Source organism: Mustelus asterias, chromosome 1 (genome assembly GCF_964213995.1).
Source record: "Mustelus asterias chromosome 1, sMusAst1.hap1.1, whole genome shotgun sequence".
NCBI classification, from domain to species: Eukaryota; Metazoa; Chordata; class Chondrichthyes; order Carcharhiniformes; family Triakidae; genus Mustelus; species Mustelus asterias.
This window is the reverse complement of record NC_135801.1, coordinates 183,777,980-183,922,158: the sequence shown is the minus strand read 5'-3', so window position 1 is coordinate 183,922,158 and position 144,179 is coordinate 183,777,980. Positions and strand designations below refer to the sequence as shown.

At 46.0% G+C, this 144,179-nt stretch overlaps 2 protein-coding genes and 1 non-coding gene across 3 annotated transcripts; all 3 read right to left on the bottom strand.

The window, feature by feature from the left end:
- Positions 1 to 48,366: 48,366 nt before the first annotated feature.
- On the bottom strand, positions 48,367 to 51,902 carry ap5s1 (adaptor related protein complex 5 subunit sigma 1). Its single transcript, XM_078224123.1, has 2 exons — positions 51,675 to 51,902; positions 48,367 to 49,927 (listed from the first exon to the last, which is right to left on the bottom strand). Exons 1-2 carry the CDS (start codon positions 51,854 to 51,856, stop codon positions 49,501 to 49,503), a joined length of 609 nt encoding a protein of 202 aa, XP_078080249.1. The 5' UTR covers positions 51,857 to 51,902; the 3' UTR covers positions 48,367 to 49,500.
- Positions 51,903 to 70,000: 18,098 nt separating this feature from the next.
- Positions 70,001 to 119,981, bottom strand: cdc25b (cell division cycle 25B). Its single transcript, XM_078224109.1, has 16 exons — positions 119,564 to 119,981; positions 117,069 to 117,145; positions 109,688 to 109,739; positions 98,546 to 98,587; positions 95,507 to 95,540; positions 94,118 to 94,234; positions 92,562 to 92,672; positions 89,244 to 89,366; positions 87,404 to 87,493; positions 87,139 to 87,312; positions 81,794 to 81,895; positions 77,858 to 77,920; positions 75,194 to 75,292; positions 74,404 to 74,537; positions 72,891 to 73,008; positions 70,001 to 72,400 (listed from the first exon to the last, which is right to left on the bottom strand). Exons 1-16 carry the CDS (start codon positions 119,758 to 119,760, stop codon positions 72,260 to 72,262), a joined length of 1,674 nt encoding a protein of 557 aa, XP_078080235.1. The 5' UTR covers positions 119,761 to 119,981; the 3' UTR covers positions 70,001 to 72,259.
- Positions 82,782 to 82,979, bottom strand: LOC144501469 (U2 spliceosomal RNA). Its single transcript, XR_013499114.1, has one exon. It is a non-coding gene; the product is annotated as a U2 spliceosomal RNA (small nuclear RNA).
- Positions 119,982 to 144,179: the final 24,198 nt, after the last annotated feature.

Genomic DNA, 144,179 nt, shown 5'->3' with positions numbered 1-144,179 from the left:
CTATCGAGCTAATCTATGCCCCTCATTATTTTATAGAACTCTATAAGATCACCCCTCAGCCTTCTACGCTCCAGAGAAAAAAGTCCCAGTCTATCCAGCCTCTCCTTATAACCATCAAGTCCCGGTAGCATCCTGGTAAATCTTTTCTGCACTCTTTCCAGTTTAATAATATACTTTCTATAATAGGGTGACCAGAACTGTATACAGTGGTGACCAGAACTGTACACAATTTGTGAAGCAGTCAGGGCATTGCCGTCCAATTTTTGCCAATTTTCTGCCCTTTCCCAAAAGGAACTGACGTTGAAAAAGCAAAGCAGTGCAGGAAATCTGGAGCAAAAATACAGAAAATGCTGGTAAATGCTCAGCGGGTCTAGGGAGAGGGAGGCAGAGTTAACATTTCAGACCAATGACCATTCATCAGAAATGTGTGGTCATTAGGCTGACAATTTGTTTTCTATAAGGCAGTCCCAAGATGTAGAACACAGACAAGCAGGCAGGCTGGGGACACACGTTCCTGGAGAGACAATGGCAGGAGGTCAGGTAGGTAAGGAAAACCAACACTGCTGGCCATAAAACAGCCTTTATCATCCTGCCCTTGCCTCCATCTTCATCATCCACCACAGTCTCTAGTTCCCATTTGTCCATCATCTCCATACATAGATTCAGGCCTTTCACTGCTCCTCGCCCAGTTCAATCTCTCTGGCACTGGTTATGCATGAGCTTTGCATTTTTTTAGGGAGAATACTAATGTTAAAGGAACACGCAAACTGCAGGCACTTTTTTCATGACAATCGGCAATGGTTTCAGAGACCAGCTTTCGAATCCAGATTTTGCTTTTAATTGAATTGGGATTTGAACCCAGGTCCCCACAGCATGAGCCCCAGGCCTCTAGGTTATGAGCTCAGTGACATTACAACTGCCCCATCATCTCCCGCTAAACCCGCTGGACATTTACTCATGATTGGATGTCTATTAACATTGGGCAAACCAAAAAGTGTTTTTAAAGTTAATGTCACAAGTAGGCTTACATTAACACTGCAATGAAGTTGCTGAGAAAATCCCCTAGTCGCCACACTCCGGCGCCTGCTCAGGTAGACTGAGGGGGAATTTAGCATGGCCAATTCACCTAACCAGCTCGTCTTTCGGACTGTGGGAGGAAACTGGAGCACCCAGAGGAAACCCACACAGACACGGGGAGAACGTTCAGACTGCACAGACAGTGACTCAAGCTGGGAATTGAACCTGGGGTCCCTTATATTATGAGGCAGCAGTGCTAATCACTGTGCCACCATGCCCCCATGCACCCCTCCCAAACCCCACCGTGCTATTGGGGCAAATCTGCGTCTGAGTCCTCATCTTCCACTATATCTATTGGCTCAAATCAAAGCTTCCTGTCTAACAACACCTGTCCTCTGCCCTCCATTTGTCTGTAACCTTATCCAGGCCTGAAACCTTCTGGGATCTCTGCACCAGTCTGTTTTTCTGCTCTCCTGATTGTAATCACTCAACTACTAATGGCCATGCCTTCAGATGCCAAGATCCTAAGAAATAGAATTCCCTCCCTAAACCCTCCCACCTCTGTACCTGCCTCTCTGCCTTTGAGCGGTGGTGTAGTCGTATCGTCACTGGACTAGCAATCCACAGACCCAGGGTAATGCTCTAGGGATCCAGGTTCGAATCCCACCAAACCAGATGGGGAAATTTGAATGCAATAAAAATTTACAATTAAAAGTCTAATGATGACCATGAAATTGTTGTCCTAAAAGTCCACCTGGTTCAACTAATGTCCTTTAGGGAAGGAAATCTGATGGCCTAGCGGTATTATCGCTAGACTGTTAATCCAAAAACTCACCAGTGTTCTGGGGACCCGGGTTTGAATCCCACCATAGCAGATGGTGGAATTTGAATTCAATAAAAAAAAATCTGGAATTAAAAATTTACTGATGACCATAAAACCATTGTCGATTGTTGTAGAAACCCATCTGGTTCACTAATATCCTTTAGGGAAGGAAATCTGCCATCCTTACCTGGTCTGGCCTACATGTGACTCCAGACCCACAACAATGTGATTGACTCTGAACTGCCCTCCAAAGGCAACTCGGGATGGGCAATCAATGCTAGCCAGCCAGAGATGCCTGTGCCCCACAAATGAATTTTTAAAACTCCAGATCCACATGTGGTCAACTATGTGCCCTCTGCCCTTTGAAATGATCCAACAAGGGCGATAAATGCTGGCCCAATCAGCATTGCCCACATCCCATGAATGAATTTTAAAAAGCCATCAAGAGAATGGGAGCATGCCACTGGATAAATATCACAGAGGCCTGGACTAATATTCAACCCCCACCATGCCAGTTGGCAGAATTTAAATTCAATTAATCAATAAATCTGGAATGAAGGAGCTAGTAATGGTGACAAAGAATACGACTGGTTTGATAGAAAAGCCACATGGCTCACTGATGTGCTTTAGGGAAGGAAATCTGCCGTCCTTACCTGGTCTGGCCTACATGTGACTCCAGAGCAACAGCAATGTGGTTGACTCTCAACTACACCTGAAATGGCCCAGTTGTATCAAACGGCTACTTAAAAGTTTGAATGAGAATAACACTGAATAGACCACCCAGTTTCAACAAGGGCTGCTCTTTACCTTGCCCAGTGAACAAGGTAAAAACCAACTTGACCTCGTACTTACGTTGATGCTAAGAGATTGTTTCTTCTTGTGGGAGAGTCTAGGAGCAGAAACTGAACTAGATATAAATAATGTGGCTACAAGAGCAGGTCAGAGACTAGGAATTCTGAGGCAAGTAACTCACCTCCTGACTCCCCAAAGCCTGTCCACCATCTACAAGTCAGGGCTGTGATGGGATAGTCTCCGCTTGCCTGAATGAGGAAGATGCCCTCATTGGGCCTAATTCCGGATGCTAGGACAAAGCACCCCATTTGATCAGCACCCCATCCACATTCACTCCCTCCATCACTGATGCACAGTAACAGCCATGTCTACCATCAACAAGATGCACTGCAGCAACTCACCAAGGCTTCTTCGGCAGCACCTTCCAAACCTGCGACTTCTACCACCTAGAAGGAAAAGTGGAGCAGATATCTGGGAACACCTCCTCCTGGAGATTCCCCTCCAAGCCACCCAACATTTGACTTGGAAAAATATCACCGTTCCTTCACTGTTGCTGGGTCAAAATCCTTTCCGAACAGCAGTGTGGTGGTATCTACACCACATGGACTGCAGCGATTCAAGAAGGCAGCTCACCACCACCCTCTTAAGGGTCCTAGCCAGTCCTAGCCAAGGGTCCTGACCTAGCCAGTGACGTCCGCATCCCATGAATGAATAAAGAAAAAGACCATTTGGCCGAGTTTGTTCATTCAAATATTCATGTTCTCCCAGCCTTTGTCATCTCATCAATATTTCCTTCAATTCCTTTCTCCCTCATGTAGCTTCCCTTAAATGCATCCATGCAAATTGCCTCAACAACTCCATGTGCTAGCGCGCTCCATATTCTCACTACTCTCTGGGTAAAGACGTTTCTCCAGAATTCATTATTAGATTTAATAGCGACTATCTTATATTTCTGGTTTCTCCCACAAATGTGTTTCTCTGAGTTTATGCAATCAAAGCCCTTCATTAGCGATTTCTATCAAGTCACCCCTCAGTCTTTACTTATCTAGAGAAACGAGCCCCAGTCTGTTCAAGCCATCCTGATAGGTATCATCACTCAGTTCTGTTACAGTGGCACAGTGGTTAGCATTGCTGCCTCACAGCACCAGGGAGCTGGGTTCAATTCCCAGTTTGGGTCACTATCTGTGCGGAATCTGCATGTTGTCTGCATGCGTTTCCTTCCGGGTGCTCCGGTTTCCACCCAGAGTCCGAAAGATGTGCTGATTAGGTGCATTGGCCATGCTAAATTCTCCCTCAGTGTACCCGAACAGACACCGGAGTGTGGCGACGAGGGGATTTTCACAGTAACTTCATTGCAGTGTCAATGTAAGCCTACTTGTGACACTAATTTAAAAAATCATCCTTGCAAATCTTTTTAGCATCTTCTCTCCGGTGTTTCTGTTTCGTTTTTGTAATATGGAGACCAAAACTGTGAAGAATTGTCGAAGTGTCGTCTAACACCAACGGTGCACCGTGGCACAGTGGTTAGCACTGCTGCCTCACAGAGCCAGGGACCCGGGTTCGATTCCGGGCTTGGGCCACTGTCTGTGCGGAGTCTGCATGTTCTCCCCGTGTCTGCATGGGTTTCCTCCGGGTGCTCCAGTTTCCTCCCACAGTCCAAAAGAAGTGCTGGTTAGGTGCATTGGCCATGCTAAATTCTCCCTCACTGTACTCGAACAGGCGCCGGAGTGTGGTGACTAGGGGATTTTCACAGTAACTTCATTGCAGTGTTAATGCAAGCCTCCTTGTGACACTAATAAATAAACTTAAAATTTAACTTAACACTAGTGACACTAATAAATAAAGTTTAATAAATTAACACTCTCTTTTTGAGTTGGCTTCCTCAGAATAAAATAGCTCGTGGTTGAATTCTCTGCAAGGCTATGAGAATCCTGTTCCACTTTACACTAAACTACAGCAGCCTTGAGAGGGTTAAACCCAGAGTGCTGATCCCCTGCCTTGTGCATCACCTGACAGGGTCGCAGAATGTGTCGAAATGCATCATTAAACATGCTTCCACTCAGCTGCTGTGGATTCTTTTTATTTTATGTGACTTGGCTGCTGTGAGATATTCCTGGCCTTAATGTCCTCCTCTGTTTGCTGTGCATCTGTTCTACCTTCCCCCTCCCCAGCCTCTTTCCCAATCCAGCACACAGCCTGCGTCTTTAATACATAGCCGCCGCGTTGTGTCTGTGACTCCTTGCCTGCTCTCTCTTTCTCTCTGCATAGACGACGGGCAGAATTTTACACTCTCCATGCGGCTGGTTCAGAGGTGGGGGGGAGATTGGGGGGGTCTGAGGGCATTACATTGCAAGGATGGGATTCCCTCCAGGATCGCACCCACCTTGGCCCAAAGGCAATTTCATGGTTGGGTGGGTGGGGTCTCGGGTGAAACCCACCCTTTCACTTATTAAGGCCCTTAATTGGCGACTTGATGGCTTTTTCCAGCCCGGCGTCAAGTTTTAGGCTGGCCGGAGCGAGTAAGGCGGGAAACAGAAATAAACTTTTCTCCATCTTGGGTGGAAAGTGGGGAGGGAGTGGGTGGGGAGGGGGTGGGAGCAGGGTGCCTCACTCTGAAGATCCCTTGAGATTTGGGGTGCCCTCCCCTCCGGGACCTTGGAGCTATGCACCACCCCCCTCCCCTCCCTCACTAGGCCTAATTCCTGATGCTGCAATCGCACCCCCACTACCCTCCAGGGCATCCCCTATGATGGTGCCGGGGTGTGGCAACTTCTTGCAAGCTGTCCCCAGCTTCCCCTCTAATTCCATCCTTTATTCTCGATCTATGCTTTTAAAACTGAACTCTAACTCTTGTAAACTCTAACAATTGCTATGACTGTAACACTACATTCTGCACCCAGGGGATTTTCACAGTAACTTCATTGCAGTGTGAATGTAAGCCTTCTCCTTTCCTTCACTCCTATGTACTCCATGTTTTGATTGTATAACCCGCAAGAAACGATACTTTTCACTGTATACCAATGCATGTAACAATAATAAATCAAATCAAATCAAATCAAAAGATCCTCTCTGGGACTGACCATAAGAACTTGGTTCCAGGCAGAGCACTGCAGTACTTCTTCTGGCCACTGCAGCGCTGTGTCTGGATGGGTTGGCGAGCTCTCCGCCAATCTGATTGGTCGACAGCTCTCACATACGGGACCTCTTTCCAAAGGCGGACAGGAGTCTCACCGACTGCCAATCAGAGCTCAAATGTTAAATTGGTTAAATTCCTGGCACCTGAGGGGATCATAAATTGTGGAAGTGATAGATGGTGTTTTAGAATCCATAAAGTCCTACACTGCAGAAGGAGGCCATTCAGCCCATCGGGTCTGCACAGATCTCATCCCTATCCCCATGCATTTACCCTAGCTAGTCCTCCTGACACTAAGGGGCAATTCAGCATAGCCAACCTAACCTAACCCGCACATCTTTGGACTGCGGGAGGAAACCGGAGCACCCGGAGGAAACCCACAAAGATACGGGGAGAACATGCAAACTCCACACTGACCATGTTCCAAGCCGGGAATTGAACCCGGGTCCCTGGCGCTGTGGAGCAGCAGTGCTAACCACTGTACCACTGTGCCTCCCATGGGAAAGCGTGGGAAAGAAAGGAAAGAATTGGTTGACTGGAAAAGGTGGAGCAGACTTTATATTGAAGCATATCTGACCCTGGTCTTCCTGTGATGCTCTGTATATGCATAGGTTGGGAAGACAATCTGAAGTACCACAAAAGAATCATAGGCTCGTACAGCAGAAAAGGAGACTGTTCAGCCCATCGTGCCTGTGCCAGCTCTCTGAGGCAGCAATCCAATTAGTGTCATTCTCCTGGTAGCTGGGAAGTGTTGGTGGTGAAAGGTCTGGATTCACAACTGAACCGAATGGACAGAAAAATCAGGTGGCCCACAAAGGTCTCCTGCCATATTGTTTCCCTTGCCCAGAAACGCTACCTTGCTCGGGTGTCATGTGTAGCTAAAATGTGTCGCACTTTTACTTCCAATGTCATGGGTTTAATCCTCACTCCAGAGAACTGACACTCCAGAGCAGCGCTGAGGGAATGCTGCAAGGTCAGAGGTGCTGTCTTTCAGAGGAGATGTCGAGGCCCTTCTGAGGTGAAGGGAAATCCTTGCTGGTGTCCTGGCCAATATCACCCTGTAACCAATATCACAAAGAGACTGGCCATGATCAGGTTTGCGTGAGATAGCCATGCACAGATGAACAGCTACATTACAGCAGTGACTGCACTTCAAAAGCAACAACTTCATTGACTGTCAGGGGCCCTGTGATGTCCTGAGGTTGTATAAAGTGAACGTACCAATGCACACACAGTCTGTTGTCACTGCTGCTGTGAATTGCTCCACACTGTAAATCCACGGTCTTCCCGAGTGCTGGCAGCTCCAAGATATTAAAGAAATGAGAACCCACTTCCGAAGCCAGCTCTGTAACAGTGGAAGAGTTTCACATATTTCACTACACTCAAACAGTGACTACACTTCAAAAACGATTTGATTTGATTTATTATTGTCACATGTATTTGGATACAGTGAAAAGTATTGTTTCTTGCGCACTATAAGTTTATTTATTTCACAAATAGGCTTACATTAAACACTACAATGAAGTTACTGTGAAAATCCCCTCGTCACCACACTCTGGCACCTGGGTACACTGAGGGAGAATTTAGCATGGCCAATGCATCTAACCAGCTCATCTTTCAGACTGTGGGAGGAAACCAGAGCACCCGGAGGAAACCCACGCAGACACGGGGAGGACGTGCACACTCCACACAGACAGTGACCCAAGCCGGGAATCGAACCTGTGTCCCTGGCGCTATGAGATAGCAGTGCTAACCATTATGCCACTGCACAGACAAAGCATACCATTCATAGAGTACAAAGGGGAGAAGGAAAGGAGAGGGTGCAGAATATAGTGTTACAGTCGTAGCTAGGGTGTAGAGAAAGATCAGTTTAGTATATGGTAGGTCCATTCAAAAGTCTGGTGGCACAGGGAAGAAGCTGTTCTTGAGTCGGTTGGTACGTGACCTCAGACTTTTGTATCTTTATCCCAAGAAGGTGGAAGAGAGTATGTGCAGGGTGCACGGGGTCCTTGAGTATGCTGACTGCTTTTCCAAGGCAGCGGGAAGTATGCACGGTGTCAAAGGATGGGAGGCTGTTTGCGTGATGGACTGGGCTTCATTCACAAGCCTTTGTAGTTTCTTGTGGTCTTGGTCAGAGCAGGAACCATACCAAGCTGTGATACATCGGGAAAGGATGCTTTCTGAGGTGTTTCACTGGTTGTAAAGAATTTTGGGACTTCCCGAGGTTGTGCAAGGTGCTGTCTGAACGCTCGCTAGGTAAGGGCACGCTAGGATGATGTCCAATTACGAAGTGGCTGCAAATATAAAAAGCATCTATAAAGTAATTACGTTCTAACAAGTCAGGCGAACAGTGCATTGAAGCAGCCTCTCCCAAGGGGCCTGTATCATTGCGCATTAAAGCCTTGAGCTGTCTAGTCTCCGGTTTCTCTCGAAATAACTAGCCAGGTCCTCAGGGACAGTTCTTAATGTTGCTCCTACTCCTAATTTCTACGGATCAAAATACTTCAGCAAGACTCAGACATTGCTGTTTATTGACAGCATTGGCATTCAGAGGGACCCGTACGCAAAGCAGAGCCAGTTAATGTGGAGTAAAGGAGACAGTCAGGAAAGGCAAATGGTGAGTGGGTTTGGTGCAGAAAGCCTCCCCAAGTTGGACTATGGATAAACTCAACAATTAGCAACAATTGACTAAAAGTACTGAGCTATACAGACTGGAAGCTTCAACTTTAACCTCTGAACCGTGCTGGTAGGGACAGAGATGGATGTGCTACAATTCCCCATCCTGGCTTATGGGCTAATTGCAGTGAATGGTAATGTTCCCTGGCACCCCCCTATCTTAGCAGAGATCCATTTCCTTTGCCGGAGAGACTAGAACTGGGGGACACGGTTTAAAAATAAAGGGTCTCCCATTTAAGACAGAGATGAGGAGAGCTTTTCCTGTGCTCTGTGCTACCAAATAAACCTGTTGGACTTTAACCTGGTGTTGTTAAACTTCTTACTGTGTTTACCCCAGTCCAACGCCGGCATCTCCACATCAGAACTCTCTTCCCCAGGGAGTGGTAGGGGGTAGAGTCATTGAATCTTTTTAAGGCGGGATTAGATAGATTTTTGACCCACAAGGGAATCAAAGGGTATAAGAATGTGGAGTTGAAGTCAGCCATGATCTTATTGAATGGGGGAACAGGTTTCGAGGGATAGAATGCCCCTTTAGGTCTGAAGCGGAAGGGAACGTAAGATAGGAGGGACGGGATTCATTCTGGGATACCTCCACTGGAAGGCCACTTCAGATTGGTGGGGGCATCCTCCCCTCATGAGCCGGCGACCTCCGGCCCTCCTCCCAACAGCCCACCTCCAAACTGCGCCCACCCCTCACAACTCTCCAAGCACACCCACTACCCTCCATTCCCCAGGACCCCTGCTGCTCACCAGCAATGCAATTCCTGGGACTTGTGAGCAGCATGGTGGCACAGTGGTTAGCACTGCTGCGTCACAGCATCAGGGATCCAGGTTCGATTCCGGCCTTAATGATTGTCTGTGCAGAGTCTGGACATTCTCCCCGTGTCTGCGTGGGTTTCCTCTGGGTGCTCCGGTTTCCTCCCACACTCGAAACATGTGTGGGTTAGGTTGATTGGCCATGCTAAATTGCCCCTTACTGTTAGGGGGAATAGTGGGGTAAGTATGTGGGGTTACAGGGACAGGGCCTGGATGGGACTGTTGTCAGTGCAGGCTCGATGGGCCAAACGGCCTCCTTCTGTACCGTAGGGATTCTATGATTCTATGATTTCCAACCAACGAAGTGCTTTTATGAAGCATGGTCAGCGTGGCAACGTGGGAAAGTCGGAAGTAGCTGTGCACAGCAAGCTCCCATAAACAATGATGAATAAATAACCAGATCATCTGTGGTTTTAGTGATGTTGATCAAGGGATAAAAGTTGGCCAGGACACCAGGAAGACGTCGCCAACTCTTTAAAATAATACGATGGGATCTTTTATTCAAAGCTGACAGGAATTTGATGCCTCATCCACACGTGACTTTCCCTTGACCAGAACTGGACACATTATTCAAGGTGTGGCCTCAATCTGTAAGCTATGATCTAAGTGGAAACAAAAGTGCAGTATGGTTTTGATAATGTGTTTATACCTGTCACCTGGTAGGTTGAGATGTGATCTATATTCTCTGAAACAATCTGCCAAGCGTTTTGTTGTCTGTCCAGCCAAAACCTTCAGGGTATGGAAACCAGCCAACATTGCCTCCAATTCTTCCCCGATCAGCTGAGTTAAATGAAACACTTTTTGGAATCGTGCAAATGTGCCAAATAATAATTCATGAAAAAAATGAGCAGCTTAAACCAGAACAGAATGAACAGTCCTGATTTTAATTGCCTCGGCCTAGTGGAAAAGAGGTGGTGAAAGGTTAAGGTGAGTCACTTACGGCCTCCAATACCCCTACGTCCTGCTCCTTTGAGCAAATGAACAGGGGCAGCATGGTGGCACAGTGGTTAGCACTGCTGCCTCACAGTGGTAGGGACCCGGGTTCGATTCCCAACTTGGGTCTCTGTCTGTGTGGAGTTTGCACATTCTCCCCGTGTCTGCATGGGTTTCCTCCGGGTACTCCGGTTTCCTCCCACAGTCCGAAAGACGTGCTGGTTAGGTGCATTGTCCATGCTAAATTCTCCCTCAGTGTACCCATACAGGCGCCAGAGTGTGGCCACTGGGGAATTTTCACAGTAACTTCATTGCAGTGTTAATGTAAGCCTACTAGTGACAATAATAAATAAACTTAAACTGAATATCTACAAGAAAACAGCAGGGTTCTACTTTATAAATGCAGATGGAGTTCAGTTTTGGCTATCGAAAGCAAAGCCAACATTTCAACGTTGGCACTGTTTGGATGGAGGAGATTTCAATTTAATAACAGTGATTCCACTGGGGATAAATATAAGGTAGAATTTGACCCATGTTTCTCTCCTCACAGGATTCCTTGCAAATTGGGCTTAAAGGTTTGACATTGACTGATTAATGGAAAGTCTGGGATTGTTATAATGAATGGAGATCGTTTGCTTTGATTAATGGGCAGCTTCATTGTTGCTGCAACAACCAGGATGGTAAATGGTCAATTAGTGCCAAAGACATTAGGAGGGGATGACCAAAAACTTGGCCGGAGAGGTCTGCTTCAAACAGGCCTTGTAGGAGAAGAAGGAGGTAGAGGGGTGGACAGCTTTAGGCAGGAATATAGAGTCAAAGAAGTTCACAGCATGGAAACAGGCCCTTCGGCCCAACTTGTCCATGCCGCCCCTTTTGTTTAAACCACCAAGCTAGTCCCAATTGCCCGCATTTGGCCCATATCCCTCTATATCCATCTTACCCATGTAACTGTCTAAACGCTTGTACCAGCCTCTACTCCTACCTATCAGAACTTTAGAGCCTTGGTGTTTAACAGCAGAGTGATTGAAAATGGGGCTACTCAAGAGGCCGGAAGTGGAGGAGTGCAGGAATCTTGAAGGACTGGAGGAAATTATATGACTGGGGGAGCGAGGCCATGGAGGGATTTGAAAACAAGGATGTGAATTTTAAAGGCAAATGCATTCGTGGAGAGGGATTGTCACTTTTGGGCCAGTGAAACTGTGCCCCAGCGAGAGTTAGGAGAGGAAGTGAGGGAAGGTCAGCAGAAAAGATTTACTAGGATGCTACTGGGACTTGATGGTTTGAGTTATAAGGAGAGGCTGGATAAACTGGGACTTTTTTCCTGGAGCGTAGGAGGCTGAGGGGTGAGCTTATAGAGGTCTATAAAATAATGAGGGGCATAGATAAGGTAGTTAGTCAATATCTTTTCCCAAAGGTAGGGGAGTCTAAAATTAGAGGGCATAGGTTTAAGGTGAGAGGGAAGAGATATAAAAGGGTCCAGAGGGGCAATTTTTTCACACAGAGGGTGGTGAGTGTCTGGAATGAGCTGCCAAAGGTAGTAGTAGAGGCGGGTACAATTTTGTCTTTTAAAAAGCGTTTAGACAGTTACATGGGTAAGATGGGTATAGAGGGGTATGGGCCAAATGCGGGCAACTTGGACTAGCTTAGTGGTTAAAAAAAGGGGCGGCATGGACAAGTTGGGCCGAAGTGTCTGTTTCCATGCTGTAAACATCTATGACTCTATGATAGGTTGGCGCGGGGGGGGGGAGATGTTGGAATATGACAAAAGACCGAAACACATTGTGAAAGATATTAAAAACTCCCCCTCAGCTGCATTTCTGACTTTATTCCGCACATGATATTTGCTTTAAGAATGACTTTTAGCACCAGTAGATAAAGAGACAGCAATGAATCAGAATTCGGAACGAGAGCATCTGGCTCCAGGCCACAGTAACTGGACCAACTGATGTTTTTGTCTGTGGGTTAAAGATTTTACAGCCCAAATTAAATTTACCATTAAATTTTGCAAATTAGCCTCAATATTAAGCAAACAAAATCACCTGTCTCACACGCAGTGTTGAGGCATTGCAAAGATTAAACAAGGGATATAAAGATATGGTGAGACTACACACAACCCAGCATACTCATCACATATCGGAACACGGGGGGGGGGCAATATAAGGCCTTGTGAAATATATCCTTATGTATCTGCCCCTACCCCATTGTTCCTGCCTGTTTATAAATAAAGAGACAATGCGCTTGCTTGGCAGAAATGGATTAAGTCTGCCAGCCCTTCGAGGATTTGAAGTAATTAATAAACCAGATGGTGCATAAAGAATCAAAGTGGAAGCAAATCCACCTGCCTCAGTCTGTACCCAAACAAAAAATTATAATATAATTTTTCTAATTACTGTAATTATCCTGCGGTCGGCTTAGGCACAGGTTAAAGCCCTTGTAGCTGAAATTATTATGCGTTTAGCAGCACGCTTCTGCTTGGTTGACACTCAATGTAAGTCATCCGAATTTTAGGCTTTTACTTTCTGGTCAACCACCCCTCTGGCAGGTGTCGGCTCGTGTTCCATGAGATGTGCTCCATCGCGCCCTCCCCCCTACGCTCATGGCCTTTTCTCTCTATTTGCGAGCCAAGGTGGTTATGAGGTCCTGGGACAATGCAGCCTTGTGGTCGATGATCATAAGAAATAGGAGCAATGGACAGCACAGCGGCACAGGCTTCAGCACTGCTGCCTCACAGCGCCAGGGACCCGGGTTCAATTCCAGCCTCTGTTTGTGCAGAGTCTGCACATTCTCCCCATGCCGGTTAAGGGCGGCAGATTTCCTTCCCTAAAGGATTAGTGAACCAGATGGGTTTTTCTGACAATCGACAATGGTTTCATGGTCATCAGTAGATTCTTAATTCCGTTTTTTTTATTGAATTCAAATTCCGCCACCTGCCTTGTCGGGATTCGAACCCAGGTCCCCAGAACATTGTCTGTGCAGAGCCTGCATGTTCTCCCCGTGTCTGCGTGGATTTCTTCCGGGTGCTCTTGTTTCCTCCCACAGTCCAAAGATGTGCAGGTTAGGTTGATTGGCCATGCTAAATTGTCCCTTAATGTCAGGGTGACTAGCTAGGTGAAATGCATGGGGTTATGGGGATAGGGCCTGGGTGGGATTGTGGTCAGTACAAACTTGATGGGCCAAATGGCCTCCTTCTGCACTGTAGGGATTCTATGAATATGTTTGTGGTGGACCTCAGTTGTGCCTTTGTCCTATATGGACCACCGTTGTGTGTGTTTGTCATACCTGGACACACCCCCTTCCAGTTTGGTTCCTCCCCTCGGCACCTAGTATAAAGGTGGCTGTCTCCTCCCCCTTGTTCAGTCCAGGTCGGTTATTTGTTGGGATCTGCTCCTGATTCTGTTGTGGATAAAAGCCTACACTTGTATTGGCACACCGGTAGTCTTTCATCTTATTGATAGCGCATCAATGTTGCAAACATATAAGTTAAAAGCAGGAGTAAGCCACTCAGCCCTCCAAGCCTGCTACACTATTCGATAAGATCATGGCTGATCTAATTTTCACATTCCTGCCGACACCCAATAACCTTTCACCTCCTTGCTGATAAAGAAACTATCTAGTTCCGCCTTCAAGATATTCAAAAGTCCTCAACCACCTTTTGAGGAAGAGAACTCCAAAGTCTCACAAAGCCTCTGAAAGAAAAAAAATTCCTCATCTTTGTTTCAAATGGATGAACCCTTATTTTTAAACAGTGACTGTGGTGAACCATAGATGGTTACCACTATGGGTACTTGTACATATGTTACTCTTGTTACTGTTGGGGTTAGGGTTTGGGTGTTCCACCTGTTATTATTGTTTATGTGGTACACTCCGTTCGGCTCCACCTTCTTACAGGAGTATAAAGGTCGCTGCTACTTCCTAGTAGCCCTTAGTCTGGGATAATCTTGTTAAGTAGTGTGCTCCAATCTTGTTGTGAATAAAAGCCTTTATTCTCGGGTACGTCCTAGCCTCTCGTGTGAATCAATCGCGCCTCAGTGACCCCGAGACCCGGACTCTCATACAAGAGGAAACATCCTCTCCACATCCACCCTGTCAAGTCTCCTCAGGATCTTGGGCAGGTTTCTCCAATCTTGTCCCTTCCTGCCCCATTGCCAGCGAGAATGGAGAATTTGGCACTCTGCCAAAACTCCATTAGCTGCAGCGGCACTGGAGAATCCCAGCCGCAGGTGAAGTCTGAGGTTATTATTGCTGACGTATAAACCCATCTGGCAATGTTCTGGAATGTTCACTTAGACTTGGGACTACGCTTTAAAATTAGGACGGATTTAGCTAGAGTAAGTAAAGAGAAACTGTTTCCATTGACTGAAGTGTTGATAACCAGAGGGTTCAGTTTTCAGGAGATTGGCAAATAAAACAAGAGGCGGCATGTTTACAATGAGTGGTTAGGGTTTGGAATGCATTGCTGCTGACAACCTGTGAAAATAGATTCAATGGGTGTCTTCTAAATTCAACAAATACTTGCTGGAGAAAGAATTTGTAAGGATAGGGAAAGAGTGTGGGATTGGAACTCAGTGGATTGCCCTTTGCAAGAGCCAGCACAGAGATGATGGGTCGAATGGCCTCCTTCTTTTTCATGGGACATGGGCATCGCTGGCTGGGCCAGCATTTATTCCCCATTCCTAATTGCCCTTGAGGGAGCTTTTAAGAGTTAAACACATTGCTGAATCTGAAGTCACATGCAAGCCAGACCAGGTAAGGGCAGCAGATTTCCTTCCCTAAAGAACATCAGTGAACCAGACGGGTTTTTTCGACAATGGTCTCATCATTAGACTTTTAATTCCAGATTTATATTCAATTCAATTTTCACCATCTGTCATGGTGGGATTCGAATCTGGGTCCCCACAGCATTAACGTGAGGGTACCAGTCCAGTGCCTGTCCTTACCTTTCTCCCCTCCCCGTACTGTTCTGCCAATCTGTCTACACTGTCTACTCTGTCTACACTTCCCGCTGCCTCAGCAAAACAGCCAGCATAATTAAGGACCCCATACACCCCGGACATTCTCTCTTCCACCTTCTTCCTCCGGGAAAAAGATACACAAGTCTGAGGTCACGTACCAACCGATTCAAGAACAGCTTCTTCCCTGTTGCTGTCAGACTTTTGAATGGACCTAACTTGCATTAAGTTGGTCTTTCTCTACACCCTAGCTATGACTGTAACACTACATTCTGCACTCTCTCGTTTCCTTCTCTATGAACGGTATGTTTTGTCTGTATAGCGCGCAAGAAACAATACTTTTCGCTGTCTGTTAATACATGTGACAATAATAAATCAAATCAAATCAATCATGCTGCAATGATGGCAAGGACTTAAATCTAGAATCTTCCGACTCAGTGGAACTAATGGAGCCATGCTATACATGTCTATACTCCCATTGGAGACAGTTCAAAGAAGGTTCATTAGGTTGATTCCTGAGATGAAGGGGTTGTCTTATTAGGAACAGTTGAGCAGGTTGGGCCTATGTTCATTGAAGTTCAGAAGAGCAAGAGGTGATCTTATTGAAACATAGAAGATTCTGAGGGGCCTGACAGGAGTAGATGCTGTGAGGATTTCCCACTCATGGGGGAACGAGAGGTCACAGGTCCAAAAGAAAGGGGTCTCCCATTTAAGGCAGAGCTGATGAGGAATATGTCTTCTCTCAGAGGGTCATTTGTCTTTGGAATTCTCTTCCACTAAGAACAGCAGAGGCTGAGTCATTGAATACAATGAAGGCTGAGATAGACAGAGTTTTGAACTATAGAAGCATTGTGGGTTGTGGGGCCAGGTAAGAAAGTGGAATTGAGGCCAAAATCAGATCAGTCATAAGCTCATTGACTGGCAGAGCAGGCTTGAGGAGTCTTATGACTGAATCTTGCTCCTACTTCTGCTGTTCTTTGAAGGAAAAGATTCACATGGAAACTGGTCCCAACACTGTCTTTATTGATGGTATGCTAACCTTTAGTGGCTCATGAACAAAAACATTCAGGTCCCGTTGGATATCATAGAATCCCAATAGTGCAGAAGGAGGCCATTCAAACCATCAAGCCTTCACCATAACAATCCCAGCCAGATCCTATCCCTGTTACTACACGTATTTAACCTGTTGGTCCCCCTGACACTAAGGGGCAATTTAGCATGGCCAACCAACCTAACCTGCACATCTTTGGACAGTGGGAGGAAACCGGAGCACCCGGAGGAAACCCACGCAGACACAGGGAGAATGTGCAGACTCCACACACTCACCCGAGGCCGGAATTGAACCCGGGTCCCTGGCTCTGTGAGACAGCAGTGCCGTTCCGGCAATGCCCATCAAGCACTCTTTAACTTCACTCACAACCATTTAAAGACGACAGGACAAGATGAGAAGTTGGTTAAAATAAATTATTAATGGAGGCATAGAGTATAAAAGCAAGGTTGTTATGCTGAAACTTTGTAAAATACTTATCAGGATCAAACTGGAATATTGTGTTCAATTCTATGAATGGCATTCTGGGGAGGATGTCAAGATCTTGGAGTTAATGCATAAGAGATTTATTGGACTGGAACCAGGATAAGGGGTTTTCGTTATCAATTGTGGAGAAGCTGGGTCTGTCCATCTTAGAACAGAGACAATTAAAGCGAGACTGATTGAGGTATCCCATATTATTTTGGCAGAGTAGATGGGAAGAAACTATTTCCACTAGCCGGAGAGTCATAGAAACATAGAAGATGGGAGCAGGAGGAGGCAATTTTGCCCTTTGAGCCTGCTCTGCCATTTATTACGATCATCGCTGAGCATCCAACTCTATAGCCTAATCCTGCTTTTTCCCCATAACCTTTGATCCTGTTCACCCCAAGTGCTATATCCAGCCGCCTCTTGAATACATTCAATGTTTTGGCATCAACTACTTCCTGTGGTAATGAATTCCACAGGCTCACCACTCTTTGGGTGAAGAAATGTCTCCTCATTTCCGTCCTAAATGGTCTACCTCGAATCCTCAGACTGTGACCCCTGGTTCTGGACTCCCCCACCATCAGGAACATCCTCCCTCTATCTAGACCTGTTAGAATTTTATAAGTCTCGATGAAATCCCCCCTCATTCGTCTGAACTCCAGCGGAAACAATCCTAATCTAGCCAATCTAACCTCATAGATCAGTCCTGCCATCCCCAGAATCAGCCTGATAAACCTTCACTGCACTCCCTCGAGAGCAAGAACATCCTTCCTCAGAAAAGGAGACCAAAACTGCGCACAATACTCTAGGTGTGGCCTCACCAAGGCCCTGTATAGTCTCAACAACACATCCCTGCTCCTGTACTCGAAACCTCTCACAATGAAGGCCAACATGCCATTTGCCTTCTTTGCTGCCTGCTGTACCTGCATGCTTACCTTCAGTGACTCGTGCACAAGGACATCCGGGTCCCGCTGCACACTCCACTCTCCCAATTTACAGCCATTTACGATTAAGGGGAAATCGAATGAGGTATTCCAATCATTGGAGTTTTTGGCAGATTAGATGGGAAGAAACTATTTCCACTAGGCAGAGAGTCAATAACCAAAGGGCTTTGATTCAAGTTAACTGGCATAAATTCCAGTGGGAAGATGAGGAGAATTTGTTTATGCCCCAATGGGCTACAAAGGTCTGGAAACAATGTGGTGAACGCACATTCAATGGTAGATTCCTAAAGGGAAAAGAAACCTTAAAAAAATAAAAACAATGTACAGAGCGATGGGGAAAGAGCCAAACAATCATAGAATCCTTACAGTGCAGAAGGAGGCCATTTGGCCCATTGAGCCTGCACCGACAACAATCCCACCCAGGCCCTATCCCCATAAACTCTGCACAGTGACCCAAGCGGGGAATTGAACCCAGGTCCCTGGTGCTGTGAGGCAGCAGTGCTAACCACTGTGCCAGCCGTCGTGCCACCCTTGATCTTCCAAAGATTTTCCACAGATTAAAGTGTGATTTTTACCAACTTCTGGGAATCAAGAGGTAATAAGAACACACTGCAGCTATATATTTCAATCTGTGTCCTCTCGTTCTCCATCCTTTCATAAGTGGGAAGAGTTTCTCTCTATCTACTCTGTCCAGCCCTCTCAGGATTTTGAATCGATCTATCAAATCTCCTCTCAGTCTTTTTTTCTGCAAGGATAAAACAATCCTAACTTCTCCAATCTATCTCCACAACTGAAGTTCTTCATCGCTGGAAATATTCTCATGAACCTTTTCCACACTCTCTCCAATCCTTTCACCTCCGTTTTATGAAGAATTTCACCGACCTTTTTTCCTGAAAATGTCTGAAAGATTGACTTGCCTTGTTTGTATTATGTCGGCATGGTAGCTCAGTGATTAGCATTCAGATCTTCATTGTTGCTGGGTAAAAAATCTGGAATTCATCCCCTAAGAACACTGTGGGTGCACATACACACCATGGCCTGCAGCGGTTCAAAGAAGTGACTCACCACACAGTGGCACAGTGGTTAGCACTGCTGCCTCTCAGCGCCAGGGACGTGGGTTCGATTCTCGACTTGGGTCATTATCTGTGTGGAGTTTACACATCCTCCCCGTGTCTGCATGAGTTTCCTCCGGGTGCACCAGTTTCCTCCCACGCTCCAAAGATGTGTAGGTTAGGTGGATTGGCCATGCTAAATTGCTTCTTGGTGTCCAAAGATGTGTAGGTTAAGTGGATTGGCCGTGCTAAATTGCCCCTTCGTGTTCAAAGACGTGTCGGTTAAGTGGATTCGCCGTGCTAAATTGCCCCTCAGTGTCAGGAGAACTAGCAGGGTAAACATGTGGGGTTACGGGGATAGGGCCTGGGTGGGATTGTTGTCGGTGCAGACTCGATGGGTCGAATGGCCTCTTTCTGCACTGTATGTCTGGATGTATGGATTTGTTGCTAAGGGGACTGATGGCGTTCCCATCATTGTCCGGTCATAGCTTAGTTTGGATCGTATTTTGTTCGTGTGAAAGATCTCAGCAGAAGACTGCTGGAGCTTTGGCCACTAGCGGGGAACCCATTGTAATAACAGTAATGCTGCATTTACACATTGTGGGATTCAATGAATTCTCAAGCTGAGCGAAGGGTTTGCTCTGCGAAATGTAACGGGGACTGTAACAAGAGGTGGCGGAGTATCAAACTGAATACTGCAATTATTTGGAAGCGGATGTTGTTAAGCATACTTGACTGAAAAGACAGGTGCACAGTTATCTTTTGCTGGGTTACTTATGCAGCATTTGTCTGACTCACTCCTCCACAGCTGTCTTCTCGACCCCTTGTTTGACCTAACAAATGGGATTTCTCGCGGATGTATCAGATAGCTTTTTTTCCTGAGCTGTGGCAGTTCTTTTTTTCTCTCCCCTCCTCCCTGCTGTGTGTGTTTATGTTGTTTTCCCTCTTCCTCTCTTGCTTCTCAGAGTTAAGCAAAGCAAGCTATGCCTCTTACAAGAACTGATATATTCCCTTGCATCTGTCAAAAAAAAATGATACCCTAATCTAGGCTTTGGCAAGATGCGTGACAAGGACACAGCGCCGGAGGGTGTTTGCTAGTCAGTTGTGGGACACGGGTGTCACTGGCTAGGCCAGCATTTATTGCCCATCCCTAGTTGCCCCTTGAACTGAGCGCCTTGCTGGGCCATTTCAGAGGGCAGTTGAGAGTCAACCACATTGCTGTGGCTCTGGAGTCACATGTAGGCTAGACCAGGTAAGGAGGGCAGATTTCCTTCCCTAAAGGACATTAGTGGATTTTTCCTCAACAATCAACAATGGTTTCATGGTCACCAGTAGATTCCTAATTCCAGATTTTTTTTTATTGAATTCAAATTCTGCCGCGGTGGGATTCGAACCCGTGTCCCCAGAACATTAGCTGAGTTTCTGGATTAATAGTCTAGCGATAATACCACCAGGCCATCGCCTCCCAGTTGTGCTGTGGAAAACTTTGGCCGGTGACCAGAATGGCTTCTTCCTGAAAACTGTTTTTTTTCCTCTCTCCTCCACTCCTGAAGGTGAAAGGTTCTCCAGAGAGGAATGGGAGAGTGAGAGAGAAAGAGAAATCAGTTAGTGTCCCTTCCAGATTACAATCCTTTCTGGAAAATTGGTCCATTCAGATATACAAAAAGAACGGGCAAAAAGAAACCCCCAGCTAAGCTACCAAGCCTGCCTGATATACGATGTATTAGGAAAGATTCTTTCATGGAAAATTGTTCCCTGACTTGGAAATAAAAGGAATGTTGCAGGGAGAGCATTGCAAGAACGGTGAGAGGCCTGGGATCTCAGAGAGGATAAAAAAGAATGGGAGAGTGAGAAACATACATAGCAACTAGAAGCAGGAGTAGGCCATTTGGCCCTTCAAGCCTGCTCCTCCATTAATTTTGATCATGCAGATCATCAAATTCAATATCCTGATTCCAGCTTCCCCCCATAATCTCTTGATCCCTTTAGTCCCAAGTGCTATATCTAACTTCAACATTTTGGCCTCAACTACTTTCGGTGGTAGTGAATTCCACACATTCACCACCCTCTGGGTGAAGAAATTTCTCCTCACCTCAATCTTAAAAGGTTTACCCCTTATCCTCAAACTATAACCCCCAGTTCTGGACTCCCCCAACATCGAGAACATACTTTCTGAATCTACCCTGTCTAATCCTGTTAGAATTTTATAAGTTTCTATGAGATTCCCTCTCACTCTTCTAAACTCCAGTGAATACAATCTTCAGATATACACAATAACACAATACCCCAGGTGTGGCCTCACCAACACCCTATACAATTGCAGCAAAACATCCCTATCCCTGTACTTAAATCCTCTCGTTATGAAGGCCAACATACTATTTACCTTCTTTACTGCCTGCTGTACCTGCGCGCTTACTTTCAGCGACTGATGCACAGGAACACCAAGGTCTCGATGAGTATCCACCTCTCTCAATTTACACCCGTTCAAATAATAGTCTGCCTTCCTGTTTTTGCTACTGAAGTGGATAATCTCACGTTTATCTACATTATGGTGCATCTGCCATGAGAAAGAAGTGTAGGAACAAATACACAAAATAAATCAAGGGTTGAGAGGTGCAAACAGGCCAGAGGTGGCGTAGCACAGAGATCTCAGAGGATTGTAGAGCAAGAGAAGGTGACATACGAGTGAAGCTATGAAGGGATTTGTACATGAGGATGAGAATGACACAGAATTAGAATCACAGAATTGTTATTGTGCAGAAGGAGGCCATTTGGCCCATCATGTCTGCGCCAGGTCTCCAAGTGAGCAATTAATTTCATGCCGTTCCTCCACCCGCTCCCCGTAACCCTGCACATTCCTCTTTATTGAACGCAAGTCCAATTCCCTTTTTGAATGAGTGAATCTGAAGTCAGAGATATTGAGGAAATGCAGAAAGCCACTAAATGGTGAATGGGGCTTGATGGGGCCTCAGTGTAATAATGTGTGTCTGTCAAGAAACTCCTAGGTTGGTAAAAAAAAAAGCCTTGTCAAGGAAACCCTGTTTTTTTGTCAAGAAACCTTGTTTTCAATATGCAACAGGATTGCTGAAGATTTGATAAAGATATTCAAAATGGTGAGGGCTCCGAAGAGAGTGGATTGGAGGAAACTATTCCCACTGGTGGAACGACAGAAAACGAGGGGAGACAGATTTAAGTTAACTGGCAAATGAAGCTATGGAGACCTGAGGAGAATTTTCTTTCATACAGCAAGTGTTAGAATCTGGAATGTACTATTTCAGAGTGTGGTGGATATTAGTTCAATCCAAATATTCAAGAGGGAATTATGTTTATGTTAATTTATTAGTGTCACAAGTAGGCTGACATTAACACTGCAATGAAGTTACTGTGAAAATCCCTTAGTCGCCACATTCCGACGCCTGTTTGGGAGAATTTAGCGTGGCCAATGCACGTAACCAGCGCGTCTTTTGGACCGTGGGAGGAAACCAGAGCACCCGGAGGAAACCCACGCAGACACGGGGAGAACATGCAGACTCCACACAGACAGTGATCCAAGCTGGGGAATTGAACCCAGGTCCCTGGCGCTGTGAGGCAGCAGTGCTAACCACTGTGCCGCCCCATTTGGATGCTTATTTGCAAAAGAAGAATGTGTAGGGTTAGCGGAGAAAACAGGGTGGGGGTGTGGGGGTGGGGGGGGGGGGGTGGAGACAACACTAGGTGCATTGCTCATTCGGTGAAGCAGCACAGAAATGACGGGCCAAATGGCCTCCTCCTGTGCCGTAACAATTCTGTGATTCTGGGTCACAGAACAATCCAATAACAAAATGGGGCAGTGTAGAATGTTTCCCAGCCTTAGCCGAAGATTTGAAGGTACGCTAAACAAAATGAACATTCTTTAATCAAGACTTTTAGACCAGAGCAGTGAATAGACAGGATGAGTTTCCAATTAAACCACTTAATGCAGCACTGATTAACATATGTTATGAAAACAAGAGAACTGGATGAACATCTGTGGAAATCCTTGCCCCTCATTATGTACAGGAGCACTGCAAATTAATTCCAGAAGTATCTCTGAATGCTTTCAAGATTTTGACAGAAGTGACAGAGGGAGCCTTCCCGAAGACCGTTCTGGGGATGAAGCCTGGATGATCTTTAGGATTGAAGTTGTTTTAAAAATTCTTTCATGGGATGTGAGAGTCGCTGCCAAGGCCAGCAATTGTTGTCCATCCCTCGTTTCCCTTGAGAAGCTGCTGATGATGACCCACCTCCTTGAATCGTTGCAGTCCATGTGTTGCAGGTACACCTACAGTGCTGTTAGGGAGTGAATTCCAGGATTTAGATCCAATGACACTGAAGGGTGGCACGGTGGCACAGTGGTTAGCACTGCTGCCTTACAACGCCAGGGATCCAGGTTCAATTCTGGCCTCGGGTCACTGTCTGTGTGGGGTTTGCATGTTCTCCCCGTGTCTGCGTGTGTTTCTTCCGGGTGCTCCGGTTTCCTCCCACAGTCCAAAGATGTGTGGGTTAGATGGATTGACCATGCTAAATTGACCCATAGTGTCAGGGGGATTCGCAGGGTAAATGTGCGGGGTTATGGGAATAGGGACTGGGTGGGATTGTGGCCGGTACAGATTCAATGGGTGGAATGATCTCCTTCTGTACTGTAGGGATTCTTTGATTCTATGAAGGAATGGTGATATATTTCCAAGCCAGTATGGTGTGTGACTCTGAGGGGAAACTCCAGGTGGTGGGGTCTCCTGCCCTTGTCCTTCTAAGTGGTACAGGTTGTGGGCTTGGAAAGTGGGAGTTGCATCTCCAGCCTCGGGTCACTGTCTGTGTGGGGTTTGCACTTTCTCCCCATGTCTGCGTGGGTTTCCTCTGGGCGCTCCAGTTTCCTCCCACAGTTAAAACAGAGGGAGCTCTGGAGGAGTACAATGAAAGTAGGAAAATACTCAAACGGGGAATTAGAAGAGCAAAAAGGGGTCACGAAATGTTCTTGGCAGACAGGATTAAGGAGAATCCCAAGGCATTTTATTCATACGTTAGGAACAAAAGGGTTGTTAGGGAAAAAATCGGACCTCTCAGGGACAAAAGTGGGGACTTATGCTTGGAGCCCAAAGAAGTAGGGGAGATCCTAAATGAATACTTTGCGTCGGTATTCACAAAGGAGAGGGATGTGTTGACTGGGAGTGTCTCGGAGGGGAGTGTTGAACCGTTGGAGAAAATCTCCATTACAAAGGAGGAAGTGTTAGGTTTGTTAGAGAATATAAAGACTGACAAATCCCCAGGGCCTGATGGAATCTATCCAAGGCTGCTCAGGGAGACGAGAGGTGAAATCGTTGGGCCTCTGACGCAAATCTTTGTCTCGTCACTGGACACAGGTGAGGTCGCAGAGGATTGGAGGATAGCCAATGTGGTCCCGTTATTTAAGAAGGGTAGGAAGGATAACCCGGGTAATTATAGGCCGGTGAGCTTGACGTCCGTGGTGGGGAAGTTGTTGGAGAAGATTCTTAGAGATAGGATGTATGCGCATTTAGAAAGGAATAAACTCATTAACGATAGTCAACATGGTTTTGTGAGAGGGAGGTCATGCCTCACTAACCTGGTGGTGTTTTTTGAAGAAGTGACCAAAATGGTTGACGAAGGAAGGGCCGTGGATGTTGTCTATATGGACTTTAGTAAAGCGTTTGACAAAGTCCCTCATGGTAGGCTAGTGAAAAAGGTTGGATCCCATGGGATAAAGGGGGAGGTGGCTAGATGGGTGGAGAACTGGCTTGGTCATAGAAGACAGAGGGTGGTAGTGGAAGGGTCTTTTTCCGGCTGGAGGCCTGTGACTAGTGGTGTACCGCAGGGCTCTGTATTGGGACCTCTGCTGTTTGTGATTTATATAAATGATCTGGAAGAAGGAGTAACTGGGGTGATCAGTAAGTTTGCGGACGACACAAAACTGGCAGGACTTGCAGATAGTGAGGAACATTGTCAGAGGCTACAGAAGGATATAGATAGGCTGGAAATTTGGGCAAAGAAATGGCAGATGGAGTTCAATCCTGATAAATGCGAAGTGATGCATTTTGGTGGGAATAATGTAGGGAGGAGCTACACGATAAATGGAAGAACCATAAAGGGTGTAGAGACGCAGAGGGACCTGGGTGTGCAAGTCCACAGATCTTTGAAGGTGACGTCACAGGTGGAGAAGGTGGTGAAGAAGGCATATGGCATGCTTGCCTTTATAGGACGGGGCATAGAGTATAAGAGTTGGGGTCTGATGTTGCAGATGTATAGAACGTTGGTTCGGCCGCATTTGGAGTACTGCGTCCAGTTCTGGTCGCCACACTACCAGAAGGACGTGGAGGCTTTGGAGAGAGTACAGAGGAGGTTTACCAGGATGTTGCCTGGTATGGAGGGGCTTGGTTATGAGGAGAGATTGGGGAAACTGGGGTTGTTCTCCTTGGAAAGACGGAGGATGAGGGGAGACTTAATAGAGGTGTATAAAATTATGAAAGGCATAGATAGGGTGAACGGTGGGAAGCTTTTCCCCGGGTCGGTGGTGACGTTCACGAGGGGTCATAGGTTCAAGGTGAAGGGGGGGAGGTTTAACACAGATATCAGAAGGACATATTTCACACAGAGGGTGGTGGGGGCCTGGAATGTGTTGCCGGGAAAGGTGGTGGAGGCGGACACACTGGGAACGTTTAAGACTTATCTAGACAGCTACATGAACGGAGTGGGAATGGAGGGATACAAAAGAGTGGTCTAGTTTGGACCAGGGAGCGGCGCGGGCTAATTGTTCCTTGTTTCTCGTTTCAAGGCTTCATTCTATGATCATCTTGCTGGTGCCAGTACAGAGCGAGACTGCGGATAGTTGGGAACCTGTCTCGGGGGCAGGGAATTCATATGGTGTTCGTGGAAGTGGAAATGACTAGGGTTGGGAAGCATTTTCCGATCGGGGCCATTGTGATCTCCTGGACTCGTTTCGATCGCCTCAGGGGGTCGGAGAGGAATTTCCCAGATTTTTTTCCCCCATATTGGCCTGGGGTTTTTCACTCTGGGTTTTCGCCTCTCCCTGGAGATCATATGGTCTGGAATGGGGGGGTGGGGGTGAGTTAATAGGTTGTAATGAACAAAGCATCGTAGCTGTGAGGGACAGCTCGGTGGATAGGATATTGGTATGTAGATAGGCTGGAAAATTGGGCGGGGATCCTGGATTCAGGATTCAATCCTGGACCGGGGAGCGGCGCGGGCTTGGAGGGCCGAAGGGCCTGTTCCTGTGCTGTATTGTTCTTTGTTCTTTGTTTGTTCTTGTTAAAAGATGTGCGGGTTAGATGGATTGACCATGCTAAATTGATCCAAGAAACTACAAAAGGTCGTGAATGAAGCTCAGTCCATCGTGCAAACCAGCCTCCCATCCATTGACTCTGTCTACACTTCCCACTGCCTCGGCAAAGCAGCCAGCATAATTAAGCCCCCCACGCACCCCGCACATTCTCTCTTCCACCTTCTTCCTTCAGGAAAAAGATACAAAAGTCTGAGGTCACATAATAACCGACTCAAGAACAGCTTCTTCTCTGCTACTGTCAGAATTTTGAATGGACCTACCTTGTATTAAGTTGATCTTTCTCTATACCCTAGCTATGACTGTAACACTACATTCTGCACTCCTTCTCTTCCTTCTCTATGAACGGTATGTTTTGTCTGTATAGCGCACGAGAAACAATACTTTTCACTGTATGTTAATACATGTGGCAATAATAAATCAAATCAAATCAAGTCAAAATTCCTCGGGGTGCTCCGGTTTGCTCCCACACTCCAAAGATGTGCAGGTTGGGTGGATTGGCCTTGGTAAATTGTCCCTTAGTGTCCCAAGATGTGTAGGTTAGGGGGAGTCAGTGGGATCAATATGTGGGGTTGCAGGGTTGGGGAAGATGTAAGATGCTCTGACGGAGAGTCGGTGCTGACTCGATGGGCCAAATGGCCTCCTTCTGCACTGCAGGGATTCCATTCCAACCACAAGATGAGTATCCTCCATCCCAGGTGGGAGCTGAATGTGTAAAGGCCAGTGTTGGCAGCTGAATCTTTGTGCTTTATTCCTGGATATTTTTATTTTAAATATTTCAGGATCTTAATTAGCCCAGCTGTTTTCAGCCGACTCTCGCTGCCAGAGTTTACAATCAAAACATTCACCTCCCAAGAAAACAGATTTTGTTCTTTTAGTTCCGCTAGACTTTTTTTTTAAATTGCTTGCTGCTGACTTGCAGATGGTGTTCAAAATTCCGGAGCTGAGGACTGAGGTGAAATTTTTAAAAATGCCTCAATTTGTATTTTAACCGATTCCGACTGATCAGTAGGCACACACTGACCTCTGGTGCCAGCTCCAGTTACTGCACCCACGCCGTGCCTCCACTTCATAGAAGCTAAATACTGCGGACGCTGGAGATCCGAAACAAAAACAGGAAATGCTGGAAAATCTCAGCAGGCCTGACAGCATCTGTGGAGAGAGAATAGAGCCAACGTTTCGAGCCCGGGTGAATCTTCTGGATGGGTTTGTACAGCTCATTCTGCTAACCCATTGGAAGCGAGGTATAAAGCTGAATGTGGCGAATACCATTTGTCTCAACAAATTTCCGAAATTCGCCCGCTGTATATGGTGTGCCATTGTCCGACTTCTGGGATGCCATGGATGGCAAAGATCTGCCTCAACTTATCAACAGTGGCTGTAGCCATTGTGGTCTTCATTAATTAGGCTTCCAATCATCCAATTAGAAAGAGTGCAGAAAAGTTTTACTAGGATGCTACCGGGACTTGATGGTTTGAGTTATAAGGAGAGGCTGGATAGACTGGGACTTTTTCCCTGGGGCGCAGGAGGCTGAGGGGTGATCTTATAGAGGTCTATAAAATAATGAGGGGCACAGATCAGCTAAATAGTCAATATCTTTTCCTAAAGGTAGGGGAGTCTAAAACTAGAGGGCATAGGTTTAAGGTGAGAGGGGAGAGATACAAAAGTGTTCAGAGGACCAATTTTTTCACACAGAGGGTGGTGAGTGTCTGGAACAAGCTGCCAGAGGTAGTAGTAGAGGTGGGTACAATTTTGTCTTTTAAAAAATTTTTAGACAGTTACATAGATAAGATGGGTATCGAGGGATATGGGCCAAATGCAGGCAATTGAGACTAGCTCAATGATAAAAGCTGGGCAGCATGGAGAGGTTGGGCCGAAGGGCCTGTTTCCACGCTGTATACCTCTATGACTCTATGAAAGTGCATCGATCAAAATGAGAAACATATGTCCCATAAACGGACCTGAAAAATCTATATGTAGTTTTGCCCATGGCCTTTCCCATGGGTGCATATTCACAGTGGTGGCAATGCCTGTTGGGGCTTCACAATTTGGGCACTGGCCGACTAATCTTTCGATTTCCTCATCGATGCCTGGCCACGAGACATCACTTTGGGCAAGTGCTTTCATCCCACTTTCTCCTGGGTGCGCATCAGACAATTCCCGTAATAAATGCCATCGCCCTTGGGGTGGCGCTATAACATGAGCTCCCACCCCACACAATAACACGCCATCCTCACACATTGACTGGAATTTTCCCACCCCGCCCACTGGGGGGTGGGGGGGGGGGGGGGGGGGGGAACCATGCCAAGGTCCATCGACCTCGGATGGAATTTCCCAGTTTTGGGGCAAGCACGGCTGGAAAATCCCGTCCACTGGTATGGTTTAAGTTGCTCTAACTCACCATATGGCCATCCTTGCATTAACACCCTCTTAACCTTAGACAGTACTGGGTCATTTTTGGTCCAAGTCTTTATGTGATTTGCTGAAACTGGCAACGTGTCCATCAAGAGTAAAGCCAACACGGTTTCTTGTGGTACCAGTGGCGTGGGGATTGTTTGAGGGAGAGGTCACCGGCTCAGCGCATCAGCCGTTGATATTTGCATCCCTGGATGATGCTGGAAAGAGTAACTGTATGCAGCTAGCAATAGAGCCCACCTCTGCACCCTCACAGAGACAGGGGTGTCAGGGGTTTATCCTCTCGGAATAAACCCAGTGATGGTTTGTGGTCTGACCCTAAGGTAAAATGTCCACCATGCACATACTGATGAAACCTCTTCACTGCATAAGCTACCACCAGACTTTCTTTGTCTATCTGAGAATACTTTTCTTCTGCGTCTGATAATGTCTTCGAGGCAAATACAATCGGCCTTTCCAGTCCAACCTGCAGTGCAGAAGGAGGCCATTCGGCCCATAGATCCTGCACTGGCAACAATCCCAAGCAGGCCCTATCCCCATTACCCCCCCCCCCCCGCCCCCCTTTCCCGCACGCTACTGCGGGGCCCCGCGACTGTTCACGACCCATACCCCCCCAACCTGGAATGATCGCACCACCACCCCCACCTCCCCCCCCCCACCCCCCCACCCCCCCCCCCCAACGCCCCCCTTCTTCAAAAGCTGGCGCAGTGGGGCAAAGATTGTTGATACATTTTTCAGGAATCTACCATAATAGTTTGCCATTCCCAGGAATGATTTTAATTCAGATATATTTTTAGACTGCCTTTATGGCTTTAACTTTATCCTCCAAAAGATGTAAACCTTTAGCATGTATCCTGCAGCCCAAGTATGTGACTTCATCCGCCTGGAAGCAGGCTGTCTTCTGTGGCCTAAACTCGGCACCCCACCCCCCCATGAGCAACTGTGGGGCCCCGTGGCCATTTGTAACCTGCACTCTGGCCCGGAGCAAATTCCCCCCACACCTCCCCCCCTCCCCCCCCCCCCCCACCCCCGGCCTGTAATGATGCCCCCCTGCACTACTGCGGGGTCACGCGGCCTTTTGCAACCCGCAACCCCCAGACCGCCACCCTCACCCCCGCCCGGAACAATTGCCCTCCCATCCACCCCTCCCACCCACTGATTGCTATGGCAGAATGTGCTGCGGTCCACCTCCATTCCCTAGTAGTTCCCTCAGGCCCCGCCCACTTGGCACTGCCCCGTGCCTGGTGGGCAGTGCCAAGGTACCAGGCTCTCCCTGGTCCCCATTCCAACTGAGGTTCCTCCCCGGCACCAGAAGTGCACCCTTGCTCCCGATTGGCTTGGCTTCCTGCGCTGGCTCTCCATTGGGTCCAACCCGATCACATGGGCCTCAGGGATCGTCCCCTTAAAGGGGCCACGCTACCACCGAATTGAACATCAGTGCGGAAGGGGGCACAGGGGTTGCAAGTGCAGTGCATGGTTTGGATGCACGTCGGCCTGGTTATCCTGAATGCAGTAGGCGCCAGTTCATTCCATCCATCCACAATTAGCCACAATCCACAAAGGCCTGTAGGCATCTCTCTCTGGTCACTGCAACTCTGCCCAGCTGTCATTCCTCCCTCTGTCCAGTTTCTGATGTTGTCCGCCCACACAGTCCTTCTCCAGTCTGACCTGCCCTTTCCTGACCTTTCACCCTGCATTGTCACCAACACTCGACTCTACCCCGCCTTTTCCAGTGGTCATCATTTCTCAATTTCTGCGTTTTCACCTCAGCTGAAAGCCCACAAGATGCTGGGATGTTCCTGCGGACAAATTTGTCACTCTGTCCAGCTGATTCTAAGGGACATTTGCTTCACGCTGCTGCCTCACAGCGCCAGGGACCCGGGTTCAATTCCGGCCTCGTGTCACTGGCTGTGTGAAGTCTGCACATTCTCCTCGTGTCTGCGTGGGTTTCCTCCGGGTGCCCCGGTTTCCTCCCACACTCCAAAGATTAGGTAGAGTGGCCATTATAAATGTGTGGGACTACGGATATAGGGCCTGGGAAAGATACTTTGTCAGAGAGTCATTACAGACTCGATGGGCCAAATGGCCTCCTTCTGCACTGTAGGGATTCTATGATTCTTTGCCAGAGCCACAATGCAAAAGCTGTGCTCATTTTCTCACCGATCTTTGTAGGAGCAGTTCACAGACACACACAGACACACACACACACACACACACACACACACAGAAACCCAAGCTCACCAGAGTGACCACCCACCCTGCTCTCCAATTTGTTCCCGAGGGCATGTGACCCTTCCCTGCAGATTGAGCCTTAAGAACATAAGAACATAAGAAATAAGAGCAGGAGTAGGCCATCTAGCCCCTCGAGCCTGCCCCGCCATTCAATAAGATCATGGCTGATCTGAAGTGGATCAGTTCCACTTACCCGCCTGATCCCCATAACCCCTAATTCCCTTACCGATCAGGAATCCATCTATCCGTGATTTAAACAGATTCAACGAAGTAGCCTCCACCACTTCAGTGGGCAGAGAATTCCAGAGATTCACCACCCTCTAAGAGAAGAAGTTGCTCCTCAACTCTGTCCTAAACCGACCCCCCTTTATTTTGAGGCTGTGCCCTCTAGTTCTAGCTTCCTTTCTAAGTGGAAAGAATTCTCCACCTCTACCCTATCCAGCCCCTTCATTATCTTATAGGTCTCTATAAGATCCCCCCTCAGCCTTCTAAATTCCAATGAGTACAAACCCAATCTGCTCAGTCTCTCCTCATAATCAACACCCCTCATCTCTGGTATCAACCTGGTGAACCTTCTCTGCACTCCCTCCAAGGCCAATATATCCTTCTGCAAATAAGGGGACTAATACTGCACACAGTATTCCAGCTGCGGCCTCACCAATGCCCTGTACAGATACAGCAAGACATCTCTGCTTTTATATTCTATCCCCCTTGCGATATAGGCCAACATCCCATTTGCCTTCTTGATCACCTGTTGCACCTGCAGACTGGGTTTTTGTGTCTCATGCACAAGGACCCCCAGGTCCTTTGCATAGTAGCATAGAACACTCACCACATAGAGCTGTCCTCTTCAGCTAGATTCAGAGCAGACCAATTTGGGGAAGGTCCTTCAACAGGTGTTAGACCTCTCATTAATACATTCACAATGTTTTCGGCCTTTTTTGGGCAGCTATCTACAATGCATATTAAACAAAAGAAAAGGCCCGTGGATTCCAATGGGACCAACGTCTATCAACTCTAGTTTTATCCCATAGAATCACTACAGCCCAGGTTCTCCCTTGTTTAATCAAGGACCCCACGCACCCCGGACATACTGTCTTCCACCTTCTTCCATCGGGAAAAGGATACAAAAGTCTGAGGACATGTACCAACCGACCCGAGAACAGTTTCTTCCCTGCTGCCATCAGACTTTTGAATGGACCTACCTCGCATTAAGCTGATCTTTCTCTACACCCTAGCTGTGACTGTAACACTACATTCTGCACCCTCTATTTGGCCCATCGAGTCGGCACCAATTTTCCGACAGAGCACCTTACCCAGGCCCAACCTGCCCTATCCTATAACCCCACCTATTTACCCCTAACCTACACACCTTGGGACACTAAGCAGCAATTTAGCGTGGTCAATCCACTTAACCTGCACAGCTTTGGACTGTGGGAGGAAATCCACGCAGACACGGGGAGAACGCGCAAACTCCACACAGACAGTCACCCAAGGCCGGAATCGAACTCAGGTCCCTGGCGCTGTTTACAGCAATGCTAACAACTGTGACACCGTGCCACTCACCTGGCCTCCTCCCTCCAGCCACCCTGCCGGCGGTGGCCTTGTATGTCCATCTTCCTGCAATGATTGGACGATGTCCAACTCTGTCACCTGATTGGATGAATCCTGACTGTAGGCCAAATGGACTATTTCACCACATCGCGCCCCCCCCTCCCGTTGCCCCCCCCCCCCCCCCCCCCCCCCCCCGCCCTCCCCCTCCCCACAATCTCCAATATCTTTAGAACAATAAAAATAAGTGTTTTAAGGAAATTTATAAAGAAGCACAATTGTATTTTTTTCTAAATCAGGGCCAGGACATTTAGGAAAATAGGAAATATCTCCCCAAACAAAAGGGAGGCAGAAGGATGGAACTTCCTCCCACAAAAATCAGTGGATGCACCATAGAAAGCACTCTTTCGGGTGTATCACAAATTGGTGATATATCCTGATGTCTCCTGCTCTGCCCAAGACTGCAAGAAACTACAAAAGGTTGTGAATGAAGCCCAATCCATCACGCGAACTAACCTCCCATCCATTGACTCTGTCTACACTTCCCACTGCCTCGGAAAAGCAGCCAGCATAATCAAGGACCCCACGCACCCCGGACATACTGTCTTCCACCTTCTTCCATCGGGAAAAGGATACAAAAGTCTGAGGACATGTACCAACCGACCCGAGAACAGTTTCTTCCCTGCTGCCATCAGACTTTTGAATGGACCTACCTCGCATTAAGCTGATCTTTCTCTACACCCTAGCTGTGACTGTAACACTACACCCTCTCCTTTCCTCCCCCCCTACATACTCAATGAACGGTATGCTTTGTCTGTACAAGAAACAATACTTTTCACTGTATACCAATACATGTGACAATAATAAATCAAATCAAATCAAATTAAATCAAAAAGAAGTCAATTCATAATTTTAACCCCGAGATAGATAGATTTCTGCTGGACAAGGACTTTAGGGGATACCAAGTCATTCATGGCGAGTAAGTGAGGGACAGATCAGCTATGATCTCACTGGAGGGCTCAAGGGGCTAAATCAACTTTTCCTCTTCCTAAGTTACATGCAGCTGTATCCTGGAAATTCTGTTTTTTTTAACTCCTGAAGATGACAGGACAATCCTGAAGGATTGGCTAACGCCAGACCCTGCTGATTGGGCCCAGGCTGTTCTGCTGCTCAACTGGTAAATGTCTTGGCCTGTTACGTACCTGCAAACTGAGCAGTGACGCTGACCAGTTTCTGCCCCATTATCCTCTAGCTGTTTTGAAATTAATGGAGGTTTCAGGGCCAGTTACCAATTATTTAAATAAATTCGATCCCTAGACATTGACACAAGCTGCGAGACAGCTGGTGTAGTAATTGAGTATATAAAGGCAGCCTGGAACCAAAAGCAACAACCTCGAAATGGGCTGCAGGGCAACAGGGCTGCCAGGAATTCACTGCAGAGAGGTGGCCCCTCTTCCAGCAATCCTGTGCCTGGAGCTACAGAACAGCTGAGAATTTACTGGATCAATAAATGTGTTCTCAATCTGTGGAAGTGGGATAGTCGGAAGATATTTAAGTACCTAAAATAGATTGAGCTACTGGGACAGAATACAAGAGCAGGGATGTACCTCTGAGGCTGTATAAAGCTCTGGTCAGACTCCATTTGGAGTATTGTGAGCAGTTTTGGGCCCTATATCTAAGGAAGGATCTTGGAAAGGGTCCAGAGGAGGTTCACAAGAATGATCCCTGGAATGAAGAGCTTGTCGTGTGAGGAACGGGTTGAGGACTCTGGGTCTGTACTCGTTGGAGTTTAGAAGGATGAGGGGGGTCTTATTGAAACTTACAGGATCCTGCGAGGCCTGGATAGAGCGGACGTGGAGTGGATGTTTCCACTAGTAGGAAAAACTAGAACCAGAGGGCACAACCTCAGGCTAAAGGGACGATCCTTTAAAACAGAGATGAGGAGGAATTTCTTCAGCCAGAGAGTGGTGAATCTGTGAAACGCTTTGCCATACAAGGCTCCGGAGGCCAGGTCATTGAGTGTCTTTAAGACAGAGATCGATAGGTCCTTGCTTAATAAGGGGATCAGGGGTTATGGGGAAAAGATAGGAGAATGGGGATGAGAAAAATATCAGCCATGATTGAATGGCGGAGCAGACTCGATGGGCTGAGTGGCCTAATTCTGCTCCTATGTCTTATGATCTTATGGACGGAATGGCGTTTCGGTAAGCACCTCTCAAAACCCAAGACATCTCCCACATGGAAGCGTTCAGATATCATTGGCCAGCAACAAAACCATTTGCATTCATATAGCACCTTTAAAGTAGTTATATGTCCCATGGTGCTTCACCCAACCATTATCAAGGAGCAACGAGTCATAGTCATACAGGACAGCAAAGGCCCATCGAGTCTGTACCGATAATAATTACCACTTAAGGCGCGCTAATCCCATTTTCCTGCACTTCTCCCCATATCCTTGAGTGTGGTGGGCAATAAATGCGATAAATAAGTGCCCAAATCATCAGAAGCATCTCAAAGTTAAAAACAGGAAGTGCTGGAAAAACTCAGCATGTGTTCAGAGAGAAGCAGTTAACAGGGGCGATTCTCCCAAAAGCGCTGAATGGGTGGGAAAACTGTCCTCGATCATGACTGTTTTCTCAGTTCAGCTTCTCACTCGATTCTCCGCACTCTGTGCACTGCAGAGGTCCCAATCGTGAATCTCATTAAAAATTCAGGGGGGCGGGGCCTATGCGCGCCGGAGTTTGACAGTTCCGGAACTCTGCGCATGTGCAGTGGCCCCAATCTGTCAGTCACCCCATTTGTGGCCAGCTCACTCGCTGGCCAGCCCGGGACCCCCACAGTGCTGCCCCTCCGGCCCCCCGCACGGCCCAATCGCAGCCCCCACAACAATTTCCGGGCCAGCCCTGACCTCCCCCTTGCCCCCGAGTGCCCCGATGTCCAGCCCAACACCGCCCCCCCCCCCCCCCCCCCCCGCAGCAGTGGTGATCCCCCTACCTCCCCCCCTCACCTCGGCAGATCTTCCCCCCCGCTGACCAACCCCCCCCCCCCCCCCCCCACCCGGGGTCAGACCCCCCCCCGGGGAGGCAGGCCCCTCCCTGGCAGACCATGTCCCCCCCCTACTCCTCCCCACCGAGCCTGCCCCAAGCACTGGCCTCCCTCCATCCCAGACCGATCGCCATGCAGAGTGGCAGTGGGACACCCCCACCCCCACCAATCACCCCTAGGCCTGCCCACAATAGGTCCCACCCCTTGGCACTGCCCAATGCCTGATGGGCAGTGCCAAGGTGCCCCCTGGGCATGCGCACATTGCCCTTTGGGCAGTGCTGGGGCACAGGCTGACACTGCCAGGGTGCCCATGCCCAGGGGACACCACTCCCCTGTCACCCGACTCGGGGATTTTCACAGTAACTTCATTGCGGTGTTAATGTAAGCCTACTTGTGACACCAATGAATAAACTTTTAAAACTTTTAAAATCATGTCTGGATTTTTGTGTTAATCTGCACTTGCACTGAATCCTCAAGGTGCAGACAGATCCCGAGGTGGGGAGTGAACACTGAGCGTTCACTGCCAAAACCCCCACACGTACCAGACAATTAGGCCAGGTGACCAAAAAACTTGGTAAAAGAGAGGCGTGTTAAGGAGCGCCTTAACTGAGAGGTCGAGAGCTGAAGAGGGAGGGAATTCCAGAGCACAGTGTCCAGGCAGCAGTAAGCATTGACACCAATACCAAAGCAATTAAAATGGGAGATGTTCAAGAGGCCGGAATTGGAGTAGCGCCAATATCCCAGTGAGGTGAGGAAGGGTGAGAGGTGACCAGCACGGACAAATTGGGCCGCATTGTCTGTTCCTGTGCAGTAGGTTGTGTGTAACTTAAGGAGATTTTGTGGAAACACCTTCACACAAGCTAAGTACAGCAGTTCAAGCAGTCTTTCTCAAAGATAGGTAAGGCAGAAAAACTGGCAGCAAAACCTTTGTTAATCATTCGTGGGACATGGGTATCACTGGCTGGCCAGCATTTATTGCCCATCCCTAGTTGCCCGAGGACAGTTTAGAGTCAACCACACTGCTGTGGTTCTGGAGTCACATGTAGGCCAGACCAGGTAAGGAGGGCAGAGTTCCTTCCCTGAAGGACATCAGTGAACAAGATGGGTTTTTCCAACAATTGACAATGGTTTCACAGTCATCAATAGATTCTTAATTCCAGATATATTTTATTGAATTCAAATTCCATCATCTGCCGTGGTGGGATTCGAACCCAGGTCCCCAGAATATTAGCTGAGTTTCTGAATTAATAGTTTAGCGCTAACACCACTAGGCCATCGCCTTCCCTTGTCCGTACAATGATGTTTCTTAGGTTGAGGGCAATTCTGGCAAGACCTTATTTAGAATCCCTACAATGCGGAAGGAGGCCATTTGGTTCATCGAGTCTGTACCGACCACAATCCCACCCAGGCTCTATTCCCTTAGCCCCACACATTTTCCCTGCTAATCCCCTTGACACTAGGGTCAATTTAGCATGGCCAATCAACATAACACGCACATCTTTGGACTTTGGACTGTGGGAGGAAACCGGAGAACCCGGAGGAAACCCATGCAGACACGGGAGTAAGTGCAGTCCCCGCACAGACAGTGACCCAAGGCCGGAATTGAACCTGGGACCCTGGCGCTGTGAGGCCTACCTGCAACCAGCCTGACAGAGGGTTGGTGAACTCCCTTCCTGAAGATCCACAGCCCAGTATTGATGGTCTCACGATGGTTTTAAGGAAGGAATCCCAAGATATTGACACAGTAATGATGAAGGAATGTGTGTCTTAGTCAGCACCAGCCTGGAGGCCATGGTTTCTGCATAGGATTGTTGCGGCGTCAAAGCAAATTTGGTAAACTGCACTGAATTCCTGAGTGAGTGCATACTGTAGACACAGTTTACCAGACAGGTGTCTGAGGCCTTGCATTTCAACACTCGCAGGCCTGACAAATCTGGAATTGCAGCCCAGTCAACACAGCCGTTTTGATCAAAGTCAGGCCTCAAAGTGCTGCCACTTTTGGCCTCAAGTATTGTCCCCACTTTGACTCATTTGGATCTCAAAGAAGAATTGCAGAAAATAACAGAATATCACACCAATGAACAGTTGTTATGAGAATTCAGAGAGCGGTATGGGGGAAGCAGAGGAGAGCATGAAACCACAAGGTTGGCACAGTGGTTAGCACTGCTGCCTCACAGCGCCAGAGACCCGGGTTCGATTCCCAGCTTGGGTCACTGTCTATGTGGAGTTTGCACGTTCTCCCTGTGCCTGCATGGGTTTCCTCCGGGTGCTCCGGTTTCCTCCCACAGTCCAAAAGACGTGCTGGTTAGGTGGATTGGCCATGCTAAATTCTCCCTCAGAGTACCCGAACAAGCGCCGGAGTGTGGCGACTAGGGGATTTTCACAGTAACTTCATTGCAGTATGAATGTAAGCCTACTTGTGACTAATAAATAAACTTTACTTTAAAAGACATAGGAGCAGAAGTAGGCCATTTGGCCCATCGAGTCTGCTCTGCCATTCAATGAGATCATGACTGACCTGATGTGATAAACCTCAACTCCACTTTCCCGTCTTATCCCTATAACCTTTGATTCCCCTACTGATTAAAAATCTAACTATCTCAGTCTTGAATATACTTATTGATGCAGCCTCTACAGCCCTCTGCGGTAAAGACGGGGTGGGGGGTGGGGGGTGGGGGGGGGGATAGGAGCAATAGAATCACAAAACTGGAATTTTTATAGCACACATGGAGGCCATTTGGCCCATCATGTCTCTTCTGCACTGTAGTATTCTGTGATCCTACATCCTCTCGTTCTCCATCCTTCCACTAGCAGTTTCTCCCACTCAGGTTTCTTACGCAGCAAAGTCAGTTCACTCCAAATCAATAGTTAAACCAGACAAGTCATAACAAACGTTAAAATATTCAAGAACAACACTATTACAGTAGGTCTGGATTTTCTACCTGCGAGGCGAATTCAATTATTTTGTGAGATTTCACAAAGGATTGTAAAGGGGTGCAGAGACAATGGAGTTTAAAAGTGATGATAAAGTTCTGTGTGGCCAGAAGTTTTATATTGTCCGTGTGGGTGCTCACCTGGCTCAGAAGCGTGTGAAATAGTGCGAGACAATGTCGCCCGCGTATCTCGACATTGTTGCACACTCAAACAATATTTTGGTTGGCGAGCGAGCATGTAGAACATAGAATATAGAACGGTACAGCACAGAACAGGCCCTTCGGCCCACGATGTTGTGCCGAGCTTTATCTGAAACCAAGATCAAGCTATCCCACTCCCTATCATCCTGGTGTGCTCCATGTGCCTATCCAATAACCGCTTAAATGTTCCTAAAGTGTCTGACTCCACTATCACTGCAGGCAGTCCATTCCACACCCCAACCACTCTCTGCGTAAAGAACCTACCTCTGATATCCTTCCTATATCTCCCACCACGAACCCTATAGTTATGCCTCCTTGTAATAGCTCCATCCACCCGAGGAAATAGTCTTTGAACGTTCACTCTATCTATCCCCTTCATCATTTTATAAACCTCTATTAAGTCTCCCCTCAGCCTCCTCCGCTCCAGAGAGAACATCCCTAGCTCCCTCAACCTTTCCTCATAAGACCTACCCTCCAAACCAGGCAGCATCCTGATAAATGTATGAGTTGGAAATGCACTTGCTGGTCATTTAACCCATTAAGGGGCCAATGGAACGCAACTTCACATGGCCCATCTGCTTTCACGTTTGATGGTTGGGGGTGGGATTGGTCAGAAAGCCTTTGCATTTTAGCTTCACCCTTGATCCAGGTGTCGGAGAATCAGAGATTCCCTACATTGCAGAAGGAGGCCATTCAGCCCATCGAACCTGCACTGACAACGATCCCACCCAGGCCCTATCCCCGAAACCCCACGTATTTACCCGAGCTAGTCCCCCTGACACTAAGGGGCAATTTAGCATGGTCAATCATGACATTCCTCGCACACATCTTTGGACTGTGGGAGGAAACCGGAGCATTCGGAAGAAACCTACACAGACACGGGGAGAATGTGCAGACTCCACACAGACAGTGACCCAAGGCTGGAATTGAACCCGGGTCCCTGGCGCTGTGAGGCAGCAGTGCTAACCACTGTGCCGCCTCAGGGTCTTCCAGGGCTAAATAAAATTTGTATCTGGAGATTGAGGTTTGTGTTTGAATGTGCTCTCTAGACACCCTCTGCATAGTTTTCCATCGCTATTTATTTTTCATAGGTCTGCAGTGCTTTGAGACAGCTCCGCAGTGTCTGTTCCCCTGAGGGAGCACAATAGAAATGCCAGCTCACGCGCTGCCTTTTCTTGGTGCCCACCATCTTCCTGCCTTTCCCGGCAGCGGTCAGCCTTCCTCAGGGTGTTAATTGGCCAGCCAGTGTGCAATTGCACTCCAGGGCCGATGGCGGCCAGGAATGTGGTTCAAGCCCACCTCCAGGCCCATCAAGTGCACATGTCCAACGGGCAAAAAATTCAGGCCTGCGAGAAATTTATCCTGAAGATTGAGTCTCATGGTAAGGAAGGTAAAGTGGCAGAAGGGACACAGAGATGGTTGACAGATGCATTTTTAAGCAATTCTAGTGAGAGGACGCCATTAAGCAGGTCAGCACGAGTTACCCTTCCCTCATTACCTTTGAAACATAGAACAATTGCAGAACAGGAGGCCACCCGGTGCTTTTCTACTCATCCTGGCTCTCTGCAAGAGCAACCCATCTATTCCCTGTAACCCTGCATTTTATTTCTGCAGGTAATTTTCCAATTTCCTTTTGAAAACCATGATTGAATCCACACTTGAAGGCAGTACATTCCTGATCCTGACCCTTTCCCTGTTCATTATTCACCTGAAATTGGTTGTCCTCTGACCCATTCCCCAATGGGAACAGTTTCTCCTGATGTACTCTGATCAGAGACCGAAGGATTTTGAACACCTCTATTATATCTCCTTCTCTTCTCCAAGGAGAATCTGTTGATGAGTCCCTCATCCTGGAACCTTCAGATCTTTCCTGAAGTGTTTTATAAAGGTTCACCATAACTTCCTTGTTTTTTTGTACTCAGTGGGCAGGATGTTGCCAGCTCACCCCACCTACCTTGGCCCTGCCAGCCTGGCACCTTGGCACTGCCCACCAGGCAGTGCCAGAGGGAAAGGCCTACGAAGGGATGGGACCTATGGGGGCAGGACCTGAAGGGGCAGGGTCTGAAAGGGATGGCCCGATCGCGGGAGGGGGTCCACTGCGCACTCTGCATCGCCATCCAATTGGGAGGGGAGGGGGCCCACTCCTGCTCTGCATCACAATCATATGAGGGAAAGGGGCACGATCGGTCTGGGCTGTGGGGGTGGCAGGTCCCGATCTTCGTGCCGTGTGTGGCTCACAATCAGCCTCTGACCCCCACGATTGCAGGGGAGGGGGGTGGGGGGGGGGGGGGTTTGTGAGGCTACCTGCAACAGCAGGGGCCTGACAGCTCTCTGTCAGACCCCTGCTGTTGGAATTGCGCATGTGCAGAATCAGAGGTCTGCGCATGCGCAATAGTTCCCTTTACAGTTGCTACTGCCCATGTGTAGACACAGAGGAGTGTGCATGTGCAATAGCTCCCTCTGCAGGCTGGCTAGTGAATTAAGCCCAGCCTACTGCCTGCAGCAACTAGAAATGGTCTAGCTCATATTTTCGATGTCTAAGTCCGTAAGATTGGGCATGAAAACCCGCCCAGAAAAAAGATCAGGAACTGTCCCATTTTCACACTAGCTGGACACTGAGAATCATTCTCGTGAAATGCATCTATTTGTAAAGAATCCAGCATGCTTTATTATCCACTTTGCTCTGCCACTTTCAATGACTTGTGCACACACATTATCCTCTCTGTTCCATTATCCTATTTAGAATATAGGCCAGAATGTTACAGCTCTTCATGCCAGTGGGATTTTCCCATTCCGCTGCACTGAATGGAGATTTGACTGGCTGCCAAATTCTTCGACCCCACTGCAACAGGAGCGTGACATGAACAGCAGGCAAGATCACGCTCAAAGTCCTTTATTTCATATTTCCTTATTCCTACTAATATGTGGGTGGCACAGTGGTTAGCACTGCTGCCTCACGGCACCAAGGGCCCGGGTTCGATTCCAGCCTTGGGTGACTATCTGTGTGGAGTTTGCAAGTTCTCTCCCGTGTCTGCGTGGGTTTCCTCCGGGTCCTCCGGTTTCCTCCCACACTCCAAAGGTGTGCAAGTTAGATGGATTGGCCATGCTAAATTGTGCCCCAGTGTCGCAAGATGTTAAGGTTAGGGGGATGAACAGGGCAAATGCTTGGGGTTACAGAGACATGGTGGGGAGGTGGGCCTGGGTAAGATGCTCTGCCAGAGAGTCGGTGCAGACCTGATGGGCCGAATGGCCTCCTTCTGCACTGTCAGGGTTCTATGATTCTATGTATTACTTCACACTTCCGTATTAAATTGTGTTACAATGCATCATTTCACACTCATCAGTGTCAAATTTCATCTACCTTGCGTCCACCCGTAACACCTGAGGTATATCATTCTGAACTTCATAGCTCATAAGATTTCCAAGTCTTGTATCATCTGCAAATTTTGAAATTGTACCCCTGCGCACTCAAGTCTAGGTCATTAAAATATATCAAAAAAAGCAATCCTCGCTGTCCCCTGGAGCTCCCCACTGAATTGTTCAGTGTGACAAAACAACCTTGATCGCAGTGATAAAGGTGAGCCTTGGCCAATGCTTCGGCAAGAATGTGTTTAACTTAAATTGAGCTGACATTAAAGGGTTAAATGCCGGTACTGCAAAGGCCGTTTGTAAATTGGCATTGGTCAGGTTTCATGTTCCAGGAACCAACGGGACTCTGAACTGAGTGAAGTTATTCAGAGACAGCGGCCAGGATTTTACATCACCCGGGCGGGCAGGAAGGTGGGTCTGCACCTGACCCGGAAGCACATGAAGACATTGACCTGATGTCATCAAACACTCCAGCAACATTTCAATTGGAGGGCGTGCAAGTGTTCCAGGATTTTGGCCCAGTGAAGGAATGGCGATATATTTCCAAGTTCAGGATGGTGAACAGCCTGGAGGGGAACTTGCAGGAGAACAGCAGGTCACCTGTTTTGCCTGAATGGGTTAATAATCTCACAAGTTAAAAAATAATATACCAGCAGTCTTTATTATAGTCGACCCAGATAAGCATTAAGGCCTAGTTACAATGGAGGAAACCAAAGAATATAGGTTTGTTTATCCAACAAAGGCCCTTATTCTGAATAATTTATTAAGTCAGACATCTGGACATGGGAGAGGCAATTGGTACCTACAAATCCAGACACAAGCTGGAATGTCAAGGATAACTTGTAAAAATGGTCAGCTAACATAGAATCATAGAAACCCTACAGTGCAGAAGGAGGCCATTCGGCCCATCGAGTCTGCACCGACCACAATCCCACCCAGGCCCTACCCCCACATATTTTACCCGCTAATGTACGCATCTCAGGACTCTAAGGGGCAATTTTTAACCTGGCCAATCAACCTAACCCGCACATCTTTGGACTGTGGGAGGAAACCAGAGCACCCGGAGGAAACCCATGCAGACACGAGGAGAATGTGCAAACTCCACACAGACAGTGACCCGAGCCGGGAATCGAACCCGGGACCCTGGAGCTGTGAAGCAGCAGTTATACCACATGTTATACATGATTAAGTCTTCACGCTAATTGGATATTATAATTAAGCAAGCGCATGATGGTGGTGATTGGTGTATAATATTTGTAGCTTATGCATGAGGTAACCTTAATCAATAGTTGTGAGTGGATAGAGATACCTTGCTTGGTATATGTTAACTATCTGTAATTGAATTTGAAACTATATTCGCTTGTGTATTTCTGTATTCTGGCTGGCTGTAGCTGGCCTTCCAGAGGTTGAGCTATATAGCTCGATTAAACAGCTGTTGTGGAAACTCTGTGACTTAGTCTGGATAATCCAAGGGGAAAAAAGTTGGAATAAATTCAAAGGCTGAATATCAAAGAGCCCCGCAACACTGCTGGCGTCCGATGAGGGATAAGTATTGGTCAGAATAGCAGGGAGAACTCCCTTGCTTGCTGCACAATAGCACCCAAGAGGGCCGAGAGGACCTTGGTTTAATATCTCATCCAAAAGATGGAATCTCCAATAGTGCAGAAACCAGTACAGCACTGAACCTCCAGCCAGGATTAGGTGATGTCTCTTGAAGTGGGACTATTCAAGTTGCCAATATGGAGGTAGAGTGCTTACTGTCTTCACTTCACTCCCTGGAGAGCTCTTCACCCCTATCGGTGTACTTCTGTAAATTTACCTTCCTATTCACCTACAAATTTTGATTTCTAGCTCACTACACCGTCTGAAATGCTCAGTGAAATGTTATACCCAGACATACTCTCCCGGACATACATGGCACGGTGGCACAGTGGTTAGCACTGCTGCCTCACAGTGCCAGGGACCCAGGTTCAATTCCCGGCTTGGGTCACTGTCTGTGCAGAGTCTGCACATTCTCCCCGTGTCTGTGTGGGTTTCTTCCCACAGTCCAAATGATGTGCTGGTTCGGTCCATTGGCCATGCTAAATTCTCCCTCAGTGTACCCGAACAGGCGCCGGAGTGTGGCGACTAGGAGATTTTCACAGTAACTTCATTGCAGTGTTAACGTAAGCCTACTTATGACAATGATAAATATACTTTTACTCTCCCGGACATACTCTCTTCCACCTTCTTCCGTCGGGAATAAGATGCAAAAGTCTGAGGTCATGTACCAACCAAGCCAAGAATAGCTTCTTCCCTGCTGCTATCAGACTTTTGAATGGACCTACCTTATATTAAGCTGATCTTTCTCTACACCCTAGCTATGACTGTAACACTACATTTTGCACCCTCTCCTTTCCTTCTCTATGAATGGTATGCTTTGTCGGTATAGCGCGCAAGAAACAATACTTTTCACTGCATCCCAAAATATGTGACAATAATAGATCCAATCAAATCAAAGAGTGCTCACCCCCTCTATTATCCCAATTCTTTTGGAGGTTTAGTTGCTGTACTGCATGTCAGCCAGCAGATGGCCATATTGCACCGCACAGAAACAATACTCAGTCCCTCAACAAGCAGCACAACTTGCAACTCTGCTGAGTAGAAATGCAATCTATTTTACCTGCATTGTATGGCTTCAAACCTTCACTCAAAAACAGGTAGAAAGCTATAACTAACTACCTGGGTAAGGCTAGTTAACACTATTTTCACTGCCGATTCCAGTCAAGAACACCGTGACAACATTATTTTCAACAAATGGATTAGTAACCTTCTTCACTGTCCACTATGCCACCAATCTTGGTGTCAACTGCCTCCTAAATTCTCATTCAAATCATTAATATAAATGACAAATAAAAGTAGCAAGCTTTTATTGCAGCTGTACAGGATTCTGGTGAGACCACATCTTGAGTAATGTGTTTAGTTTTTATCTCCATATTTCAAAGTGTATAACTGTGTTAGAAGGTTCACTCTACCCAATCTTGAGGCTTACCTTACGAAGAAAGGTTGAACAGGTTGGGTGGATACCTATTGTAGAAGATTGAGAGACGATCTTATTCTAACCTATAAAATTCTAAGGGAACTTGACAGGGTGGATACCCAGAGGATGCGTCCTCTTGTGGGGGGAGACTAGAAGCAGTGAGGGACCAGAGGTCTACCGTCTAAGACGGAGAATTATTTTCTCTCAAGTGTTGGTAGTCTGTGGAATTCTGTTCCCCACTCAGCCGTGGAGGCTGGGTCATTGAATTTATGATGTGGAGATGCCGGCGTTGGACTGGGGTAAACACAGTAAGAAGTTTAACAACACCAGGTTAAAGTCCAACAGGTTTATTTGGTAGCAAAAGCCACACAAGCTTTCGAGGCTCTGAGCCCCTTCTTCAGGTGAGTGGGAATTCTGTTCACAAACAGAACTTATAAAGACACAGACTCAATTTACATGAATAATGGTTGGAATGCGAATACTTATAACTAATCCAGTCTTTAAGAAACAAAACAATGGGAGTGGAGAGAGCATCAAGACAGGCTAAAAAGATGTGTATTGTCTCCAGACAAGACAGCCAGTGAAACTCTGCAGGTTCACGCAACTGTGGGAGTTACAAATAGTGTGACATAAACCCAATATCCCGGTTGAGGCCGTCCTTGTGTGTGCGGAACTTGGCTATCAGTTTCTGCTCAGCGACTCTGCGCTGTCGTGTGTCGCGAAGGCCGCCTTGGAGAACGCTTACCCGAATATCAGAGGCCGAATGCCCGTGACCGCTGAAGTGCTCCCCAACAGGAAGAGAACAGTCTTGCCTGGTGATTGTCGAGCGGTGTTCATTCATCCGTTGTCGCAGCGTCTGCATAGTTTCCCCAATGTACCATGCCTCGGGACATCCTTTCTTGCAGCGTATCAGGTAGACAACGTTGGCCGAGTTGCAAGGGTATGTACCGTGTACCTGGTGGATGGTGTTCTCACGTGAGATGATGGCATCTGAGCCTTCAACATGTCATTGATGAAGACGAACATCTCGCCAAGGCCATCCCCACACCCCCACTTCTTGCCTTCAAACAACCGCACAACCTCAAACAGACCATTGTCCGCAGCAAACTACCCAGCCTTCAGGAGAACAGTGACCAAGACACCACACAACCCTGCCACAGCAACCTCTGCAAGACGTGCCGGATCATCGACACAGATGCCATCATCTCACGTGAGAACACCATCCACCAGGTACACGGTACATACTCTTGCAACTCGGCCAACGTTGTCTACCTGATACGCTGCAAGAAAGGATGTCCCGAGGCATGGTACATTGGGGAAACTATGCAGACGCTGCGACAACGGATGAATGAACACCGCTCGACAATCACCAGGCAAGACTGTTCTCTTCCTGTTGGGGAGCACTTCAGCGGTCACGGGCATTCGGCCTCTGATATTCGGGTAAGCGTTCTCCAAGGCGGCCTTCGCGACACACGACAGCGCAGAGCAGAAACTGATAGCCAAGTTCCGCACACACAAGGACGGCCTCAACCGGGATATTGGGTTTATGTCACACTATTTGTAACTCCCACAGTTGCGTGGACCTGCAGAGTTTCACTGGCTGTCTTGTCTGGAGACAATACACATCTTTTTAGCCTGTCTTGATGCTCTCTCCACTCCCATTGTTTTGTTTCTTAAAGACTGGATTAGTTGTAAGTATTCGCATTCCAACCATTATTCATGTAAATTGAGTCTGTGTCTTTATAAGTTCTGTTTGTGAACAGAATTCCCACTCACCTGTAGAAGGGGCTCAGAGCCTCGAAAGCTTGTGTGGCTTTTGCTACCAAATAAACCTGTTGGACTTTAACCTGGTGTTGTTAAACTTCTTACTCATTGAATTTAGTCAAGGCAGAGTTAGACAGGTTTTTGATAGATAAAGGGGTCAAAGGTTCATAGAATCCCTACAGTGCAGAAGGAGGCCATTTGGCCCATCGTGTTTACACTGACAACAATCCCACCCAGGCCCTATCCCCATAACCCCACATATTTACCCCAGTAATCCCTCTAACCGACGCATTCTGGGACACTAAGAGATAATTTAGCATGGCCAATCCATCTAACCTGTGCATCTTTGGACTGTGGAAGGAAAACCAGAGCACCCGGAGCAAACCCACGCAGGCACCGGAGGAACGTGCCAACTCCACAGTGACCCGAGACCAGGAATCGAACCCAGGTCCCTGGAGCTGTGAGACAGCAGTGCTCACCATTGTGCCAACTAAATTGCCCCTTAGTGTCCCAAGATGTGTAGGTTAGGGGGATTAACAGGGTAACATGTGGGGTTACGGGGATAGGGCCTGGGTAAGACGTTGCTTTGGAGAGTCGGTGCAGACTGGGTGGGCCGAATGGCCTCCTGCACTGTAGGGGTTCTGTGGTTCTACAGGATGTGGGAGGGTTAGTTATGGGAGGGGCAGACAAGAAAGTGGAGTTAAGATCACAACCAGATCAGCATCACCTTATCAAATGGCGGAACAGGCTTGAAGGGCTGAATGGCCTTATCTTGCCCTTCATTCCAATGTGAGCACAGGGGTGATATATGAATGGAATTTGGTACAGGTGAGGACACGGGAAATAGAGTTTTGGGTGACCTCATGTTTACAGAAGGTGAATATGTCGTAAGAATATAAATAAGAGCAAGCGTAGGCCACTCAGCCACTCAAGCCCGCTTTGCCATTCAGTAAGACCATGGCTGATCTGTTTGTGCCTCAACTCCACTTTCCTCTCTGCCTCTCAAAACCTTTGACCCTCTTCTCAATCAAATAGATTCAGTGGCTGAGTCATTGCCTGCAAGCTCCCCTCCAAGTCACTCACCATGTTGACTTGGAAATATATCACCGTTCTTCACTATCACTGGGCCAAAACCCTGGAGCTCCCTCCCTAACAGCACTGTGGGTGTACCTACGTCACACAGACTGCAGCAGTTCAAGATTGCGGCGGACCACCACTTTCTCAAGGGCAATTAGGGATAGGCAATAAATGTTGGCCTAGCCAGAGATGACTATATTCCGTAGAAGCATAGAATCCCTACAGTGCAGGAGGCCATTCGGCCCATCCAGTCTGCACCAGCTCTCTGAGACAGCATCTTATCCAAGCCCTATCCCCACATATTTACTCTGCTGATCCCCCGAACCTACACATCTTGGGACACTAAGAGGCAATTACGTTTTTTAGTTTAGTTTATTTATCAGTGTCACAAGAAGGCTTACATTAACACTGCAATGAAGTTACTGTGAAAATCCCCTAGACACCACATTCTGGCACCTGTTTGGGTACACCGAGGGAGAATTTAGCATAACCAATCAACCTAACCCTCACACATCTTTCGGACTGAGAGAGAAAACTGGAACACCCAGGGGAAACCCACACAGACACAGGGAGAACGTGCAGACTCTACACAGACAATGACCCAAGCTGGGAATCGAACCCAGGTCCCTGGCATTGTGAGGTAGCAATGCTAACCACTGTGCCACCATGCCGCCCGTGAAAGCATTAAAAAAATCCTACTCTCTAATAATCGGTATTGCTTTTACCATCTGAAGCTTCAATCTTAATTGGTTAAAGAAAACCTCCATGGATAGCACAAATTAAATAATCCCATGTCTTTATTAGATTGATTGGCACAACTTACACAGCTGAAGCCACATGTTTCTAACGCCTTTTCCATTAACACTCTGGGCAGTGCAAACTCGCTGGCCAATTCCTTTTCAGAACTCTGAGGTTGTTTTGTGCTGGTTATTAAGTGAACCCAAGACATCATTCTGCTCCCAGTAACACCTTTCCACCCTCGCCACCATCAGAGGCGCACCAGACCCCTCCTCTCCCACCCCAAGGTCAGGAAGCCGCAGCTTGTGAACAACATCAGACCTTTCCTCTCCACTGCACTGCATAACCCTAATAAACACCTTTGTAATGTTTGCAATGCAGACTACACATCGCTCAGGACAACGGGAGCTGGGTAAAGGATATTAATGCCTGGGATGTCCTGACTAAAATTCTTTAGCCTAATGCCACCCAATTTGCAAGTCCAGGCCATTTGCAAATAAATCCCAAGGTAATGCAACCCTTTCAGTTCTTGTTTAAGTATTGAATTTTGGAGATCTGGCTTATGAAAATCTCTGGAAGTCTAGCTTTGGATAAACCTGAAAGCTGACATCTTTTAGCACATACTATCTGAAACATTAATTCTGCTTCTCTCTTCACAGGTGCTGCCAGACCTGCTGAACTTTTACACGGGTTGATTTAATTTCAGAGTTCCAGTATTTGCAGTATTTAGATTTTTGTGTTGGTACACACTGCTTGACATGAGAAAAATGAATAGAAACACCAATTTAAACTTTGTACCTGGCTATTAGGGTTTCACAGTTACAGACTGAACAAAGATAAAATGCATATCCCCTCCCCTGGCCTGCATCCAACAGTCCCTCCCACACTGAGTTAACTGTTTGCAGACACAGCGTAGGTTGGAGCACGGAAATGTGAATTGTATTCAGCTTTCATATATGGGATTCCTGGTCACGACACAGTGACAGTGATTGGAAAGTACAGCGATGTCGATATTGGACACTCACAGGATCTGATGGACCTTCCTTCCACATCACCCCAGACTAAAAGAATTACAAACTGAATCAACTGCACAGAGGCCAGAAACCTTCAGCGGAGAGAGGAAAAATAGCAAGCAGGGAAAAGGGGAGTTGTGGGAGAGACAGCAGCAACTGGCATCATTTAAACATTGAAGCATTCAGCTCTTTCTCCAGAGTCTGGATGAAACAACAGTTAATAAACATCAACTGTCCGTGAGGCAAAAAGGTGTTCAGGATGGCTTCAATCCTGTCCGTCTTAAGGACAAGGTCGTTGCCTTGAATCAGCAGTTTCAAATGCTCCGTGAAGTACTTCACCATCAACCTCAGGGTGTTCTCCGCCAGCATCAGGTTCTCGTACGGGTCACAGATCAAGGCAAAGCCCAGAGAAAGGACTGCCATCCACACCACCGTCGTCTCTTCCGCAAAGATGTCGCCGGCTGGGAGGCAGAACACGCCCAGGTCCGAGTCCTGAAGACTGACAAATTCTTCGGTTACGACAGACCCAAAGTCAGGGAGCGGTTTGTCTGCGGCCTGTCGAGCCAGGATACAAGACGACTTCACTTGCCTAGAAATGTAAACACAGTGGGAGCACACTCACTGATTCTCTGGTTACATTGTCCCATTACACTCCATGTGCAGTCATGTATAAAAGAAAATTTACATTCATCATAGAATCACAGAATACTACAGTGCAGAAGAGGCCATTCGGCCCATCGAGTCTGCACCGATGCATGAAAGGCCCTGACCTGCCCACCTAACCCCACTTGCCAGCACTTGGCCCATAGCCTTGAATGTTATGTTGTGCCAAGTACTCATCCAGGTACTTTTTAAAGGATGTGAGGCATCCCGCCTCCACCGTCCTCCCAGGATGTCCCAGACCGTCACCACCCTCTAGGTAAAAAAGGTTTTCCTCAAATCCCCCACAAACCTCCCACCCCTCACTTTTAACTTGTGTCCCCTCGTAACTGACCCTTCGACTAAGGGGAACAGCTGCTCCCTATCCACCCTGTCAGTGCCCCTCAATCAGGTCACCCCTCAGTCTTCTTTGCTCCAGAGAAAACAACCCATTTATAGAACACCTAACACAATCTCAGGACATGCCAAAGTACTTTGCTTTGGTTCTACCGTAGGAAAGCCAGCAGCTAATTTGTTTGCAAGTTCCCACAAGTAGCAATGTGACAATGACCAGATAACTTGTTTTTGAGTTATTGACACAAGGATAAATATTGGCCAGGACACAAGGGATAACTGCCCTGCTTTCTGCTAGTGCCCTGGGATCATTTACATCCCACTGGGAGGCAGATAAGGGTCTCAGTTTAACGTCTCATCTGAAAGACAGCACCAATCACAGAATTGTTACTGCACAGGAGGCCATTCAGCCCATCATGTCTGCACTACCTCACTGAATGAGCAATTCACTTAGTGCCATTCTCCTGCCTTTCCCCTGTGACCCCTGCACATTCTTCCTTTTCAGATAACAGTCTAATTCCTTTCCGAGTACCTCGATTGAGCCTCAGTGCTGCACTGGGGGCGTCAGTCTAGATTTTTGCCCTCAGGTCTATGGAGTGGGCCATGACACCTGGAACTTTCTAACTTAGATTCCCAGAAAAGTCAATGCCCCATATTCGAACAGAGTGGCTCAGCCGCCCTATCACCTTCTTCTCTCTCCAAGCCAACACTCCACTCCTTCCTCACCCCTCAGCTCCTGGGGACCCTCCTTGCCCAACACCCTCAACTCCCACTTACTATGTCCCCCTGGAGGGACATGCCCAATTTGCCCCTCCCACCCTCATCTTCCTCACCCCTCCCCCTCATTCCCCCCACTCCCCCCCATCCCCTCATCCTCAATCCCCTTAAATTCCCCCACTCCCCCTCAATTCCCTCACTCCCCTTATCCTCAATCCCCCACAATTCCCCCTCAATTCCCCTACTCCCCCTCAATTCCCCCACTCCCCCTCATTCCCCTATTCCCCTCAATCCGCCCACTCCCCCTCAATTCCCCCACTCCCCCTCATTCCCCTATTCCCCTCAATCCGCCCACTCCCCCTCAATTCCCCCACTCCCCTTCATCCACAGTCCCCCCACTACTCCTCATCCTCAATCCCTCACTCCCCTCATCCTCAATCCCCAACTTCCCCCAATCCCCTCATCTTCAATCCCCCCACTCCCCCTCATCCCCAATCCCCCCACTCCTCCTCATCCCCAATCCCCCTCAATCCCCCCACTCCCCCTCATCCTCAATCCCCTCCATTCCCCCCCCCCCCCCCAATCCCCCCACTCTCCTTATCCTCACTGCCCCTCCCCCCCACTACCTGGCCACGGCCGCCAGTTGCTCCTTGCCGCGGAGTCTCTGCCGCTGATGGCGGTGCCCGGCCTCGGTGGGACTCTCCTCTGCCCCGGGCCCCTGCAGCCGCTCGGCGGCGAAGATGCGGGAGTATATCGGGCGGCACAGCTCCCCGGGGCCGAGTGAGAGCACCAGCATGCCCCGCACCATGATGGCGGCGGGTGGGTCAGGGGCCGAGCACCAGCATGCCCCGCACCATGATGGCGGCGGGAGGGGCAAGGGGGAGAGCCCGGGGCAGCCTGGGAGCTGGAGTCCTCCCCCAGAGTGCCGGGCCCCACGGCATCCTGGGAGATGTCGTTCCTGGGGGACTTCATTAAACTACATAACCCAGGGTACTATGGCATCCTGGGACATTTAGTTCCGGAGGGAGCGCCATTAAACTACGTTAGCCAGGCCTCTCCAGGACAGCAGCAGCTCCCCCTGTGGCGGCGCCGGGGAGAGGCAGGCTGGTGGGAGAGTCAGCAGCAGACATTCCAACTGATAGGACAATAAGCCTTGACAAAATGGGCAAAGGAACTCTGGTCTATAAAAGGTTGTAGATAAAGGAAAGAGGGAAGCACAAAAGTTGGAATCTTGGAAATATTGAGAACTCCAAGAAGGTCCAGGGGGACCAATATCCTGGCAGGAAGGTTGGCTAAGGCTACTGGGGAGAGTTTGAACTAGATAGGTTGGGGGAAGGGGATCAAAATGAGGTGACTGAGAGTGAGGAAGGTAGCTCGCAAACAGAGAAGGGTTATAGGCAGTGCAAGAGGGCGGATGGACAGGGAATAGAGAAGGGGAGAGCTCAGACCAAAGGATTGAGATGTGTTTACTTTAATGCCAGGAGTATAGTGAATAAAGGGGATGAGCTCAGAGCGTGGATCGATGCCTGGAAGTGTGATGTGGTGGCCATTACGGAGACTTGGATGTCTCAGGGACAGGGCTGGATACTCCAGGTGCCGGGATTCAGATGTTTCAGGAAGGACAGGAGGGAGGCAAGAGAGGGGGTGGAGTGGCACTGCTGATCAGGGATAGTGTCACAGCTGTAGAGAAGGTGTATGCTGTGGAGGGATTGTCCACCGAGTCTCTGTGGGTGGAAGTTCAGAGTGGGAAGGGACCGGTCACTTTGCTGTGAGTTTTCTATAGGCCGCCAAATAGTAACAGGGAGGTAGAGGAGCAGATAGGGAAACAGATCCTGGAGAGTTGCAGTAATAGCAGAGTTGTTGTGATGGGAGACTTTAATTTCCCAAACATAGATTGGAATATCCCTCGGGTAAGGGGATTGGATGGGGAAGAGTTTGTTAGGTGTGTTCAGGAGGGTTTCCTGACACAGCATGTGGACAAGCCTACAAGAGGAGAGGCTGTACTTGATCTGATACTGACCAATGAACCTGGACAGGTGTCAGATCTCTCAGTGAGAGAGCATCTTGGGGATAGCGATCATAACTCTATCTCCTTTAGGCTTGCATTGGAAAAAGAGAGGACCAGGCAAGCTAGGAAAGTGTTTGTAAGGGGAAATATGAAGACATTAGACAGCAAATTAGAGGAGTAAATTGGAAGGAGGTATTCTCGGGGAAATGTACTGAAGAGAGTTGGCAGTTTTTCAAGGAATGTCTGTCTAGAGTTCTACAGGACAATGTTCCGAGCAGACAGGGAGGTGTTGGTCGGTTAAAGGAACCATGGTGCCCGAAAGCTGTGCGGGACCTAGTCGAGAAGAAAAGGAAAGCGCACAAAAGGCTCAGAGAGCTTGGCGAAGACAGGGATTTAGAAGAGTATACGGCTTGTAGGAAGGGACTAAAGAAGGAAATTAGGAGAGCCAGAAGGGGTCACGAGAAGGCCCTGGCAGGTAGGATTAAGGAGAACAGTAAGGCGTTCTATAAATATGTGAAGAGTAAAAGGATGAGACATGACGGAATACGGCCTATAAAAGGTGAAAGCGGGAAAGTCTGTACGGAACCAGTAGAAATGGCAGAGGTGCTCAATGAGTATTTTGCCTCGGTTTTCACAGAGGAGAAGGACCTGGGTGGATGTATTGCAGGCGTGCGGTGGACTGAAAGGATTGAGTATGTGGACTTTAAGAAAGAGGTTGTGCTGGAATCTTTGAATGGCATCAAGATAGATAAGTCGCCGGGTCCAGATGGGATGTACCCCAGGTTACTGTGGGAGGCGAGGGAGGAGATTGCAGAGCCTCTGGCGATGATCTTTGCGTCGTCGATGGAGACAGGAGAGGTGCCGGACGATTGGAGGATTGCGGATGTGGTTCCTATTTTCAAGAAGGGGAATAGGGATAGCCCAGGTAATTACCGACCGGTGAGTCTAACCTCAGTGGTTGGTAAACTGATGGAGAAGATCCTGAGAGACAGGATATATGAGCATTTAGAGAGGTTTAGTATGCTCAAGAATACTCAGCATGGCTTTGTCAAGGGCAGATCGTGCCTTACGAGCCTGGTGGAGTTTTCGAAAATGTGACTAAACACATTGACAAAGGGAAGGCGGTAAATGTGGTTTACACGGATTTTAGCAAGGCGTTCGATAAGGTCCCCCATGCAAGGCTTCTAGAAAAGGTGAGAGGGCATGGGATCCAAGGGGCTGCTGCCCGGTGGATCCAGAACTGGCTTGCCCAAAGGAGGCAGAGAGTGGGTATAGATGGGTCTTTTTCTAAATGGAGGTCGGTCACCAGTGGTGTGCCCCAGGGAACTGTTCTGGGACCCTTGCTGTTTATCATTTTCATAAATGACCTGGATGAGGAAGCGGAGGGATGGGTTGGTAAGTTTGCCGACGACACGAAGGTTAGTGGGGATGTGGATAGTCTGGAGGGATGTCGGAAGTTACAGAGGGACATAGATAGGATGCAAGACTGGGCGGACAAGTGGCAGATGGACTTCAACCCAGATAAATGCGTCGTGGTCCATTTTGGTAGGTCAAATGGGATGAAGGAGTACAATATAAAGGGAAAGACTCTTAGTACTGTAGAGGATCAGAAGGACCTTGGGGTCCGGGTCCATAGGACTCTAAAATCGGCCCCGCAGGTGGAGGAGGTGGTTAAGAAGGCGTATGGTGTGCTGGCCTTTATCAATCGAGGGATTGAGTTTAGGAGTCCGGGGATAATGATGCAGTTATATAAGAGCCTCATCAGACCCCACTTGGAGTACTGTGCTCAGTTCTGGTCGCCTCACTATAGGAAGGATGTGGAAAAGATTGAAAGGGTGCAGAGGAGATTTACAAGGATGTTGCCTGGATTGAGTGGCATGCCTTATGAGGATAGGCTGAGGGAGCTCGGTCTTTTCTCCTTGGAGAGACGAAGGATGAGAGGAGACCTCATAGAGGTGTATAAGATGTTGAGAGGCATAGATCGGGTGGACTCTCAGAGGCTTTTTCCCAAGGTGGAAATGTCTGCTACGAGAGGACACAGGTTTAAGGTGCTGGGGGGTAGGTACAGGGGAGATGTTAGGGGTAAGTTTTTCACACAGAGGGTGGTGGGCGAGTGGAATCGACTGCCGTCAGTGGTGGTGGAGGCGAACTCAATAGGGTATTTTAAGAGACTCCTGGATGAGTACATGGAGCTTAATAGGATGGAGGGCTATAGGTAGGTCTCGAAGGTAGGGATATGTTCGGCACAACTTGTGGGCCGAAGGGCCTGTTTGTGCTATAGGTTTTCTATGTTCTATGTTATGGAACTTCAGAAAGACACAGCCACATTGGTGGAATGGGCAAACAAGTGGCAGATAAACTCTAATGCAGATAGATTTGTAGAAATTCATTTTGGTATGGGGAATACAGAGAGACAATATAAAAAAGCGTGCATAGCGGGGAGCAAGGTTTAGGGCAGGTTGAGTGGGTGGTTAAAGAAACACACAGCGTTAATAGGGAGGAGATGATGCCTGGTTTACCAGGATGTTTCCCGGTATGGAGGGCATTAGTTATGAGGAGAGGTTGGAGAAACTTGGTTTGTTCTCACTGGAACGACGGAGGTTGAGGGGAGACCTGATAGAAGTCTACAAGATTATGAGGGGTATGGACAGAGTGGATAGTCAGAAGCTTTTTCCCAGGGTGGAAGAGTCAATTACTAGGGGGGCATAGGTTTAAGGTGCGAGGGGCAAGGTTTAAAGGAGATGTACGAGGCATGTTTTTTACACAGAGGGTGATGGGTGCCTGGAACTCGCTGCCGGGGGAGGTAGTGGACGCAGATACAATAATGACATTTAAGGGGCGTATTGACAAATACATGAATAGGATGAGAATAGAGGGATAGAGGAGATTTACCAGGATGTTGCCTGGTATGGTGGGAAGGTCTTATGAGGAAAGGCTGAGGGACTTGAGGCTGTTTTCGTTAGAGAGAAGGAGGTTAAGAGGTGACTTAATAGAGGCATACAAGATGATCAGAGGATTAGATAGGGTGGACAGTGAGAGCCTTTTTCCTCAGATGGTGATGGCTAGCACGAGGGGACATAGCTTTAAATTGAGGGGTGATAGATATAGGACAGATGTCAGAGGTAGGTTCTTTACTCAGAGAGCAGTAAGGGCGTGGAATGCCCTGCCTGCAACAGTAGTGGACTTGCCAACATCAAGGGCATTTAAATGGTCATTGGATAAACATATGGATGATATTGGAATAGTGTAGGTTAGATGGGCTTTAGATTGGTTTCACTGGTCGGCGCAACATCGAGGGCCGAAGGGCCTGTACTGCGCTGTAATGTTCTATGTTCTATGATATGGTCTCCGGAAGGGTAAGGGGTTTTAGTTCAGTCGGGCAGCATGGTTGGTGCAGGCTTAGAGAGCCGAAGGGCCTGTTCCTGTGCTGTAATTTTCTTTGTTGTTTGTTCTTCGTAGAGTTTTTAAAAGTTTATTTATTTATTATTCATTTGTGGGATATGGGCGTCACTGGCTGGCTGGCATTTATTGCCCATCCCTCGCTTTCTTTTAATAGAATGGCATGTTAGGCCATTTCAGAGGGCAGTTGAGAAACAACCACATTGCTGTGGCTCTGGAGTCACATGTAGCCCAGACCAGGTAAGGACGGCAGATTTCCTTCCCTGAAGGACATTAGTGACCCTGATGGGTTTTTCTGACAATTGACAATGGTTTCACAATTATCAGTAGATTCTTAATTCCAGACATTTTTATTGAATTCAATTTCCACCATCTGTCGTGGTGGGATTCGAACCCAGGTTCCCAAACATTTGTGGATTAATAATCTAGCGATAATACCAGGACATTCGATTCCCTGCTTGGGTCACTGTTTGTGGAGTTTGCATGTTCTCCCCGTGTCTGCATAGGTTTCCACCGGGTGCTCCGGTTTCCTCCCACAGTCAGAAAGACGGGCTGGTTAGGTGCATTGCCGTGCTAAATTCTCCCTCAATGTACCCGAACAGGCGCCAGAGTGTGGCAAGTAGGGGATTTTCAACTGCACAAATGGAAGTTAATGTTCATTAGTGTCACAAGTAGCCTTACATTAACACTAATTGTGACACTAATAATTTGATTTGATTTATTATTGTCACATGTATTCACACTGAAAAGTATTGTTTCTTCTGAGCTATACAGACCAAGCATACCGTTCATAGAGAAGGAAACAAGAGAGTGCAGAATGTAGTGTTACAATCATAGCTAGGGTGTGAAGAAAGATCAATTTAATGCAAGGCAGGTCCATTCAAAAGTCTCATGGCAGCAGGGAAGAAGCTGTTCTTGAGTCAGTTGGTACGTGACCTCAGACTTTTGTATCTTTTTCCCAAAGGAAGAAGGTGGAAGAGGGAATGTCCGGGGTTCGTGGGGTCCTTAATTATGCTGGCTGCTTTGCCGTGGCAGCGGGAAGTGTAGACAGAGTCAATGGATGAGAGGCTGGTTTGCGTGATGGATTGGGCTACATTCACGATGTTTTGTGGTTTCTTGCGGTCTTAGGCAGAGCAGGAGCCCATACCAAGCTGTGGTACAACCACAAAGAATGCCTTCTATGGTGCATTTGTAAAAGTTGGTGAGAGTCGTAGCTGACATGTCAAATTTCCTTAGTCTTCTGAGAAAGTAGAGGCGTTGGTGGGCTTTCTTAACTATAGTGTCGGCATGGGGAGGACCAGGACAGGTTGTTGGTGATCTGGACCTAAAAACTTGAAGCTCTCGACCCTTTCTATTTCGTCCCCGTTGATGTAGACAGGGACATGTTCTCCTTTACGCTTCCTGAAGTCGATGATAATTGTTGCCGCACCAGTTCACCAGATTCTCTATCTCATTCCTGTACTCTGTCTCGTCATTGTTTGAGATCCGACCCTCTAAGGTGGTGTCGTCAGCAAACTTGAAAATTGAATTGGAGGGGAATTTGGCCGCACAGTCATAGGTGTACAAGGAGTATAATAGGAGGCTGAGAACACAGCCTTGTGGGGCACCGGTGTTGAGGATGATCGTCGAGGAGGTGTTGTTGCCTATCCTTACTGATTGTGGTCTGTGGTCCCTCACAGAGGAAGGTGCTGAAGCCCAGGTCACGGAGTTTGGAGATGAGTTTCGTGAGAATAATAGTGTTGAAGGCTGAGCTGTAGTCAATAAATAGGAGTCTGACATAGGTGGCTTTGTTATCTAGGTGTTCCAGGGTTGAGTGCAGGGCCAAGGAGATGGCGTCTGCTGTGGACCTGTTGCAGCAATAGGCAAACTGTGGTGGATCCAGGTAGTCCAGGAGGCTGGAATTGATTCGTGCCATGACTCGCCTTTCAAAGCACTTCAGAGCCACCGGACGATAATCATTAAGACACGCTGCTTAGTTTTTCTTAGGTACCGGGATGATGGTCGTCTCCTTGAAGCAGATAGGGACCTCAGATTGTTGTAAAGAGAGGTTGAAGATGTCTGTGAATACCCCTGCCAGCTGATCCGCACAGGATCTGAGTGTTTGTCCGGGTACCCCATCGGGGCCAGTCGCTTTCCGTGGGTTGACCTTTGAGAAAGCTGCTTTGACATCTGCAGTGGTGACTCCAGATACAATTCATCCAGGGCTTCCAGGGTGGAGGGCATTCTCTCGCTGACCTCTTGCTCAAAACGGGCGTAGAATGCATTGAGCTCATCAGGGAGAGGTGTGTTGGAGCTGGCGATTTTACATGCCTTCATCTTGTAGCCTGCGATGTCTTGCAGACCTTACCATAGTCGGCGGGAGTCGGTGTGGCTAGCCTGGGACTCTAGCTTGGTCCTTTACTGTCCCTCATGGTAGGCTAGTGAAAAAGGTTGGATCTCATGGGATAAAGGGGGAGGTGGCTAGATGGGTGGAGAACTGGCTTGGTCATAGAAGACAGAGGGTGGTAGTGGAAGGGTCTTTTTCCGGCTGGAGGCCTGTGACTAGTGGTGTACCGCAGGGCTCTGTATTGGGACCTCTGCTTTTTGTGATTTATATAAATGATCTGGAAGAAGGAGTAACTGGGGTGATCAGTAAGTTTGCGGACGACACAAAACTGGCAGGACTTGCAGATAGTGAGGAACATTGTCAGAGGCTACAGAAGGATATAGATAGGCTGGAAATTTGGGCAAAGAAATGGCAGATGGAGTTCAATCCTGATAAATGCGAAGTGATGCATTTTGGTGGGAATAATGTAGGGAGGAGCTACACGATAAATGGAAGAACCATAAAGGGTGTAGAGACGCAGAGGGACCTGGGTGTGCAAGTCCACAGATCTTTGAAGGTGACGTCACAGGTGGAGAAGGTGGTGAAGAAGGCATATGGCATGCTTGCCTTTATAGGACGGGGCATAGAGTATAAGAGTTGGGGTCTGATGTTGCAGATGTATAGAACGTTGGTTCGGCCGCATTTGGAATACTGCGTCCAGTTCTGGTCGCCACACTACCAGAAGGACGTGGAGGCTTTGGAGAGAGTACAGAGGAGGTTTACCAGGATGTTGCCTGGTATGGAGGGGCTTGGTTATGAGGAGAGATTGGGGAAACTGGGGTTGTTCTCCTTGGAAAGACGGAGGATGAGGGGAGACTTAATAGAGGTGTATAAAATTATGAAAGGCATAGATAGGGTGAACGGTGGGAAGCTTTTCCCCGGGTCGATGGTGACGTTCACGAGGGGTCATAGGTTCAAGGTGAAGGGGGGGAGGTTTAACACAGATATCAGAAGGACATATTTTACACAGAGGGTCGTGGGGGCCTGGAATGGATTGCCGGGCAAGGTGGTGGAGGCGGACACACTGGGAACGTTTAAGACTTATCTAGACAGCTATATGAACGGAGTGGGAATGGAGGGATACAAAAGAGTGGTCTAGTTTGGACCAGGGAGCGGCGCGGGCTAATTGTTCTTTGTTTCTCGTTTCAAGGCTTCATTCTATGATCATCTTGCTGGTGCCAGTACAGAGCGAGACTGCGGATAGTTGGGAACCTGTCTCGGGGGCAGGGAATTCATATGGTGTTCGTGGAAGTGGAAATGAATAGGGTTGTGAAGCATTTTCCGATCAGGGCCAGTGTGATCTCCTGGACTCGTTTCGATCGCCTCAGGGGGTCGGAGAGGAATTTCCCAGATTTTTTTTTCCCCATATTGGCCCTGGGGTTTTCACTCTGGGTTTTCGCCTCTCCCTGGAGATCACATGGTCTGGAATGGGGGGGTAGGGGTGAGTTAATAGGTTGTGCATCATAGCTGTGAGGGACAGCTCGGGGGTAGGATATTAGTATGTAGATAGGATGGAAAATTGGGCGGGGATCCTGGATTCAGGATTAAATCCTGGACCGGGGAGCGGCGCGGGCTTGGAGGGCCGAAGGGCCTGTTCCTGTGCTGTATTGTTCTTTGTTTGTCTTTTGGCATCTTTGATGGATCTCCTTAGATCGTATCTGGCTTTCTTGTATAGATCAGGGTCGCCTGACTTGAACGCCTCAGACCTGGACTTCAGCAAGCAGTGGATATCCATGTTCATCCATGGTTTCCGGTTGGGGAACACATGGATTTGCTTCTTTGGCACACAGTCTTCTACACACTTACTAATGAAGTCAGTTACTGTAGCGGTGTACTCGTTCAGGCTGGTCACAGAGTTTTTAAATACTGACCAGTCCCCTGACTCCAAGCAGCCCCGCAGGAGATCATCCGATTCCTCAGACCAGCATTGCATGACTTTTTTTGATGGATTCTCCCGCTTCAGTTTTTGCTTGTAAGCCGGGAGCAGGAGCGCAGCCTTGTGGTCTGATTTGCCAAAGTGTGGGGGCGTGATAGGGCGGTAGGCATGTTTGATATTTGTATAGCAGTGGTCTAGGAGTTTGGGCCTCTGGTGGAACAGGAGACGTGTTGGTGGTAACTTGGTAGTGCGCTCTTGATCTTGGCCTGACTGAAGTCCCCGGCCACGATGAACAAGGCCTCGGAATGTTTTGTCTCAAGGGTATTCGTAGTATTGTATATTTCGTCCAGTGCGATCTTCAAGTCCACCTGGGTTGGGATGTAAACTGCCATCAGGATAACGGAGGTGAACTCCCACAGAAGGTAGTAGGGGCGGCATTTTAGCGTCAGGTATTCTAGGTCTGGGGAGCAGAAAGTATTCTGCAACTTGATTTTGTCTGTTTGCACTGTTTGAGAGCACATTTCCACTCCATCTGACGAAGGAGCAGTGCTCCGAAAGCTTACGGTATTTGCTACCAAATAAACCTGTTGGACTTTAACCTGGTGTTGTGAGACTTCCTACCGTGTTCACCCCAGTCCAACGCCGGCATCTCCACATCATGAGCAGAAAGTTGCCAGTGTTGCTACATCTAAGCACCACGAGGTGTTGATTAGGAAGCAGACTCCATCTCCCCAAGCCTTGCTGTATGGTCCATTCGATGGATTGAGAAGCCCTCTGGTTATAGGGCACTGTCCGGTGAAGCAGGAGTGAGCCACATCTCAGTGAAACAGAGCACACAGCAGTCCCTCAGTTCTCTTTGGAAAGTGAGTCTGACTCTCAGTTCATCTCGCTTGTTTTCCAGAGATTGGACATTTGCAAGGGGTAAGCTGGGGAGGGGGGGCCTTGAGACCGCAGTGTTTCACTCTCACCTGCAGGCCTGCACGTTTTCCACACTTCCTGGAGTGTCTGCTTCTTCTCGAGCCTGGGAGGCGGTGAGAGTGGTTTGCGGTGTTAAGGGTATGGTTGTGTCCAATGAGCTTCTTCGCTCTGGTCGGTGTAAAATAATAAACTTTAACTTCTTTCTTGTGCAGTTCAATGCCTTTTGCAAAGACCAAAAACACACCTGCACTATCCACACTGCTTATCACATTCTCAAAAAACTCAAATGAATTTGTCAAACACAATTTCCCTTTCATTAAATCACATTGACGCTGCCTGCTTGTATCAACAGCTCCAACCAGATTGCCAGTTTTAAAAAATATCTGATCTCCACTCGTTCTCGTGTAGAACCATGCTCCCCAGCAATGATAAATGCACATCAGCTAAAGGAATGCAGAGCTGTTGACATATTTGGAATGCCTGTGGTGGCATGGGTGTGAAAATCTTGCAACATTACAACCATCAATGGGGCGGGACACCTTGTTATGCAGGAGATAATAATTACTTTCCGTTGGTGTGGGCGTGACTCCTCCCAACACTGGCTTCTCGACTAAAACAGCCACCACACACAGTACAAGAGGAGATATATTAAACCAGTTACTGCAGAGAGGGCAACTTGGAAAGGAAGCTGCACTCGATGGGAATATATAGGTCAAAAGAGGCATTTTCTACATATATTAGGAACAAGAGGGTAGCTAGAGAGAGCGATGGTCCACTCAAGGACAAAGGAGGGAAATTATGCGTAGAACTAAAGGAAGTGGGTGAGATCCTTAATGAGTACTTTGCATCAGTATTCACAAAGGAGAGGGACATGTCGATTGATGGTGTCTCGGAGGGGTGTGGAAACCCTTTAGAACAAGTCATCATTACGTGGGAGGAAGTGTTAGGTGTATTAAAAAAGCATTAAGGCAGACAAATCCCCAGGGCCAGATCACATCTATCCCAGATTACTGAGGGAGACAAGAGAGGAAATTGCTGGGCCTCGAACAGAAATCTTTGTTTCTTCGTTGGCCACAGGTGAGGTCCCAGAGGATCGGAGGATAGCCAATGTTGTCCTGTTATTTAGGGGTAGCAAGGATAACCTGGGTAATTATAGGCCAGTGAGCTTGACGTCAGTGATAGTGAAATTGTTGGAGAAGATTCTTAGAGATAAGATCTATACACATTTGGAATTGAACGATCTTGTTAGCGACAGACAACATGGTTTTGGTGTGAAGGAAGTCATGTCTCACTAATTTAGTTGAGTTTTTTGAGGAGATGACAAAAATAATTGACGAGGGAAGTGCTGTGAATGTTGTCTGCATGGACTTTAGTAAAGCATTTGACAAGGTCCCTCATGGCAGGCTGGTGCAAAAGATTACATCACATGGGATCAGGGGTGAACTAAATGGATTCAGAATTGGTTGGCCATACAAGACAGTGGGTAGCAGTGGAAGGGTGTTTTTCTGAATGGAGGTCTGTAACTAGTGGTATTCCACAGGGATCAATGCTGGGACCGCTGTTGTTTGTTTTCTGGGCATGCAGATCCACAGATCCTTAAACTTGGCAGTAAAGTGGAAAAGGTGGTGAAGAAAGGAATCGAACCCAGGTCCCTGGAGCTGTGAAGCAGCAGGGCTAACCACTGTGCTACCGTGCCGCCCATATATTTCAGTAATCCTCACCAGATTGCGCCCATTGGTGCTGTCAGCTCATCAACTTTATTCCGAATATTGCGCGCATTTAGGTACACGGTTTTTAAATTAGTCCTACTGATTTCTCATTCTGTTCTATTTTTTTTTGTGCACTATGCTTTCCACTCTCTCCATCCTTAAGTATTAAGCACGGATAACACAGCCTTATGTCATTTACTCCAACTTTCAACCCACATTTTCCTTCCTTCATCATGATCTTTAAGACTGGCTCTGCCTTATCATCCTGTTAACCTCTACCTTCTGCTCTGGTTCCCATCCCCCTGCCTTACTAGATTGAACCTGCCTCCACCACACTTCCCGGCAGTGCATTTCAGACCCTAACCACTCGCTGCGAGATAAAACTTTTCCCTCAACACATTTAGCTTCTTCTGCAAATCACTTTAAATCTGTGCCCTCTTGTTCTTGATCCTATTACGAGCAGGAACAGATTTTCCCGATCTACGCTATGCAGCCCCCTCATGATTTTGAACATTTCTCTCCCTTTAGCCTTCTCCTTTCTGAAGAGCACAGTCCCAACCCCTCTAATCTATCCTCATAACTTAAGCTTCTCCATCCCTGGATAGTGTTGCTATCATTCCTACAGTGGCACCCAGAGCTGCACACAATATTCCAGCTTAGGTCTAACCAGTGTCTTGTGCAAGTTCAGCATAACCTCCCTCGCTCTTGTATTCTATACACCAAGGGGATGAAAACCGTAGAACCCCAAGCATGGACTTTGTAAATAAAGAATATCACAACTGCATTTGTTAGAGTGTTATCGTAAGCATCTTATTTAAATACATTTGCTGACGAATGTATCGAAAGTGCGCATGTAGTGATCTCATGCAGGTTTTGTTTTCCATGAGGGATATGTATTAGCTGCTGTTCTCAGTCCCTCCCTTAGCCTCCCTAGCTAAGGGAGGGACAGGACTGGCAGCTCAATGTTCCAGGGTACAGATGCTATAGGAAAGATAGAACAGGAGGTAAGAGAGGAGGGGGAGTTGCACTTTTGATGAGGGAAATCATCACGGCCGTACTGAGAGGGGATATATCCGAGGGTTCAGCCACTGAGTCTATATGGGTAGAACTGAGAAACAAGAAGGGGGAAATCATTGATAGGGTTGTACTATAGACCCCCAAATAGTCAACAGGAAATTAAGGAGCAAATAGGTAAGGAGATTACAGATAGCTCCAAGAAAAATAGGGTGGTAATAGTCGGAGATTTTAACTTTCCCAACATTGACTGGGACAGCCATAGTATTAGAGGGTTGGATGGAGAGAAATTTGTTCAGTGTATTCAGGAGGAATTTCTTATTCAGTATGTGGATGGCCCGACTAGACCTCCTCTTGGGAAATAAGGAAGGGCAGGTGACAGAAGTGTTAGTGAGGGATCACTTTGGGACCATTGACCATAATTCTATTGGTTTTAAGATAGCTATGGAGAATGATAGGTCTGGCCCAAAAGTTAAAATTCTAAATTGGGGCAAGGCCAATTTTGATGGCATCAGGCAGGAACTTTCAAAAGTTAATTGGGGGAGTCTGTGGGAAGGCAAATGGACATTTGGTAAGTGGCACACTTTCAAAAGTATGTTAACCAGGGTTCAGGGTAAACACATTCCTCTTAGAGTGAAGGGCAAGGCTGGCAGAAGTAGGGAATCCTGGATGACTTGGGATATTGAGGCCTTGGTCAAGAAGAAGAAAGAGGCACGACATGCATAGACAGCTGGGATCAAGTGAATCCCTTGAAGAGTATAGTTAAGAGTAGAGTTGAGAGTGAAATCAGGAGGGCAAAAAGGGTCACGAGATTGTTTTGGCAGATAAGGCAAAGGAGAATCCAAAGAGCTTCTACAAATACATAAAGGGCAAAAGAGTAACAAGGGAGAGAGTAGTGCCTCTTAAGGATCAATAAGGTAATCTATGTGCGGATCCACAAGAGATGGGTGAGATCTAAAATGAATATTTTTCATCAGTATTTACTGTTGAGAAAAGTATGGATGTTAGGGAACTTGGGGAAATAAATAGTGATGTCTTGAGGAGTGTACATATTACAGAAAGCTGGTGCTGGAAGTCTTGAAGCGCATCAAGGAGATAAATCCCCGGGACCTGATGAAGTGTATCCCAGGACATTGTGGGAGGAAATTGCAGGTCCCCTAACCAAGATATTTGAATCATCGATAGTTACGGGTGAGGTGCCTGAAGATTGGAGAGTGGCCTTTGTTTAAAAAGGGCTGCAGGGAAAAGCCTGGGAACTACAGGCTAGTGAGCCTCACATCTGTGGTGGGTAAATTGTTGGAAGGTATTTTGAGAGACAGAATCTACAGGCATTTAGAGATGCAAGTACTGATTAGGGACAGTCAGCATGGCTTTGAGAGTGGAAAATCATGTCTCAAATTTGATTGAGTATTTAGAAGGGGTAACCAAGAAGGTAGATGAGGACAGTGCAGTTGAAGTTGTCTCCATGGACTTTAACAAGGCACCGCATGGTAGGTTGTTGCATAAGGTTAAATTTCATGGGATCCAGGGGGAGGTATCTAAATGGATACAAAATTGGCTTCTTGAAAGAAGCCAGAGGGTGGTTGTAAAGAAATGTCTTTCAAACTGGAGGCTTGTGACCAATGGTGTGCCTCAGGGATCAGTGCTGGGTCCATTGTTATTTGTCATTTATATTAATGATTTGGATGAGAATATAGGAGGCATGGTTAGTAAGTTTGCAGATGACACTAAGATTGGTGGCATAGTGGACAGTGAAGAAAGTTATCTCCAATTGCAACAGGATCTTGATCAATTGGGCCAGTGGGCTGACGAATGGCAAATGGAGTTTAATTTAGACAAATGCAAGGTAATGCATTTTGGTAGATTGAAACAGGGCAGGACTTACTCAGTTAATGGTAGGGCGTTGGGGGAGAGTTACAGAACAAAGGGATCTAGGGGTACATGTTCATAGCTCCTTGAAAGTGGAGTCACAGGTGGACAGAGTGGTGAAGGTGGCATTCAGCATGCTTGGTTTCATCAGTCAGAACATTGAATACAGGAGTTGGAATGTCTTGTTGAAATTGTACAAGACATTGGTAAGGCCACACTTGGAATACTGTGTGCAATTCTGGTCACCGTGTTATAGAAAGGATATTTTTAAACTAGAAAGAGTGCAGAAAAAATTTACTAGGATGCTATCGGGACTTGATGGATTGAGTTATAAGGAGAGGCTGGATAGACTGGGACTTTTTTCTCTGGAGCGTAGGAGGCTGAGGGGTGATCTTATAGAAGTCTACAAAATAATGAGGCGCACAGATCAGCTAGTCAATATCTTTTCCCAAAGGTAGGAGAGTCTAAAACTAGAGGGCATAGGTTTAAGGTAAGAGGGGAGAGATACAAGTGTCCAGAGGGGCAATTGTTTCAGAGGGTGGTGTCTGGAATAAGCTGCCAGAGGTAGTAGTAGAGGTGGGTACAATTGTCTTTTAAAAAAGATTTGGGTAGTTACATGGGTAAGATGGGTATAGAGGGATATGGGCCAAATGCAGGCAATTGGGATTAGCTTAGGGGTTTTAAAAAAAGGGTGGCATGGACAAGTTGGGCCAAAGGGCCTGTTTCCGTAAACCTCTATGACTCTAAGTTCTAAGAAGATCATAGAATCCCTCCAGAACAGGAGGCCATTCGGCCCATCGAGCTTGCACCGACAATCCCACCTCCACCCTATCCTCGTAACCCCACGTGTTTACCCTACTCAATCCCCTAACACGAAGGGACAATTTAGCATGGCCAATCAACCTTAACCCACACATGTTTGGACTGTGGGAGGAAACCAGAGCATCCATAAGAAACCCACGCAGACATGAGAAGAATGTGCAGACTCGAGTCACCAGAGGATGAAATTGAACCCAGGTCCCTGGTGCTGTGAGGCAGCAGGTCTAACCACCGTCACCCTATTATATATTATACCATATTTCAATGTTCTTTTGTACTTAAAGCAGTTTGAATTTAACACATTCAACTACCTTTTGTGACTGAAGTTACCACATTGTTTTTGCGACAAGGATAAAATGGCACTGTAAAAAGGAACAGAGAAATAAATAGAATGGACCAATTAGACGATCAGTAAGGTAGCATGAAAATTTGCAGTGAGTGGTGATCCAGAGCTCAAATCAGCAAGTTCATGTTTTACTGAAAAGAAAGTTAGCCACACCATGGCGATGTTTAGGACTAGTTTTACTGAAAAATAAGTTAGTAGTGTGATGACGTTTAGGACAATGCGAGTTTGTTGACAAGAACAGGGACTGGACTGAATGTGGAAAGGTTAGAAATGGAATTGTAGAGGAGGCTAAAAAGCACTCCATTCTTGTGAGCACATGCGTGTGCACGCAGGTCTATGAAACCAGGGGGCATTCCATTTGTGGATTTGGTTGTATTAGTGCAGAATCACCACAATCCCAAGCCCGCAGTGATTGTTCAACATTAAGTTTCATAGCGATTTGTGGAAGATGGGAAAGTCTGTAGCTAAATTACACCAACTCAGAACATTGAGTTTGGGGCAGTTTTGGAAGATGTGCTTTAGATCAGACTAGTTTGTGGTATTTACAACGACAGCATTCAGTGGCATTTGTTGGGAGAAGCCACATTTACTTAAAGCTCTAGAAATTTCTCAGGGCATGGAAATGGCTGCCAATGTAAAAGATTTTCAGAAGGCCAATGGTGGTGAACAGGAGGACACACTATTAGGTGAAAAGGCAAGGACAGAATCCCACAGGCATGGACAGGAAAATTCCAGCCCAAACCTCAGATGCACACAGGAGACACCATACCATTGCTTGGGGCATTGCCACTAGGTGGTGAAAGGGAAGGGGCCAAGTCTACTTGGGTGCAACTGGCTGACAAAAATTCTGTTGAACTGGGGTGAGATTAAGCATATACAGGTGACATCATCCAGAAATACCCTGAGATGGTACCAAAGTCATTTGTAGATCCTCAGGCTACTCACTTTTTCAAGCCCAGAACAGTACCCTATGCCATGAGAAGGAACATGGAGGAGTTGGAGTGACTGCAAAGGCTTGGAATGAGGGGGTGGGCTTAGTATGGAACCCAAGGAATACAGCAGCATACCTGCTTCGTTCCTTGCCCCATTTAACTCATGCAATTTCTGCCATATTCAACTCCTCAGACCATTAGTCCATAACACACCCACCTGAGTATTTCCAGCATTGCTTTAGGTTGCTAGGAAGGGCAGTATTCTGTTTTTCAGTTCTTTGTTAAGCACTCCCTGCTGTGGCATTGGACAGTTGTGGCTTTTTTGGGATATTTCAACACTAAGTGACAAATTGTTGGTGACTATGGAGCCTAGATATGTGAAATGATCAACCTTCAGCGTCACACTGTCAATGATGAAAGATGGTAGTATGGCAACAGCTTATTATAATATTTGTCTTTCCAATGGTTAAAAATGAAATTCTTCACTGGCAAGACTCTGTCCATTTGCCACCGAGGGTGTTCCTCAGTAAGGAATACTAATTTAGTCAGCATAGAGCAACTGAGGGTTTGGCCTATCTTAGTCTTGGAACTCAGGTCAGTTCTGGTATGCAAGTAACACATTAGATGACAGTAGCAGAGTGTCTGAAGGTTTGGCTTGGGGCTGCAAGGAATCTAGTTTCCTTGTGGCGCCAAGATGCACAGTTCATGACTTGCAGAAACTGTCTACTGACAGACAGACTTGCCCTTTTGGCATTACTGCTAGCCAGTGGTACAAGCCAAAAACTAGAAGCAACTAGGACAGAAAAGCAGAAAGCAAGCCAATGCTCTTCACCCACACACATGATTCATCACTAGAAGATCAGAAGGATCTGGGGGTCCGAGTTCACAGGACACTCAAAGCAGCTGTGCAGGTTGAGGCTGTGGTTAAGGCGGCGTATGGTGTACTGGCCTTCATCAATCAAGGAATTGAGTTTAGGAGTCGTGAGATAATGATGCAGCTATACAAGACTCTGGTCAGACCACACTTGGAGTACTGTGCTCAGTTCTGGTCGCCTCATTGCAGGAAGGATGTGCAAGCGATAGAAAGGGTGCAGAGGAGATTTACAAGGATGTTGCCTGGGTTGGGGAGCATGCCTTATGAGGATAGGTTGAGTGAGCTCAGCCTTTTCTCCTTGGAGAGACGAAGGATGAGGGGTGACCTGATAGAGGTGTATAAGATGTTGAGAAGTATTGATCGAGTGGATAGTCAGAGGCTTTTTCCCAGGGCTGAAATGGTTGCCACAAGAAGACACAGGTTTAAGGTGCTGGGGAGTAGGTACAGAGATGTCAGGGGTAAGTTTTTCACTCAGAGGGCAGTGGGTGCGTGGAATGGGCTGCCGGCAACGGTGGTGGAGGCGGATTCGATAGGGTCTTTTAAGAGACTTTTAGATAAGTACATGGAACTTAGTAAAATAGAGGGTTATAGGTAAGCCTAGTAATCGCTAAGGTAGGGACATGTTCGGCACAACTTTGTGGGCTGAAGGGCCTGTATTGTGCTGTAGTTTTTCTATGTTTCTATCACATTGACCTGTTGGACACAAAGTAAAACAATCGCAATAATTACAAGTGTCCATTACCTAATGTTTCTGCTTCTAAGTGGTGGTCCTGCAGTTAGGAAACTGCATGAGAAACAGGAGTGAATTCACAAAAAAAACCATGAGATTTCCAATTTGTAGCCATTTATTTCCTTGCACAGAAGGCAGTTTGGCTAAAGCAAGTACATCTCCACAGCATACAATGAAACCACACTTTCATTATTACAGCCACATTGCAAAATAAGCATTACACCATACCAACTCCACACTCACTCTTTTCACACAGTTCACAACTGTCAATCTCTAAAGCAGTAATGACCATATGTTTGTAACAAGCCAGTGAATCACTGAACATAAATATTATGTTGATCATTTTAGGCAGTACAAACAGATTGGTCCAGGATCTAAATTAGGTGTGAAATTGCATCTTGAAATATCAAAAAGGCACAAGTTTTGGGACAATTGGCTAAGTATCAGGCTTATGTACATGGACAGAGTAATAAGTTAAGTTGGTTCATAAATAGATAGAAAGCGTGGTGTGCTGTATGTACAAATGCTAGGATGTTCCTGTAACTTCAAATGTGGAGTCCTACAACTAGAACTTCAAGATTGGCAGGTTAACAAGCCAAATGGCTCAACTTTCAGGACTGGATTTCTCAATTAGCAATGATAACGTTTACTAGGCTGTGTTAGTGGAAATCAGGCATTCTATACCCTTTTCAGTTTAAGAAAAGAGCCCTTTCCATTAGCAGCACTGAAAGTTGCGCTGTACTTGCCTTTTGATTTATCTGGGCTCCACCACAAGTTAGACATGGCCCATTTAAATTAAGGGGAAACTGTAAAGGGCCACTTTGTCCAAGGACCATTCAAGACAGGGGAGGGGAAAGACTTTGGATCTTTTAAACGTTGCACAAACAAGTGTTAACAGGTACAACATCCTGAAATGGTCGGAGTCAAGTCCTGGAGACAGCCCACTCCTGGAAAAGTGTGCCATAAACAACCTCACTCTCCATATAAACACAATGTATTGAATAAAGCCAAATCTTAGGCTTGCCTTTTGCTTACTCATCTCACATTTTACCACTACTTTTTTCCCCCCTTTCTACCATAGTAAATGGAAAGAATGCAATATTTTAAAATAACTTTTAGGATATCAAAATGATGGAAATTCATAAAGGATGATTGAATTTTCCAGGAACAGGTAAAATCCTACAACAGATCCATGGTTCACTTGGCCCCAGAGAAGTAAAAACATTCTTTTACCATTTAAAAGCTTGCAAAGTGTGCACACCTACTGTTTAGCAAATCTTATGCAAAACTCCAGCATACGTTAACTTATTCACCTGATTGAACTAATATCAAATCTTTTGAAAGGAAATGCCAAGCACAAAATGTGGGCTGCACAAATAAAGAAATGCTGGCAATGTTTTGTTTTGGTTCTTTAACACCGAATGTAAAATATTGGTCTCAAAATACAAGAATGTACAAAATGTGTTTATGTGCAATTCAGAACTGGGCTCCCAATCCAAATGTTAAGTGCTGTCAAGATGCTGTTAACGTAGCAAGACTTAGTGGTTTTAAAACAGTTTGGCAGATCAGCTTAACTAAACCACCTTGTGTGCTAGACACAAATTTAAGAACTATTCTTTTTGGACAATATGGAATAGGCTGGTTATGTATTAAAAGATGAACAGACCTATTGAGCTAGTCCAGGAGTCTCAAGTGAAAACTAGACTGATTACTTCAACCTATTTACAAAAAAAAAGTTGTTACCCCCGGTTCATATTAGGAACAATTGGAAGTAAATTAGCAGTGATCTTAAGTTGTACATTAAAAAAATCAAGGCCAAATATCTGTTGGCACTGTGGCCTCTCAGGGCAGATTTACATGATGGAACAAGTGGCTGATACAGAAACTCATTCACCCCCTTCCTTATTCTCAAGCCATTATTGGTACAATTAGCCAATCTGTTGAGAAAACTCTTATAAGCCCCCTGCAAAATTAACTCTCTGCAGACACCAGAATTAACAGTGCATCAATAAGTCACAAGATGTACATAATGGTTATAGAAGAGTCATCTAGGAAACCCAGGGTGTTAAGTCAAAGCAGTTCCCATCAATACTGGCTTTGTACTCAAGTGGCTGTTGAGGAAGTCACTCCACCATACTAGGCACAAGTTTTAAAAATATTAAATCTGGTCCATGCCCACATGTCACTGGTTGTGTTTAGAACAGGTAATGGAACACTAAGCTGCTGTGGAAACAAGTCATTGCATTCCAAGCAACTGCAGTATCCACTGCCAACCAATGATCCGAGGCATTATTGTACAGTATCGTGGAACCAGCCCAGGAGCTCCCATCCATCACAAAAAAGCCACTGTCTTCACAACTTCTTCAGCCGGCTGTACATGTCCCTCTTACTCCGTTCGCCTGCCCACGTCCTGCTCTTAAAGCGGAATTTCCTAAGATCCTCTTTAAAATCTTCATGATTCATTGGACGATAACTCTGCGGCTCGCAGTACAGCTGAAGGGAATGGAAAGGAGACTGGTTATAGCTTTTGGTCATGTTCACAGATCCAGTGACAAAGCTTCAAGGTCACCTGTGCACAGAAACCCAAGTGACAAAATCAATTGTCCTGGAACAGATGAAAAAAAAATCAGGTTCAATCTCACTTTTACAGCCACTGGGCTCAAAGTAAGAGGGAAGACAAGCTGTGGTTAAGTATACCTGTATATTTTGTATGGTAACTACAACATATACAGTAAAATCTCTGGCAGCCATCTTGCTGGATCATACAAGACCTTTGATTCAAAGCTCGTGCAAATTACAAAATCCATTGATTGTTCCAAAGCAACAAAGCTAGCCATATTTGACTTGGATACCAAACCCTGCAATTTTATACATTTGAAAGTATGGAAAAAAACTCAAACTTTCCTAGTCTTAAAGAGACCAATTTTCCTATTTGCACATTCCAGGATATAGGCCACTGTAGTGGCTACAAGATGATCCTTACTTTAAACTTTGGGAAGAATTCCTTGTATCCACCCTTCAGGATGTATAGCTCTGGGTAGTGCAGTTTTGGGTAGTCTGTGCCATTCACCTCACGATCCTTTTCCCGCAGGAATCGACACCTGCAGACAGTTGATAAGTTACATCAATAGGAGGATTTGCCAATGTGACAAAATATACAGAAAAACATTTAGGCTCACATCCCAATGGCAATGTCACTAGCTACTTCATAGAGTTTTACAGCATGGAAACAGGCCCTTCGGCCCAACTTGTCCATGCCACCCAGTTTATAACCACCCAATTACCCACATTTGGCCCATATCCCTCTATACTCATCTTACCCATGTAACTGTAAATGCTTTTTAAAAGACAAAATTTTACCCGCCTCTACCACTACCTCTGGCAGCTCATTCCAAACACTCACCACCCTCTTTTGTGACCTGTGTACCTGTACACCCAGATCCCTTTGCCTATCAATACTCCTAAGGGTTCTGCCATTTACTGTATATTTCCTATCTGTATTAGACCTTCCAAAATGCATTACAAATGCATTTGTCAGCCCACTGGCCCAATTGATCAAGATCCTTTTGCAATTCAGTCTTCACCTTAGTTAAAGACAATGGCCTTATACCTATTCCACTGAAAATGTATCCAATTTTAGTCATGCAAGCATTTTGTTCTACATAACGTTGAAGCGACTCTCCAGCCCCAAGCACCTGATGTGACGCAGTCAGCTAGTGGGGTTACTGTCGGTGAAGACCAACTCAATTCTCTCGATTCAGAATGTGGTCTTTCTTTCACAAGTGTTGACCTTCTTGAGACATGCAAATGCTCCTCTGGAATGTCCTGAAGACTAACCAAATCCTGCAGATATGGTAAACCCCAATCACTGTGAACATACACCAAGGTTCAGCAATACAAGCACTCCCCCCACCCACCCACCTCATTAGCATCGATCACCAGAGATCAGTTGGGCTGCAGAGTCCAACTTGCTTCTCGGACACCAACCTGTAAATGCCCTGTAGATGAATGGCCTGTTTCATCACCCAATGCAAGGTGCAATCATGCTTCATATTCAAACTAACACCAGAAAACATTACCCATCCTAACCATAGTACACAGGTACTGATGAAAGACCATCAACCTGAAACAAGTGTTTTTGTTTCCACACATGCTGCTTGACTTGTATCACTTTGATTTCTAGTATCTGTATATTTTATTTTGTACAACAACAAGGAACAATGGTCAGTCTCTACAATATAGTCTAAAATTAATGTTACATCAGTTTCCATGTATGTTACTGTTAATAGCCCAAAGTCAACCCCACAAGATGAATACAAATGAAAACACCAAGCTGTTACAGGTAAACAATGGGCTAAATTTAGACATCCAATTGTACACCCCACCCCCTCACATCACCCCTTTAACAGGCAAGTAACTTAATGTACACTTAACCGGGGAAGCAAATCCCTCTAAACATTTGAGGTTTACTACGAAACGTGCAAGTTACAACTTACATTCGTGGGGCCCGTTCAGATGAGAATTCACAGTGGAAAATGATAATCACTCTCTTGGCCTCGTCACCTGGAACAATGGGTTTCTTCAACAGACAATTCTCCACCTCGTCCTCCATGTGCAAATTAAGGGCACCCTTAAGGCAAATTGACAATAAGGTTTGGAGTGCTGAAGCAGTGCAGCTTTATCATTTAAAACACTAAACAATACCATGCCTCCCTGTTCTTCCCCCTTCACAAGACTGGCCTTCTCAATAAGTGACAAAATTAACTGCTTAGTGCTACTGGGCCTGGTCACCATCTCGTGGTACAAATCAAAACTTAGTTTGATAAACACAAGAATCTACCTTACGGATATCCACGCAAGGACATTACCCAGTTGCAACACAACTGCTGCTTCAGTTCCCAAGTCAGTGCTGATGAAGCCAGGATACAAAGAAATTACATTGCCTTTTTTCTAGCAATGCACAGCACAGGGAAGGGAGAAGGGATCAGTTTCCCAAACACTTGCTGCAAAAGTGCACCACAAGGATTGCAATGCCTTAGATGGCATGTCTTCTGTTAAAGTCAGCAACAGGTGGAGTAAAGAATGCTCGCCCACCCCTGTGAAGCTAACTTGCTAAGAAAGTTGCATGGTACAGCGCAAGCCCTTCAGTTAGTATACTTTACTACTGACTCAGATACTGCTCAGGCAAAGTTTGATAACACTTTGAAAGTCAATATGTTCAAAATAAAACCTCAACAGAATCAGACATTAGCATGCATTGATTTGATGATTCACATTCAAACTTACTTTAATGTGTCCCCCTTCATACTCGTATGGATAACGGCAATCAAAGAGCAGGAACCGCTCAACAAATCGGTCAAATTCCCCATTTAACAACTGAATTACCTGGAATGCATGAGGGAAAGAAAATGTCACTTTCACCATTCATAAACTGCACTATAAACTGGCAGAACCAATGGATTCCAAAACTTCATGAATATTTGTCAGCCAGTGTGCACTCAGGGATAACACCTCAGTGACAGGCTGAAGGAGTGATCCTGACGAAGCTAGAGGCCACCTAGTATCAGGCAATAGAGAGAGCAAACAGCTCTACTGAACATTGTGAATTGAAAGCTCTTCAAATGTGGGGATTTCTATAAAGCGGAAACAGATTCAATTGAGACTGGCAGCAGGAGAAATACTTAATACGATTAATGTTACCAGAGAGGCAGTGCTGGGTAGACTAATGGGACTGAAGGTGGACAAGTCCCCGGGTCCGGATCGAATGCATCCCAGGATATTGAAAGAAATGTCAGAGGTAATAGTGGATGCGTTAGTGATTATTTATCAAAACTCGTTGCATTCTGGGGTAGTGCCGGTTGATTGGAAAACGGCTAATGTTACGCCGCTGTTTAAAAAAGGAAGGAGACAAAAGGCGGGTAACTATAGGCCGGTCAGCTTAACGTCTGTAGTAGGGAAAATGCTGGAATCCATTATTAAAGAGGAGATAGCAGGGCATCTGGATAGAAATGGTTCGATCAATCAGACGCAGCATGGATTCATGAGGGGAAAGTCGTGCTTGACGAACATGTTGGATTTTTATGAAGATGTGACTAGGGCGGTTAATGGAGGAGAACCGGTGGATGCGGTGTTTTTGGATTTCCAAAAGGCGTTTGATAAGGTGCCCCATAAAAGGCTGCTGAAGAAGATTAGGGCACACGGAGTTGGGGGTAGTGTGTTAAAGTGGATTGGGGACTGGCTATCCGACAGGAAGCAAAGAGTCGGAATAAATGGGTGTTTTTCCGGTTGGAGGAAGGTAACTAGTGGCGTGCCGCAGGGATCAGTACTCGGGCCGCAACTGTTTACAATTTATATAGATGATCTGGAGGAGGGGACGGAGTGTAGGGTAACGAAGTTTGCAGACGACACAAAGATAAGTGGAAAAGTGAATCGTGTGGAGGACGGAGAAGATCTGCAGAGAGATTTGGACAGGCTGAGTGAGTGGGCGAGGATATGGCAAATGGAGTATAACGTTGAGAAATGCGAGGTTATACACTTTGGAGGAAATAATAACAAATGGGATTACTATCTCAATGGAAACAAATTAAAACATGCTACCGTGCAAAGGGACCTGGGGGTCCTTGTGCATGAGACGCAAAAGCCCAGTCTGCAGGTACAACAGGTGATCAAGAAGGCAAATGGGATGTTGGCCTATATTGCGAGGGGGATAGAATATAAAAGCAGGGATGTCTTGATGCACCTGTACAGGGCATTGGTGAGGCCGCAGCTGGAATACTGTGTGCAGTATTGGTCCCCTTATATGAGGAAGGATATATTGGCATTGGAGGGAGTGCAGAGAAGGTTCACCAGGTTGATACCGGAGATGAGGGGTTTGGATTATGAGGAGAGGCTGAGGAGATTGGGTTTGTACTCGTTGGAGTTTAGAAGGATGAGGGGGGATCTTATGGAGACTTATAAGATAATGCGGGGGCTGGATAGGGTGGAGGCGGAGAGATTCTTTCCACTTAGTAAGGAAGTTAAAACTAGAGGACACAGCCTCAAAATAAAGGGGGGTCGGTTTAAGACAGAGTTGAGGAGGAACTTCTTCTCCCAGAGGGTGGTGAATCTCTGGAATTCTCTGCCCACTGAGGTGGTGGAGGCTACCTCGCTGAATATGTTTAAAGCGCGGATGGATGGATTCCTGATCGGTAAGGGAATTAAGGGTTATGGGGATCAGGCGGGTAAGTGGTACTGATCCACGTCAGATCAGCCATGATCTTATTGAATGGCGGGGCAGGCTCGAGGGGCTAGATGGCCTACTCCTGCTCCTATTTCTTATGTTCTTATGTTCTTATGAGACTTGCTTTGTCACCAGAAACCCACTTAAGGAATACAACATTTTTCTCTGTCTTAAACAAGGCAGCACGGCGGCACAGTGGTTAGCACTGTTGCCTCACAGCGTCGGGGACCTGGATTCGATTCCCAGCTTGGGTCACTGTGGAATTTGCACATTCGCCCCGTGTCGGTGTTTCTCTCTTCCGGGTGCTCCGGTTTCCTCCCAGTCCAAAGGTGAATTGGCCATGCTAAATTCTCCCGCAGTGTACCCAAACAGGCGCCGGTGTGGCAACTAGGGGATTTTCACAGTAACTTCATTGCAGCGTTACTGCAAGGCTACTTGTGACTAATAAATAAAAGTAAAAAAATAAACTGAATATACATCTTGACCCATTTTAAACCTGGGTTGTGTGTTGAGTCCAGCACTAGTGTTTTCTACTGGCAGATCAAATTCAGATGCATCAATTAAAACATTTCCTAAAACACACTAATTCTGTGCAGCATATTAATAGTGAAAACACAAATTAACTATAGCAGCAACAGTCAGCCAAACAGGACAAGCTTCAGTTCCACAATGCGAGGGAAGAAACACACCAGCTTCTACAACTTCAGTAGTAAGTATTTGTAACTACTTACCATCTCTGCAGTTATATATTGTAGCTCTTGGTGTCTTCCTTCTACGGTAGGCAAAATATATGGCTGCAGGGAGTAAGTTCACAAATTGAGTACAAGGAGACGTGCAAGTTACAAAGTGCCACTGCATGTTTAGACTTACCAAGTCTTTCTGGTACCAGAAATTATAATTTCCTCCAATCCTGGCACGGTTCTGATCCCAAATAGGGCAATTGCACATTGGTAATCTGGGGCTATATTCAAATTTGGTTTAGCCTAACAAAACTAGAAAATGCTAGTTTGGTTATGATTATAACTGACTTGCAATTCTATAAAATATCCAATGCTCAGAATAAGTGAGCTACCTTGTATCAACACTATTCACCCACTCAAGACATTGCACAAAGTAATTCACTGCCTACAAGTTATTTCATACAATTAAGGCAAATGTACACAGCAAGCAAAGAGCAAAGGTAAATGTACGGTAATAATGTGGTTATAAAAACTGGCTTGAAAGACAATGCTAGAATGACTGAGGAATCTGCATAGCAAAATCCTGGATAGCAAAAGATGCACGCAAGTTCACAATTCAGATACTTCCTTCGTCTGCCCCCACAAATGAGATTGTCCTGCCAAGTGCAGTTAATTAACCAGCAAAGTGATAAAGTTGGGTCTTAACCACCCACTCGTTGACATGTGGTTTCAAAAGCTCCAAAGCAAATGCCAGCCCTGCAAACAAAGCATCAGCGGAGATCACCCCCTTATCACTGGCAGGAGACAATACCACGTGGGGCACTTGTGGCAGATTTTGCTTTCAGCTTATTCATCCAAAGCATCTTGCCAGACCTCAAAAGTCTGAAGCTGAAATCCCATCATCTGATGGAAGAATGCCAATCAGTTGAGATTGCAGACAACTGTAGTTGGGAAGGCAATTGTTAGTTCTCGTGACTAATCTGTAAATACAGACACTGAAGATAAGAACATAAGAACATAAGAAATAGGAGCAGGAGTAGGCCATCTAGCCCCTCGAGCCTGCCCCGCCATTCAATAAGATCATGGCTGATCTGACGTGGATCAGTACCACTTACCCGCCTGATCCCCATAACCCTTAATTCCCTTACCGATCAGGAATCCATCCATCCGCGCTTTAAACATATTCAGCGAGGTAGCCTCCACCACCTCAGTGGGCAGAGAATTCCAGAGATTCACCACCCTCTGGGAGAAGAAGTTCCTCCTCAACTCTGTCTTAAACCGACCCCCCTTTATTTTGAGGCTGTGTCCTCTAGTTTTAACTTCCTTACTAAGTGGAAAGAATCTCTCCGCCTCCACCCTATCCAGCCCCCGCATTATCTTATAAGTCTCCATAAGATCCCCCCTCATCCTTCTAAACTCCAACGAGTACAAACCCAATCTCCTCAGCCTCTCCTCATAATCCAAACCCCTCATCTCCGGTATCAACCTGGTGAACCTTCTCTGCACTCCCTCCAATGCCAATATATCCTTCCTCATATAAGGGGACCAATACTGCACACAGTATTCCAGCTGCGGCCTCACCAATGCCCTGTACAGGTGCATCAAGACATCCCTGCTTTTATATTCTATCCCCCTCGCAATATAGGCCAACATCCCATTTGCCTTCTTGATCACCTGTTGTACCTGCAGACTGGGCTTTTGCGTCTCATGCACAAGGACCCCCAGGTCCCTTTGCACGGTAGCATGTTTTAATTTGTTTCCATTGAGATAGTAATCCCATTTGTTATTATTTCCTCCGAAGTGTATAACCTCGCATTTCTCAACGTTATACTCCATTTGCCATATCCTCGCCCACTCACTCAGCCTGTCCAAATCTCTCTGCAGATCTTCTCCGTCCTCCACACGATTCACTTGACAGACACGATGACAGGCATGGTGGGCCCTGCAGCTAAATGGCCTGTTGACAGTTTGTATTGACTCATGAATATGGCCACTTGGCCAACAGAACTGTATTCCAGCAAGCTCGTCAAAAATCAGAAAAAAGTTGCAAATAGCTTGTTAATCATTAGGGGTGGCACAGTGGTCATCACTGCTGCCTGCCAGGGACCCAGGGTCAGTGTCTGTGTGGGTTTCCTCCGGGTGCTCCAGTTTCCTCCCACAGTCCGAAAGACCTGCTGATTAGGTGCATTGGCCATGCTAAATTCTCCCTCAGTGTACCTGAACAAGAGCCGGAGTGTGGCAACTAGGGGATTTTCACAGTAACTGCATTGCAGCGTTAATGTAAGCCTACGTGTGACACTAATAAAAAACTTAAAATTCAGTTAAGTCTGTCGCTACATGGAAGATACACAACTACAAAATAAACTAGCCTATACTGTGACATCAACATGAAGGTTCAGCAAGCTCAAAGGCAGAAATCGGAATACGTTCACAGGACTTTTTACCCAAGGGGAAAAAGTCTGAGTTTCTAATCCTGACATTCTGCAGCATCAATACCTTTAGTAAAGCCACAGTGACATTTAACATGTGAAATGTCAGCCCAAGTCACAGTCTTTTGCAGCATTAGAACAGGAGGTTACTTGCGGTTAACCACAAGTCTAATTTCAAAAAAGGTCACTAGCAGGTGTGACTCAAACAGTTCCGTTTGAGCGCTCCATCGTATGATAGATCAATGTATTTTTAAAATAGTTGTCCTGAAGTCCTCTTGAAAAGTTTATGGTTAACAAAAGCTGGCCTATACTTCTAATTACCTTCTACATTGCAAATCCCTAGAGATTAGTGTACGATCCTTTATGGAACTTCTAGATCAATGGCACATTGCAAGTCTGCTAGGTTGTGTGCTTCCAGTTTAGATTTGTGGTCTTGAAGTGCGCAGGGCAGGTAAAGATAGGTCATCATAACTGAACTTGATTCTATGTACAAGTAATCCGCAAAATCTAATGTCCTTTAAATGGGAGGAAATCTACTTGCAGGTGCTGAGACACACAACTGCCCTCCAAAATGGATTGGCAAACCACTTACATTAAGGGATAATCAGGGATGGGCAACAAATGCTGGCCTTGGTAGTGACACCCACGTCTCATGAAAATGTTTTCCTTTATCTGGGCTCAATTTGTAGGATGGTCATTAGATAGGTAAAACCACAAGCACTGCCATGAAATGTCAGGAAAAAAAATTACACGCCATTTGAATCAATGGACTTGATGCACCTCCGTTTTAAACAACCAGCCCTTTATCTTGTAGCTATGTCCCCAAGTTTGAGACACTCCAGTTAGTGAAAACATCTTGTCATCCATCCTGTCAAGCCCCACTCAGGATCTTATATGTTCGAATAAGGTCACCCCTCACTCATATAGACCCAGACTATTTAGTCTCACTTGAAAGAATAACCCTCTTATCCCAAGAATTAGCCTAAAGATATACTGGCAGTCCAGAGAAGGTACACACTGTTGATCCCAGGTATGAAGGGATTTTATGGGGACAGATTGAGTAGGTTGGATCAGTACTCATTGACATTTAGAATAATGAGAGGCAACCTTATTGAAACATACAGGATTCTCAGGCAGCTTGATGGAGTAGATGCTGAGAGGCTGTTTCCCCTTGTAGGGGAGTAGAGGACCAGAAGGTATAATCTCAGAACGAGTTCGCCCATTTAAGACAAGAGATGAGGAGGAATTTCTTCTTGGGGCGCAGTGAATCTATGGACTTTACCGTGGAGAGCTGTAGAGGCTGGGTTGTTATGCTCAAGGCTGAAGTAGACAGATTTTTAAAATCAGCAAGGGAATCAAAGGATAAGGAAGGAATGTCGAGTTGAGAACATCAGATCAGTCATGATCTTATCGAACTGTCGGCATTAGCAAGAGATACTGACCCAATTCAACTTTTCCCACTTTAAAAAAAAACACCAACATCAAAACAGGCTTCATGAAACAAATCAGGATCCAGAAAGAAATCTCACCCATCTGGGGTGGGAAAGAAACTCCATACCTTAGTAAAATCTCCAATCATTTGTCTGCAATCATCAATTTGGAGCACTTTTTCAATTTCAGCATCACAGAAAGACTTGGACCGCAATAAAGAACGCTGCTTCTAGATAGGGAAACGAGGGAGAAAACAGGTTTGCAAACTAAATGCCAGTGTCTGATTTTTAATGTACAATCAAGTTCAAGCACTGATGGCAAGAATTTTTCAAATGAGTACACTGGACTAAGCTCCAAGCCATGTACAGATGTGGAGAGTTCAGCTAAAAGGCACTGCATTGACTGCTTAAGGCATGATGGAACTTGCCATTTTACTGCAATGAGTTTCACCTAACTGGAACAACAACTCCCAAGTGCCTTTGGACATGAAACAATCGCTCCCTATTTAATACTCTGCAATTCTATTTTTCCTGCCAAAGTGGATAAATATTTTCCCCATTATATTCCATTTGCCATGTTCTTACCCACTCAGTCTGTTTAAATCCCCATGAAGCTTCTTGACATCCTCCTCAATTCCCATTCTCACCAATATTAGGTGTCATCAGCAAACTTGCATTTGCACGTTCAAATCATTGCTGCAGACTAAGAAAAGCGAGGACTTCAAGTGATCCATGCACAGCTCACGATTCAAGGCCTACTAAATGGACATTGATTTGCTTACCCCTACTGTTTTTTGCCTGTTAACCAATTCTCAATCGTTGCCAGTATATTACCCCTCAATCCCATATGCTGTATACTAACCTTTTGCATGAAACCTTATCAAAAGCCTACTGAAAATACATCACACCTACTCCTGCTTGGCCATCTATCCTGCTAGGAATATCCTCAAAAAACTCAGGCTGGTCAGACACGATTTCTCTTTTCATAAATCTCTTTTCATATCCTTTTTGTTTTTATTCCAATTCAATCAAATCAAGTCCAATTCAGAGTCTCAACAAGTTGAGACATTCCCAATCCCAGCTGACAAGACAGGGCTCTCACCTCCTGTCTTGAGCTTGATCTACATGATCCAAGCTGACTGGAGTAGGCATAGCTCCTCCGCCAAGGCTTGATCTCATTTGCATCTTAGCCAAAGGCCGAGATGCCACTTTTAAAAATTGCATCAAATGAAGCTAAAATGTAACCTAATGACTTCAACCAAGCACAGCATGTCGACACTACACTTGATCTTAGCCAAAAGGCCGAGAAGCGATAGAATGGATGTGTGTATTTCCTGCTACTGATGTCAGGTTAACAGATCTGTAGTTCCTGAATTTTTTTGCCTCCTTGCGTAAATAGTGGAGTTACATTTGCTACCTTTGAATCTGCAGACATTGTTCCAGAATGTATAGAATTTTGAAAGATAGTTGCCAATGCACGCATCATCTCTGCAGCTACCTCTTCCAACATGTAGATCATCAGGTCCAGGGGATTTATCAATTTAGTCTCAATTTCTCCAGCACCACCTTTTTACTAATACTCATTTCTTTTAGGTCCTCAATCTCACTTGCCCCTTGGCTCCCAATATTTTCAGACAGGTTTTTTAGCATCTTCCTCACAAGCCTTTATAGGACGGGGTATAGAGTATAAAAGCTGGAGTCTGATGACGCAGCTGTATAGAACGCTGGTTAGGCCACATTTGGAGTACTGCGTCCAGTTCTGGTCGCCGCACTACCAGAAGGACGTGGAGGCATTGGAGAGAGTGCAGAGAAGGTTTACCAGGATGTTGCCTGGTATGGAGGGTCTTAGCTATGAGGAGAGATTGGGTAAACTGGGGTTGTTCTCCTTGGAAAGACGGAGAATGAGGGGAGATCTAATAGAGGTATACAAGATTATGAAGGGTATAGATAGGGTGAACGGTGGGAAGCTTTTTCCCAGGTCGGAGGTGACGATCACGAGGGGTCACGGGCTCAAGCTGAGAGGGGCGAAGTATAACTCAGACATCAGAGGGACGTTTTTTTACACAGAGGGTGGTGGGGGCCTGGAATGCGCTGCCAAGTAGGGTGGTGGAGGCAGGCACGCTGACATCGTTTAAGACAACAAAGTACTTATTTAGCTTCCCTGCCATTTCCTCCTGATGCATTACAAGTTGTCCATTATTTGCCTGTAGCGGGCACATCCCATTCCCATCGCTTTTAGTCTATTTTATGTGAAAAGGTTGCTATGTTCAAATGTGGTGGCCTAGAAACAATTCCTACCAATGTCCACGGGGATGGTGCCAGAGGACTGGAGAGTTTGCTGCCCTGTGCTATTTCTTAGCTCCACCCAAACTGACTATCCTCTCGCGGTAAGGTACTGATGCGATCCTTTATTAACAGTGTGACCCCATTTACTTTTCCCCTTTCCTTCCTAAATGCCAAAAACCCTTCAACTTTCAGTTCCAAGCCTTGGTTGCCCACATCAATTTCAATCCGCCATACCTGCCAAGAATAAGTCTAGTCAGCTCTCAGCAGAATCAGAATCCTAGTGCAGAAGAGGCCCTTCGGCCCATCGAGTCTGCACTGATGCATTAAAGGCCTTGGCCTGCCCACTTAATCCCACAGCCTTGAATGTTATGATGTGCCAAATACTCATCCAGGTACTTTTTAAAAAGGATGCGAGGCATCCCGCCTCCACCGTCCTCCCAGGCAGCACATTCCAGACCATCGCCACCCTCTGGGTAAAAAAGTTTATCCTCAAATCGCCCCTAAACCTCCACCCTTCACTTGTAACTTGTGTCCCCTCGTAACTGACCCTTCAATGAGGGGGAACAGCAGCTTCCTATCTACCCTGTCCATGCCCCTCAATCAGCTCTACTCCAGAGCAAACAACCCAAGCCTATCCAACCTCTCTTTATAAATATTCCATCCCAGGCAACATCCTGGTGAATCTCCTCTGCGCCCCTTCCAGTGCGTTCCCATCCTTCCTATAATGTGACGACCAGAACTGTATTCCAGCTGTGGCCTCACCAGAGTTCTATACAATTCCATCATGACCTCTCTGCTTTTGTAATCTATACCCCGATTGAGAAGGGAGTGTGCGCCATGGTTCACAAAAGAGGTGGAATGTCTTGTGAAAAGGAAGAGGGAAGCTTATGTAGGGATGAGGAAACAAGGTTCAGATGGCTCGATCGAGGGTTACAAGTTAGCAAGGAATGAGCTGAAAAAGGGGCTTAGGAGAGCTAGGAGGGGACACGAGAAGTCCTTGGCGGGTCGGATCAAGGAAAACCCCAAGGCTTTTTACTCTTATGTGAGGAATAAAAGAATGACCAGGGTGAGGTTAGGGCCGGTCAAGGACAGTAGTGGGAACTTGTGTATGGAGTCAGTAGAGATAGGCGAGGTGATGAATGAATACTTTTCTTCAGCGTTCACCAAGGAGAGGGGCCATGTTTTTGAGGAAGAGAAGGTGTTACAGGCTAATAGGCTGGAGGAAATAGATGTTCGGAGGGAGGATGTCCTGGCAGTTTTGAATAAACTGAAGGTCGATAAGTCCCCTGGGCCTAATGAAATATATCCTAGGATTCTTTGGGAGGCAAGGAATGAGATTGCAGAGCCTTTGTCTTTGATCTTTGGGTCCTCACTGTCCACGGGGATGGTAGTCATGATGTGGAGATGCCGGCGTTGGACTGGGGTAAACACAGTAAGAAGTTTAACAACACCAGGTTAAAGTCCAACAGGTTTATTTGGTAGCAAAAGCCACACAAGCTTTCGGAGGGGGCTTAGAGCTCCGAAAGCTTGTGTGGCTTTTGCTACCAAATAAACCTGTTGGACTTTAACCTGGTGTTGTTAAACTTCTCACGGGGATGGTGCCAGAGGACTGGAGAGTGGCGAATGTTGTTCCTCTGTTTAAGAAAGGGAATAGAAATGACCCTGGTAATTATAGACCGGTTAGTCTTACTTCGGTGGTTGGTAAATTGATGGAAAAGGTCCTTAGGGATGGGATTTACGACCATTTAGAAAGGTGCGGATTAATCCGAGATAGTCAGCACGAATTCGTGAAGGGCAAGTCATGCCTCACAAACTTGATTGAATTTTTTGAGGTGGTAACTAAGTGTGTTGATGAAGATAGGACAGTTGATGTCATATACATGGATTTTAGTAAGACGTTTGATAAGGTCCCCCATGGTCGGCTTATGATGAAAGTAAGGAGGTGTGGGATAGAGGGAAAGTTGGCCGATTGGATAGGTAACTGGCTATCTGATCGAAGACAGAGGGTTTTGGTGGATGGAAAATTTTCGGACTGGAGGCAGGTTGCTAGCAGAGTGCCACAGGGATCAGTGCTTGGTCCTCTGCTCTTTGTGATTTTTATTAATGACTTAGAGGAGGGGGCTGAAGGGTGGATCAGTAAATTTGCTGATGACACCAAGATTGGTGGAGTAGTGGGTGAGGTGGAGGGCTGTTGTAGGCTGCAAAGAGACAGATAGGATGCAAAGCTGGGCTGAAAAATGGCAAATGGAGTTTAACCCTGATAAATGTGAGGTGATTCATTTTGGTAGGACTAATTTAAATGTGGATTACAGGATCAAAGGTAGGGTTCTGAAGGCTGGAGGAACAGAGAGATCTTGGGGTCCATATCCACAGATCTCTAAAGGTTGCCACTCAAGTGGATAGAGCTGTGAAGAAGGCCTATAGTGTGTTAGCTTTTATTAACAGGGGGTTGGAGTTTAAGAGCCGTGGGGTTATGCTGCAACTGTACAGGACCTTGGTGAGACCACAGTTGGAATATTGTGTGCAGTTCTGGTCACCTCACTATAAGGAGGATGTGGAAGCACTGGAAAGAGTGCAGAGGAGTTTTACCAGGATGTTGCCTGGTTTGGAGGGTAGGTCTTTTGAGAAAAGGTTGAGGGAGCTAGGGCTGTTCTCTCTGGAGCGGAGGAGGCTGAGGGGAGACTTAATAGAGGTTTATAAAATGATGAAGGGGATAGATAGAGTGAACGTTCAAAGACTATTTCCTCGGGTGGATGGAGCTATTACAAGGGGGCATAACTATAGGGTTCATGGTGGGAGATACAGGAAGGATATCAGAGGTAGGTTCTTTATGCAGAGAGTGGTTGGGGTGTGGAATGGACTGCCTGCAGTGATAGTGGAGTCAGACACTTTAGGAACATTTAAGCGGTTATTGGATAGGCACATGGAGCACACCAGGATGATAGGGAGTGGGATAGCTTGATCTTGGTTTCAGATAAAGCTCGGCACAACATCGTGGGCCGAAGGGCCTATTCTGTGCTGTACTGTTCTATGTTCTATGCCTTTTTCACCACCCTATGAACCCGCCTTTCTGCTTTCAGAGAACTATGGACAGTTGTCACAAACCCTTGAGATCCTCAAATTACTCATTAATAACCTTCCTGCCATTATTCAGTCAATTATAAACTCTACCAGAACTCAAGCTTACCACTTTTTCAGCACCCGCTTCTTCAGTTATGCTAGCAAGGCTTCTCCTCCGTTTATTCTTCACTGGGGTCTCTTCATCTTTGGGCCGATCCACCCGTTTCAGGATGGACCGCATTTCAGGGCCTGACGTGGGAGATTTGAAATTGTTGGCGCAAGACCATTTATTAGGAGTTCCCTAAGAGAGTTAAAAATAAATTTTACCAAACTGCATGTATACATATACATATTTTCTGAAATATTCAAAATCTGCCGAGTCTCAAACTCACATCATTCACAGTTTCCTGGGTGATCTCCTTGCTGGCCACAAGTGGAGCATTAAGCAGATTGGCCATGCCAGAAGGTACATCAGCATCATTCTGTAAAACAAAAATTCAACACGATGCTTCAACAAAAGCAAGTGATCAGGAATGAACATGCACTGTAGCCTCCATTCTATTGGGGCAACTTGGATCTCATGACTTGGTCAACAGGTTGAAAATGTTAGTTCATATGGTTCAGGTTACTACAAAGAACAAAGAACAGTACAGCACAGGAAACAGGTCCTTCGGCCCTCCAAGCCTGTGCCGCTCCTTGGTCCAACTAGACCAATCGTTTGTATCCCTCCATTCCCAGGCTGCTCATGTGACTATCCAGGTAAGTCTTAAACGATGTCAGCGTGCCTGCCTCCACCACCCTACTTGGCAGCGCATTCCAGGCCCCCACCACCCTCTGTGTAAAAAAACGTCCCTCTGATGTCTGAGTTATACTTCGCCCCTCTCAGCTTGAGCCCGTGAACCCTCGTGATCGTCACCTCCGACCTGGGAAAAAGCTTCCCAATGTTCACCCTATCTATACCCTTCATAATCTTGTACACCTCTATTAGATCTCCCCTCATTCTCCGTCTTTCCAAGGAGAACAACCCCAGTCTACCCAATCTCTCCTCATAGCTAAGACCCTCCATACCAGGCAACATCCTGGTAAACCTTCTCTGCACTCTCTCCAATGCCTCCACGTCCTTCTGGTAGTGCGGCGACCAGAACTGGACGCAGTACTCCAAATGTGGCCTAACCAGCGTTCTATACAGCTGCATCATCAGACTCCAGCTTTTATACTCTATACCCCGTCCTATAAAGGCAAGCATACCATATGCCTTCTTCACCACCTTCTCCACCTGTGTTGCCACCTTCAAGGATTTGTGGACTTGCACACCTAGGTCCCTCTGTTTCTATACTCCTGATATGACTGCCATTTATTGTACAACTCCTCCCTACATTATTTCTTCCAAAATGCATCACTTCGCATTTATCCGGATTAAACTCCATCTGCCACCTCTCCGCCCAATTTTCCAGCCTGTCTATATCCTGCTGTATTGCCCGACAATGCTCTTCGCTATCCGCAATTCTTCTACTCCCAAGTGCACACAACCTATAGACCATGACTAATACTGTAACATGTAGAGACTGCAACTGGCATATAACCTGCAATTCATCCAGTGGCTTCATTGCTGTAAACAAAACCCAAGAACAGACTTGCAATGGTGGCAGTGGTTAATATTGCTGCCTCAGCACCAGGGACCTGGGTTCAATTCCCAACTTGGGTCACTGTGCGGAGTCTGAACGTTCTCCCCATGTTTGTGTGGGTTTCCTCCAGTGCCTCCCACAGTCCGAAAGACGTGCTGGTTAGGTGCATTGGGCATGCTAAATTCTCCCTCAATGTACCCGAACAGGCGCTGGAGTGTGGCAACTAGGGGGATATTCACAATAACTTCATTGCACTGTTAATGTAAGCGTACATGTGACTAATAAACAAACTTTCACAGGACAATGGACAATTTGTAGCTCAAAGGAGTGCGCGCTTTGGGGGGAGGGAGATGTTGGCTGGAGAGGCAGGAGAGAAGAGTGCTCAGGAATAGTGTTGAAGCAGAGGCTTAGCAATGATCACGCTGAATGGCAGAGAAGGATCACAGAACCCAATGACCTTTGTTTTCCATGTTAAATAGGGGTGCAAAATTTTACAACAATTCTAAATCATGCTCAACAGTTATGCCTGTGAAAATAGGCTGATGCCAGTACAGTATACATGGAGAGTTATCAATTCTATGGGTTTAAAAACAGCTAAACACTTTACCTCAATATCTTCATCAAGTAACTCCAAAAATCCATCATCTTCATCATCAAAAGAGGTGAGTGAGGATTTGCGTAGAAGGATTGGGCTACTAACATCAACTGACCCATCATCTGAAGGTGAAAACTACAGTAAAAATACATTAATATATTACAGCTTTGCAGCCAAGGATCAGATTTGCTTCCAAAATCCACAGCATAACAGTTAAGAGTTGATAGCAAGATTTCAGCAAACCAGACACCTAGTGGAGTTTGGTTTTCCCAACATAAAAAGGGAATTATATGAGCAGCGTGAGATTAGGGTCGAGACAAATCTCATTTGGGATTCATTCAAGGGACGAATGCTGGCTGGCCCAGCATTTATTGCCCATCTCTAATTACCCTTGAACTGGGTGACTTGCTAGGCTATTTCATTGCTGCGGGTCTGAAATCACATTTAGTTATGTAGGACATAACTACATAGAGCTTCTACAAATACATAAAGGGCAAAAGAGTATTTACTGTTGAGAAAAGAATGTTAGGGAACTTGGGGAAATAAATAGTGATGTCTTGAGGAGTGTACATATTACAGAGAGGAAGGTGTTGAAAGTCTTAAAGCGCATCAAGGTAGATAAATCCCCAGGACCTGATAAGTGTATCCCAGGACATTGGGGGAGGCTAGGGAGGAAATTGCGGGTCCCCTAGCAGAGATATTCGAATCATCGATAGTCCCGGGTGAGGTGCCTGAAAATTGGAGAATGGCAAATGTCGTGCCTTTGTTTAAAAAGGGCTGCAGGGAAAAGCCTGGGAACTACAGGCCAGTGAGCCTCACATCTGTGGTGGGTAAACTGTTGGAAGGTATTTTGAGAGACAGAATCGACAGGCATTTAGAGACGCAAGTACTGATTAGGGACAGTCAGCATGGCTTTGAGTGGAAAATCAGGTCTCACAAATTTGATTGAGTTTTTTGAAGTGGTAACCAAGAAGGTAGATGAGGGCAGTGCAGTTGATGTTGTCTACATGGACTTTAGCAAGGCCTTTGACAAGGTACCGCATGGTAGGTTGTTGCACAAGGTTAAATCTCACGGGATCCAGGGGGAGATATCTAAATGGATACAATATTGGCTTCTTGACAGAAGCTAGAGGACCTGTTGTAGAGAGTGGTTTTTCAAACTGGAAGCCTGTGACTAGTGGTGTGCCTCAGGGATAAGTGCTGGGTCCACTGTTATGTCATTTATATTAATGATTTGGATGAGAATATAGGAGGCATGGTTAGTAAGTTTGCAGACGACACTAAGATTGGTGGCATGGTGGACAGTGAAGAAGGTTATCTCCAATTGCAAGAGGATCTTGATCAATTGGGCCAGTGGGCTGACGAATGGCAAATGGAGTTTAATTTAGACAAATGCGAGGTGATGCATTTTGGTAGATTGAACCAGGACAGGACTTAGTTAATGGTAGGGCGTTGGGGAGAGTTACAGAACAAAGTGATCTAGGGGTACATGTTCATAGCTTCTTGAAAGTGGAGTCACAGGCGGACAGAGTGGTGAAGAAGGCATTCAGCATGCTTGATTTAATCGGTCAGAACATTGAATACAGGAGTTGGAATGTCTTGTTGAAGTGGTACAAGACATTGGTAAGGCCACACTTGGAATACTGTGTGCAATTCTGGTCACCCTATTATAGAAAGGATATTTTTAAACTAGAAAGAGTGCAGAAAAGATTTACTCAGATGCTACCAGGACTTGATGGATTGAGTTATAAGGAGAGGCTGGATAGACTGGGACTTTTTTCTCTGGAGCGTAGGAAGCTGAGGGGTGATCTTAGAGGTCTACAAAATAATGAGGCGCACAAATCAGCTAGATCGTCAATATCTTTTCCCAAAGGTAGGGGAGTCCAAAACTAGAGGGCATAGGTTTAAGGTGAGGGGAGAGATACAAAAGTGTCCAGAGGGGCAATTGTTTCACAGAAACCCTACAGTACAGAAAGAGGCCATTCGACTCGAGTCTGCACCGACCACAATCCCACCCAGGCCCGACCCCCATATCCCTACAGATTTACCCACTAATCCCTCTAACCTACACATCCCAGGATACTAAGGGCAATTTTTTTTTTTTAGCATGGCCAATCAACCTAACCTGCACATCTTTGGACTGTGGGAGGAAACCGGAGCACCCGGAGGAAACCCACGCTCAGAGGATGGTGAGTGTCTAGAACAAGCTGCCAGAGGTAGTAGTAGAGGCGGGTACAATTTTGTCTTTTAAGCATTTAGATAGTTACATGGGTACGATGGGTATAGAGGGATATGGGCCAAATGCAGGCTATTGGGATCAGCTTAGGAGGTTTTAAAAAAGGCTGGCATGGACAAGTTGGGCCGAAGGGCATGTTTCCATGCTGTAAACCTCTGACTATGATATTAGTGAACCAGATGGGCTTTTACAATAGTTTTATGGTTATCATTAGACTTTTAATTCCAGATTTTTTTGTTGAATTCAAATTTCAGCATCTGCCATGGTGGGATTTGAACCCAGGTCCAGCAACAATACCACTATGCCACTGCCTCGCCCTGGGTAATGCATATACAACAATAGGGCAATTGCTGCATCATCTGATACATGGAGGGGAAAGGAATAAAGCACGAATATGAGGAGACCTCCAACAAAATTCAGAAGAGCCAGAAAGAAATAGTGTGGGCCACTGGAATCACATTGTACATAGGGATCAGGAAGATGTGGGCTGGGATTAAGAGATGGAAAGCAAGAAAGTTATTTGTGAAAGGAATGAGCTGTCTATACAAATAGAAACAGTCAATCCAGATAAATATGGTACATTTCCTCATCTTTCATACGAGATGACCCCAGTGGTTGTGAAGATTTATGGATTTATAATAAATTTCAAAAGCCAGTTGACAGGTTAAATCAACCTGTGGGTTAAGTTGATGGGCAAGAGTTAGGTGGATCACTTGAAGCCAAGTTCAGAGTCTCCAGAGTGTAATGACAGCAAGCACCAATTGACATTAGCACTGCAGGACAAGATTAAGGAAAACAACTAGTATTTTCTGAACACCACGGCTCATTATCTGTTCTTCCCATAAAACACCTTGGGACATGCATTATAAAAAGGCGTTACAAGAACAAATGTGTCTTAAAAGCTAGTTAGATTCTGCCTAAAATCCAGGGGGTAAGTGTGGGGGTAAAGTGGTACTGAAAGCCATTTAAGTCAAGCTGTATGAAAAGACTGCACCACAAGTATTTCAAGGCATCATTTAGGTCACTGCAATGCAAGAGGGAGTCGAGATCTCACCGTTTCAGCATTTCTTAAATTATGATTTCAAGTTACTTGCCATTAATGCAGGTGCAGAACTTGGCCTTGGAGTTTGTCTGCTCCCACTAGAAAACGTACAGAGACGGTTTCGAGAAACTGGATGAACTGGTTTTTTGAACTCAAACCCTTCCTGTAAAGTAGAAATAGGTGAATTTATGTACGAGAGACAAGCAAATAAAAGCCCAACTACATGGAATTTTCAATTATGTTATTTGCTGGAGATAGGTCGCAGAGATCTAAAGCTGCTTCACATTGTTTAAGAACAAGGACCAGCACAAGAACAGGCCCTTTGGACCACCAAGCCACCGCTGACACCTTTCTAAGCTAAAGTCCCTTTGCCTCTACATGGTCTGTATCCCTCTAGTCCCTATTGTATCTGCTTCTATTCTGGCAATGTATTCCAGGTATTTATCACCCTCTATAAAAAAAACTGGCCTCATCTCCTTTAAACTTTCCCCCTTGTACCTTCCACCTACGGCCCCTAGTAATTGACATTTCTACCCTGGCAAAAAGACTGACTATCCATTCTACCCATGCATGTCTCAGATTTTGTAAACTTTCATCAGGTCGCCCCTCAGCCTCTTGACATTCGAGTGAAAACAAACCAAGTTTGTCTGATCTGTCCTCATAGCTAATACCCTCCAAACCAGCAACCTCCTGGTAAACCTATTCTGTACCAACTGCAAAGCCAACATTCTTCTGATAGTGCAGCGACCAGAACTATGAATATTCCAAATGTGGTCGAACTAAAGTTCTATACAGCTGCAACATGGCCTGCCAGTATTTATACTCTTATGCAGTGACCAATGAAAGCAAGCATGCCATACACTTTCTTGACCACCTTATGCACCGGTGTTGCCATTTTCCGGGAACTGTGGACCTATACACCTAGATCCTTTATTTCTAAGGGTTCTGCCACTTACTATATACTGCCCTCCTGCGCTAGACCTTCCAAAATGCATCACCATGCATTTATCTGAGTCAAATTCCATCCATCATTTCTCCGCATTAAACTTGCATCCCCACATTGCTCATGTTGTTTTAACTAGTGATTCAAGTGCCTGGTTGCTGAGCAGAAGTGTCCGTTACGCATTGGGAATGCCTTTGCCCACTTGAATTGTTGAAATCCACAAGCATAAACGCTAATACCCTTCACCCATTTGATGGAAAGCACAAAAGTTAATTCAGGGGCACAGAAGACCCAAGAGAAGTCTGAAATTAAATGAAAATACAAGGAAGAGCCAAAAGCATAGATAGTTTAGAATCATTGAGGGACCAGTTGGGCTTGTGTTGGGAAGACATCTACTTCATCTTTTTACTGTCAAATTAATGACTTCCAGCAAAATTGTAGAGGAGATTTAATTTGACAATTAAAGGCTTAACCTTAGTCGGTTGATTACCAACCATGCGGTTTCTGGTTTTAGATCACTTGCCCTATGATAGTATCAGTACTCCCAGCAGCATTGGCATTTCTGAGCTACAATTCTGAAAGAATACCAACTTGGCTGTTGGTTACCCAAAAATTCCCATCCTCCAGCTTCATAATTACTTGACTCAGATAATCAAGGAACTCACATTTTCTTTGTTCCGTTCAGTGGAGAGAAGGCCAGCACTTCCTTTGTGAAACACCTCCGAATCTAAAGAGTCACACTGGCTTGATTTAAGAGCAGGACTTGATCCGAGAAGTCTCATCTAGAAATAAAAGCGTAGGGCTTAGTGCAAGTCACTGAGCATTTAATTCCGTGTTGCTACCTGTGCTCCTAGGCAAGTGTGTCGAAGTTCCGCATGCAGAAAAAGCCTTTTCTATGGCAAGCTGAGTTCACACTAGTCTCATGGTCAGAGGATTTCAAACACCCGTGTGCTCAAATGCAATAAACTATATGTGGAAAACTCAGAACTTCATTTCTTTATTAAAAGCAGCCTTGTTCAAAATGAAAGTTCAAGGCTCTTGGCATTCAAATTGTTTGATGCGATTTTAAGTCAGTGTATGCAGGCAGCTGCTGATCTACAACAACTGTGTGGGGCAACCAGGAACAAGCAGCTGTGCATCTTGAAGATGCAGCATTAAGATTAACCCCACAACTAATGTCTCCATAGCAACTGCCCTCAAAAAATTCAATGGTGCACTACATTGAGAGCACGCGCTAGGCAATCCTGAAATGTTCCATTGTGGGGTCCTCAGCTAAAGTAGCTCAACAATGGGAGCAGGGAGTAATACAATGAGTCAATAATTTAGCTGTGTAAGGGGGAAAACAAAACATTTTGGGTTTTGCCTCATTGGATTTTCAGTGATTCCCGCTGAAAACACAAAACACTTCAACTTTTCACAGGAAAATGAGCGCAGGAATATACAACATGGTTCAGGTAAAGTAGTAAAGCCAACTTTTATTAAATTGCAGAAGAACAAGTTCAAAATGGAGAACAAGTTCAGAAACTCTTAAGCAATCCACCTGAAGAATCAGATTCCCTAATAACAGAGGCAAATACTTCCGGAGTAACTGAACAAAACAGAAGCTAAAAAGTGGGTGGGATGAATGAGGTAACACATGCACATCAGATCCCAATATAAAATTCATACGGGATAAATAAGCTTCATCTTTGTGCTGGGAGATGGGTCAGGGAGAATTCTGATCCTTCAGAATTTCTGCATGTCTGGACCTCAAAATAGCTTGGTTTGAAAATTTTAGCCACAGCAATATTTCTGCACCATGAAATCCACAGCTGACCAAAGAATTTAGAAAAAAAACCCTGCACCCACTCGCGATTCATGAAAACATTGACAATTGGAAATCTGTAGTGATTCCCACCACAGCACGCACGGCAAGTTTAAAATGTACCAAAATCAAACAGTATTTCCACTACTGTTACGGGCAACGGAAATGAAGTTTTCAAAATGATAAATTTAAAGACGGCCTGGAAGAGGCACAGGATATATAAAAACCAGCATCTGGTGAAATGACTCACCGGAAGAGAGTTTATTCTTCTTATGGGGAACTTCCTGAAAAACAAGATCAACCTGTTAACACTCAAACAGCTCAGCAGCAGAATTGGCCAACTTGCTAATTCTTCAACCCCCAATTCTCTTCATATCACAGAATTGTTATGTGATGGTGGCGGCCATTTGGCCCATTGTGCTTGCACCAGCTTTCCAACAAGCATCATGACTTGATACCACTCCCACATACCCCTGCACATCCATTCAAATAATTTAATGCCCTCTTCAAATCATCTAACGTCATACTGAATGCCTCGAATGAATGTCTCCACCACAATTTCAGGCAATGCATTCCAGTCCCAAACACTTGTTGAGAATACCTCCCCCCAATCAACACAGCCATTAGTATGGAGCTCTTGCAATGCCCTGGTCAGTTAGGGTCACAAATATAGAAGGAGGTAAATGAGTAAAGGCCCAAATGATCCTAAATGGTGACTAGGCTGCCAATCACCTTCACCATGTGGTGAAGAACACATCGATTATCCAACAATGGAATATGATGGCACAAGGGTATCATGGAACTAGCCTACTGCACCAGTGAAACTAGGACTGGGTGGGGAAAGGAGGAAGAGATTCTACAAAACAAGCCATGCAACTCAGCAAAAACCACAGCGTCGGAAACCACATCTGTCAGTTGTGATCAAAACATTTGACCCAATTCTACCAAAGTCAATAAACAGCGACACTGCTCTGGAACAGAAACAACTGCTGTAAACACATACACCAGGCTGCTCAAATACGGTCACCATGACAAGACAAATGCTCCCATTGAATGTGCCGAAAGCAAAATACTGCAGTTGCTGGAAATCAAAGAAAACAGGAATGCTAAAAACTTGGGATTCAAAACACTAACATTGCTTCTCTCCCCACAGATGCTGCCAGACCTGAGTTTTCAAGCAATTTCCTTTATAGCTACATTGCTAGTTGATTAACTAGCCTTGCTCCTAGTTTTCTCTTTGCCCTTTGAATAGCAGGGTTACATTTTTCTACCTGCCAATCTGGAGGCCATTCTAGAAATTAGTGAATTCCAGAAGATTAAAATCAATTCACCCATCAATAACTGTGCAACCAACTCCAAACCCTAAAGTGCAGTACATTGGGTCCATGGAACTTCATGGCTTCTACCCCCAGTAATTTCTCAAACACCTTTGCTTTATTATTCACTCTTTCAAACACTCGGTTTCCCTGCAGCTTCCACTATGGCTATGTCCTCTTAAGATGGATCATTTTTCTGCATTTCTTTCTTCTCCAATTAATTTTCCTGCCTGCCCAAAGGCACTCTTGCTTACTTTTGCTATCTTTGTTTTACATACTTGTAAATACTCCCAAAATCAAAAGATAGTGGACAGACAGGTTCAAGGCAGTGGAGGGATTCAAGGGGCAGCCAAGAAAATATATTTGTTAGGACAGACGAATAGGTAATGAGTAAAGGCCTCTGAGCAGCAAGGACAAATTCTGTGCAGTGCTTAATTCACAAGCAGTAACAGAAGAACAGCCCAAATGTTGCAGAAGTTCAGACAGAAGCATCTCCAAGCTCATTTGCCAGCTAGGGAAGTAGGAGATGGGCAATGTTGAAGGTGAAAGATGACACATTTGGTGACAGACGGAATGTAGAAGAGAAAGTAGAGCCTCATGTCAAGTAACTTGGAGGGTGCCATACTTTTAAGCCTGGTGTAATAGTGGTAGTGAGCAGGGATGAGAGAGGTGCTTGGAGCCAAAAACATTGGCTTAGATTTTGCCAATGTTAAGCTGCCACAAGTGAGAGATGTGTCCAGGTCTTTATCTACATGGGACATACAGTACAAACAGGCCATTATGGACCATTGGCATTAACTTTAATACTCAGATTGGCAGCCTGGAGTGGAACTAAAAGTGTGCATTGGAATGGGAGGAGAAATAATTGAAGACAAAAGAACAGGGCAGATGCAGTCACGGAGGACAGTTATTTATGAAGGTCTAATAAGAACACAAGGACTAGGAGCAGGAGGCAGCCATCTGGCCTGCCCCACCATTCAATAAGATCATGGCTGATCTTTTTGTGGATTCAGCTCCACTTACCCACCCGCTCCCATAACCCTAAATTCCTTTACTGTTCAAAAATCTATTTATCTTTGCCTTAAAAACATTCAACGAGGTAGTCTCAACTGCTTCACTGGGCAGGGAATTCCACAGAATCAGAACCCCTTTGGTGACGTACCTCCTCAACTCAGTCCTAAATCTGCTTCCTCTTTATTCTGAGGCCATGTCCCCTAGTTCTAGTTTCACCTGCCAGTGGAAACAACCTCCCTGCTATCTATCTTATCCATTCCCTTCATAATCTTGTTTCGATAAGATCGTCCCTTGATAAGATCTTCCGGTAGCACAGTGGTTAGCACTGCTGCTTCATAGCGCCAGGCTCCCCGGTTCGATTCCCAGCTTGGGTCACTGCCTGTGTGGAGTTTGCACGTTCTCCCAGTGTCCGTGCGGGCTTCCTCTGGGTGCTCCAGTTTCCTCCCACAATCTGAAAGGCGTGCTGGTTAGGTGCATTGACCCGAAAAGATGCCAGACTATGGCAACTAGGGGAATTTCACAGTAACTTCATTGCAATGTTAATGTAATGTTATATGTAACTAATAAATAAACTTTCCTCCCTCATTCTTCCAAATTCCAATGAGTATAGTCCCAGTCCACTCAGTTTCTCCTCATAAGCCAACCCTCTCAACTCCAGAATCAACCCAGGTTAGCTTGGGGTGGAGGGCAAAAAAGATACAAATGGCCATATCAGAAAAAGATCCAAGGAAATCAAAGATGCACCTGAAAATTCATGCCCGAATGTGAATTAACCCAACAGCTATGCCACCTGAAAACAGCCTCTGAATTTTGACTGCAGTTTGACAGTCAGTAAGCTGACATCAGCAAACTGAGGAAATTCCTCATTAAAGGATAGACCCAACTTCATTTTGCAATGCATTAACTGGACTGCAACGTGTTAAGCAAAATCCATTACCCCAAGAGAGAGGGTTACTTACTTGGTAATCACTTTTCCAGATTCTAATATTGCTTTTTCAAACCTGTGTACGAAAAAGAGGAAATCGTCAGCTGCTGCTACAATAATACAGACAACCAAGTAAACTATCAAACCAAAGCATCTACTTTTAAAAGCACATATAAAAGGCACATGGCAACAATAGAAAGAGCAAGGTATTAATATGATTAGCTGACAGGAATTTAAGGTTTCAGAATCAATTAGTTTTTCCAACTGAATGTACGATATTGCGCTAAAGTTGCTTTAAGGGGCACAGCAGCATTTAAAAACTGAACAGCAAATTTGCTACTTTAGGAGCCCATTTTAATATTGGTGGATATTACCATATTTACTTGTGGTTAAACTCGACATACACTTAGTTACTTGGTGGCTTTACATCCGTCTGCGAATAGCATGAATGCGAGATGAACGCAGACATTCTACACAAAGCAATTCTGTGTAAAAATTCCAAACGCCCTAAGCTTAAGATGGAGGGGTCAAAATTGCCATTAACCATCCCCACAGGATGGCCTTTTAGACTCACTGCTCGCCACCTGTATGCAAATGAGTCCCTTTGTGTGGGACTGAGATTAGTTGTCAAATTGCCATATGCCATGCAGGCAGAGTCCTATGAGACTGACCCTGCAGCTGACAGCACCTTAATCAGGAAGACACAAGCATCACTTAACAAAGAGGCAACACAACAGAACTGGTCGAGCAGAAGAGACATGCTTTTTGCATTCAGCACGTGCTACTTACCCTAGCCCAGCAGTCTAAAATCAGTGAGCTAGCAACAGATGGGATTATGCACTCACCACAATTACATGGAGGTCTCTTAGAAAAATTTACTCCATTAGCATGCAAATAGCAATCCTGGAGAATTCTTCCGATTTATTGGAAAGTTAATTGATATCTCATTAACTGGAAATTCTAAAACTACATTTCTGAGTTACTTGCATTCAGCTCCCAGTTTGAAGCAGGTTAAAATCCCCATTTTTAAGTAATTTAGAGGCGAGATTGTTATAACCCATAGCCACAACTGCAAAGTTGGAAACATCAGCTTTATAAAATGGTGCTGCTGCAACATGTCCTCCTGTGCATTCTTTAGACTGCAATAGGATCTTGGTAAGATAGCGACAAAATTGACTTAAAGATAGTAAGCAGGTGGTGAAACATTTGAATGGGGCAGCACAGTGGCAAGCACTGCTGCATCACAGCACCAGGGTCCCAGGTTCAATTCTGGCCTTGGGTCACTGTGTGGAGTTTGCACATTGTGCCTGCGTGGGTTTCCTCCAGGTGCTCCAGTTTCCTCCCACACTTCAAAAGATATGCGGGTTAGGTTGAATGGCCATGCTAAATTGACCCTTAGTGCCAGGGGGACTAGCAAAGTAAATGCGTGGTGTTACGGGAATAGGGCTTGGGTGAGATTGCGGTTGGCACAGGCTTGATGGGCCGAAGGTACTGTAGGGATTCTATGAAATACACTGAACTGAAGCAGACAATTCTGAGAGCATGCAGAGGATTAGGTATAGGCCTACAGATATTAAAAGCAGCTCAGGTTGATGAGAAGCACGGCAGAAAAACACTGACTGGTAAGCTGTGATAGAACATGTCACTGGAGCCAAGCAGTCCACTCCTATTAATTACAAGAGAGATCTAATGGATAATGCCCTGAATGCACTAAGCCGTTTGAAGTGAAGTCCAACAGGCTGCTAAGTGGTTACAATTCTACCAGAATAAGTAGAAGTCTCTGCACACAGCCAATGTTAGGGGCTTGTAGGAAGGGATCAGAAAGGCAACAGACCCAAAGAAAACAGATCCATTGAAAACAATGGCAGGGAGGTCATCAGTGACTGCAAGAAACTATTGCAGAGATGGGTAGAACACTACAAATGTTTGCACGACGGTCCTGCAGCAACTGCACAAACGTTGTCTCTGCAGGAGAGAGGGCTCAGTACCCCAGAATACAAGTTTTTTAAAAATTCATTGCGAGACATGGATGTCGCTGACTGGCTGGCATTTATCACCCATCCCTAGTTGATGAGCTGCCTTCTTGAATCGCTGCAGTCCATGCGCTGTGGGCTGACCCACAATGCCATCAGGAAGGGAATTCCAGGATTTTGACCCAGTGACTGCGAAGGACTGATGATATAATTCCAAGTCAGGACAGTGTGGCTTGGAGGGGAACTTGCAGGTGGTGGTATTCCTATGTACCTGCTGCCCTTGTCCTTCTAGATGGAAGTGGTCGTGGGTTCAGAAGGTGTTGTCTAAGGATCTCTGGTGAATTGCTGCAGTGCATCTTGTAGATAGCACACACTGCTGCAACTGAGCGTCGGTGGTGGAGGGAGTGGATGTTTGCAGATGTGGTGCCAATCAAGCAGGCTGCTTTGATACAATGATTGCGACCTGTACAACAACAAGGGTGACTACAGCAATTGCAACAACTATCAAGGCATCTCCCTGCTGAACATGAGAAATATATTGCCCTCCTCAGACTGCAGATACTGTCTGAACACATCCACTTCAAATCCCAGTTATCATTTCAGACCTGGAAGGGCCACGTCTTCAATCTCAAGAGATCGGACCATGTTAGCAGAAGTTGTCTTATTTAATCTGCTGCAGAAATTTGGCTGCTCAAAGTGATCTCCTCTTTCTAAGGGCAGCTATGAAAGGACAATATTGAAGCCCTTTGCAACGTGTAGCAAGGTGAAACAGTCGTGTTCTGACACGGACACTGGCTATTCTTCTCTTCGCTGCTGCAATATGCCTTCAAGTCATCTACAAGGAGGCTTCTACTTGATCAGAATTGACGGAAAGCTAGCCTTGCCCACCCAAGATCGTAAACAAGGGTGTGCCAAGTCTTGCATACCAGCATTTCTTAGCAAAAACAACTTCAGTGGCAAATGGGCATGCTCCCCCACGCCTGTGAAGAGTTGGGCTTGATCATCAACACCAGGAGAGCTAATGACACAGGATGTTGTCAATGCTGATAGATACCAGTTACTGCTAATGCTGGAAGTCAAGCTTCACAATCACCAGGAATCTGACACGATGCTGGAAACAACGTGTGCATCACAAAAGCTGCAACCGTTATGTCCAAGTAGAGTTCCAATGTGGAATGACAACTACCTGACTGAACACCAGTCCACAAGCCTGCATTCTCAGTGTATTCCTCTATAATGCTAAGACCTGGCCAACATAATCCACAGTAAGAAGTCTCACAACACCAGGTTAAAGTCCAACAAGTTTATTTGGTAGCAAATACCATAAGCTTTCAGAGCACTGCTCCTTCGTCAGATGGAGTGGATATCTGCCACATCACAACATAATCCAATCAGGAGAAAAGGCTGCATCTTCAGCATCTCTTGGCAGGACAAGGTCACCAACTTGAGAAGTCATGGTGGGTACTAATTCTATCAGCAAACATTGCTAAACCAACATCCGCACTGGCTCAGCCACATGCAGACAGGTGACAGCAATATACCCAAAAAGCTGGCCTATTATAACCGATTACCAGCTTTTCAGAATGTAGCAGAGTCACTGCAGCTATCTACTCAAAGCTAGACTAAGATGGCAAAGGAGAATTAGGCCATTTGGCTCAGAATCTACTCCACCATTCAATGAGATCATGGCTGATCTGATATGTTAATCCTCAACTCCATTTTCCTTCCTTATCCCCATAACCCTTGATCCCTTACAGATTAAAAACTTGTCCATCTCAGCCTGAACATACTTAATGACCCAGCCTCTGCAATAAAGAATTCCACAAATTCACCACCCTCAGGGAAGAAATTCCTCATGTGTCTTAAATGGGCGACTCCTTACTCTGAGATTATGCCCTCGGGTTCCAGACATTCCCAAGGGGAAACAACTTCTCAGCATCTATCGTAAAGGTCACCTCATTCTTGTAAATACCAGAGAGTAGAAACCCAACCTAGTCAGGTCTACACCACAGAAAAAGGCCCTTTGGCCCATCATATCTGTGCTAGCCAAAGACAATCACCCAACTATTTTAATCCCATTTTCCAGCACTTGGCCCATTATTCTGAATGCCTTGGCATCAAGTGCTCATCTAAATACTACTTAAATGGTTATCAGGGTCTCTGCCTCCACCCCCTTTGGATGAAGAGGATTTTCCTCTCTTCCCCTTATCTTAAATCTATGCTCCCTTTTCATTGATCCCTCCACCAAGAGGAAATGTTTCTTCTTGTCTACTTAGCCATGTCCCTCAATTTTATTCATCTTAATCATATCTCCACAACCACCGCCCCCCCCCCCCCCCCCCCCCCTCCCTCACCCCCAGTCTTCTCTGCTCCAAGGAAAACAACCCATCTACCCAATCTCTTCATAAAAACTCTCCAGTCAAGACAGTATCCTGGTAAATCTTCTCTGCACCCTTTCCAGGGCTATCATACCCCTCCTATGTAGATCCCAGAACTGCATACAATACTCTAACTGTGGCCCAAGTAACATTTTATTTAGTTCAGCATAACCTCCCTGCTTTTAAATCCTGCCTCAGCCAATGAAGGCTAATGCCTTAACCACTTTATTCACCTGTACCACTACCTTAAGGGCCTGGTGTACATGCACACCAAGGCCCCTCTGATTCTTTACGGACAAACGTGAGGTAATGCATTTTGGAAGGTCTAATACAGATAGGAAATATACAGTAAATGGCAGAACAGTATTGATAGGCAGAGGGATTGGGTGTACAGGTCACTGAAAGTGGCAATGCAGGTGGAGAAGGTAGTCAAGAAGGGCATACGGCATGCTTGCCTTCATTGGCCGGGACATTGAATTTTAAAATTGGCAAGTCATATTGCAGCTTTAAAGAACCTTAGTTGGGCCACACTTGGAATAGTGTTCAATTCTGGTCGCCACATTAGAAGGATGTGGAAGCTTTGGAGGGTACAGAAAAGATTTACCAGGATGTTGCCTGGTATGGAGGGCATTAGCTATGAGGAGAGGTTGGAGAAACTTGGTTTGTTCTCACTGGAACGGCGGAGGTTGAGGGGTGACCTGATAGAAGTCTACAAGCTTATGAGAGGCATGGACAGAGTGGATAGTCAGAAGCTTTTTCCCAGTGTGGAAGAGTCAATTACTAGGGGCATAGGTTTAAGGTGCGAGGGGCAAGGTTTAAAGGAGATGTACGAGGCAAGTTTTTTTTTAAAAACAGAGGGTGGTGGGTGCCTGAACTCGCTGCCGGGGGAGGTAGTGGAAGCAGACACGACAGTGACTTTTAAGGGGCATCTTGACTACTACATGAATAGGATGGGAATGGAGGGATATGATCCCCGGAAGGGTAGGGGGTTTTAGTTCTGTCGGACAGCATGGTTGGTGCAGGCTTGGAGGGCCGAAGGGCCTGTTCCCGTGCTGTAATTTTCTTTATTCTTTGTGCTTCTCAGGGTTCTGTCGTTCATGTACTCTCCTGCCTAGTTTTGGATGCACTCTCTCCATACCTGGGAATCAACCCAGGTGAACTTTCTCTGGACTGCCTCCAATGCCAGTATATTTTTCCTCAGGTAAGGGGACCAAAGCTGTTCACAGTATTCCAAGTGTGATCTAACTGGCACTGTGTACAGTTTTAGCACAACTTCATTTTGGTAGGGTAGCACAGTGGTTAGCACTGCTGCTTCACAGCTCCAGGGGCCTGGGTTCGATTCCCGGCTTGGGTCAATGTCTGTGTGGAGTTTGCACATTCTCCTCGTGTCTGCGTGGGTTTCCTCTGGGTGCTCCGGTTTCCTCCCACAGTCCAAAGATGTGCGGGTTAGGTTGATTGGCTATGCTAAAATTGCCCCTTCGTGTCCTGAGATGTGTAGGTTTGAGGGATTAGTGGGTAAAATATGTAGGGATACGGGGGTAGGACCTGGGTGGGATTGTGGTCGGTGCAGACTTGATGGGCCAAATGGCCTCTTTCTGCACTGTAGGGTTTCTATGATTCCCCATCTTTATACTCCAACCCCTTTGAAATAAAGGCCAAGATTCCATTTAACTTCTCAATTACCTGCAGACTTTATGATTTATGAACCCCCCCCCCCAAATCCCTGTGCTAGTCTTTTAACATTTAACTAACCAGAACTTTGATAAGTTTTGATAAGGTTCCCCATGGTCGGCTCATGAAGTAAGGAGGTGTGGGATAGAGGGAAATTTGGCCAATTGGATAAGTAACTGGCTATCTCATAGAAGACAGAGGGTGGTGGTGGATGGAAAATTTTCAGACTGGAGACCAGTTACTGGAGATCAGTGCTGGGTCCTCTGCTATTTGTGATTTTTATCAATCACTTAGAGGAGGGGACTGAAGGGTGGGTCAGTAAATTTGCTGATAACACCAAGATTGGTGGAGTAGTGGATGAGGTGGAGGGCTGGTGTAGGCTGCCAAAGAGACATTGATAGGATGCAGAACTGGGCTGAAAAATGGCAGATGGAGTTTAACCCTGATAAGTGCGAGGTGATTCATTGTGGTAGGACAAATTTGAATGCGGATTACAGGGTCAACGGCAGGGTTCTGTGAAATGTGGAGGAACAGAGATCTTGGGGTTCATATCCACAGATCTCTGAAGGTTGCCACTCAAGTGATAGAGCTGTGAAGGTGGTCTATAGTGTGTTGGCGTTTATTAACGGGGGTTGGAGTTTAAGAGCCGTGGGGTTATGCTGCAACTGTACAGGACCTTGGTGAGACCACATTTGGAATAGTGTGTGTAGTTCTGGTCACCTCACTATAAAAGGAGGATGTGGAAGCATTGGAGAGAGTGCAAATGAGATTTACCAGGATGCTGCCTGGTTTGGAGGATAGGTCTTATGAGGAAAGGTTGAGGGAGCTAGGGCTTTTCTCTTTAGAGCGGAGGAGGATGAGAGGCGACTTAATAGAGGTTTATAAGATGATGAGGGGGACAGAGTGGGCGTTCAGAGACTATTTCCTCAGATGGATGTAGCTGTTACTAGGGAGCATAACTATAGGGTTCGTAGTGGGAGATATAGGAGGGATGTACGAGGTAGGTTCTTTACTCAGTGGTTGGGGTGTGGAATGGACTGCCTGCTGTGATAGTGGAGTTGGACACTTAAGGAACTTTCAAGCAGTTATTGGATAGGCACATGGAGCACACCAGAATGATAGGGAGTGGGATAGCTTGATCTTGGTTTCGGACAAAGCTCGGCACAACATCGAGGGCTGAAGGACCTGTACTGTGTCGTACTGTTCTATGTTCTATGTAGAACTGCATGGGACAACTGCTGCCAACATTCACTACCTTCTTTCCATTGTGTTTAAGCTGACAAAACACAAGCAAAGGTATCTGGTTACGAAGGGAACTAACATCTGTTACCATTTGCTGAGGGGGTTGAAATATAAACATTAACATTGAAAGCAGAGACAGTAAAGTAGTAAGAGCACTTATTAAATAGTGACATCTGCACTAAATCTAGGCTACATTCTGAAGACTTTAATGGATCATCTCAGTTCTCATCAATTCACCTGAACATTTATACACAACTCTTCAAACTTTACAAGGAGAAATTTTGCTCTTTGCTAACAGACTCCTGAGATCCCTTGCCTCAATATCAGATACTCGAGTGTTTTCAGTAGACAAAACCACTGCATGAATAAAGTAAGCAGATATCGAATGTAACCAGATACAGACAGGTAACTTTATAAAAGATAAAGACTTCCTGTTTTGGAAATCATGTTATTTGCACTTGAGCAATTGTGGGATTAATTGTATGAAAAGTAAACCCCAAGCACAGACAGGTTATAACCTCAACCATAAATCCAGGAAGAACTAGTGATGACAGACTAAAAACAAGGCCAATGTGAACTCAGTAGTAAGCCAAAGTTAGGAGCTGCATTCATTGGAGTCATGCTTCCTTATCTATGTTGTTCCTTTCCAGTTGACAGCTGGAATATCAAAGATAGCAGATGTTAGTTCCAAATTGAGTTCATGCCCAACAAGTCAGATCATCAGGTTGGCTCATTAAAGACCAAAAGAGTTTGCACATGGAAACAGAGCACATAGCTGAGATGCACCTAGTGGATGATAGAGAGTAGACTGATGTGCCATTATTAGCCTGGTTTGATTTGCCCTGCTTTTCATAATAAGTCTCAACACCAGGTTAAAGTCCAACAGGTTTATTTGGTAGGAAAAGCCACAAGCAACTCAAATTTGAGGATCCGTGAAGTGCTGTCTCATCAGCAGAATTTGCTTTTTTTGAGGATACAGCAGGATATAAATCAGCTGAAGACCTGGGCTCAAAGACGGCAGATGGGATTTAATCCAGAGAAATGTGAAGATGTGATTTGGAAGGTCTACTGCAGAAGGAAAGTATACAGTAAATGGTAGAGCCCGTAGAAATATTAGCATACAGAGGGGGTCTAGGCATGCAGATCCATAGTTCCCTGAAGGTGGCAGCTCCAGTGGACAAGGTAGTCAGGAAGACATATGGCATGCTGGCCTTCGTCGGTCAGGGCATTGAATATAGGAATTGGAAAATCATGTTGCAGCCATACAAGACTTTGATTAGGCCGCATTTGGAATATTGTGTACAATTCTGGTCGCCACACTACTGGAAGGATGTTGATGCATTGGAAAGGGTGCAGAAGAGATTTACCAGGATGTTGCCTGGTTTGGAGGATATGGACAATGAAGATAGGTTGAACAAACTTGGGCTGTTTTTATTGGAGTGTCGGGAGGATATGGGGGGACCTGATAGAGGTTTACAAGACTGACAGGCTTGGATAGAGTGGATAGTCAGTCTTTTTCCCAGGGTCGAAGGGTCAATTACTCAGGGGCATAGGTTGAAAGAGAGAAGGGGAAAGTTTAAAAGAGATTTGAGGGGCAAGTTTTTCTACAGAGGGTGGCGAATGCCTGGAATACACTGCCACAGTAGGTGGTGGAAGCAGATTCTATAACATTCAAGAGGCATCTGGATAGATACAACATGACTAGGCAGGGAGTAGAGGGATACAGACCACAGAGGCAAGAAAATATTAGATTAGAGGGGCATATGTGTTGGCAGACTTGGGCCAAAGGGCCTGTTCCTGTGCTGTACCGTTCTTTGTGATTAGTCTTCTTCCTGTGCCATAGAGAAATATTACAAGCATCATTGCCATTATGACAGAAGGAAGCCATTTTGTTTATCAAACCCATGTCAGGAGGATACTAAACTCGACATGGTTTTAGAGCAAAGAGATCTATACAGGAGTGAAAAATCAAACCTGCTGCAGGGACCCAAAACATGAGCCCAGGGCAGGATAAATTTGGAATGGTGCAAGTTACAGTCCATGGCCCTGCTGCACATTTTCTACATTGTTCAATACAGCAAATGAACAGGCAAACACAGTGGCAATTATTGGGATCTTTGAGCTCAAATCTACAACCAATATTGTCTGAATTCTGATCACCAAAATCAGCTAGGTCAGGATTTCCCAAACTGAGCCTTGGATCTCAGTGATCTCCCAAGTGTATCAGGGAACCCCACGCATTCTCAAATTGGTGCCCTTTTTTGAAATGGGTGCAAACACAAATCAAATGTAAACAAGTCTTTCCTAGCTATAACAATGTGTTAAGAATTAAGAGGCTTGCAGTCACAAATGTGTTCACCAGCTACATGGCACCTTCATGTTAACCCCTGAAAGTAGTACCCATGTTAGAAGTGGGTAATCTAAAGAGCTTATCTTAAATAATATTTAATTCTTGGTTGCCTGCACTCTAAACACCCCACCACCACCACCACCACAATCCCACGCCCTCGTTATACCCACCCCCCCATCTATCTTTGCATAATCCTTTACCCAAAGACTCTTGGCAACCAAGTTCTGACAGCTTTTTGATTAATAACACCTCAGGCACAAGTATAATTATCCAGAAGTGCACAGCAAAGTGACTCAAGCTCACAGCAAAACAAAGTGAAATGGAGAGACAGGTAACAAATGAATTTCAATATGGAAAGTGGCAGCGTGAAACAATACAGCCTGTCGGAAAAGAGCAGTTTGGAAAAAACAAAGGTGAAGGGATAGGAATTTTAAGAGAGTTAAGGGTTCACATATGATGTCTAAGATTATAGATAAAATATTAAAAAGGCAGCAACATTTAAGTTTTTCTAGAAGAGTGAAAAGAACTAATGCATAATGCACCCACAGCAATATCGACACCATAGTGACTGATCGAACCAGAAAACCTCTACAGTGCCGAAGAGGCCAATCAGCCCATCGAGACTGCACCAACTCTGATGGAGCACCTTACTCAGAACCTCCTCTCCACCCTATCCCCGTAACGCCATGCATTTACCATGCCTAACCCACATCCCTTTGGGAGGAGACTGGCACACCGGGAGAAAATCTACAGACATGGAGAACATGTAAACTCTACAGACAACCAATGCCAGAATCAAACCCAGGTCCCTGATGCTGTGAGGCAGCCACTGTGCCACCACATATGTGCAGTTCCCCATTAAAGAAAGGATATACATTGAATGGAGCAAGGTTTTGGGGGTGGGGGAGGTATAGATTTCAGATAGTGGGAACATTGTCAAGGAACAGAAGGGGGGGTGGAAGGAATTTAATGAAGGATCTTTTTAAGATCTTTCTAAAAGGAGAAAGATTTTTTGCTGCGCAGGTTGGGGAGGCAAGGTTCAGGTGACAAAGCTTTCATAGTATGGAACACAAGCAGCGAAGGCAACAAATCCTTTATAAAAAGAAAGCAGAGAAACATGGGGAGTGTATGGTAGTGGATTTAGTTTTGGATTGCTCTGAAGGGCAAGCATAAAAACATCTGTCACGGTCTCCTGCTAAACAGCAAGACTATTGTATTAGAAACAGGCTTCTGTCGGGAGGGGAAAAAAAGTGAGGTAATTTGTAATAGCAAGTCCAGAAGTCTTGGGGTAGGTAATGACTGATGGCGAACCACATGTAAAGAGTCAGCAACCTCAGTACTAAGTGCATTTAACAGACAGCCCCAGGGAAAGCAGCAACATATTCTGGTTATCTGTTTCTGCAAACAGAAAGGCCATGGCATACATACGATACTCATGAATACAGACCCCAAGTTGAATACAAGAGCAACTTTATCAGCATGTACTAGCATAACATTTGCAATTAATCCCAAATCTTACTTTATCCCTGTGCCTAATAAGCACAAGGCAAGTAGAAACTTACGTTTCGTCGATTGCTTTTTCATCTATTGGACTCGGAGAATCCATACAAAGCCCTGGGTAAGACACAAACATTAAGACAATTTGAATATCAGATGGTACTAGCCTTAGTAAGACCATGAGTAGGTACAGGAGTTGGCTAAACAGCCAACTCTGTCATTCAATAAGATTATGGCTGAAGTTCAAACACCGTTTTCCCATCCTCTTCTTTCAGCATCCAAGCATATCTTGAAAGCAGAATAACCGAGCATTCTCAACCCTCTGGGGATGAGGATTTCAAAGATTCTCAATTCTGAGTGAAGAATAAATCTCCATAAGATTCTCAAATGGCCAACCCCACATTAGGGGTCTGAGATACCTGGTTTCAAGCTCTCCAGCCAGGGGAACATCCTCAACATCTATCATGTCAAGCCTAAGCATTTTAGATGTTTCAATTAAGATACTTTTATTCTATGAATATAGACCCACTCTGCACACTGATAGACCTCATGCTGCAGAAATCATTGAACAATTTTTGCACTTAGAATCCCTACAGTACAGAAGGAGGCCATTCAGCCCATTGAGCCTGCACCAACAATCCCACTCAGGCCCTATCCCTGTAATCCCACATATTTACTCTGCTAATCCCTCTGACACTAAGGAGCAATTTAATATGGTCAATCCACCTAACCCACAAATCTTTGTAGTGTGAGGGGAAACCAGAGCACCTGGAGTAAACCCACGCAGACACAGGGAGAACGTGCAAACTCCACACACAGTGACCCAAGCTGGAAATTGAACCTGGGTCCCTGGTGCTGTGAGACAGCAGCACCTCCTTGAGTATCTCTGCGTGCCTGTGCTGGACCATGCTTAGAATAAAAAGCCATGCAAATATACAATTAGTAGAAATAAAGCTAAAAATTCAAGTACATTAATTGAAGCTCATCTCCATTACTCCCGAGAACAAGAATAGTTAACAGATGAATGACCAACTCATAAGCCCCCTGTACATCCATTTGTGATCACAGCTGCTGTCTCCCACCGGGAAAAATATGCTGGATATTTGACATCAGCCAGGTGCCTCCAGCTCTGGTGGCAAGCTGGAACATACAGGCACCAGCTCAGCAAAATAATGTGCCAGCAGAGAACCCAGCTGTTCCTCAGCAGAGGATGATGTACCCAACAGTCTGTCTATTCAAGAGGTTTAATTCTATGCTGCAGTTGGAGATGTGGAATCGATAGCACAAACAGCCCATTTGGCCCAACTGCTCAATACTGACGTTTTATGTTCCACACAAACCTCTTTCCATTCTACTGCATCTAACCCTAACAGGGCCTTACATTCTTTCTGTAAGGAAAGTGTCTAATTGCATAATTCATGTTTCAGGAGTATAACCTTCAGTTGTGGGGATTTGAAGTTTTAATGCAAGATAATGAAAGCACTTGATTGAGAAGCTGATCGACAGACATCAAGTGACAGCTATGCAGGGACGGCCTGTGTTTATTTAACAAGATGTGGAGATGCCGGCATTGGACTGGGGTGAACACAGTAAGAGTTTTAACAACACCAGGTTAAAGTCCTTTAACCTGGTGTTGTTAAAACTCTTACTTTATTTAACAAGGTCAGAGTTGGAAGTGGGAGAACACTAAACAGTGGGTGACCCCTTTGAGTTTCTTGGTAGAGATCAGACATCTACAGTTGTCTTCATTCAGGGTTTATATTATTAATATGGTTCCCCAGAACAAAAGGCAAGGTTCAGGAACCGTAGATCAGTTCCAATCTCTATCTGGGACATCCCAGTTCTGCCAAGCTGCCCCAGGAATTGCAGGGAGCAATTCCTTTCTTGATTTTCTGGGTTTTATCTCCGCGTTTTCTCACAGAAGCAGGCAATTGGAGCCTGGGAGCAAAAGTCAAGAGTGTGGGGCTGTCGGGAACTGTAGACAAGAAGTCATGGGACTAACAGAAACCAGGGTATTCTCTGATTTGGACGGCTGAGCTGGGGTGTCCATAATCGTAAGATGCTCAAGGGAAGTTGGAGGGTTCCCTAGCCAGATGCAGGTGGTAGGATTCCAAGGAAGCTCATGCCTCAGAATAGGAGGGATACAGAGGAGAATCAATGTGAATTCTCAAGACCTGTGGCACTCCTTAGTTTGATCCCAGGAAGAATGAAGGAACTCAAGGCCCTGTAAAGTATAGGAGTAAATTCTTGAATGGAAATAAAAGTGGAGCAGGAGGTGATCTATTGAGATTTGCATGTTTAAAATACAAGCAGTTAAGATGGTCACACTTCATTTAATTCTTACAGTAAATGTTTGATTAAAACATGATCTTAGAGCATTACTTAACACAAGACCATAACACTTTGCCTTCATGCTTTCACCTTAAATGCTTCTAAGCTTTTCAACTCAGCCACTTCCAAGTAGCAAGCTCCACATACTTCAGAATTCATTTCCATGAAATACAGAAACAAAAATAATGTTATATTCTTCCCAATTAAAGGCCTTATAGCCCTGGATGGAAATGGGCAAACTGCCAAGAATGTGCAAATACCAGAAAATAGGAAAAGCTACCTTGCAAACAGTTTATATCCAGGGTCATACCAGTCTTACTTTTCTGTTGGTGTCTCAGACATGCAACAGAAGCTGCATGTGACAATGCCCGTAGCAGCAAGTACTCACACAGGGTCTGATCTTTCAATTTGTACACCCAAAGGCTGGCGTTTGCTGCAACATTGGCAATACCACCTTCCCACAGCAGCGTCTCACACAGGCAGGGCTTTCGCGGTTTCTAACGGAAGATCCATTGATCTCTTCCTTCCACCTCTGCACCAACCTTCGCTTTGCTTCAGGTCACTCAGTCCCCTTCAAATGGGGGAATTGCGTAATGAAATACCCAAGACATAGGTAGGAAAAAGGATGGGGATGTAAGGCAGAAATTCAGGGAGTTAGGGTGGAAGCTTAGAGCTAGAACAAACAGTTCTCTGGTTTGTTACATAGAACATATAAAAGCTACAGCACAAACAGGCCCTTCAGCCCACAAGTTGCGCCAAACTATTTCCTTACCTTCTCGGCTCATCTATAACCCTCTATCTTACTAACCTCCATGAACCTATCCAAAAGTCTCTTAAAAGACTCAATCGAATCCGCTTCCACCACCACTACCGGCAGCCGATTCCACGCAGCCACCACCCTCGGAGTGAAAAACTTATCCCTAACATCTCCTCTATACCTACTCCCCAGCACCCTAAACCTGTGGCCTCTCGTGACAACCATTTCAGCCCTGGGTAAAAGCCCTCTGAGAATCCACTCTATCAATATCTCTCACACCTCTATCAGGTTACCCATGCCACGTGATAGCGAGGAGGGGAATAGGGAGAGAGAGCAGTTGAACACGTGGCTACAGGGATGGTGCAGGAGGGAGGGATTCAGATACCTGGACAATTGGGGCTCATTCTGGGGTAGGTGGGACCTCTACAAATGGGATGGTCTACACCTGAACCAGAGGAGTACCAATATTGGGGGGGGGGGGGGGGGGGGGGGGGGGTGAAATTTGCTAATGCTCTTCAGGAGGGTTTAAATTAATTCAGCAGGGGGATGGGAACCTGAATTGTAGCTCCAGTGTACAGGAGGGAGAGAGTAGTGAGGTCATGGATAAGGTTTCAAGGTCGCAGGAGTGTACTGACAGGCAGGAAGGTGGTTTGAAGTGTGTATACTTCAACACTAGGAGCATCCGGAATAAGGTGGGTGAACTTGCAGCATGGGTTGGTATCTGGGACTTCGATGTTGTGGCCATCTCGGAGACATGGATAGAGCAGGGACAGGAATGGTTGTTGCAGGTTCCGGGGTTTAGATGTTTCAGTAAAAGCAGGGAAGGTGGTAAAAGAGGTGGAGGTGTGGCATTGTTAGTCAAGGACAGTATTACGGTGACAGAAAGGACATTTGATGAGGACTCGTCTACTGAGGCAGTATGGGCTGAGGTTAGAAACAGGAAAGGAGGTCACCCTGTTGGGAGTTTTCTATAGGCCTCCGAAAAGTTGGAGATGTAGAGGAAAGGATTACAAAGATGATTCTGGATAGGAGCAAAAGTAACAGGGTAGTTGTTATGGGGGACTTTAACTTTACAAATATTGACTGGAAAAGCTATAGTTTGAGTACTTTAGATGGGTCAGTTTTTGTCCAATGTGTGCAGGAAGGCTTCCTGACACAGTATGTAGATAGGCCAACAAGAGGAGGCCACATTGCATTTGGCACTGGGTAATGAACCAGACCAGGTGTTAGATTTGGAGGTAGGTGAGCACTTTGGTGACAGTGACCACAATTCGGTTACGTTTACCTGAGCGATGGAAAGGGATAGGTATATACCGAAGGGCAGGAGTTATAGCTGGGGGAAAGGAAATTATGATGCGATTAGGTGAGATTTAGGATACATAGGTCGGGGAAGGAAACTGCAGGGGATGGGCACAATTGAAATGTGGAGCTTGTTCAAGGAACAGCTACTGCGTGTCCTTGATAAGTATGTACCTGTCAGGCAGGGAGGAAGTGGTCGAGCGAGGGAGCCGTGGTTTACTAAAGAAGTTGAATCTCTTGTGAGGAGGAAGAAGGAGACTTATGTTAAGACGAGACATGAAGGCTCAGTTAGGGCGCTTGAGAGTTACAAGTTAACCAGGAAGGACCTAAAGAGAGCTAAGAAGAGCCAGGAGGGGACTTGAGAAGTCTTTGGCAGGTAGGATCAAAGAAAACCCTAAAGCTTCCTATAGGTATGTCAGGAATGAAAGAATGACTAGGGTAAGATTAGGGCCAGTCAAGGACAGGAGTGGGAAGTTGTGCGTGGAGTCTGAAGAGATTGGAGATGAATGAATATATTTCGTCAGTATTCACCCAGGAAAAAGACAATGTTGTCAAGGAGAATACTGAGATACAGGCTATTGGACTAGACGGGATTGAGGTTAATAAGGAGGGGGTGTTAGCAATTCTGGAAAGTGTGAAAATAGATAAGTCCCCTGGGCCGGATGGGATTTATCCTAGGATTCTCTGGGAGGCTAGGGAGGAGATTGCAGAGCCCTTGCCAGAAGACTGGAGGATAGCAAATGTTGTCCCCTTGTTCAAAAAGGGGACTAGAGCCAACCCTGGTAATTATAGACCAGTGAGTATTACCTCTGTTCTGGGCAAAGTTTTGGAAAGGATTATGAGATAGGAATTCTAAGCATCTAGAAAGGAATAATTTGATTAAGGATATTCAGCACGGTTTTGTGCCTCACAAACCTTGAGTTCTTTGAGAAGGTAACCAAAGAGGTGGATGAGGGTAAAGCAGTTGATGTAGTGTATATGGATTTCAGTAAAGCGTTTGATAAGGTTCCCCACGGTAAGCTATTGCAGAAAATACAGATGCATGGGATTGAGGATGATTTAGCGGTTTGGATCAGGAATTGGCTCGCTGTAAGATGACAGAGGGTGGTGGTTGATGGGAAATGTTCATCCTGGAGTTCAGTTACTAGTGGTGTACCGCAAGGATCTGTTTTGGGACCACTGCTGTTTGTCATTTTTATTAATGACCTGGATGAGGGCAGAGAAGGATGGGTTAGCACATTTGCGGATGACACTAAAGTCGGTGGAGTCGTGGACAGTGTGGAAGGTTGTTGCAGGTTACAGAGGGACATAGATAAGCTGCAGAGCTGGGCTGAGAGGTGGCAAATGGAGTTTAATGCAGAAAAGTGAGAGGTGATTCACTTTGGAAGGAGTAACAGGATTACAGAGTACTGGACTAATGGTAAGATACTTGGTAGTGTGGATGAACAGAGAGATATCGGTGTCCATGTGCATAGATCCCTGAAAGTTGGCACTCAGGTTGATAGGATTGTTAAGAAGGCGTACGGTGTGTTAGCTTTTATTGGTAGACGGTTTGAGTTTCGGAGCCAGGAGGTCATGTTACAGCTGTACAAAACTCTGGTGCGGCCGCATTAATAGGAAGGATGTGGGAGCATTGGAAAGGGTGCAGAGGAGATTTACTAGGATGTTGCCTGGTATGGTGGGAAGGTCTTATGAGGAAAGGCTGAGGGACTTGAGGTTGTTTTCGTTAGAGAGGTTAAGAGGTTACTTAATAGAGGCATACAAGATGATCAGAAGATTGGATAGGGTGGATAGTGAGAACCTTTTTCCTTGGATGGTGATAGCTGGCACGAGGGGACATAGCTTTAAATTGAGGGATGATAGATACAGGACAGATGTCAGAGGTAGGTTCTTCACTCAGTAGTAAGGGCGTGGAATGCCCTGCCTGCAGCAGTAGTAGACTCACCAACATTAAGGGCATTTAAATGGTCATTGCATAAACATATGGATGATATTGGAATAGTGTAGGTTAGAAGGACTTTAGATTGGTTTCACTGGTCGGCGCAACAGCGAGGGCCGAAGGGCCTGTACTGTTCTATGAAATGCTACAGCCATTACCATCCAGGCAAGAGGGCAGGTGAGGGAACAGCCAAAATCAGCAGACTCCAGCTTAGGTGTGTTAGGCTATGAGGGAATCTGTTCAATGGACCAACAGGAAGACACACCAGCTTATTTACATCACAAAGAACTTTTTTTTTAAAATCAGGAACAAACTTGCGTATTCCACAATTGATTTTAGAAAGGGGAAACCTGGCTGTGAAACAGTTGTCATATCAATAAAACCCACCTCTTATAAAATATTGAATAAAAATGTCAGATTCACTGAAGCAATCAGTTTGGTTTGCATTCTCCCACTCTTGGCCCCCAATCCCTAACATGCAAACATTTTAGCACTGGTTTACAAACCCAAGTGACTTTCAACTCGATACCTGCCAAATTTAACCTTTTCTCAGGATGTGGTTATTGCTGGCTAAACCAACATTTGTTACCCATCCTAAATTTTACTGAAGGTGGTGGTGAGCCACCTTCTGAACTGGTTCAGAACATGTGGTGTAGATACACCCATAACATTGTTAGGGAGGACATTTCAGGATTTTGATCCAGCGACAGTGAAGGAACAGTGACATAGTCTCAAGTCAGGATGACGTGTGGCTCGTCGGGAAACTTGCTGGAGGTGGTGCTCGTATGAATCTGCTGTCGTTGTACGAGGTGATGGACGTCTCTGCATTGGAAGATGTATAGGAGGCTTGGTGAGCTTCTACAGTGCATCTTACAGATAATACACACTGCTGCCAGTGGATGGGATGGCAACCAAGAGAGCTTTGCACGGAATGGTATTGACTTCCACATGTGGTTGGAGAACTATTCATTCAGGCAAGTGGAGAATATTCCATCACACTCCTGATTTGGGGTTAGCAGACAGACCACGCACAACAAGAGGGTGAATTGCAAGCTGGAGGTGAGTGGGACTGATGAACAGTGCTCTGGTTGCCAATTCTAGGCTATCATTAAGTACCAACCTGGATCAGAATCAGACGACAGCGTCTTCAGGAGTAGCGGGGCCCCATTTGGTCTGCGTTTCGGTGTATCATAATTACTAGATTAGGAGGAAGAGGAACAATCAGCATTGGAAAAAGCAAAGGAGTTTTAGATTTGAACATTATGCCCCCAGGCACCCACACTCACCGTGCCCCCAAAACACTGCAGGTTTTAGAACACCACAATCATTGCAAGCATTATTTTAAAAAGGAATGCATTATGTATAAATGCTGCTCAGCATCCACAAGTACGCCAAAATTACCAAGGCCGTGCAAGAGCATGGTGACTTCTTAAACTATGCCAGCATACCCTCTTACTTTCTCATTCTATGTTTTAAAATTCTACTCAAACTCTTACAAATTCTAACAACACTAATTCAATCTCTGCTTCCCTGCTGTCTTCAGACTTTTGAATGGACCTACCATATATTAAGTTGATCTTTCTCAACACCCGAGCTATGACTGCAACATTACATTATGCATCCTTTTAGCTTTGACAAAGGGTCATCTGGATTGAAAACGTCAGCTCTTGTCTCTCCTTACAGATGCTGCCAGACCTGCCGAGATTTTCCAACATTTTCTTTTAGTCAGAGGTTTACAGCATGGAAACAGGCCCTTCGGCCTAACTTGTCCATGCCACCCTTTTTTCTTAAAAACCCCTAAGCTAATCCCAACTGTACACATTTGGCCCATATCCCTCTATACCCATGTAACTGTCTAAATGCTTTTTAAAAGACAAAATTGTACCCGCATCTACTACTACACAGCTTGTTCCAGACACTCACCACCCCCTGGGTGAAAAAATTGCCCCTCTGGACACTTTTGTATCTCTACCCTCTCACCTTAAACCTATGCCCTCTAGTTTTAGACTCCCCTACCTTTGGGAAAAGATATTGACTATCTAGCTGTATCTGTGCCCCTCATTATTTTATAGACCTCTATAAGATCACCCCTCAGCCTTCTACGCTCCAGAGAAAAAAGTCCCAGTCTATCCAGCCTCTCCTTATAATTCAATCCATCAAGTCCTAGTAGCATCCTAGTAAAGCTTTTCTGCACCCTTTCCAATTTAATAATATCCTTTCTATAATAGGGTGACCAGAACTGTACACAGTATTCCAAGTGTGGCCTTACCAATGTTTTGTACAACTTCATCAAGACATCCCAACTCCTGTATTCAATGTTCTGTAAGAAGTCTCACAACACCAGGTTAAAGTCCAACAGGTTTATTGGTTGAACAGGTTAAACCTGTTGGACTTTAACCTGGTGTTGTGAGACTTCTTACTGTGCTTACCCCAGTCCAACGCCGGCATCTCCACTTCAATGTTCTGACCAATGAAACCAAACATGCCGAATGCCTTCACTACTCTGTCTACCTGTGACTCCACTTTCAAGGAGCGAGGAACCTGTATCCCTAGATCTGTGTTCTGTAACTCTCCCCAACACCCTACCATTAACTGAGTAAGTCCTGCCCTGGTTCAATCTACCAAAGTGCATCACCTCGCATTTATCCAAATTAAACTCCATCTCCGTCAGCCCACTGGCCCAATCGATCAACATCCCGTTGCAATCCAAGATAACTTTCTTCATTGTCCACTACCACCAATCTTGGTGTCATCTGCAAACTTACTAACTAACCATGCCTCCTATATGCTCATCCAAATCATTAATATAAAATGACAAATAACATTGGACCCAGCACTGATCCCTGAGGCACACCACTGGTCACAGGCCTCCAGTTTGAAAAACAACCCTTGACAACCACACCCTAGCTTCTGTCAAGAAGCCAATTTTGTATCCATTTAGATACCTCATCCTGGATCCCGTGAGATTTAACTTTATGCAACAACCTACCATGCAGAAACTTGTCAAAGGCCTTGCTAAAGTCCATGTAGACAACATCAACTGCACTGCCCTTATCTACCCCTGGTTACCCCTTCAAAAAAACTCAAAATTTGAGTGACATGATTTTCCATTCAAAGTTATGCTGACTGTCCCTAATCAGTCCCTGCATCTGGAAATGCCTGATTGTTTGATTCCAGCATCCACAGTAATTTGTTTATAATTCTGCACCCTTTCCTTCTCTATGAACGGTATGCTTTGTCTCTACGGTGCCAGTAACAACACATTTCACTGCATACTAACACATGTGGCAATAATAAATCCAATCCTGTGCAAGTGGTCCCCACAGTAGGAAGTCTCACAACACCAGGTTAAAGTCCAACAGGTTTATTTGGTAGCAAATCCCATAAGCTTTCAGAGCAGAGCTCCTTCCTCAGATTGAGTGGATATCCGTCTGGAGAACGGATATTCACTCCATCTGACGAAGGAGCAGTGCTCCGAAAGCTTATGGTATTTGCTACCAAATAAACCTGTTGGACTTTAACCTGGTGTTGTGAGACTTCCTACTGTGTTCACCCCAGTCCAACGCCGGCATCTCCACATCGCGGTCCCCCACCCAGACACACACAGCCCTTTACCTGCCCAGGCCGATCAGGTTGTCCATGTTGAGGGCCAGGTTGGTGACCGGGGACAGCACCGGGGTGTCGTTGGTGGAGGAGGCGAACAGCGCTTTGCAGGAGCGGCCTTTCTCCAGCAGGAGCCGGGGCGGCCCGGGGCCCAGGCTGCGGCGCGGCCTGTGCTTGGCGGGGCTGGCGGCCGCGGGGATGCCGCTCATGGCGCTGGGACCTGGAGGGAGGGACTTTGGATAAAATCCGGGAACGGGGGTTAAAATGGGAGAATCGCCTCCCCCCTTCCCCCTGGCGCTAAGGCCTCGCTAGAGTCTCATCGGCGGCCGCACTGGGCCCTGAGGGGATTGGGGAGGGAGGTCCAGGCGCTGCCGCTCTCCCACTCCGCTGGAGCCGGGCCCACAGCCACCGCCGCCGCCGCCTTTATTTCGAAAAATAACACTGGCGCCTGGCCCCGCCCCCGCCCAGCGGCGGGAGCACGTAGGGGGGGAGCTCAGCCAATCCCCGGCCGGTCCTTGGTCACGTGAAGAGATCCCGACCAATCGCCCCGCGCCTGGCCCCGCCCTTCTCCCCGCCCACGGCCCCGCCCAGCGAGGCGGGAGGATCACGTGGGAAAAGCCCGGCCACTCGTTGGCCCGCTACCCGCGCCTGCCCAGCTCCTCCCCCTCGTCCCGCGCCTGGCCACGTGATCAGGGGGGTTGGTCCTCCAGCCCCGCCCCTTCATGGTCCTCCCAAGTCCCTCCTTTCGCCTTCCGACCCCCGGGGGGAAGGGCTGGCGAAGAGGGGCGCGGCCATAAGGCTATGGGAAAAATAAACCAATCACACCCGCTCTTTCTCAGCGGCTCGGCGAGCCGGGGGTTCTCACCAATCACCGCAGCCCTTACATGGAGCGATTGGGAGCGTGAGCCCGGATTATGCCATTCAGCTGAGAAAGGGGTGACACACTCATCGGCAATAATAGAATCGAGAAAATCCGTTTATTATTCTAACCTAGAAACAAATAATTGGATGTGTGTATTACAAATATCTTCCTGTTTCTTTCTTGTCTCGTAAAAGCACTGAGTATCTTCTTATCTAGTGAAGTGTAATTGACAGGACACTCCTCCTCTGAGAATGGAGCCTCCGGTTATTGTATCTAGTTTCTCCAAACAGCTGTTTGGGGGATTTTAAACTCTGGCTGTTCAGAGCAATGTTGATTTGACTTGATTTATTATATTATAATGTAATAATTATTATTGTCACATGTATTAGTATACAGTGAAAGGTATTGTTTCTTGTGCACTATACAGACGAAGCATACAATTCATAGAATGCATCAGGGAGAAGGAAAGGAGAGGCTGCAGAATGTAGTGTTACAATGTCACTTGGGAATGTTTTCCCAGTTTGGCTTTTTTTTTTGCAGGAGTGTTTGGCCATTTCTCAAACACTTGTGTGCACTTTAAACAGACTGGTCTTTCAAATGGTGATTTTTTAAAAAAATCTTTATTTGACTTGAAAAGGACAGGATGGGGGAGGGGGGAATAACAAGAGGCGGTCACACTTGGATTTACATTCATCCATTCATTCGACAGCATCAATGAGAGTTGGAGGTTTTGACATAACAGAGCGTGACAGGCGGCAACCATTAACAATCTGGAATCTCAAACCACCCACAGACAAGAGTATACACTCCAACCCCAGGATCCTAAATGGCTGCGTGCATGTCCTTGGCATTTTTCAAAGGGAGAATACAATGCTCGGCGCAAACAAAAATTCTTCCTCCAAAGGGGTTGCAGTTTTAAACCCTATGGCATTCTATTTTAAGAATGAACTCTCCGTCTTTGCAAACATGTTCTTGCACTTCTGGATAAATTACATTTTTGAGCCATTTGGCTCATTATGTCAATACTAGCCAATACTTTTTTTAAAATTATATATTTTTTAAAATTTTGCTTTCTTTGCTACATCTGATTAAAAAATCAACAACAACCTATATTTATATAGCACCTTTCACATCTCAAAGCGCTTCACAGGACCATTATAAAATGGACAGAACAGTGGCACAATGGTTAGCACTACTGTCTCACAGTGCCAGTGACCCGGGTTCAATTCCAGCCTCGGGTCACTGTCTGTGTGGAGTTGCACCTTCTCCCCATGTCTGCGTGGGTTTCCTCTGGGTGCTCTGGTTTCCTCCCATAGTCCAAACATGTGCGGGTTATATGGATTGGCAATGATAAATTGCAGCTTAGTGTCAAGGAGATTAGCAGCGTAAATACGTGGGGTAAATATGGGGATAGGGCCTGGGTGGGATTGTTCTTGGTGTAGGCTCAATTTACTGAATGGCCTCCTTCTGCACTGTACGGATTCTATGAAAATATGACAGTCAACCACATAGAAATCATAGATCATAGAAACCCTACAGTGTAGAAGGAGGCCATTCGGCCCATCGAGTCTGCACCGACCACAATCCCACCCAGGCGCTACCCCCACATATCTACTTGCTAATCCCTCTAACCTACGCATCTCAGGACTCTAAGGGGCAATTTTTAACCTGGCCAATCAACCTAACCCGCACATCTTTGGACTGTGGGAGGAAACCGGAGCACCCGGAGGAAACCTACGCAGACACGAGGAGAATGTGCAAACTACACACAGACAGTGACCCAAGCCGGGAATCGAACCCAGGTCCCTGGAGCTGTGAAGCAGCAGTACTAACCACTGTGCTACCGTGCCGCCCCATAAGGAGATGCAAATGTTCGATGCAAAAGTTGAAGTGTCTTAAAGGAAGAAAGTGAGGTGGAACGGTTTAAGGAGGAAATTCAGAGCCTAGGAGCATTGGTGGCACAATTAAACTTGGAGATTCTCAAGAGCCCAGAATTAGATGGAGGCAGGGATCTTGGAGGGTTATGGATCAAAGGGGATTACAGAGAAAGGAAGGGGCAAGGCTATGGAGGGAATTAAAAGCAAGGCTGAGAATATTAAGGATATTGATTAATTGTACTGAACTTTTACAGATGCACCATAGAAAGCATCATTTCTGGTTGAATCACAACTTGGTATGGCCCCTGCTCTGTTCAAGACAGCAAGAAACTACAAAGGGTCGCGAACGAAGCCCAGTCCATCACTCAAACCAGCCTCCCATCCATTGACTCCATCTATACTTATCGCTGCCTCGGAAAAGGAGCCAGCATAATCAAGGACCCCACGCACCCCGGACATACTCTCTTCCACCTTCTTCCATCAGGAAAATGATGGAAAAGTCTGAGGTCACGTACCAACTGACTCAAGAACAGCTTCTTCCTTACTGCCATTGAATGGACCTACCTTATATTAAGCTGATCTTTCTCTGCACCCTAGCTATGACTGTAACACTACATTCTGCACCCTCTCCTTTCCATCTCTATATAGGGTATGCTTTGTCTGTATAGTGTACAAGAAACAATACTTTTCACTGTATACTAATACATGTGACAATAATAAATCAGATCAAATCAAAATCACTTGACTTCCTGCAAACATCCATTACGACTACCTCCAACCTTAAAAAAGGTTTGCAAGGCACATTGTAGTCAAAGTTCTGAAGTTTACCTTCATCCAAAGCATTATTCACCTTTTGGTAAATGTTAGGAGGAATTAAGAGAGTTGTTTTATTTAGACAGTTAAATGGGTAAGATTGGTACAGAGGGATATGGGTCAAACGCAGGCAATTGGGACTAGCTTAGTGGTAAGAAAAGAGCGGCATGGACATAGAACATAGAACATAGAACATTACAGCGCAGAACAGGCCCTTCGGCCCACGATGTTGCACCGACCAGTTAAAAAAAAAACTGTGACCCTCCAACCTAAACCAATTTCTTTTCGTCCATGAACCTATCTACGGATCTCTTAAACGCCCCCAAACTAGGCGCATTTACTACTGATGCTGGCAGGGCATTCCAATCCCTCACCACCCTCTGGGTAAAGAACCTACCCCTGACATCGGTTCTATAACTACCCCCCCTCAATTTAAAGCCATGCCCCCTCGTGCTGGATTTCTCCATCAGAGGAAAAAGGCTATCACTATCCACCCTATCTAAACCTCTAATCATCTTATATGTTTCAATAAGATCCCCTCTTAGCCGCCGCCTTTCCAGCGAAAACAATCCCAAATCCCTCAGCCTCTCCTCATAGGATCTCCCCTCCATACCAGGCAACATCCTGGTAAACCTCCTCTGCACCCTCTCCAAAGCCTCCACATCCTTCCTGTAATGTGGGGACCAGAACTGCACACAGTACTCCAAGTGCGGCCGCACCAGAGTTGTGTACAGTTGCAACATAACGCTACGACTCCTAAATTCAATCCCCCTACCAATAAACGCCAAGACACCATATGCCTTCTTAACAACCTTATCTACTTGATTCCCAACTTTCAGGGATCTATGCACACATACACCTAGATCCCTCTGCTCCTCCACACTATTCAAAGTCCTCCCGTTAGCCCTATACTCAACACATCTGTTATTCCTACCAAAGTGAATTACCTCACACTTCTCCGCATTAAACTCCATCCGCCACCTCTCGGCCCAACTTTGCAACCTGTCTAAGTCTTCCTGCAAACTACGACACCCTTCCTCACTGTCTACCACACCACCGACTTTGGTGTCATCAGCAAATTTGCTAATCCACCCAACTATACCCTCATCCAGATCATTAATAAATATTACAAACAGCAGTGGCCCCAAAACAGATCCCTGAGGTACACCACTTGTAACCGCACTCCATGATGAATATTTACTATCAACCACCACCCTCTGTTTCCTATCCGCTAGCCAATTCCTGATCCAATTTCCTAGATCACCCCCAATCCCATACATCTGCATTTTCTGCAGAAGCCTACCATGGTGAACCTTATCAAACGCCTTACTAAAATCCATATATACCACGTCCACTGCCTTGCCCCCATCCACCTCCTTGGTCACTTTCTCAAAAAACTCAATAAGGTTAGTAAGGCACGACCTACCTGCCACAAAACCATGCTGACTATCACCTATCAATTCATTACTCTCCAAATAACTATAAATCCTATCCCTTATAATTTTTTCCAACATCTTGCCGACAACAGAAGTGAGACTCACCGGTCTATAATTCCCGGGGAAGTCTCTGTTCCCCTTCTTAAACAATGGGACAACATTCGCTAACCTCCAATCTTCTGGTACTATACCAGAGGCCAACGACGACCTGAAGATCAGAGCCAGAGGCTCTGCAATCACTTCTCTTGCCTCCCAGAGAATCCTTGGATAAATCCCATCCGGACCAGGGGATTTATCTATTTTCAGACCCTCCAGAATATCCTGCACATCCTCCTTATCAACATGTTGGGCCGAAGAGCCTGCTTCTATGATGTAAACCTCACTGACTCTATGATTCTATGAGACAGTTGAAAGAGCTTGAAGTGCTTTGCTATGAGCATCTTCCACAAGTAAAGCAGAAAAAAAGCCCAGGAATTATGAAGAAAATTTTACTTTAGTATTGGATTGTTATAATAATGGCCTGGCACAAAATGATGATTGCCTGCTATTATACAGTCTGATTTTTATGACCTGTTTGTAATTTTTACTCTATCTTAAAATTTTCTTGGAAAGTGTGCCTCCTCTAAGTTCCCACAACATCTAAATCTGTCATAATTAACAATAATATCAATAATTCTGACCAAAACTACACAAAGGCATTGGAGTTTCTAATCAGAAATCAAAGCGACAATTTAGGCAAACAAAATCTCAGAAAAATATTTTAAGATAAAAGGCTTTTAAAATGTCGGAGACAAGATCGTCCAATCATTCCAGTCGGTGAGGAAGATTGCCCCGTTTTCCACACAGAGGACAGTCTTTGAGTTAAAAGAGTGTAACTTGCCTGACAATCCATTACATTTTAGGAATGTTGTTCTCTCAGACACGATAAGGGGGGGAGAGAGAACCATTCCACAACTAGCATCTGATTCCTGTTCTTTCCAAACATGTAATGTAATTTGCAGATGCTTAAAGGGCCCCTCAACAAACAAACAAACAGCAGGGATTTCACTTCAGTTTGTGACCTTTCATTGAACTAACATTTCTCACTGGCATCTTACAGAATTGCAAGCCCTGTTGTTACAACAAGAGCTCAGTTTAGATGTTAGCACTTGCTTCCGAGTTAGAGGATTGTGGGGTCTAAACTCCAGTTCAGAATTTAAGTATCTAACTTGAGTTGAGTTACTAACAGGACTGAGGGCATGCTACATATTTGGAGGCACTGTCTTAAAGTTGGGATGTTGCACAGGCATAGAAACATAGCAAATAGGAGCAGAAGGAGGCCATTCGGCCCTTCGAGCCTGCTCTGTCATTCATTATGATCATGGCTGATCATCCAACTCATCCCACCTCGAAACACCTCGAAACTTGAACCTCTCGACCATTTCCACTTCATCACTGTTGATGTAGACCAGGAGGAGAGGTCGTTGACCTGAAGTGTTAATTCTGTCTCTTTCTCTCTCCCTCTCTGTTCATTTTGCTTCTTGAAGTGAGAATCCCCTTTTTTTGAAAACGTCATGCGACAAAAACTTTGCTTGATCGGTGTTTGCATTTCAATCCCAGGCAACGTGATTGTGGAACTATTGGAGGAGTGCAGCAGATGATGTGTGAATGGACGTGTGAATGTTTTAAACACAGATTGTTCTCTGCGGAAAGTTAAGACATGTCCTAACGGTCCCACTGGAAACTAAGAACTCAGCCACTTCCCTAAACACAGGGTCCTGACAGTGTGAGGGAAAGGTGGAAAGACGGAGAATGAGGGGAGATCTAATAGAGGTGTACAAGATTATGAAGGGTATAGATAGGGTGAACAGTGGGAAGCTTTTTCCCAGGTCGGAGGTGACGATCACGAGGGGTCACGGGCTCAAGGTGAGAGGGGCGAAGTATAACTCAGATATCAGAGGGACGTTTTTTACACAGAGGATGGTGGGGGCCTGGAATGCGCTGCCAAGTAGGGTGGTGGAGGCAGGCACGCTGACATCGTTTAAGACTTACCTGGATAGTCACATGAGCAGCCTGGGAATGGAGGGATACAAACGATTGGTCTAGTTGGACCAAGGAGCGGCACAGGCTTGGAGGGCTGAAGGGCCTGTTTCCTGTGCTGTACTGTTCTTTGTTCTTTGTGTGGGTGGGGGAGGATAGGGTATGGGGAACAGTGTAGCCATGTTTCATTGCACTGCTTGTTAGCATATAGCATGAAGCAGTGTATTGCTAAACCCGCATGGAAAGAGCCAGTTCCCATAGAATCAGAGTTTTACAGCACCAAAAAAAGCCCTTCGGCCCATCATGTCTGTGCCAGCCATCAAGCACCTATCTATTCCAATCCTATTTTCCAGCTCATAACCTTGTATGCTATGGTAGGGAGTTAAGGGCTGAGGTGAAACAAAAAGATATGGACAGGTGAGGTTGGTGGGCCAAAACTTGGCAGATAGAATATAATATAGAAAAATGTGAAGTTATGCACTTGGTTAGGAAGAATAAAGGAGCTGAATATTATTTAAATGAGGAAAGACTGCAGAAAGCTGCAGCACAGAGGGATTTGGGGGCCCTTGTGCATAAATCATAAAAAGCCAGCATGCAAGTTCAGCAGGTAATAGGGAAAGCCAATGGAATGTGGCCTTTATTTCAAAGGGAATGGAGTGTAAAAATAGGGAATCCTTGCTAAAACTACGCAAGGCACTATTTAGACCACACCACAGTGGTTAGCACTGCTGCCTCACAGCTCCAGGGTCCTGGGTTCAATTCCCTGGTTCGGATCACTGTCTATGCAGAATCTGCACGTTCTCCCCGTGTCTGTGTGGGTTTCCTCTGGGTGCTCCGGTTTCCTCCCACAGTCCAAAAGCCCTGCTGGTTAGGTGCATTGGCCATGCTAAATTCCATCTCAGTGTACCCAAACAGGTGCCGAAGTGTGGCGACTAGGGGATTTTCACAGTGACTTCATTGCAGTGTTAATGTAAACCTACTTGTGACATTAATAAAAAATAAAAAACACCTGGAATATTGCAAACAGTTTTGGTCTCCTTATCCAAGGAAAGATATACTGGAATTTCAGGCAGTCCAGAGAAGATTCACTAGGTTGATCCTGGGTATGGAGGGATTTTCTAATGAGGAGAGGTTGAGTAGGTTGGACCTGTACTCATTGGAGTTTAGAAGAATGAGAGGCAATCTTGCTGAGGCATACAGGTGGTAGCGGGGTTTGACAGGGTAGATGCTGAGAGGTTGTCTCCCCTTATGGGAGAGACTAGGACTGGACAGCATAATCTCAGACTAAGGGGTTGATGCGCGATATAACTCACGAGGCTAGAGATGCTTGAGGAAATAAAGGCTTTTATTGACTACTACAATAGAGCTACCATATATAATACACGATCCCAGACTAAAGGGTCCCAGACAGAGCAGTGACCTTTATACCTCTCCCAGGAGGCGGAGCCCGACTGGGATGTACCATAAGAACTATATTACAGGTAGAACAGCCCAACCCTAACCCCAACAGTAACATGTAGAACAGCCCAACCCTAACCCCAACAGTAACATATATACAGACTCATAGTACTGGCCAGACCCTGGCTCAGCACTACCTGGTGGGAACCAACGATGGTTCACCACAGGGGTCACCCATTTAATATAGAGATGAGGAGGAATTTCTTCTCTGAGGGTAGTGAATCTGTGGAATTCTTCACCGCAGAGGACTGTAGAGGCTGAGTGTTCGAAGCTGAGATAAACAGATTTTTAATCAGCAAGGGAATTAAGGGTTATGGGGATAAGGTGGGAAAGTGGAGTTGAGGATTATCAGATCAGATCAGTGTACCATGATCTCATTGAGTGGCAGAGCAGACTCGATGGGCAGAATGGTCTAATTCTTCTACGTCTTAGAGTCCTATGGATTCAAGTGCTCATTCCAATGCTTCCTGAATGTTGTGAGACTTCTTGCCTCCACCGCCCTTTCAGGCAGTGAGTTTCAAATTCCCACCATCCTCTCGGTGAAATGTTTTTCCTTAAATCCCCTCTGAATCTCCTGCCCCTTACCTTAAACCTATGTTCCCTGGGTATTGACTCCTCTACTAAGAGTAAAAGTTCCTTCCTATCTATCCTGTCTTCATCCCTCTTAATTTTGTACACCTCAATCAGGCTTCTCCTCAGCCTTCTACAAGATTATGAGGGGCGTTGACAGAGTGGATAGTCAGAAGCTGTTTCCCAGGGTGGAAGTGTCAATTACTAGGGGGCATAGGTTTAAGGTGCGAGGGGCAAGATTTAAAGGAGATGTACGAGGCAGGTTTTTTACGCAGAGGGTGGTGGGTGCCTGGAACTCGCTGCCAGGGGAGGTAGTGGAAGCGGATACGGTAGTGACATTTAAGGGGCGTCTTGACAAATGCATGAATAGGATGGGAATAGAGGGATACGGTCCCCGGAAGAGTAGGTGGTTTTAGTTCAGTCGGTGCAGGCTTGGAGGGCCGAAGGGCCTGTTCCTGTGCTGTAATTTTCTTTGTTCTTTGTTCTTTGTTCTCTGCTCTGAGGAAAACAATGCCAGCCTAACCAGCATCTCTTAATGGCTGAAATGTTCCAGCTCAGACAACATCCTAAAGAATATTCTCTGCAACCTTTCCATTGCAATCACATCCTTCCTATAGTGTGGCGACCAGAACTGCACACAGTACTCTAGCTGTGGCCTAACAAGCGACTCATATAGCTCCATGATAACATCCCTGCTCTTATAATCTATGCCTCAGCTAATAAAGGCAAGTACCCTATATGCTATCTTAAACCAACTTATCTATCTGTCCTGCGGCCTTCAGGAATCTATGGACATACACCCAAGGTCCCTTTGGTCCTCTGTACTTCCGAGGGTCCTACCGTTCATCGTATATTCCCCTGCCTTGTTAGTCCTCCCAAAGTGCACCACCTCACACTTTTCAGGGTTAAATTCCATTTGCTGCTGTTCTGTCCATTTAACCAGCCCGTCCATATCATCCTGTAATCAAAGACTTTCCTCTCCATTATTTACCACATGACAATTTTTGATTCATCTGTGAACTTACCAATCATGCCTCTCCCATATTCACATCTAGATCATTAATGTACACTGTAATGTTGGAGATGATGTGAGTTGAAATTGGACACCAGGGCAGTGGCGGGAAAATGGAGGAGTGGATGGCAAAACCAAGCAAAATCACATTTATCGCCAATATGCAAACAACTGATGGTATGGAAAGCAAGTGACTAATTTGACAGTGCCGCTTTCGCATCCCTAACCATGCCTTTATGTTTTATTCACTCGAAGGATACAAGCTTCACTGGTTAGGCCATCCCTAATTGCCCTTGAGAAGATGGTGGTGAGCTGCCTTCTTGAACTGCTGCAGTCCATGTGATGGGTAGGTACACCCACTGTGCTGTTAGGAAGGGTGTTCCAGGATTTTGGCCCAGCAACAGTGAAGAAACAGCAAAATATTTCCAAGTCAGGATGGTGGGTGACTTGGAGGGGAACTTGCAGGTGGTTTCGTTCCCATGTGTCTGCTGCCTTTGGCCTTCTAGAAGGAAGGGGTCGCATGTTTAGAAGGTGCTGCCGAAGAAGCCTTGGTAAGTTGCTGCAGTGCATCTTGTAGATGGTACACACGTTACCACTGTGCGTTGGTGGTGGAGGGAGTGAATGTTTGTGGATTGGGATGCCAATCAAGAAAGTTTATTTATAAGTCACAAGTAGACTTACATTCACATTGCAATGAAGTTACTGTGAAAATCCCCTAGTCGCCACACTCCGGCGCCTGTTCGGGCACACTGAGGGAGAATTTAGCATGGCCAATCCACCTAACCTGCACGTCTTTGAACTGTGGGAGGAAACCGGAGCACCCGGAGGAAACCCACGCAGACATGGGAAGAATGTGCAGACTCCACACAGGCAGTGACCCGAGCTGGGAATTGAATTTGGGTCCCTGGCACTGTGAGGCAGCAGTGCTAACCACTATGCTGCCTCAAGTAGGCTGCTTCATAGAAATATAGAAAATAGGAGCAGGAGTAAGCCTTTTGGCCCTTCGAGCCTGCTCCTCCATTTATTAAGAATCAAGTACTGGCAGATGGGATTAGGTGAGAGTTCAGGTGTTTCTCGTGTGCCGGTGCAGACTCGATGGGCCAAAGGGCCTCTTCTGCCCTGTATGATTCTATGATTCTATGATTATGATCATGGCTGATCCCCCAATTGAGTAATCTGTTCCCACTGCCCCCCCCCCCCCCCACTCCACCTATATTCTTTTATCCTTTAGCCCCAAGAGCAATATATAAGTCCTTCTTGAAAACCTACAATGTTTTGGCCTCAACTGCTTTCTGTGGTAGTGAATTTCATAGGCCCACCAGTCTCTGGATGAAGAAATTTCTCCTCATCTCGGTCCCAAATGGTTAACCCGTATTCTCAGACTATAACCCCTTGTTCTGGACTTCCCCACCATCGGGAACATCCTTCCTGCATCTTACCCTGTCTAGTCCTGTTCAAATTTTATAGATTTCTATGAGATCCCCACTAATTCTTCTGAACTCAAGCGAATACAATCCAAACCAACTCAATCTCTCCTTTCCCACCATTCCAGAAATCAGCCTGGTAAACCTTTGCTGCACTGCGTCCATAGCAAGAACACAGCACCAGGGACCTGGTCTCAATTCCAGCCTCGGGTCACTATCTGTGTGCACATTCTCCCTGTGTCTGTGTGGGTTTCCTCCGGGTGCTCTAGTTTCCTCCCACAGTCCAAAGATGTGCAGGTTAGGTTGATTGGCCAAGTGAAATTGACCCTAGTGTCAGGGGAGGTTAGCAGGCTAAATATGTGGGGTTACGGAAATAGAGCCTGGGTGGGATTGTGGTCGGTGCAAATTTGATGGGCCGAATGGCCTCTTTCTGCACTGTAGGGATTCTATGATCCTTCCTCAGATAAGAAAACTAAAATTGCACAAAACATTCCAGGTGTGGTCTCACCAAGGCCCTGTATAATTGCAGCAAGACATCCCTGCTCCTGTACTCGAATTCTCTCACTATGAAGGCCAACATACCATTTGCCTTCTTTACCGCCTGCTGCACCTGCATGCTTACCTTCAGGGACTGGTGTACAAGGACACCCAGATCTCGTTGTACGATTCTCTCTCTCAATTTATAGCCATTCAGATAATAATCTGCCTTCCTCTTTTTGCTGCCAAAATGGATCACCTCACATTTATCCACATTATACTGCATCTGCCAATCATTTGCCCGCTCACTCAGCTTGTCCAAATCACACTGAAGATCTCTGCATCCTCCTCACAGCTCACCCTCCCACCTAGATTTGTGTCATCTGCAAATTTGGAGATATTATATTTAGTTCCCTCTTTCAAATCATTAATATATATAGTGAGTAGCTGAGGTCCGACCACTGATCCCTGTGGCACCCCACTAGTCACTGCCTGCCATTCAGAAAAATACCTCTTTGTTTCCTGTCTGACAGCCAATTTTTTATCCATCAAAAATACATTATCTCCAATCCCATGTGCTTTAATTTTACACGCTAATCTCTTATGTGGAACTTTATCGAAAACCTTCTGAAAGTCCAAATAAACCACATCCATCGGCTCCCTCTCATCAACTCTGCTGGTTACATCCTCAAAAATTTCCAGTAGATTTGTCAAGCATGATTTTCCTTTTGTAAATCCATGCTGATTCTGTCTGAATCTGCCACTGTTTTCCAAGTGTTTTACTATTAAATCTTTTATCATCGTCTCTAGAATTTTGCCAATTACTGACGTCAGGTTGTCTGTAACAGGTTTATAATTTCCTGTTTTCCCTCAACCTCCCTTTTTAAATAGTGGAGTTACAATAGCTACCCCCCAATCCGTAGGAACTGTTCCAGACTCTATGGAATCTTGGAAAGTGACTACCAATGCATCCACTATTTCTGAGGCCACTTCCTTAAGTACTCTGGGAGGGAGATTATCTTGGATGGTGTCAAGCATTTTGAGTGTTGTTGAAGCCGTAGGCAAGTGGGTTTCCTCCGGGTACTCCGGTTTCCTCCCACAGTCTGAAAGACGTGCTGGTTAGGTGCATTGGCCATGCTAAATTCCCCCTCAGTGTACCCGAACAGGTGCCGGAGTGTGGCGACTAGGGGATTTTCACAGTAACTTCATTGCAGTGCTCACGTAAGCCTACTTATGACACAAATAAATAAACTTTAAAAATTTCTAAATTTCCCCCAAGCCTGCACTGTTACACCTCTTGTATTTTGGGAAAGGATTGCAGAGGATTTCTCTCAGATTGCAGACTTCCTGCGTCATGGCTGTTGTTAAAATCCAATGTAGACTTGCATTGCCACCTAGTGGGTAGAGAAAGTACAACCTCATTGTGCTCAGAGTCAAATTTCTTCTAGGTTTGATTATGTCTCTTCTTTGGTTGCTATGAGACTCTCTGTGCTTCCAAAATGGTGCCCCTTACATGTATGCACACTGCTGAGGCAAAGCCACATTGATAAAGGCAATAACGCTTGCACACACCCAATTGCAGAGAAGGTCAATCAGCGTACAATGTTGATTTGACATCAACGCTGCCATTTGGACCCTTCATTTCCCAGCTTGTGCCCTTCCTCTTAACCCCACACAATGGAACATTACTAAACAGCAGGAAGGATCACCCCACCAGCACTACTTGCAGAAAGGGAGGTGATGGCCAAGTGGTATTATCACTAGACTATTAATCCAGAAACTCAGTTAGTGTTTTGGGGACTTGGGTTCGAATCCCACCACAGCAGATGTTGGAAAGTTAAAGTTTATTTGTTAGTCACAAGTAAGGCTTACATTAACGCTGCAATGAAGTTACTGTGAAATTCCCCTATTCAAATTGAACCTGAATTCAATAAAAAATATCTGGAATTAAAAATCTACTGATGACCATGAAAAAAATTGTCAATTGCCAGAAAAAACCTATCTGGTCCTTTAAGGAAATCTGCCATCCTTACCTGGTCTGCCCTGCGTGTGACTCCAGAGCCACAGCAATGGGGCTGACTCTGAATTGGCCTAGCAAGCTACTTAATTCAAGGGCAACAAGGGGTGGGCAATACAGACAGTGACGCCCATATCCCACAAATGAATTAAAAAAAGGAATCTGTTACAAAACTTTATAACATGTTTATGCTTTAAAAATGTTTCACTTAACTTTAGGTAAAACGGAGAGGGTGGTACTCGGCTGGGACAGGCCAAGTGGTTTGATTGCCGTGGGGAAAGAGGACCAGGTCAAAACCCACAGATACCCAAGTGCCAAATCTTGATTTGATTTGATTTATTATTGTCACGTGTATTGTGAGAAGTATTGTTTCTTGCGCGCTATACAGACAAAGCATACCGTTCATAGAGTACATAGTGGAGAAGGAAAGGAGAGGGTGCAGAATATAGTGTTACAGTCAGAGCTAGGGTGTAGAGAAAGATCAGCTTAATATATAATACGTTCATTCAACAGTCTGAAATCATAGAAACCCTACAGTGCAGAAGGAGGCCATTCGGCCCATCAAGTCTGCACCAACCACAATCCCACCCAGGCCCTACCCCCACATATTTTACCCACTAATCCACACATCCCAGGACTCTAAGGGGCAATTTTTTTTAACCTGGCCAATCAACTTAACCCGCACATCTTTGGACTGTGGGAGAAAACCGGAGCACCCGGAGGAAACCCACGCAGACACGAGGAGAATGTGCAAACTCCACACAGACAGTGACCCGAGCCGGGAATCGAACCCGGGACCCTGGAGCTGTGAAGCAGCAGTGCTAACCACTGTGCTACTGTGCCGCCCTGATGGCAACAGGGAAGAAACTGTTCTTTAGTCGATTGATTCATGTTTTCAGACTTCTGTACTTTCTTCCCGACGGAAAAAGGTGGAAGAGGTTATGTCCAGTGTGTGTGATATACAGTAGGTCCATTCAAAGGTCTGATGGCAGCAGAGAAGAAGCTGTTCTTGAGTCAGTTGGTGTATGATCTCAGAGTTTTGTATCTTTTTCCCGACTGAAGAAGGTGGAAGAGAGAATGTCCGGGGTGTGTGGGGTCCTTGATTATGCTGGCTGCTTTTCTGAGGCAGTGGGAGTCAATGAATGGGAGACTAGTTTGGGTGATGGACTGGGTTTCATTCGTGACCCTTTGTAGTTTCTTGCGGTCTTGGGCAGAGAAGGAGCCATACCGGGCTGTGATACAACCAGAAAGAATGCTTTCTATGGTGCATCTGTAAAAGTTGGTGAGAGTCGTGGTGGACGTGCTAAATTTCCTTAACTTCCTGAGAAAGTAGAGGCATTGGTGGACTTTCATAACTATAGCCTCAGCATGGAGGGTCCAGGACAGGTTGTTGGTGATTTGGACAACTAGAAACTTGAAGCCCCTGTCCATTTCCACTTCATCCCCGTTGATGTAGATAGGGGCATGTTCTCCACTATGCTTTTGAAGTCGATGACTTTTACTGACATTGAGGGAGAGATTATTGTCATCTCACCAGTTCACCAGAATTTCTATCTCTTTCCTGTACTCAGTCTCATCATTGTTTGAGATCCGGCCCACTACGGTGGTGTCGTTAGCAAACTTGAAAATCGAATTGGAGGGGAATTTGGCTGCACAGTCATCAGTGTAAAAGGAATATAGTATGGGGCTGAGGACAGCCTTACGGGGTGCCAGTTGAGGATGATTGTGGAGGAGGTGTTGTTGCCTATCCTTACTGTGGGTCTGTGGGTTAGGAAGTCTAGGATCCAGTCGCAGAGGGAGGTGCTGAGGCCCAGGCCATGGAGTTTGGAGTTGAGTTTTATAGGAATAATGGCATTGAAGGCTGGGCTGTAGTCAATAAATAGGAGTCTGACATAAGTGTCTTTGTTATCTAGGTTTTCCAGGGTTGAGTGCAGGGCCAGGGAGATGGCATCTGCTGTGGACCTGTTGCGGCGGTAGGCGAACTGTAGTGGATCCAGGTAGTCCGGGAGGTTGGAATTGATTTGTGCCATGACTATCCTTTCGAAGAACTTCATAATGATGGATGTCAAAGACACTGGATGATAGTCATTAAGGCACACTGCTTGGTTTTGCTTTGGTACCGGGATGATGGTCATCTTCTTGAAGCAGATAGGGACCTCAGATTGCTGTAAAGAGAGGTTGAAGATGTCTGCGAATACCCCCGCCAACTGATCCGCGCAGGATCTGAGTGCTCGTCCGGCTACCCCATCCCGGCCAGTCGCTTTCCGTGGGTTGACTTTCGAGAACGCTGATCTGACGTCTGCAATGGTGACCTCGGATACAGGTTTGGCCAAGGCTTCTGGGATGGAAGACATGCTCTTGCTGGGAAATGTAAATGGAGTCAATGGATGTTGGCTTGGAGGGACCAGGACAGATTGTTGGTGATCTGAACACCTTGAAACCTGAAGCTCACGACCATTTCCACTTTGTCCCCATTGATGCAGACAGGGGCATGTCTTCCACTACACTTCCTGAAGTCGCTCACTTTTACTGACATTGAGGGAGAGATTATTGTTGCCGCACCAGTTCACCAGATTCTCTATCTCATTCCTGTACTCTGTCTCATCATTGTTTGAGGTCCGACCCACTACGGTGGTGTCGTCAGCAAACTTGAAAATTGAGTTGGAGGGGAATTTGGCCACACAGTTATAGGTGTATAAGGAGTATACTAAGTGGCTGAGAACACAGCCTTGTGGGGCACCGGTGTTGAGGATAGTTGTGGAGGAGGTGTTGTTGCCTATCCTTACTGATTGTGGTCTGTGAGTTAGGAAGCTCAGGATCCAGTCACAGAGGGAGGAACTGAGGCCCAGGCCACTGAGTTTGGAGATGAGTTTCGTGGGAATAATAGTGTTGAAGGCTGAGCTGTAGTCAATAAATAGGAGTCTGGCATAGGTTCCTTGTTATCTAGGTGTTCCAGGGTTGAGTGCAGGGTCTGCTGTGGACCTGTTGTGGCAGTAGGCAAACTGTCGTGGATCCAGGTAGTCTGGGAGGCTGAAATTAATTTGTGCCATGACTAACCTTTCAAAGCACTTCATAATGATGGATGTTAGAGCCACCGGCCGATAGTTATTAAAGCACGCTGCCTCGCTTTTATCTGGTGCAGGAATGATGGCCTTGACACAGAATCACACAACTGATACAGCACAGAAAGAGGCCATTTGGCCCATCATCTCCACACCAACTCACCATCCGAGCATCATGATTTAGTGCCTTGTACCCAGGATTATTTAACATCCAGTCTTGGCCTTCTTTGACTCAGGTCTCTGTTATAGCCACAACATCATATTTTCACAATGCAATCTGCATCTGTAACTCCCCAATCTTATTTACTATACTCCGTGCATTCACATAAATGCACAGTAACCCTGATTTACATGTCATTACTTTTCCCTTACTCTGTCCTCACTTATTAACAATTATTTTCTGCATTAGTGCTTTCTGTCCAACCCAGTATTTTGTGCATCCTAGCATGCCTCTCTAATATAACCACTTGGTTCCCACACCTCTGTCAAGTTAGCTTATACCTCACCCCCAACCCACCCCTGACAGCACTAACAAAACAGCCCAGAGGGAATTCAGTCCCAGATCTGTTCAGATGCAACCCGTCCAGCCTTGACAGGTACCATCTCTCCCCAGAGCCAGTCCCAGAGTCCCAGTGTCCCTCCTGCACCATTTTTCCAGCTACGCATTCACCTGCCATATCCTCCTATTTCTGTCTTCATTTTCATTGGGAGTAATCCAGAGATTATTACATAAATTCTGATTACTGGACCCCCTCCTTACCTATGTCCCTGGTACCAGTATGGATTATGACCTCTGGCCATTCACCCTCCCCCAGCAGAATGTCCTGCAGTCCCTCTGTGGTAAAGGATAGAACTGGAGCCAATCTTAACACACTTTCATAGGTATTTATTTGCAGAGATGCACATGACAAACATACACCTCCTAACCCCACAACCCCAGTCTCTGCCTGTTTCCATTTATAATGTTTGGATAGGCAGAAGTTTTTTCCCTGGGTGGAAGAGTCAATTACTAGAGGGCACAGGTTTAAGGTGCGAGGGGCAAGGTTTAAAGGAGATGTACGAGGCAAGTTTGTTACACAGAGGATGGCGGGTGCCTGGAACTCGCTACCGGGGGAGGTAGTGGAAGTGGATAGGGTAGTGACTTTTAAGGGGCGTCTTGACAAATACATGAATAGGATGGGAATAGAGGGATATGGTCCCCAGAAGGGTTAGGGGGTTTTAGTTCAGACGGGCAGCATGGTGGGTGCAGGCTTGGAGGGCAGAAGGGCCTGTTCCTGCGCTGTAATTTTCTTTGTTCTTCATTCTTTGTTCTTTGTTGAATTTAAATGGAAGATTGCCAATAAAGGAAAACGGTGCCTCTTCTGAAAGTGCACCTCTCTCACTGCTAGTACTCGAAGCAAGGAAGGTGCTTGCCACAGAGTAGATCCTGCAGCAGGAACCAGAGGGCACAACCTCAGGCTAAAAGGACGATCCTTTAAAACAGAGATGAGGAGGGATTTCTTCAGCCAGAGAGTGGTGAATCTGTGGAACTCTTTGGCGCAGAACTCTGTGGAGGCCAAGTCATTGAGTGTCTTTAAGACAGAGATAGATAGGTTCCTGATTGATAAGGGGATCAGGGGTTATGGGGAAAAGGCAGGAGAATGGGAATGAGAAAACAATCAAATTCTGTCCCCATGTCTTTTGGTCTTATGGTCTAAGAACCTGCTCGTGGAGATTTTAACGTGGGGAGGTAGTTCTGCTCCAGCTACCACACAGTTCTGGTTGACCATGAAACCCTTCCACTCTTACCGCCTGCCATAGACACACTGGAAGCATTTACAGGATGATAATCAACATATGTATTTAACTGCTTTATGAATATATTTTCCACTGACCTCAAGTTCCAGGTGGAACTCACAGCCAGAGATTCTGTCTTACCTGCTCGTCCTGCTGGACGATTGTCGTGGCGACCTGGCTTTTCGCCTCTCATGATTTTACCGGCCCTGCTTTGTCAGAAAAATCGGCCTCGTGCCCATAAAGTGCAGAAAGCCAATTTCAATATACATAACTGAATTTGAATATGATTAGTGAGTCCCAGACTGTACGGACCACCCAAGATGGCGATTTTCAAAGCATGCTGGGATAATTGGCCAAGTACAGAAGCAGCAGGCTGCAGCTTTAGATGACGGAGATAAAGAGGCTGCAGCTTCAGACTTCTGAATACACAGGACATAGGCCATCCCAAAGCCAATGGACATTCTGGTCAAACAGAGTTTTTTACCAGACACAGGAGCACCTTAACCTCTTACTTGGGAGGGAGGTATTTGATTTGATTTGATTTGATTTATTATTGCCACATGTATTAACATACAGTGAAAAGTATTGTTTCTTGCGCGCTATACAAAGCATTCCATTCATAGAGAAGGAAATAAGAGGGTGCAGAATGTAGTGTTACAGTCATAGCCAGAGTGTAGAGAAAGATCAACTTAATGCAAGATAAGTCCATTCAAAAGTCTGAAGCTATTCTTGAGTCGGTTGGTACATGACCTCAGAATTTTGTATCTTTTTCTCGACGGAAGAAGGTGGAAGAGAAAATGTCTGGGGTGCATGGGGTCCTTAATTATGCTGGCTGCTTTGACGAGGCAGCGGGAAGTGTAGACAGAGTCAATGGATGGGAGGCTGGTTTGTGTGATGGATTGGGCTACATTCACGGCCTTTTGTAGTTCCTTGCGGTCTTGGGCAGAGCAGGAGCCATACCAAGCTGTGATACAACCAGAAAGAATGTTTCTATGGTGCATCTGTAAAAGCTGGTGAGAGTCGTAGCTGACATGCCAAATTTCAGCTTAATGCACGTGCCACTGAGGAGTGCATACACACACACACACACTTAACCCCTCATGACCTGCTAACCTCTGTCTCCTTCCCGTCCCAGACCATCAAACAACAATCTTTATTGGAAAGTGCCACAAACTGCATGTCCAAGTAAATCACATCAACAACATTACCCTCATCGACCCTTTCTGACACCTCCTCAAAAAGCAAGCAAGTTCATTAAACACGATTTCTATCTTATAAATCTGTGCTGGTTTGGCCCCTTTAAGGAGCTGGTGTTTCAGGTCACAGGAACCTCTTGGGACCTATCAGGAGAACGTGCATGAAGCGGCACCTATCAGGTGTTAGGAAGTGGGCCCTGGTAGGAGGGAACCTTTAGTGTGAGACCAGGAGTCGGAGGAACTAGATCTGTTAAACTTGATTGTATAGTTTATCTTCCCTTTAATAAATCATTGTTGTAATTCAAGGCTTCCTCAATGTGAAACCTTGTCCTACAACACTGGCGACGAGAATAAATCTTTGAGGCTTAACCAGATAATGTACGGTGAGCACTCAATCTTTCCAAGCTTTATTACTTGCTAGCAAGGAGAACACACATTCAGCGTAATGCACAGCTAGGTGTTCTCTTGATTCATACAGATAATTAGCAGTTATAGTTAATTACAGCAAATGAAGAATGAGCAACTTTCTAATCCTTCATTTGCATACACAGTTCACCAATCATAGCATAGCTTTTTGTCCTTTCTTATCCAATAGAAAACCATCTCCTTCATGAGTGTAATACGTCAACATATTTTGTTTCTTGGTGTTTGTCATGGTAACTTGACTTTGTTTCATCCTGTGGCCAAGGCCGGGAATGCAGTGTTTATGAAACTGACACAAAGTTAGATTAGTCTCTTTCCTGAATACACAACCGCTGACCTCAATGAGCCCTTTGTCTGATTATAAGCATTTTCCATCCTTGCTAACAGAGTCGCGATGTTGTTGTAACTTTATTTCCACAAGCACGCCAATATCTAGAGGGGTGGGAGGGTGAGTCCCTGGAAGAAAAACCTACAAGGGGAGGGGGCAAAAAGTCGATGTGCCAACCTCAATCGAGCTCGATTCTCGGCTTGGGTCACTGTTGTGTGGAGTTTGCACGTTCTCCCCGTGTCTGTGTGGGTTTCCTCCGGGTGCTCCGGTTTCCTCCCACAGTCCAAAAACAAAGAACAAAGAACAGTACAGCACAGGAAACAGGCCCTTCGGTCCTCCAAGCCTGTGCCGCTCCTTGGTCCAACTAGACCAATCGTTTGTATCCCTCCATTCCCAGGCTGCTCATGTGACTATCCAGGTAGGTCTTAAACGATGTCAGCGTGTCTGCCTCCACCACCCTACTTGGCAGCGCATTCCAGGCCCCCACCACCCTCTGTGTAAAAAACATCCCTCTAATATCTGAGTTATACTTCGCCCCTCTCATCTTGAGCCCGCGACCTCTCGTGATCGTCGCTTCTGATCTGGGAAAAAGCTTCCCACCGTTCACCCTATCTATCCCCTTCATAATCTTGTATACCTCTATTAGATCTCCCCTCATTCTCCATCTTTCCAGGGAGAATAACCCCAGTTTACCCAATCTCTCCTCATAGCTAAGACCCTCCATACCAGACAACATCCTGGTAAACCTTCTTTGCACTCTCTCTAAAGCCTCCAAGTCCTTCTGGTAGTGCGGCGACCAGAACTGGACGCAGTACTCCAAATGTGGCCTAACCAGCGTTCTATACAGCTGCAACATCAGACTCCAGCTTTTATACTCATGTTGGTTAGGTGCATTGACCATGCTAAATTCTCCCTCAGTGTAACCCGAACAGGCGCCGGAGTGTGGCGAGTAGGGGATTTTCACAGTAATTTCATTGCAGTGTTAATGTAAGCCTACTTGTGACTAATAAATAAATAAACTTTAATCAAGAAGCTATGCCACCATTCGGGAAAATGGATCCGTTTGATCCGGAGATTGAAAGTTGAGGCCAATACATCGATAGACTTTGATACTTCTTTGCAGCCAATGAAATAACATCCAAAGAGAAGCAGGAAGTTATGTTACTCGTGGTTTGTGGGCCTTAAATTTATAACCTTGTAAGAAGCCTTATATCTCTGGAGGCACTGGATCCAAGCTCTTTGACCAGCGAGTCGCACTAGTAAGGGACCACCTCAATCCCCGACTCTCTACCATGCAGCAGTATAACTTCCAATCAGCCCTGAGGGACCCGGGGGTGACAGTTTCTGCTTCTGTCTGAATGTTTGGCCCAACCTTAATGGAGTCATTGAGTTTTACAGCACAGAAAGAGGCTCCTTGACCCATCGTGTCACAGTGGGCACTGCCAGGGTGTCAGATGGGCACTGCCTGGTCCTGCGCCCAACCACCCAGGGCTTCAGTGGCCTCCGATTCCCCCCAGCGTAGACATGGTCCCTGGTCCCCACTACTGCAGAGAAGTGGTGATTCATGCCGGCATGACGTCTTGCCGGCCAAGGTGGAAGCATCCGGAAGGGCCAAAGCAGCCATGCCGAACCAGGTAAGCAATATTCCCATAGACGCAAACTCCTCTTCAGAATCAGTTAGCAAGACACACAGGCTTATGTGAGTTGCTAGTTTTCCAGCCTTTTAACACCTCTGGACGAGACACCAATCTTCTGATTCTCAGACAGCAGCCTCCAGAGAAAGGCCGGTCTTCACACAGGAGAACTGCAGAGAGGGAGAAAACACCTCTTGCCTTTTGTAGACCTCTGGCAAAAGATACCTATTTTCTAGCAGGTCCCAGGCTTCAATTTCCAGACAGAGAGAGAGCTACTGCTCTGATCAAATACAAACAGCAACTGTCTGCTTGTCTCCTTGTAAGCGTAGCTCCTCCCATTATCACATGATTTTCTCTTCTTGTCAGTCAATCTAATTAAACCCTATCCTGAAACTCCGGGGGACAACCCAACAATAACAAAACTGCATTAAATCAGATTAAAACAAACACTCTGATAATTAGAAGCAATTATTTTTCTGCTCAGCATGTGGGCTGTCAGTTGTAGACAAGCTGCACCATAATCAGAGCTGAAGTATAAAACAGTCCCTTTAGAAGAAACATGACACAAATACATTTCTTAAGGCGCAGTATCATCACAGGATCAATTATGTAGGAGTAGATCATTCAATCCCTCAGGTCCACCCATTCAATTATTAAACCAGTTGTTCACTCTTGAATGACCGAGCTTTGATTTTAAAGATATGTTTCCTGGTTTTCGATTCCCCCCCCCCCAACCAGGTAAAACAACTGCTCCGAACTAACTGCTATCGAACATGTTTAATATCTTATGTACCTCGACATTTGCCAGTGCTCAGTCACTGCTGGCAGACTCTAGAAGCCTCTCTACAACTGGATAAACTCACTGAGCTATAGAGGGTGCCATTTCCGACTGAAGGTAGCAACCCAAGGTGGAGAGGGATTACCAGTTACCATTATCCCTACTGGGTCCAACCCATCACGCAAACCAGCCTTCCATCCACTGACTCTGTCTACGCCTCCCACTGCCTCGGCAAAGCAGCCAGCATAATTAAGGACCCCACGCACCCCGGACGTTCTCTCTTCCACCTTGTTCTGTCGGGAAAAAGATACAAAAGTCTGAGGTCACGTACCAACCGACTCAAGAACAGCTTCTCCCCTGCTGCCATCAGACTTTTGAATAGACCTACCTTGCATTAAGTTGATCTTTCTCTACACCCTACTTATTACTGTAACACTACATTCTGCACTCTCTCGTTTCCTTCTCTGTGTACGGCATGCTTTGTCTCTATAGCGCGCAAGAAGCAATACTTTTCACAGTATACTAATACATGTGACTATAATAAATCAAATCAAATCAAAGGTTGCCACACTTTGTTTGAATCACCAAGGAGCCAGAGCTTATAGTCTATTCTTCCATTGAGCTTATTGCTGAAGCTTGATGCTTACGAGCATATACAATGGGGCTAAATGCTCAATGTTCAGTATCATCTAACAGCTAACCTGACTCGAGGAAGTAGATGCTAATCTGAGCTAATGATCCTCCATTGGGGGTTAACAATACAAGCGTGGTTGCTATGCTCAAGATACACATGAACAGTGGTTATGTTTGGTAATCTGGTAGCCTGGACTAATCAATCCACTTAAGGTGAGTTCAAAAGCATCAGTGCACAATGGTTGACTCTTAAGTTTTTTTATTCATTTGTGGAACATGGGCGTTGCTGGTTGGCCAGCATTTATTGCCCATCCCTAGTTACCCTTGGCTAGGACATTTCAGAGGGCAGTTGAGAGTCAACCACATTTCTGTGGCTCTGGAGTCACATTTAGACCAGACCAGGTAAGGACGACAGATTTCCTTCCCTAAAGGATGTTAGTGAATCAGATGGGTTTTTTGTGACAATCAACAATGGTTTCATGGTCATCAGTAGATTCTTAATTCCAGATATTTTTTATTGAATTCAAATTCCACCATCTGCCGTGGCGGGTTTCAAACCCAGGTCCCCAGAACATTAGCTGAGTTTCTGGATTAATAGTTTAGCGATAATACCACTAGGCCATCAGCTCCCCCTAAAGTGCCCTCAAGTGTCCTCTCAAGTAGCCAATCTAAGTCATATCAAACTACGAGTGGCATGGTGGCACAGTGGTTAGCACTGCTGCCTCACAGCATCAGGGACCCAGGTTCAATTCCGACCTTGGGTGACTGTCTATGTGGAGTTTGCATGTTCTCCCCTTGTCTGCATGTGTTTGCTCCGGGTGCTCCGGTTTCCT

Coding starts and splice junctions, on each gene's coding strand:
- ap5s1 (XM_078224123.1), bottom strand. CDS start 51,856: ATGGTGCGGGGCATGCTGGTGCTCTCACTCGGCCCCGGGGAGCTGTGC. Junction 49,928..51,674: donor CAACTGGCGGCCGTGGCCAG/GTAGTGGGGGGG, acceptor TTACATTTCTAG/GCAAGTGAAGTCGTCTTGTA.
- cdc25b (XM_078224109.1), bottom strand. CDS start 119,760: ATGAGCGGCATCCCCGCGGCCGCCAGCCCCGCCAAGCACAGGCCGCGC. Junction 109,740..117,068: donor GTCGTCTGATTCTGATCCAG/GTTGGTACTTAA, acceptor TGTCTTACCCAG/GGCTTTGTATGGATTCTCCG. Junction 98,588..109,687: donor GAAAAAGCAATCGACGAAAC/GTAAGTTTCTAC, acceptor TTTCGTACACAG/GTTTGAAAAAGCAATATTAG.